The sequence below is a fragment of the Macrotis lagotis genome, chromosome 7 (genome assembly GCF_037893015.1).
Source record: "Macrotis lagotis isolate mMagLag1 chromosome 7, bilby.v1.9.chrom.fasta, whole genome shotgun sequence".
Taxonomy (NCBI): Eukaryota; Metazoa; Chordata; class Mammalia; order Peramelemorphia; family Peramelidae; genus Macrotis; species Macrotis lagotis.
The window spans coordinates 200,941,601-201,077,800 of record NC_133664.1 but is presented as its reverse complement, the minus strand read 5'-3'; the positions used below and the strand labels follow the sequence as shown (position 1 = coordinate 201,077,800).

General features: G+C 42.0%; 7 protein-coding genes, 2 non-coding genes and 2 pseudogenes across 24 annotated transcripts; 7 read left to right on the top strand and 4 right to left on the bottom strand.

Annotated features, from left to right (window-relative positions):
• The first annotated feature begins 4,826 nt into the window (after positions 1 to 4,826).
• Positions 4,827 to 10,118, top strand: LPAR5 (lysophosphatidic acid receptor 5). The gene has a single exon (XM_074194472.1). The coding sequence runs from the start codon at positions 4,947 to 4,949 to the stop codon at positions 6,045 to 6,047; it is 1,101 nt and encodes a 366-aa protein (XP_074050573.1). The 5' UTR covers positions 4,827 to 4,946; the 3' UTR covers positions 6,048 to 10,118.
• Positions 10,119 to 22,166: 12,048 nt separating this feature from the next.
• Positions 22,167 to 54,120, top strand: CHD4 (chromodomain helicase DNA binding protein 4). Of its 9 annotated transcripts, none has more exons than XM_074194466.1 (40): positions 22,168 to 22,303; positions 23,101 to 23,275; positions 27,001 to 27,122; positions 27,349 to 27,543; positions 27,775 to 27,893; positions 28,013 to 28,254; positions 28,648 to 28,775; positions 29,013 to 29,148; positions 29,323 to 29,462; positions 29,636 to 29,875; positions 30,501 to 30,704; positions 30,834 to 31,039; positions 31,415 to 31,546; positions 31,623 to 31,719; positions 32,649 to 32,840; positions 33,261 to 33,461; positions 33,776 to 33,913; positions 34,155 to 34,276; positions 34,400 to 34,573; positions 34,962 to 35,103; positions 35,197 to 35,328; positions 35,421 to 35,538; positions 36,039 to 36,163; positions 36,516 to 36,753; positions 36,911 to 37,086; positions 44,859 to 45,039; positions 45,124 to 45,210; positions 45,323 to 45,411; positions 45,532 to 45,665; positions 45,975 to 46,119; positions 46,964 to 47,129; positions 47,925 to 48,022; positions 48,137 to 48,266; positions 49,018 to 49,089; positions 49,568 to 49,705; positions 49,959 to 50,067; positions 50,182 to 50,314; positions 52,200 to 52,395; positions 53,209 to 53,372; positions 53,502 to 54,120. In XM_074194466.1, the coding sequence occupies exons 2-40, from the start codon at positions 23,179 to 23,181 to the stop codon at positions 53,517 to 53,519; spliced, it is 5,676 nt and encodes a 1,891-aa protein (XP_074050567.1). In that variant the 5' UTR covers positions 22,168 to 22,303; positions 23,101 to 23,178; the 3' UTR covers positions 53,520 to 54,120. The 9 variants fall into 9 exon arrangements, with proteins under 9 accessions (XP_074050558.1, XP_074050567.1, XP_074050565.1 ...); XM_074194464.1 differs by having other exon boundaries at positions 52,200 to 52,398; XM_074194461.1 differs by having other exon boundaries at positions 29,284 to 29,462.
• LOC141494604 (small Cajal body-specific RNA 11) lies at positions 47,167 to 47,303 on the top strand. Its single transcript, XR_012470503.1, has one exon.
• Positions 54,121 to 55,776: 1,656 nt separating the features above from the next.
• NOP2 (NOP2 nucleolar protein) lies at positions 55,777 to 66,726 on the top strand. The gene is made up of 16 exons (XM_074194467.1): positions 55,777 to 55,847; positions 56,047 to 56,156; positions 56,830 to 56,875; positions 57,046 to 57,125; positions 57,355 to 57,587; positions 61,220 to 61,275; positions 61,394 to 61,556; positions 61,700 to 61,897; positions 62,044 to 62,133; positions 63,264 to 63,351; positions 63,639 to 63,779; positions 64,098 to 64,237; positions 64,431 to 64,520; positions 64,676 to 64,798; positions 64,946 to 65,174; positions 66,232 to 66,726. The coding sequence occupies exons 2-16, from the start codon at positions 56,051 to 56,053 to the stop codon at positions 66,558 to 66,560; spliced, it is 2,112 nt and encodes a 703-aa protein (XP_074050568.1). The 5' UTR covers positions 55,777 to 55,847; positions 56,047 to 56,050; the 3' UTR covers positions 66,561 to 66,726.
• Positions 66,727 to 67,204: 478 nt separating this feature from the next.
• IFFO1 (intermediate filament family orphan 1) lies at positions 67,205 to 82,378 on the top strand. Of its 4 annotated transcripts, none has more exons than XM_074194453.1 (9): positions 67,205 to 68,022; positions 73,254 to 73,314; positions 73,449 to 73,544; positions 73,888 to 74,028; positions 75,029 to 75,186; positions 75,336 to 75,456; positions 75,734 to 75,829; positions 79,822 to 79,952; positions 80,741 to 82,378. In XM_074194453.1, exons 1-9 carry the CDS (start codon positions 67,241 to 67,243, stop codon positions 80,838 to 80,840), a joined length of 1,686 nt encoding a protein of 561 aa, XP_074050554.1. In that variant the 5' UTR covers positions 67,205 to 67,240; the 3' UTR covers positions 80,841 to 82,378. The 4 variants fall into 4 exon arrangements, with proteins under 4 accessions (XP_074050554.1, XP_074050555.1, XP_074050553.1 ...); XM_074194454.1 differs by having other exon boundaries at positions 67,206 to 68,022; positions 75,737 to 75,829; XM_074194452.1 differs by having other exon boundaries at positions 67,206 to 68,022; positions 75,005 to 75,186; positions 75,737 to 75,829.
• GAPDH (glyceraldehyde-3-phosphate dehydrogenase) lies at positions 82,198 to 86,703 on the bottom strand. The gene is made up of 11 exons (XM_074194456.1): positions 86,659 to 86,703; positions 86,202 to 86,261; positions 84,297 to 84,396; positions 84,073 to 84,179; positions 83,895 to 83,985; positions 83,633 to 83,748; positions 83,378 to 83,459; positions 83,075 to 83,226; positions 82,901 to 82,979; positions 82,608 to 82,789; positions 82,198 to 82,466 (listed from the first exon to the last, which is right to left on the bottom strand). Exons 2-11 carry the CDS (start codon positions 86,222 to 86,224, stop codon positions 82,397 to 82,399), a joined length of 1,002 nt encoding a protein of 333 aa, XP_074050557.1. The 5' UTR covers positions 86,225 to 86,261; positions 86,659 to 86,703; the 3' UTR covers positions 82,198 to 82,396.
• A 4,648-nt stretch (positions 86,704 to 91,351) lies between these two features.
• On the bottom strand, positions 91,352 to 134,708 carry NCAPD2 (non-SMC condensin I complex subunit D2). Of its 4 annotated transcripts, none has more exons than XM_074194444.1 (32): positions 134,018 to 134,708; positions 132,449 to 132,595; positions 130,068 to 130,143; positions 129,212 to 129,270; positions 128,569 to 128,750; positions 128,089 to 128,228; positions 127,235 to 127,362; positions 126,801 to 126,924; positions 124,481 to 124,628; positions 113,714 to 113,911; positions 113,212 to 113,346; positions 113,028 to 113,115; positions 112,765 to 112,945; positions 105,072 to 105,196; positions 104,596 to 104,829; positions 104,123 to 104,297; positions 103,508 to 103,592; positions 100,130 to 100,263; positions 99,737 to 99,869; positions 99,567 to 99,651; positions 99,327 to 99,488; positions 98,799 to 98,971; positions 98,090 to 98,201; positions 96,746 to 96,869; positions 96,502 to 96,657; positions 95,947 to 96,124; positions 95,759 to 95,853; positions 95,180 to 95,260; positions 94,154 to 94,337; positions 93,854 to 93,983; positions 91,870 to 92,022; positions 91,352 to 91,566 (listed from the first exon to the last, which is right to left on the bottom strand). In XM_074194444.1, exons 2-32 carry the CDS (start codon positions 132,573 to 132,575, stop codon positions 91,448 to 91,450), a joined length of 4,224 nt encoding a protein of 1,407 aa, XP_074050545.1. In that variant the 5' UTR covers positions 132,576 to 132,595; positions 134,018 to 134,708; the 3' UTR covers positions 91,352 to 91,447. The 4 variants fall into 4 exon arrangements, with proteins under 4 accessions (XP_074050545.1, XP_074050546.1, XP_074050547.1 ...); XM_074194445.1 differs by lacking the exon at positions 134,018 to 134,708 and adding an exon at positions 133,666 to 133,802; XM_074194446.1 differs by lacking the exons at positions 129,212 to 129,270; positions 130,068 to 130,143.
• On the top strand, positions 107,282 to 107,955 carry LOC141493294 (adenylate kinase isoenzyme 6 pseudogene; annotated as a pseudogene).
• On the bottom strand, positions 124,890 to 125,616 carry LOC141493293 (RWD domain-containing protein 1 pseudogene; annotated as a pseudogene).
• Positions 128,818 to 129,144, bottom strand: LOC141494611 (small nucleolar RNA U85). Its single transcript, XR_012470507.1, has one exon. It is a non-coding gene; the product is annotated as a small nucleolar RNA U85 (small nucleolar RNA).
• Positions 134,243 to 135,518, top strand: MRPL51 (mitochondrial ribosomal protein L51). 2 transcript variants are annotated; one of them, XM_074194449.1, is made up of 3 exons: positions 134,243 to 134,355; positions 134,795 to 134,905; positions 135,187 to 135,518. In XM_074194449.1, exons 1-3 carry the CDS (start codon positions 134,271 to 134,273, stop codon positions 135,381 to 135,383), a joined length of 393 nt encoding a protein of 130 aa, XP_074050550.1. In that variant the 5' UTR covers positions 134,243 to 134,270; the 3' UTR covers positions 135,384 to 135,518. The 2 variants fall into 2 exon arrangements, with proteins under 2 accessions (XP_074050550.1, XP_074050551.1); XM_074194450.1 differs by lacking the exon at positions 134,243 to 134,355 and adding an exon at positions 134,511 to 134,706.
• Positions 135,519 to 136,200: the final 682 nt, after the last annotated feature.

Genomic DNA, 136,200 nt, shown 5'->3' with positions numbered 1-136,200 from the left:
TTTTCTGGGTCAGAGACCCATATTTGGGCACTTTTCAAACATTTCTTGTCCCTAGTCAAAGGCTTATTTTTCTGTTCTATTCCCCTAAGACCCCTGTTGTCACCTGGCCTGATTGTACTCTGCTCCCTTCTAGGGTCACTACAATGCAACAGGAGGCCTCTCAAAAGTCTGGCTTAAGTCACAGGTAGCTAATATAGAAGTCACAGGTAGCTAATTAATATAAGGACAAGATTTGGTGGGTAGATGTCATTTTTATGACACTTGTCCAAATAGGCAATTTTCTATTTTCTATGTGTAGAGCTAGTTTCTCTCTCTTTTTTTTTTGTTTTTCACTGTAACCTTAGCTACTTTGTTCCTGAACTCTGACCTTGGGAAAATGGAGATAAGGACAGGTAAGAAGCTCTCAAGAAAGACTAATTCACAATGGTTCATATTTATATTTCACTTTACAATATTTACAAATTATTTTCTGCATGACTACCATATGAGCTAGGCAGGATAAATATTTTCTATCAATATACAGATAAGGAAACTAAGGCTCATAGATATGAAGGGACTTGTCTATAGTCACAAGTAAATCACTGAATCCAGACCCAGATTTTCTAAATTCAAATCCTTTGCTCTTTCCATTATAGTAGGTAACCCTTGTTCCCACAGACTAATTCACCGATCTTGGGAACACTATCCTCATACTATTTGGAAACACTGGGACTCAGATCCATCCCTAGACACAGACTCTCTCCTTTCTTCCAAATTTCCAAGATCAGAGTCCAGCCTCATAGACTTTTCATATTCACTCATATCAGGAAGAAAGACACCATATGAGAGCTGAGAGCTAAACTGAACCCAAGGCAGAAGGAGCAGGAGAGAGGAAACCCCTAAAAGCTTTCCTGAAGAGCTGAGACTTGAGCAGGGCCTTTTATGTGGGCTGACCTGACATTTATTAAGGGTGTCATTTCAAAAACAGCCTCACAAAGGTCAGGCTTCATGAATCAAGAGAGAAGTTCTTCTTGGTTGATTATTTGTTGTCTGAGCTGTTAAAAATAGGGAATTGGGAAGTATGTATATGACATCAAAAGCAGGTGAGGTCAATTTTCAGGAAGCTGAGCCAAGGACCAAGTCCAAGGTGACCAACAGAGAGATCAGAATAGCTAGGGAACTTAAAAGCTTTCTCTGGGAGAGACCTATGAAATTATCTTGTCCAAAATCCTCATTTTACAGATGAGGAAACTGAGGCCCTAAGACTTTAAGTGACTTGCCCAAAGTCATACAGTAAGTGGCAGAGCTAAGATTTAAACTCAGGCCCTCTGAGTTGCTCTTTCTGTTGCCTCTTGAGAATAAAAAGACCTGGGCCCCCAATGAATGAAGAGAAAAGTCATAAAGAGGCTATTTGGGTGATGTAAGGGACAGAGAAGGGGAAAAACAATTTTAGTTTGAAGAGAGAAGAGGGTTTAGGCTGGGATAGGCAGTGATGTGGTAGAAACTAACCTTAGATTTACTAGGAATCAGCTAGTTGTTGCAATACTAAACTTTTTGGAGTAAAAAATCCTGATTCATACACTTACTAGTTGTATGACCCTGTTATCTGTAAAATGAAGTGATTGAATTAACTCTTCACAATCTCTGAAAAATCAGTAATCTAGGGGCAGCTAGGTGTCGGAGTGGATAAAGCACTGGGTTCAAATCCGGTCTCAGACACTTAATAATTACCTAGCTGTGTGGCCTTAGGCAAGCCACTGAACCCCATTTGCCTTGAAAAAAAAAAACCTAAAAAAAAATCAGTAATCTACTGAATTTTCAAACAGGAGGAAATTTCAGAGATAGGGATCCATTTAACAGGATCATATATCTATACATTTGGTAGGGACCTTAGAAACCCTTGAGTGCAACTGCCTCATTTTACAGATGAAGAAACAGATTGAGAAGCTAAAATGACTTGCCTAAGATCACAAGGTCTCTAACTCCATAACTGGTACTTTTTTGCATGCTTCATCCTGCCTCTCATTTCCTCTGTCATCTTCCCCCAGCCTGTCTACCTGTACCCCTCTATCCCAAGGAAAGGGTTACCTCCATCATTCTGGAAGACCCTGGGAAAAAGGAAAATGGATTATTGTTCATACTCATTGCAAAAATATTGAATGTGATTTATGGGTGCTTTCTAGAAGTGTTGGAACAAAGATTTACCAAAAATCTGTGCCTGTACTGTAAACCAAACCTGCTATTACAGAACCTCAGGGTGTCTTGAGGACTGGATGATCAGCCCAAGTGGATGATCAGTCCTCTTAAGTTCTATACTTTCTTTGTATCTAAACCAGAAAGGAATAGTTTCAATTTACTAGAGCAGAGTTTGAGTCCTGACAGAATAAAGAATTTCCTTACTATGGGGGGTGGGGGATGGGGGTGGGTGAGATAGCACTAAGCTATCTTTAAGAATCTTTGGATTCTTAGCCTCCCTTCTCCTTGAAATCAATCCAGAATGAAGCTAGAGAAGAGGGGTAGCTGTCACAGAACTCAATTCCCAGGAAGGTAATTCGTATAATATGCTAAGTACAACAGTAATTCACATTTAAGTTTTACAAAACATTTTCTCAAACCTCTGAAATCCAGAAGATTGTGGGGAGAGGAGCTAAAGGAAGGAGAGAGTCATTCTAGGACTCATGGATGGGTAGTTGTGATTACGAACTTGGGGAGAAGAAATCAAGGCGCTAAAGGGATAACTCTGAGATTTTTGTGCCAGTAGGAGATAAGATGATGGCACTAATATTAGAAATGAGGAAGCTGGGCAAAGTGATTTTCTATTTCTCTCTGACACATAGACACATCATTTTGCTCCTCTTCTCAACCCAGAAACTCTTCTTCCTTTTCCTTCCCTCCCCACCAACACCACCAGCCAATAACCATCGACCTATGGGGTACCAAATGTAGGTGGGGGGTGGAATGGAGGAATTCTTGAACCAGTGCTATCTCCCTCATACTTCCTGTCTGCTGCTTAGGACAACCCTGCCCTCCTTGCTTATCTTAGCAATGCGCAGAGCCCAGCCCAGCTCAGAGGGCACTGAGATGGATCACAGAGATCGACTGGACAGGTGAGAAGACTGGTGCCTAGGGCTGGGGTAAAAGTGGGAGATGGAAGGGGCACAGAGCACTGGGAGGGCTGCAGGAGGGTTGCTCTTGCTGGCATCTGTGTGGGTGACGCTGGAGAAAGTCATTAAGGAGGATTGAATATGTCCAAGAGGAATAAATCTGCCTTCCTGTGTAGGATATGTATCAGCTGTATCTCCTGTGTAAATTTGTATGTATGTGTATATATATATATGTCTGTAAGCTCTTCGAAGACAGGTTCTAGCACAATGCTGGGTACAGGGTAAACAATAAATACTAGCTAATTGATCATTTGTGTCCCCCGTTTAATATAAAGTATCTGCCCATTTCCCCAGGTTTATGAGTTTATCATTTCTTTGATACTGGACCTGTGTCTATCTCCCTTTGTATGTTCATGCTTTGTATCTGTGAATCTTCTTTTTAACCTGGTCTCAGATATGTTAGTGAAATGAGGCCCCAGGGCTCTGATCTAGGGCAGCTGTTCCATCTCCACTCTCTGGCCCATTCACTCCTGCCCACCCCTCCCCCACATCCTCCCATACATACATACATACATACATACATATATACATATAGGGCCTTCTCCTGTCACCAGATATGTTAGGTAGAGGAGGTAGATTTCAGCTGCTCTCAACCTATTCCCTGCTCCTCCCCTACCCATTCTAGTTTTCAGTGCCCACTTGCTCCTATAAGACCCTAGGGACTAAAAAGTCAGAGAAAGGGATGGGGAGGCTAGAGCAGGGATTAGAGGAGGTTGGGAAAAGGACAGAGCTTAGAAAATCCAGAAAATTCCAGTCTCCAAAAAATATCAGTGAAGGGCTAACGGTTTTGCTTAAGCTGAACTGATTCTTATGGGGGTGGGAGGGGTAAAATTAAGTTTTGCTTTTTATGTTCATTTTGTGTCTAAATCAACCAACATTTGTTAAGTGCCAAACACTGTGTTTAAAAGTCATTAATAACTTGATTGGGGAGGGTTGGTGCAAACCTTTTAATAATACGATAATAATAGACATTAATCTGTGGACCAGACACTGTATTAAGCACTTTAAAATTATTATCTAGCTTTTAAAGGGTTAGGAGCTGCACCATATTGTAGAGCTGCCCTATAGAAAAGGCAGCTAAAACCTTTTCCATTAGAATGGTAGTCGGAAGGTAAATGAGATTTATGCAAAGCTTTTTCAGGACTCAAGCTTCTGCATTCTGCATACTTGATATAACTTTTGTGAAGATGATGGGATGTGGTTAGGGTATTGTCTCTGACAGGATGTGACAGTTGTGTTCTGGTGTTTTGATGAATCTAGCAGATTCATTGAGTACGCAACTATGGGCAGAGTCCTGGATTAGGGAAAAGGAATAGGAAAGTAGAAGAACCCCTTAAGAGCTTAACATCCAATTGGATGTCTTTATAGTACTATAATGGAAAGGAGACTGTAAACTGAGTATTTAAAGTGTCAGAGGATGTGATAAATAAGGGACAAGATGCTGTATGTGTGAGAAAGAGATCCTGACTTGAAGTAAGAGTAAAAAAGGGAAGTAGGATGGTTTATGTATAATTTCAATTAGAGAAAGAGGGAAGTCAACTCATATCTGGGTAAGATTTAGGTTAATCTGAAAAAGAAAAAACATACTTGCTTCAGGTATTGTGTATGTTATGATATGCTTATGTCTATGTCCTTTCCTTGCTATTGAACTTGGGCTTCCTTTCACATTTCAGGTCCCCATTGTAACAAAAGAGGAGCACTGGAATATCTGGCTTCTCCCTGTTCCTTATATTCCATCTTGGTCATTCCCTTCCTGCCCATTGTGAGGGACAATGTCTTTAGCTTAACCCACCGATAGGGGAAATGGCCAACAACTCCTCCAATGCCACGATCTTCTTGTGTCCTGACTACCGATTTAATCATCACCTACATCTGGTGGGCTATAGTTTGGTGCTTGCTGCTGGTCTACCCCTCAATGCCTTGGCATTATGGGTTTTCTTACGAGCTCTGAAAGTCCACTCAGTGGTCAGTGTCTACATGTGTAACTTGGCAGCCAGTGACCTGCTTTTTACCCTTTCTTTGCCCCTACGACTCTCCTACTATGCCCTTCATCACTGGCCCTTCCCAGCTCTCTTGTGCCAGACAGCAGGGGCTGTCTTCCAGATGAACATGTATGGCAGCTGCATTTTCTTGACCTTCATCAATATAGACCGCTATGTTGCAATCGTCCACCCACTCCGGCTCCGCCATCTGCGCAGGCCTATGGTGGCAAGACTCCTCTGCCTAGTTGTCTGGGCACTGATCCTAGTGTTTGCTGTCCCTACTGCTTGGGTCCATGCCCCTTCACTCTGCTCTTATAAGAACAGCACTTTGAACCTGTGCTTTGAGAGCTTCAGCGAGAACCTGTGGAAAAGCAAGCTGCTACCCTTGGTATTTCTTGCGGAAGGGCTGGGTTTCATCCTGCCCTTGATAACCATGGTCTACTCTTCCAGTCGAGTCTTCTGGACCTTGGCCCAACCCAGTACCACCAGAAGTGAACGCCGAAGGAAGACAGTGCGCCTTCTGCTGGCTAACCTGGTCATTTTCCTCTTGTGTTTTGTACCATATAATACCACCCTGGCTGTATATGGACTACTTCGGGGGGACCTGGTGGATGCCAGCTCTGATGCCCGGGACCGAGTGCGCCAGGTTTTGGTGGTGATGGTAATGTTAGCTAGTGCCAATTGTGTCTTAGATCCCCTTGTATACTATTTCAGTGCAGAGGGCTTCCGAAACACCCTTCAAGACCTGGGAACTACACGATGGGTAAAAGTCAGAACTGCCAGTGGGCCTCGGGAACCTCCTGGGCACCGGGAAAGTCATCTGACCTCCACTAATGCTCAGGATACCTCTCACTGTGAGTTGCTCTCATCTACACCTCTGGAAAAGTCCTTTAGTCAATCCATCAAGGATTCTACCATCTAATCAGAAATCCTGGTTCAAACTCACCCACCCTTTAATTCTCTTCTCATCTTCATCCTCATTATGAGCTGGCAAATGAGCAAGGCAGTGAGAAGACATCAGACTCAGGTTTCAGTCTTAGCCTTTATTTCCAGGGACAAAGTTTAAGTATAAAGAAGAAGGAGTCCTATGGAACCATCTTTCTTAAAGAAGAGGAAAAATCCTTCCCTCCTTCCAACTGTCCAAAGACAGGGAAACCTGTTTCAAGTTAGACTCACTTGAAGTTACCCAGTGAACAACCTTCTAAAAAGTGTCATTATTAGAATTTTTTTCTACAAGTGGTGCTTCCTCATGTCACTGGGGAGGGATGGGGTGGTAGGGAGGAATGGGATAGTCAAGAGGACTAATAAAATTGGAGGTAGGAAATGGTTTCCTATTCTACAGAGTCAATTTCCCTTTTGGTGTGTGACCTGGAGTGAATGTCCCATCTCTAAGCTGTGTTATGGGGCAATGGGATAAGGTTTGTGGCAAAATTATGAAGTGGAGAAATTGTCATCAGAATGCCTAATCTCTGTTCACCTATACCTAACACAAATACCCTGTACCTTCATCTACCCTGTTTCTTCTGCCTTTAAGAACAAAAGCCACCTGATCTACTTACTCATTTGCCCTAAGTGTGAGCTATTCGATGACCGTGCTCCCCTATCTCAAACTTGAGGTACTGTATTATTTAAAGATTAAAAATAGGATTACAGGGAGAGGGCAATGCTTAACACAAAGGAATGTGGCAATAATAGTAGAATCTCCTACATCTTTGGGGAGATATTTGGAAGTGGGAAGAAGCCAGGAGCAGTAGGGTGGAGCTTGTTGGGACTGCTCCAACTCATAGAGAAGGGAGAACCACAGGAGAAATGAAAGGGAGAAATAGATGCCTGCTGTTATCCTGAAAGTTGAGGTGGGGGGAAGGGGGAACAGGGAGGGGGACCCAGGAGAATGAGGTCTCCCATGGGCAGGACTAGCTGGGCTTCTTGGATTGTTGGCGCACTTCCTGCCCCCTCCCCCTATGCCACACCACCCACACACTACCACCCACTCACTTGAAGATTCCAACCAGAAGAGCAAAGGGAAATGTTGCCTGTATCTTCTGCCTCTGGGTCACCATCTCTGTGTCTTTATATGTATATTCTATATACATATGTTACCCAGGACACATATTTCTGTCTCTCCGTATGTCATTGTTGTTTAACAAGGGCCTCCTGTGTGTCCTTTCGAGGTCATTCCAAACTCTGTGATTTTTAAGGGTAAAATGACCCCTTGTGGTCAAACTGGAGAATTGGCTCAGATTCCTCTCCTGTTAAACTAGGAGATGGCTCTCATTTTGCCATAGGGAACCAAGCTGCTTACCTTTCTTGGGACAGTGCAAGCTCCTGCATTAAAAATGGGGACTCCTTTTGCTAAACGGGCTCCTTTCCATAGTTTCTAGGAAACTTACTCCTTCCCTTGAATCCTCTCCCTTCAGGTGAGTTTCTTCTAAAGGGTCTCATTTCCTTGACTTATTTGAATTCAGAAATCAGTTAAATTGTTTCCTTTCTTCTCCCTGTCCTTTCCTCTTCCAGAGGCATCATGATAAAACTGGAAAGAGCACTGTATTTGTCATCAGATGACTTAGGGTAAAGACTTATTTCTATCACTACCTATATGATTCTTGGGGTCTCAGATTCTTCATCTATGAAATAAGGAGTGAAGAGGAAGATTGTTTACAAATCTTACTAGCTCTAAATCTTTTGATCCTGTGATTCTCACACTTTAATCTTAGAATCTCATCAGGAAGAAAAAATTAAAAATCTCAACTATGACACTTGTATGAAGGGACTCCTGTTGTCTGACCCACAGGATGCCATTACATTTTTTCTCCAACTTGTGTGCCTGAAATAACCTTCCTGTGCATCCATTTCCTTCCCTGCCCCCAATTCTATCTTCAGTTTCATATTAACACACCGATTTATGTACATGAGCTATCTGGAGCACCATCACCCACACAAATACACACAAACACCCTGTTTCCTCTTTCTTGTTCCATAAAGTTAGTCTGATCATGAATTATGTGAATTCCATTTAGGTGAGGACTACTTTGTACTCTTGAGTTTAGAGATTGGGAAAACAGTGGGCTCAAACAGGATCACCCTAAAGTAGCATGCTAGACTTTTATTTCTTTTCAGAATTTGTTGGATGATCTCCCTACTCCCTAAAAAGATTCAATAACAATATATAATCCACAGCACATAGGAAAAAATGCTCTGGGATGGTCCCACATTGGATGCAGGGAGAAAGCAATCTCTACTGAATGCTGGTCAAAAAAATAATAATTCTATACTTCTCTTCATTAGCCAATAATGTTCTCTAAAATATGGAAAGAATAAGAGCATCCTTTCTCTGGAATAAAAATTTGAAGAAAATCATTCATTCCACAAATGTTTAAATACATTTTGTATGCAGATGTATATAAGATGTTAGAAAATATGCAAAGTTCAGGAAAAACAGTCTGTATATGGGGCACTTAGAATGTAATAGCAAGGATAAGAGATTTATATGCAGATAACTAACACCAGAAGTGAATTTGAAAGGTACAAAAACCAAATCAAGAATTCTGAGAGGCAGGGCAGCTAGGTGGCGTAGTGGATAAAGCACCGGCCCTGGAGTCAGGAGTACCTGGGTTCAAATCTGGTCTCAGACACTTAATAATTATCTAGTCGTGTGGGCTTGAGCAAGCCACTTAACCCCATCTGCCTTGCAAAAACCTAAAAAAAAAAAAAACTCTGAGGGGCTAAGGTTTCAAAGAGGAGTCATTTGAGTTGAATTTTCAAATCAGGATAGAAGTATTCAATGAACAGGATAGTATTCAATAAGAGGAGAGAAAATGTTGCAAGTGTGAGGAAAAGGCTGATTAAAGGCTTGTGGAAATATTAATGGTTTAATGTGCACGCGCACATGCGTTTGTGTGTGTGATGATTCACTGAAGGAACTGATGTTCACCCTAAAAAAGAGATGTGGAGACAGAGAGATAATAGCTATCTTTGGGTTATTTTTTGGACTGACTTGTGGAAGGGGTAACTGACTTGATCCTCTTTTTCATAGGGCAGGATGAGGAGTAATGGGTACAAGTTGCAGACAGGGGGATTGAGACTTGAAAGGACAAATTTTCTAGCTATCAGAACTGTTTGGAAGTGGATAGGTTTCCACTGCAGGAGGTAGGTTCCTCCCAAATTAGAGATCTCTAAACAAAGGCTGGATAACTCCTTGTTGGGAAGGTGATAGAAGGAATTCTTTTCAAGTAGATACATAGGACCCTCTGAGGGTCCTTCCAAAATTGAGATTCTGTGAGCTATGACTAGAAAGATATAGTGACATCAAATTGCAAAAGACCTTGAATGTCTGACAAATATGAACTTTACTGAAATAGTAGCTTGTGTTTACTGATCAGTTTTCCATAGGTTATTTCACTTGATTTTCACAAAGATCTTATGGATTATATATGCCCATTTTACAGGTAAGGAAACTAGGCTCATAAAGGTTAAGCAACTTGTCTAAGTGCCACACAGGTAGTGACAAAGTTGAGTTTCAAGCCCAGGTCTTCTGATCCTAAATTCTGGACTCATTCCTCTACCCCACCAGGTAAAAAAACTGATAACCTGCAGAAGTGTTGAAGACAAGGCTTGTCTTACAGCTCCATTAGAGGTGGGAGGTTGAGGCCATCAAAGAAAAAGTGAATTGCAAAGAGCTGGAAATCCTAAAGGTACCCATGGTATCTAAAGGTATCTCACAAAACTTGGGAATGGTCAAACAAATATTTTGAGAAACTATGACTTTCTCTACTTTAGAAGGGGAGTGTCTGTTATTGGGAATTCAGGCTTGGGGAACAGAGAGTTCAAAGCAGGCCAAGCAAATTGTTATGTCAGGTCAATAGGGAAAGTTTTTAGGGATGGCAATCTCTCTCCCTGAAATGCAGGTTATTCCATGAGCCTCAAGGTGAATGCCCTATTGCCCTCTGGTGTAATTTTACCTTCCTGGGTTGTTAGTCTATCCCCTGAGGCTTCCAGAGGCAAAAAAAGATATACATTTATATATACACAAATATATATATATATATATATATATATATATATATATATATATATATATGTATGAAAAGGAGAGGAAAAAACCTGGGAAAGATCAGACTAGGGAGAAAGGACAATGAAGGACACTAATGTTGTAGATAGGACCAAGGCAGTGAGATAAGGTTGAGTTGGAGAGAGTTGGGGGGGGGGGGTAGGGGAGGAAGAAGCAGTCTGGGACAAAAGAATTGGAAAGAGTCTGGAAAAGAGTGAGCTGGATTGAGGGAAGATGGAAGGGAGGGAGGGAGAGAGACCAATGCTGACACAGCTGAGATGTGTGGAGCAGACTTGGGATTTGGCCCACAGGTCAGGCTTCTGGCAATGTTATGGGATGGAGAGGCCTTAGGAGACATGGAGAGTATTATGGGCTGGAGCAGCCTTAGGAGACTGGCCAATATTATGGGCTGGTGAGGCTCAGATCCAACTGGAGGCAGGAGGAAGGGGTGCGGGGTGGGAAGGGGGGAAGGAAGGGGGAGGAGGGAGTATTATGGGCTGGCAAGGCCTTTGGTGGCCAGAGGGGGGAGCAGGGGGGAGTTGGCATTGACTGCATGTGACCGAGGGGGGGGTAGCCTGGTGAGTGGAATGGGTGGGGTAGGGAAGCTTATTATGGGATGCTTCTTTGTACCTACTGCAGGACTGCCTCTCTGGGAAATATTATGGGATGGTGTGTGGGAGGGGGAGGGGAGGGGGTTGCAGGATTATTATGGGATGATGGTGCTCTTCTCTGCCCCTCCCCCTTCGCTCTCTAAGGTCAACCCTTTCACTCAAGCCATTGTCTTCCTGGGGGAACACCTGATAACCGCTCCCCCTCCCCCAAACCCCTCTTCCTTTCTGAAGCTGCCCCAGCAGTTTCTCTGACAGGTCGTCACCTCTAGGGTGGAGGGGCCTGGGTGGGGGAGAGGACCCCATTCCAAGGTAATGGGGGGGGTGGCCAGTCGCTCCCCACACCTGTACCTCTTTCCCCTCTACCTGTCAGTCCCCCCCAGCCTGTGTCTTTTAGTGCCCTCCCCAGGGGAGACCCCTGCCCCCTCCTCCCCTCCCCTTTCCAGTTCCCTTCACAGCAGTAACCAGTCAAACAGGCAGACGACTATTATGGGATGGCGGCTCCGGCAGCTCGCAGGGAGGGGGCGGTCACCGCGGAATGTCTCCTGTGGGTGGCTATTATGGGGTGACCGCCTCTTTTGGGGGGGGAGGCTGACTATTATGGGATGTGCCCGGCACAGCTGGGTGGGGCTGCTCAGGGTAGGTGAAGCTTGGGAGAGAAAGGGGAAATTGAGAGAGGAGGAAGGACAAGAGAGCCGACAAGTTCAAAACAGGAGTGGGTGGGGAGACACCTAGAGTCAGACCTTGGATCCTGGTAGGAGAATTGGGTGGAGAGGTTCCTTTTGAAGTTCTGAAAAAGGTCTTTTCCCCCCCTGTCTCCCTCACCCACCCACCCACCATGCCTATCCCCCTCCCCTCAGGCTAGTGCGGGCCCAAGTGTGGACTCCTTCTGTTCTTAGCTTGGCAAAGGGCCTGGGTAGGATTAGTTCTGGGAAGCCCCCGGAAGGATCAGGTCCCTCTTCCCTCCTCTCCCATTCACTAACTTTCAATTCAGCCTAGATTCCAAGTGATACACTTGGGCATGTCTGTGGGACAGGTTACTTGAGGGGGATGTTTTTCCACTGAACTGTCATTGCTAGGACTAGGTCAGCCACCCATCCATTTGACCTATTGCAGGGTATAATTGGTTACCTGCAGACTACCCGTTTTCATGACCTCATTTGGGACTGTGAGATAGAGATTCTTTCATTGGTCATCCTTCCAAGTCAACTTAGTGATGGGGACCTGGGAGAATGACTGAATTCCTAGCCTCTTAGGAACAGACTATCATTCTCCATCTGAAGGAAGGATTTAGAAAATGAGTATTCTAGAATCTATGAGTTCTACATCCCATGATCAACCTTTCCTGAGTAGTCTTCTGAGACCTCCTCTCCTCATTCTGTTCTCCTCTGTCCTGTGGGAAGAAGACAGAACTCTAAGGTAACCAGCTAGAGGAAATACTTGACTGAGCATATTAGACAGAAGACTATCCTAGTCTCTGTCTCTAGGGACCAATCACGTTGGTGATGTAGTTATAGTTTAGCCTAAAGGGTAACCAGGTTGAGGATAATAAAGGGAAAGGAAGAGGACATTTAGGAAAAATAGACACTCAAGCAACAGTCATCCCTTGACCCTATACTGAAACTTTTTAATTGGTCCACCTTCAAATAGTTTCCAATTCACACAGAACCAAATTATTATTCTTAAAACATATACCTGACCATCCTCCTCAAAAATAGCTTTCTATTGCCTCTAGTATAAATTCTTGAGTCTTATTTTTTCAAAGCCCATCTTAACCTCAGTCCCACCATTTTCAAACATTTTATATCATGCTTTTTCACACATTACACTTAAGGCAAATGAGAATACTCCACACTTGACATTCCATCTCCCCTTCCCTCTTTTCCTTAGCAAAGGCTTTCCTCCATTTCTGAAATGCACTCCTTTCTCACTTGCCACTTTAAGTCTCCTTCCCTTCCTTCAAGCATCAGTTCAGATGCCATCTCAGAATCCTTTTCTCTTCCCTTTAGTTGTGAGTACTTACTTCCTCCTTAAATTATATGCTATTTAGTTATCCATGAATATGTATCTCCCGAAGAAAATAGAATCTTCTTGCGGACAGTTAGCCAGTTCTAACATTTATTAAACATCTTGTTTATGGCAGACAATGTGCTAAGCATTGGAGATACAAAAAGAAGTAAAAGATATTCCCTGACCTCAAGGAGCTCACAATCTAATGAAAGACAACAAGCAAATTTGTACAAACAAACTATATACAAAGAGAGGGTATAATAAGAGAGAATGGGAAAGGCTTCCTATAGAAGATGGGATTTTATTTGGGACTTGTGGAGATGAGGAAGGAGGGCAATTTAGGCATGGGGACAGTTAAAAAAAAAGCCCAGAACTAAGAGTACAAATGGGAGAGCAAGACTGGAAAAGTAGGTGGGAACTAGGTTATGAAGAGCTTTGAATGTCAAAGGATTTTGCATTTGATCCTTGAGGCAATGGAGAATTCTTAGAATTTATTGAGTGTGGTGGGATGGGGTGATATAGTCTGACCTTTGGCTTGGGAAAATAACTTTGACTAAATGCAGGGTGGATCTGGAGTATGGAGAGATTTGAGAAAGGTGGATCCCTCAACTAGCTAGTGCAATAGACCAGATGTGAAGTGATAAGTATCTGCACCAGAGGGCCTGCTGGTTGGTCAGAGAGAGGGGCTTATCCAAGAGATGGATGTAGCAGAGGCAAAATTGACAGGCCTTGGCAACAGAGTATATTTGAGGGGTGAGACATAGTGAAAAATTGAGAGTGACACTCAGGCTGTGAACCTGAGGGATGGGGAGGATAGTGTTACACTCCACAATAGCAGGAAAGGTAGAAAAGAGGTGTGGAACATTTAGAGGGAAAGAGAATGACTACAGTTTTAGACATGTGAGTTTAAAATGTCTGATAACCAGTTCAAGATGTCTGAAAGGCAGCTGGAGATGTGAGATTGGAGGTCAGCAGAGAGCCTAGATCAGGATCAGGTAGATCTGAGAATCATCAGCATAGATGGAAAGAGAGAAGAGGGGCACATATGGTTAGGGGGATGTGACTGAAGAAAGATCCAGCAAAGGAATTAAGCTATGGTCAAATAAGTAGGAATAAAAATGGTATCCCGAAAACCTCCAGAGAAGAGAATATCAAGAAGGAGTGACCAACAGTGTCAAAGGTCGAGGAGAATGGTAATAACTTCAATTTTGTCTTTGTTTCACCAGCACTTACTTCAGTTCAATGTTTGTTGTTGAATTGAATGAAAGATGATGTTCAGCGACAAAAAGCCTGTAAAATAAAGTTGGGATGTTCCCTTATGTGTTTTATTTGCTCCAAACTTACTTAAGGGACCAGCAGCCCAGGAAAGAACAATTTTCCAATTAGGAAGCTATTTTGCAATTGGTCAAGTTAAAATTAATAAGGGCCTAGAGTAGAGTAGTGCCAGTATGCATGTAGAGAAGGAAGTGATAGAAGTGTAGCTATAAAATCAAGGAAACTTGGCAATTAGTGGAATATGTAGTAGAGAAGCAGAAAGAATGATAAAAGTAACTCCAAGAGAAATAGAGGAGTTTAAAGGGGGAATAGTTTAGAGGGAAGATAATGAGTTTAATTCAGGTGAGAATATTTAGCAGACAATTGGCTCAGGAGATAGTTTGGATTGGATATATAGATTCAGAAATCATTTATGTAGAAATAATAATGCAATATTTGGAAACTGATAGGATTACTAAGAAAGCGTATAAAGAAAAGAGGATCCATTCAGCATAGTCACATAACATTCTCCAGCAACATTCAATAGTGCTCAGGAAGAGACTATGGAATAGTAGAAGTAACCTGAGTTGAAGATTTTGCAATCTAGGGACAATAAATGACGAAGGGACAAAGCATTCAAAGGCAAAGGACATCATAGAGCTGGATTAGCTAACTATTGTAGGGTCAAAATCAGAGACATAACTAGCTATTTTGATTCCTGGAGCTAACAATACAAAGTACACATATTTTGCAAGCAATAAAACACAACCACAGACCTCAGGAAACAAAATCTGGTGAATGGAGTCCAGAAATACTTTGACGCTACTGCTAAGAGATGAGAGGAGTTTCTGCTACCCAGAGAGGGAAGGAGAGGGATCTAACCCAAAACAGAGCACTCCTAGAGAGTTGGGTATACTTGGGTAAGGAGAAGGAAACTCATTATTCTTGCTAACTAGGTGCTAATTCATTTATTCATTTTAGTTTTTGCAAGGCAAATGGGGTTAAGTGGCTTGCCCAAGGCCACACAGCTAGATAATTATTAAGTGTCTGAGGTTAGATTTGAACTCAGGTACTCCTGACTCCAGGGCGGGTGCTCTATCCACTGCACCACCTAGCCGCCCCTTCAGTCATTTCTCAATATATAGAATTCTCTTTGAGAAATTCTTCTCAACTCTGGGTTTTGCAGAGCAGCTGATCAATGTAAGTTGCTTGTGTTCTATTAGTTGCCTTCATCCAATGGCCAATGCCTACTCAGAAAGACTGAGGGACTTCTTAATTCTTTGTGGTCAAATTATTTAGGTAATCTTTTTTACATGTTATAATTTAATTGAGAGAATTCCTAAATGCCTCCTTTCAAAAGAAGCATATTTGGAAAACCCTAACCCTAGCTCCCCACCCTACCCATAGCTCTGGACAAGATTGTCAAGGAAAGAAAGTGAAACGAAATAAGGGGCAATAGACTGATAGAATAGGTCAAATAGGGAGAAGACTTGATGTCTTTGTGAGAATGAATAAGTTTAGGAGGGGTGAGAAGGAGGAATAGAAGGAAAGTAGATTGTGATCAGAAAGAAGAAATTTCATAGTCTAAAATCATAGTAATAGAACTGTTATGGGTAGTTCTGAGATCTCAGATGATAACTCCAGTGGGTACCTGAAGTGGCTGAAGACAAATGTTAGGGAATTTAAGAGGTAGGTCAAAGGGTTAGGGTGTTCCAGCTAACATAAATGTAAATCTGGAGGTGCTCGAGTATGAAGGAGGTGTCTAAGTAGAAAAGAAGATTGTCAACCATGTATGGAGGAAGGATAATGTCCTGGGGCCTGATTGACGACAGTGAAAAAGCATTTGCATTTGACTATATATATATATATATATGTATATATATGTATATATACATATATATATATATATATAAATGGATGGAAGGTACCTTGAAGAGGAGTTTGCTGAATGATGCTGGAAACAATATATGTAAATGCAGTAAAGGAGAAAGTTTCTATAATTATTTTTGCCATAGTAGATGGGGCTCAGGATCACGGGGACCTCCTGAGCACAAAGAGGGAGTTTTACAACTATAGGATACAGGAATGAATAGGGGGCTACTAAATTGCTCAGTGGATAGAGCATTGGGCCTCCAGTCAGAAAGACTTGAGTTTAAATCTGACCTCAGATACTCATTGGCAGTGTGACCGAAGGCAAATCACTTAATCTCTATTTGCCTTAATCCACTGGAGAAGGAAATGGCATACTACTAAATTGTCTTTGCTAAGAAAACCCCAAGGACAGCACTGGCATATTATGGTCCATGGAGTCACAAAGAGTCAGACACAACTGAACAGTAACAACAAGGGAACTCTACCTCCAGGATCTTGTGATAACTGAGCACTGGTAATGGCACTGCAAGTATCAGTTTTCATGTCTTGACAACCAAATATTGAGGAGCTGATGGTAGAGTTGGTAAATTGAGGTGGTTTTGTCCCTATATCTGCATCAATACCAATCTAGGACTTCTTTTAACTCAAGGTTAGGATGGTAGTAGGGATGAGGCATATTCAGAAAATAGTTGTAGGTAGAAGTACCAGGGCTCTTGTTATTACCTCACAAGTCCTTTTGTGACTCTGGTTCCTTAAGGTTCATAATCTTTTATAGTTCTGAGACCCCAGATGGCAATGAGTAAAAACTGGAATTTGTGAAAAGATGGGTGAAGACAATGAGAATAAAAGGAATGGGAGGAAAAAGACAACAACAATGATCTGTTGAAAGAGATCCTAAATATTTAGTAAAACTAGAAAAGTAAAACAAATACTGTATTATTTACATTGTTTTATGTGTGGATAGGTATATCTATGATGAATTAGTGGGGAAGGAGAAAATATATAGTAATATTTAACAATTTTTTTATCTCTGCCCTCCATCAAGTATTTAATCCACCTTTCCACAGTTTCTTGACATTGGTGATGACCACCATGTTTTGATACTCTTCACCCTTTCTTCCATGACACTTTTCTTTCCTGATTTTCCTCCTATTTAACTTAATCCTTCTCAATCTCATTTGCAACTTCTGCCTTATTTCCTTTACTGTAGGAGTCCCCAGGACACTATTTCAGATTTCATTTTCTCTCAGTGGGATAATTTACTATCTCTGATGACCCTTATATCTATAAATCCAGTCCTAATTTCTTTCCCTGAGTTCCAGTCCTGAATCATCAACTGCCTATTGGGCATTGCCACCTGAATGTCTTTATCAGCATCTCAAACTCAACATGTCAAAAATGGAGCTTTTTATTTCCCCGGTATCCCCTTCTTTCCAAACTTTCCAATTTTTGTGGCATGTCCCCCATCACCCAGGAATCATCTATTTGCCGTCTCTCTTACCCTCCATATATAATCATTTCTCAAGGGTTTTTTTTTTCAGTTCTACTTCCATATCTCATTAATTCTACTGCTCAACATTCATACTACCACCTCCCTAGTTCAGTTCTCATTACTTCTGACCTGGACAGTTGCAAATTGGTATCTCTTCTTCCAGGCCACCCTCTTCGTATCATCCTTCACAGTTGCCAAATTAATATTCCTAAACCACATGTCTGGCCATGTCATTATCCTGCCAAAAGTTTTTGATGGGTGGGTCTCTTCTACAATGAAATCACAAACGCCTCAGCATGACCTTCCCCATTCTGACTCCTAATTAACTTTCAAACTTTTTTTTTAATTACTCTTCTTCATGTTTCAGACAAACAAGAGTAGGGGAAATTGGAACAGTAACTTAGGGATCCAGAATAAGGGAAAGAATCATACAGCTGGTATCTGACTTGTTTTTGATGAAGGTATTTGACAGTCTTTCATGTTACCTTAGTGGACAAGTTTGAAAAGATATGGATTAAATGAGAATGGAGGGTTGGATTCAGTAGTGGTTGAATGATTAGTCAGTCAAAAGTTCCATTGAACCCAATGATTCAATGACTTGAAAATAGATCTCTCTAATGGAGCATCCTAAACATCTGTCCTTGACTTTGTGCTATTTAATAATTTTATCAATTACTTGAAAAGGGCATATATGGCATACTTAAACTTATAAATGATACAAAGCTGAAAGCAGTTAACACATTATATGATAATTGGGATCCCCAAATTTCTCAATAGACAAGAATATTATTCTGAACCTACTAAAACATAATAGGATATATTTTAAACATAATCAATACAACTATTTAAAAATGCCTTTTAACTAATAATATTTAAGTAATTTAATTTCACATGTATAAAATAGTATAACTTTTTAGTTACTCCAATAGTCTATTCATTACCCTTTACTTTTCCTCTCATATCATCTGGTCATTATGTATGCATTCCATTCTTCTTGTTCTGCTTTTTTGTCACTGCATTAATTTATAAAGATTTTTCCAGATTTCTTTGTCTTCCTCACACTTGTCAGTTTTAATTGTACTATAATATTCCATCAAGTTAATGTTCCACAATTTATTCAACCTTCAACTAATAAGAATAAATCTAAAATCTTACAATTGAATTTTTAAAAAAATCAACAGAACAAAATGAAAGATACCTGTCTAGTCAGCAGTTCATTAGAAAAAGATCCAGGGGTTTTAATGGACTACAAGCTCAATATAAGTTCTAAGTGTGATAATCATAAAAGTTAATGCTATTCTTATTGTATCAAGGAGGTATAGTGTTCAGAAAAAAATGTAGTTGGCACTATTTTCTGTCCAAGGTAGATTACATAATGGACTATTGTGCATCACCTCTTTGGATGAATCTAGAGAAGCAGGAGAGCATCCAACAGTAGGGTGACTTGGATGTAGAGAAGCCTGGAGACTGTGAAATAAGAAAATTGGTTTAAGGAACTACCAGTGTTTAACCAGAAGAAGAGAAAACTTGGTAGGCAGGATAGAATATATTAACTGTTTTGGGGTGTCATGTGAAAGAAGGATTAAAATTTTTCTACCCTCTGAGGGCAGCACTAGGAACAATAGATGTATGTTGAAAAGAGACAGATTTAGGCTCTCTGTAAAAAGAAAAAAAGCTTCCTAAAATATTAGAGTTATCTAAAGATGGAATGGTTTATCTTGACAACTTTTGCATTCCCCTTTATGTGTAAAGGCGGAACACTGATCACCTAGGTCTAGTGCAGAGGGGATTCTTATGCAAATAGTGATTGGATTAAAGAGTTGTGGAGGTTCATTTTAACTATGAGATCCGACACACACACACACACACACACACACACACACACACACACACACGCACAAACACACACACAGACAGAGAGACAGACCTTGTGGTTTGAGAGGTTTAGAAGATATATATATATATATATACATATATATATATATATGTATATGAAAGTTATGGGAATGGAAAATACATCTTTGCCAGTTTTCCTGATCCATCAATTCTCAGATTGACTAAAGATACCTATGTACAAGGAAATGAACTTGAAATTAAAGAAAAGGCTGTGAATTAAAACAGCCCCTTATGAGAATGCATTTTGGGGGAGTAAATCTTGTTTCTGTTTAACCATTAATATCTTCCACAGAGTGGATTCCAGGGAGCAGACTTTCTGAAGTCTGAGAGAAAAGTCTCTGCAAAGCTACTGAAAGCTCACCGAAGACAAGAAGCTCAGAACCTGGTTATTTAGGGCCTGTATCTCTGGGAGTTGAAGTTTTCAGATAGAAAGAAAAAGATTTGATGAGGTATGGAGGAAAGGGCCAGGGGTTGCTGACTTATGAAAAGCAAAGGGAACTGGATGAGGTGGAAAAGAGGCCTCAAGTTTTTTCTAGGCATGATTTCCAGGGTGGGATAGAGGGTGGGGACAATCTATTGACTAGGATGGCCACTTTGTATAGTAGGTGGAAGTGCCACTTGTTACAATAGCTCCAGGGTGAGAAAGTTTGATGGGGCTTGGTGGTGGTTGATCTATGTGAGAAGATGGAGAGTAACAGAATATCCTGGGGAGGCAGGAAAAGATAGGGTTGGAGGATGAACTAACTGAATGAATGGCAACAACAAGGAGCATTAGGGGATATCAAATAAAGGATATCATTGGAAAAGATGTAACACAGCATCAAAGATGCCATGTGTAATAGGACAACATGGCATATTATGAGGAAAATGTAAGTATTTTAAGATTCTGAGATTCAGGAGAGGTGAGCATTATTATGGTAAGAATTTTTTTTTTTTTTAATATGGCTAATAGTCTACCCTAACCTGAATCTCTCTGTAAGGTACTCTGGAACCTCCCTTGGATAAGAACCATGGGAACTTGTTATTGGAGATCAAGATATTGTTGAGAATAGTTGAGATTGGTTTAGGTGATATTAGAATTTCCAGGTGAATAGGGAAGTTATCCTTTTCTGGACTCCCACAGTGCTTTATACCTCTCTTGTAGTTTCTGATATCAATTTATCACATATATTATGGTTCTCTGTGTACCTCTCTTATTCTCTATTAGACCATCAGCTTTCTGAGGGCAAGCAAGGCATTTTGGTGATCCTCCCTAGCATGTCTCAGTAAGCCCTCGATGCAGATGAGATGAAGGAAGATGAATGGATGAGTGAGTGAGTGCACTGTGGCTTGTGGATGAGCAGCAAGTACCTGCTCCTGGGCAGCTGTGGAGGGCCTCAGTCCACATAACATCCAGGATCTGCTTGGGCACGTTGAGGATGAACAATTCCCCGGGGGCTTGAGGTAGGGAAGAGAGCTGGCTGAAGTTTGGTATGATTGTCTTTGCCTTGGGCCCCCATGAATATCATGGGAAAGCTCCATGGAGGTGGCTCATCTGCCTGGGATGGTGTCACGGCTTGGGAAGCCTCACCAGGAGGTCTGGAGGGGGAAGCTAAGTATCTGGAGTCTCCAGTTTTCCATGTCCCTGGGTGGGGCTCCAGGTGGTCTCTCTCTCTCTCTGTGTCTCTTTCTCTGAGCAAGCTCCATGGGGTCTGGAGGCTGGGGTCGAGGACATCCGACTGTCACTCGGAGATGCATTTCTGACACAGGGTGGGGTGGAGGGGTGTGTGTGTGTGTGTGTGTGTGTGTGTGGGCAGACTGGACAGTGCGGGTAGCCTGCTCCCGATGATTAGTATGGACTGTGTGTCTGGAGATGGGGGAGGTATGAATGTGAGTATTATGGGCTGCCTAGCTGGAAGGGGATGGGGGGACGAGGTATTATGGGATGTGACACTAGGTTGTTGCTGGGAGTATTATGGGATGTCTGGCTGCCCAGCTGCCCCTGGTGTTTATTATGGGATATCTGGGTTAGAGTGGGAGAGTTGCACTATTATGGGATGTCTTGAGGGAAGAGGTGATTAGATGCCCATCTGTGGGGGCACATTGTGGGGCATGTGTATACAGGGGAGGGATGCCTAGGATGGGCTGCTAGACTACAGAGTGAGTGTGCCAAGGATGGGCATGATGGTGGTGAGACTATCAGAGGATACTAGCCTGGAGGGGCTGGGGAGAGCTACCAGGGGGCTGGTTATTATGGGATGTCTACATAGAAAGGGGAGACTGGTTATTATGGGATGTGTGTGGGAAGGGGCCCTGAATGGCCGTTGTTGCAGAGGGCGAGGGTGGATATTATGGGATGTCAAACTGGGGGTGGATGGAGGGTGGTTATTATGGGATGTCTGTGGGGGATGGGGGTGAGTATTATGGGATGTAAGGCTGAAGGGCTGGGAGGGGTGGTTATTATGGGATGGCCATGGAGAGGGAGGGGTGAGAGGGATCATTATGGGATGTCAATCCTGGGGGGGGGAGTTAGAGTAGGGAAGTTGGCAGGAGAAGGGCTATTATGGGATGTTTGGGGAGAAAGGGTTGAGTTGCAAAGGAACTGAGTATTATGGGATGCCCCTAACTCTGGCATACATGTGTGCATGGAAGTGGGGGAGTCCACGAGTATTATGGGATGTCCGGGAGGTGGGCGGTTGCTCCGGTGACACGCGCGCGCGAGCGATGAAGGGGCGGGGCCGACGGTTGCCGGGGTGACGAGGGGGCGGGCGTTGCCGGGGAGATCCAGGGAGGAAGGTGGGGGGTGGGGGGAAGGGGACTGGGGAGGGTTGGAGTTGGTTGGGGTTATTATGGGCTGTCCGCGGGGGGGCGGGGCTTGGGCTGTGGGATTTCCCGGCCGGTGTTTCGGGCCCTTTAAGAGGCGAAGCCGGAGCCGGAGCCATTTTCCCCCCTTCGGCCGCGGCGAGGAGGAGCTGGAGTGGGACCGAGAGCTGCACAGAGCCGGACCCCGCGGCCCCGGGGTGAGGAGGGGGCGGGGTCCCCACGGAAAGACCCCCCTGCACGCACCCTGCCTTCCCGAGGAACGCCCCCCCAGGGTCTCCTCCTCTGTCCCGCAGAAAGCCCCTTCCAGCCCGCCTGGCTGCGCCCCCGGGGCCCGGGCTGGGGAGCGGGGCCCTCCCCGCTGGGGCTTGGGGGCGCCTCCTCGGACCCTCCCGGACTGCAGGGAGGGGGCGCCTTCCTGCTGCAGCTGGCGCCCACCCCCCGGCGGCCCCGAGCGGGCTGGGTCCCTGGGACACGTGGCCCGGCCCCCTCCCCTGGGGCGGCCCGCAGATCCTTGCCCCCGCGCCCGGCGGGGCCCGGGCCCGGAGCTGCCCCTGCCCCCTCCCCTGGGCTCCCCGGGCCCCCCGGGGGCGCAGCGCCCCTTCCCGCCCCCCCCCCTTGACCTTCTGCCTCGGAGGAGCGCCCCGTCCGCTCCTCGGGCCCGGGCCCCCCCCCCGGCTGCCCGCCCACCACGATGCCCGCTTGGCCCGGGAGGGGGCAGGGCGCCTTCCTTCCTGCCCCTGCCCCTGCCCCCGCCCCACCTCTGGCCCTAGCCTCCCCTGCGGGAGCGGGCCCGGGCCCGGACCCTGCCCCCGCCCCGGCGCCGAGGAGCGAAGTTGAGCTGAAGTGGGTTTTGCCGTCTGGCCCGAGTAGCAGGAGGGGAGGGGGCTGCCGGGGGGTGGGTGGGAAGAATAGGTGGGGGCGGGTGGGGGAGGGGGACGGGGACAGTGCGCGTCACTGACTGCTCTCTCTCTCCCCCTCCCCCTCCGCTGCGCAGTGACTCGGGCCAGCGCAGAGGGCCCCAGGCCGGAGGCAGGAGCAGCTGGGCCAGTTCCCTGGCCAGGAGTGCAAGGGGATGGCTTCGGGCCTGGGCTCCCCATCCCCCTGCTCGGCAGGCAGCGAAGAAGAGGACATGGAGGTGCTTCTGAACAGCCTCCCCCCACCGCACCCAGGTGAGTACTCTGAAGGGGCCACAGACTGGGAAAGAGGCGTTTGGGGCCTTCCCCGAGTGGCTCTGCTGGGCCAGGGCTGGGGAATGCCTCTCTCTTTGCAGGATCTGTGGTGGGAGGGGAGCTAGAGGGAGTGGTTCTCTTCTGCAGAGCTCTCCCGTAAAGAGGGTGATGGCAGCCATGTGTTTCTGCCTTGGGCATCTGTAAATTGAGGTGTCTTGGAGATGACATCTAGTGCCCATTTGTGCCCCCTGTAGGGTTCTAGCTAATGGTGAGATCAAGATATTGCTGTATGTGAAACTTAGGATGAATAGGTGAGCACGAGCTTAGATTATGGTCAGACCGGGGCTTTGCGGCTTGACTTTAGGATTTTGGCCAAGCCGGTCCAGAATCTGGTGGGGTCTTTGGGGTAAGGGTCATTGCTTTGGCGAGTATAAACGGGGATGGCTGGATTCTCTTTTTCAGTTTATTTTTAGCCAGTGCACAGTTACCGGTTTTCTGTTCTCTGTGCTGACTGAACTGTACAAAGTTTGAATCTCGCTCACAGCCGGGATATGGAGCACTTGCAGCCAGGCAAATTGCTGGAGTGTTTTGGTTGGGGAATGAAAGCTGAGGGAATATGTTAATGATCTAAAAGACAAGGTTTGAGGGTTTGGGGAGCAAAGGAGCCCCCCCCCCAGCATATTTTATTATGGAAGGATTTTTTTAAAAGACTTTGCATCATTCAGTTTAGGGAAGGAATGTTTAACAGAAGAACTCATGTCTGAGAAAGTGCATTTATCTTGATGGAGGGAGGGGGAAGAAAATAAAGAGTTGTGTTATATGTGTTTGAGGTGGGTTTTTGGGCCAGTCAAATTGAAATGGATGGATTTTTGCTGTGCTTTCCAGAGATGGCACTTAACAGTGCTGAGGATCAGAGCTTTGGTTCAGATGAAGATGCCCTATGCTTCCCATGTCACCTCCTCTGCCCCTAAAGTGACTTTTGTTCTACCCCCCCCCATCTCAGGTTTTCTTCTCCTCTGTATTGTTTATTTCGTGTTAACTTTCTCCTGTGTCTGTGTGCGATCTTGAAGCTTTAGCAAGATAGTGTAATAAGTCCTGGATTCAGATTCTGTCTTGTTATCTTTATGACCATTGGCTAGCCAAGAAACCTCCCAAGATCCTCAGTTTTGTCTTTGGTTAAATGGGAATAACAGATGTAGAACCTATTTCACAGGGTTAATTTGTGGAGTGCAAATGAGACAATATATGGAAAGTATTTTATAAACCTTAAAGTGCAATATAAATGTTAACTGCTACTTCTGTTGTTGATTTTCTATTATCTCAGCCAGTCATTTTCTCATTTCAAAAAAATTTTTATTTTTCTTTACCCTTGGAAAAAACTGAGTTACCTTAGAGAAAGAATTTGGGTTTTCTAAGTTAGGACCAGGGGACATGTGTAGTGGAGCTTCTGCTCTTGCCTTCACAGTTGTTTGGGTGGATATTAATCCCTTTCTTCCCCTGTGCCCTTTGCTTTAATGTGGTATAGGTTTTGAACTTGGTTTGTATAGGCTAGAGTGGCATGTAATTGTACTGTTGTTGAAGGAGGTAGGGTGGCCCTAGCCTTTTCTTGACCAAAGGTAGAGTTGTCTTATGCTCTTGGCTGAGAAGCTAGATGAACCATAGTCAATTACTCCCTTTTCCCCCCTCTGTTGGCCCCCAGGGCTGGGGTTGTTCCTGTCCTAGCTGGAAGCTGTATAGGCTCCCAAGATGAACTCTGCCCCAAGCTGTTCTATGACCCAGTTTTTCCACTTTGCCACACCCCGTTCCTGTCCCTTTCCCAAATCTTCCTCCAGATCTCAACTAGTATGATGTTGGCCATGTCAGCACATTCTTTGCCTGAGACGTTTGGGGGCTATTTGTGGGTGGACTAGGGTATATCTCTTGCCTACTCATGCCCCTTTCCTTCCTCTCAGGATTCTTTATAGGGGTTCTTAAAAGGAGGAACTGGGGTGTTGTTGATTATAGGATAACATAGAAGTGTTCAGAAGAGGCTGATCAGAAAATTATTCTTCCTGGTGAGATCTAGGCCGGTGTCCTATTCCCTTGGGAGTGGGAGGGGTTGCCTTGAGCCTAGCCTGATCCTGGCTAAGTAGGCTAGGGGGCCTGTTGGGGCTTTGTCTAACCTGATGTCTGTTTTCTAGTATCTAGTCCTGGGAGGGAAGAGCCAGAGAGGCTGCTTAGGGGGTAGATCTCCAGGGATTAGAATGTAGGAAGGAGCTTGTGTAGAATTGGAGGATGAATGTGTTGTTTATGTTGCTTGGGACAGGTGTGTGAATCTCTGAAACTTGAGGGAAATGAGGCACTTCTTTGGGTAACTATTCAAGTGAAGGTGGCATTAGAGAATATATTTTAGAATGTCTTGCCTGATGAAATATTAGGTATCAGAAGTATGACAAGAGGATTGTGTGTTTGGACTGCTCTCAATATCCTAGCTATGTTATTGTCTTTAAAACAATTTTTTTTTGGTGATGTAACTCAATCTTTTGTTATCAATTGTCTCCTGTGCATTTATATTGGGTTTCATTCTCTTGAGGCCTCTTAAGAAGAATGTCAACCTAAAACTGGGTGAGGGACTTGAATCTGGGGCTCTTTTAAAGGGGGGAACAATAGGAAAGTTCTCAATGAGGACAATTTCTTTCCCCTTTCAAACCTCCCAGCCACTTCCTGTCTACCCTATATTGGCAAGCTGGATGCCCTGGGTGGCTTTTGTGGTCAGGAGCCATTTTCCCCTCTCCTTAGTTGGTGAGGTACCTCCCTTATACCTCTGTGATGGGTGGGGGTGGCCAGAGAAGAGGGAGTAAGTGATCTGATATGGATTTCTGTTACAAAGGAAACAACATCTGTCCTTCCTCTCTCTCTTTTGATGCCCCCCCCCCCCACCTAGCCCTACCCATTATCCATGTATATAACCCTTGGCTTTGTGCTAGTGTGCCCAGAGCCAAGGGGGAGGGGGAAGCCAGATGGGAGAAGGCTAGGTTGGAGGAAGTAGTAACAGCTGATTTGACTTGGACCCAGGGGAGGGTAAGCTACTGGCCTCAGGAGAGATCAGAGAGAACAAGGTTGGGGTCAGAAAGAAGGGCGGTAGTAAACTATTGGGAAAGGAATAAGGGGGAAGCTGTCTTTGGAGATACTGTTCGCAGCTGAGCCTAGGATCCAGAGGCTCTGGTTGCCCTGAGTAGCAGTGGCCCAAAGGGGCTGGTTAAGGGTGTGGCTATGGGGAACTCTGAATTGAACTGAATTGTTACCCATATTTTCAGAATATTAGAAAGAAGTATGCTTCCATATTTCCTACTTCTCAGCTGGTCTAATTCTGCAGGTTAGGGATTATCTTGTCAATGACAGTGCCTCATGATAGACTATTGGAACTTATTTCCTCTACCCTGTTAGTTAATTTAATTCAGAAGCTGTGTTAGAAGATAAAGAAGATTGTCTTAAGGAGTGACCCTGGGGCTCTGTGATAGGCCAAAGAAGGCTGACCTGTTATAGTGGCTCTGTTTAATAAATAAACAATTTTTCCTTGAACTTCTCTTCTGAGCTCTAATTTCTTTTAGTTTCCTGAAAGATAGTGAAGAAGCTGTGTTTTCCCCTCAGAATTTGAGCAAATTGTAAGTTGAAGACTCAACATTGGGTCCTAACATTTTTCTCTCTCTTCTCCTCCTCCTCTAAATCCCATCCTACCACTTAAGAGAATGAAGAAGATCCAGAGGAAGACTTATCAGAGGCAGAAACCCCTAAGCTTAAAAAGAAGAAGAAGCCTAAGAAACCCCGGGATCCTAAAATCCCAAAGAGTAAGCGACAAAAAAAAGAGGTGAGTGAGGGATGGCCAAGTTATGAATGGAGAGAGGGAGAGAGGGAGGAAAAATATAGGAATTAGGGATAAGGAAGACTTTGCATAGGGGGTAGACTTTGTATAGGAAAGGTCCTGGGATAAGCCAGGTGGCTGTCCCAAGGCCAGCATGTGTGTAGCATGTGTGTGTCTGTCTCCCTTTCCCTCTCCCCCCTCCCTGTTCTAGCGTGTGCTCTTATGCCGGCAGCTGGGAGACAGTTCTGGGGAGGGGCCTGAATTTGTGGAGGAAGAAGATGAGATGGTTTTGCGATCAGACAGCGAGGGCAGTGACTATACCCCTGGCAAGAAAAAGAAGAAGAAGCTTGGACCTAAGAAGGAGAAAAAAAGCAAGTCTAAGAGGAAGGAAGAAGAAGAAGAGGATGATGATGATGATGATTCAAAGGTGCCCAGATCTCCTGATTGTTTTTCTTATTTCTTTTGTCCTTTTCTGAAATGTTTCCCTTTCCCCTTAGATGGCTTTCTCTTGTAAAATACTCAACTTCCAGTTCCTTCCTCTTGTAGTAGTATCCTGATACAAAAATTCTTAACTTCTCAAAGGTTCCTTGTTATTTCCTAATATGTACAATTGAAAGGACTGCAAGGATTTTGACTTTCTTCTTTTGGTCCCCTGCAGGAGCCCAAGTCATCAGGTCAGTTACTAGAAGACTGGGGCATGGAAGACATTGACCATGTGTTCTCAGAAGAAGATTACCGAACCCTTACCAACTATAAGGCCTTCAGCCAGTTTGTCCGGTATTTAAGCTAAAACTCGGGGATCCTTAGAAAGGGAAGGAGCTTGTTACCTCTTTTTTTTCAGTCTCTAGTTCTTCTATTTTCCAATCACTGTCTTATTTTCATTCTTCCTTTCCCAGACCTCTCATTGCTGCTAAGAACCCCAAGATTGCAGTTTCCAAGATGATGATGGTTCTAGGGGCCAAGTGGCGAGAGTTTAGTACCAACAACCCCTTCAAGGGCAGTTCTGGAGCCTCAGTGGCAGCTGCAGCTGCTGCAGCAGTGGCTGTGGTGGAGAGTATGGTAACTGCAACTGAAGTTGCTCCACCTCCACCCCCTGTGGAAGTACCCATCCGCAAGGCCAAAACCAAGGAGGGCAAAGGTTAGTGAGATAAGATTGAAGTGTATAGACAAGCCTGATCCTAGGATGCCTTTTCTTTCCTCTAAAATTGGAAAAGTTTGAGAATTGTGGATAGTGAGAAAGTAGAGGCAATGAGAGAGCATAGATAATTTTTCCTAAAAGTTGGTCAATAAAAGGGAAGAAAAGGATCAGTAGTACCTTGGGGGGGGTATAGTAGGATAGGGTTAAGTGAAGTGTGTATGGTTTTTTTTTTAAAGGATATGGTAAATCTGACATGTTTATAGATGACAGGGATTGAGTCAGAAATAGGAATAGATTAAAGGTGAAAAAAAGGGAATAAGGTCAGTAAGACAAACTTTTGAAGATCTTAAAGAATTGGTGTTTGCATTTGACTTAACCTTTCTTTTCTTTTAGGTCCTAATGCCCGAAGGAAGCCTAAAGCTAGCCCCCGTGTGCCTGATGCTAAGAAACCTAAACCGAAGAAAGTGGCACCCTTGAAAATCAAGCTGGGAGGCTTTGGCTCTAAGCGCAAGAGGTCTTCGGTGAGAATCTGCATGTGGTAGGGTCACCAAATCCTAAGGATGAAATACCCTGGAATAGTCTACAGCAGTGGACATACAGCAGTGGGAAGGTGTGGGCACAGCTGTTAGAGGAGACATCTAGTGTTCCCTTCTAATGTGCTAACATTTTCCCTGCAAGGGGAGAATGAGACTTCCTCAATATATACAGCTTCCCCTTGGCTAGGATGTCTATGAATCTGATCCCTTTCATCTTGCCAGAGTGAAGATGATGACCTGGATGTGGAATCTGACTTTGATGATGCTAGTATCAACAGTTACTCGGTGTCAGATGGTTCAACTAGTCGGAGTAGCCGCAGCCGCAAGAAACTCAGAGCTAACAAAAAGAAAAAGAAAGGTGTGTTTCTCTTATGTCTTTGGATGGTTATCAATGAGGGCTCAAATCCCCTAAAAATAGGACAAAGACTTGGGATGGTATCATAATGGGTGGCGGGTTGTGCTACTTACTGGGCTTCCCCTCTTCCTTGCCTAGGCGAGGAGGAGGTGACTGCTGTGGATGGTTATGAGACAGACCACCAGGACTACTGTGAAGTGTGCCAGCAAGGAGGCGAGATCATCCTGTGTGATACCTGCCCTCGTGCTTACCACATGGTCTGCTTGGATCCTGATATGGAGAAGGCTCCGGAGGGCAAGTGGAGTTGTCCACACTGTGTGAGTATTAGTCAAATATGGGTCCCTTTGAACCTGGGAGGTTTTATTCTGTGGGGATTATGGAGATCAAGCTCATGAAATTTGGAGGGGGGAAGGAATTGATTTAGGGGGAAAAGGTAGAATCAAGAATTGGGGTGGGGGGGTTGGGACCTAACTGTGATGTTTTACCACAGGAAAAAGAGGGTATCCAGTGGGAGGCGAAGGAGGACAACTCTGAGGGTGAAGAAATTCTAGAAGAAGTTGGTGGTGACCCCGAGGAAGAGGATGATCATCACATGGAGTTCTGCCGTGTCTGCAAGGATGGTGGGGAATTGCTCTGCTGTGACACCTGTCCCTCCTCTTACCATATCCATTGCCTGAACCCTCCACTTCCAGAGATCCCCAATGGCGAATGGCTTTGTCCTCGTTGCACAGTGAGTATACCTGACTTGAAGTGTAGGGGTGGGGATGTATAATTTGCAACTTTAAATTATTGTTATTATATGATACAAAAGCATTGTGAGAATAAAAGAAGCCAAGGGACTTTTTGGGAATGAGTCAAATGACTTCTTTGGACCTGAAGCAATTTCTCTTTACCTTTTAATAAAACTCTAGGCTTCTGGTGATTCTGGAAGGATTCATTTGCTATGGGATCATGCTGGAATGGTGTAGGGCAAGATAGTTAATGTTTTGCCAGCTGTCCAGAGGGTACTGAAGTAGTGTTATGCCAACTCAGAGCACTCTGTTCCTGTCTCTGCCTCAGGGACACTATCAATTTAAACTGGTTTTATTGTAGTCACTAAATGCTGTATAATTTTCCATAAGGAAAGTTCAGGAACCCAAATCTATTATCTTAAGCTTATTGTCCAAGCTTAATTAGTCTTATCATTTTTTTGAGAACTAAGCATTTGAGATTAGATGTGAAATAAGTGCTAAGTGGGGATAAGAAATGGAAAAGATTTCTCCTCCTGTCCCTGTAAATTTCTGACTGCTAGTATATAGGGTGTATTAGGACTTCACCTTAGAGAGGTATACTTTTGTGTTTCTTATCTTTCTTAGTGCCCTTCACTGAAAGGTAAAGTTCAGAAGATCCTGATCTGGAAATGGGGGCAGCCACCATCCCCTACACCAGTGCCCCGACCTCCAGATGCTGACCCCAATACTCCTTCCCCTAAGCCTTTGGAGGGGAGACCTGAACGACAATTCTTTGTGAAATGGCAAGGCATGTCCTACTGGCACTGCTCTTGGGTATCAGAACTACAGGTAAGCCCTCATGAGAGGGGTTGGATGTGTGAGATGAAGTACAGGGAGAATAAAGCAAAAGATATAATAGTCCTAGATAAAAGATAATAGCTCCATTGATAGCTCTGGGTTTTTTCCCCCTGATCCTAGCTGGAACTTCACTGTCAAGTGATGTTCCGCAACTACCAGCGCAAGAATGATATGGATGAGCCACCATCTGGGGACTTTGGTGGGGAGGAAGAAAAAAGCCGTAAGCGAAAGAACAAAGACCCTAAGTTTGCAGAAATGGAGGAACGTTTCTATCGCTATGGGATTAAACCTGAGTGGATGATGATTCACCGCATCCTAAACCATAGGTACCAGTAAAGCTTGTGATTTTCATAGAGACCCCTAAAGAAGGTCACTTGGCATTGGTAAGGCTAAGGGATAAGATCTCTGTGAAAGAGAATGAGGACTCATCTTTTCTGTTAATGAGATTAAGCAAATAGAAAGTCTTGTCAGTGTCTTGTACAAAATAGGTATGCAATAAATATAAAAGGAATTCTAGTGTTGGAGCTATTAGGAGAGGGGAAAGAGGGGTGGTGGTGCCCTTGGTCTGAAGGTAAGAGTTTGTGATCTCAGGCAGAGTTTGATTTCTTGGTTTGCAAAAATGTACTATCCAGTTCTTCTTCCTCAAGAACCTGAAGAGAATGTGCTTGCTCTCATAATTCTTTCTCTCTTTGGTGCCTCAGTGTGGATAAGAAAGGTCATGTTCACTATTTGATCAAATGGAGGGACCTGCCCTATGATCAGGCATCCTGGGAGAGTGAGGATGTAGAGGTACAAGACTATGACCTTTTCAAGCAGAGCTACTGGAATCATAGGTGAGCATTTGAGTGGCTTCAGATTGGAAAGAAGTGACATTGGAAGGGTAGACATTTAATGCCCTCTCTTTTTTAGGGAGCTAATGCGGGGTGAGGAAGGACGACCTGGTAAAAAGCTCAAGAAAGTTAAACTGAGGAAGTTGGAGAGGCCCCCTGAAACTCCTACAGTTGATGTGAGTTGGGACAGAGAAGAGGAAATAACTTATTTAGGTGGGAGGATGGATGTTGTCTCCATCCAGATCATGCTTCATATGATGGTAGTGCTATAAATAATGACCTGTTTTAGTAAGTCTCCTTTTCCTCCCCTTTCCATATATCTAAATCAGAGAGGACTTTTCTTCTCATTTTAGCCAGCAGGGAAATATAGAAGTGGAGAAGAGGGAGGGGAGGATGGAAAGCTTGCTAAACTTCATGAAAAAAATCTTGGAGAAAAGTAACATGGTGTAATGGAAGAGTGCTACACTTGGACTCAGGAGAGACTTGGATTTGAATCTACTCTGACGTTTAGCTACGAGACTTTTGTGACTTAATCTCTTAATTCCTTTTTCTCTTTTAGCCCTTGTTTCCTCTTCTGTAAAATGGAAGTATTAATACCTGTAGTTATCTGTTTATGTGGATCAAAACAAAAAGTTTATAAAGTACTTTTACATACATTAATAACATCATTAGCCTGGATTTGTATTACTTTGTTGAGTTGGGGCTAGATTTCAGCACTCCTGATCTTCAACCCAAGGCTCTCTTTCTCTCTGGTTATTCTATTTTGAGAAATAGACAGGAAGTTTTCAAAATGAAGCTTAGGAAGGAATGTGATAGAAATAGGTTTACTTACTTTGGAGAATTCTATGACTTAGTCTGTTTTCCTCCATTTGTTAGGTGGGTTGGTTATCCTTTTACCAAGAAGAAGAGGTTAGGATAAGGGCAGAGGGGAAATAATGTCCTGTCTGGATCCTTTCCATAGACTTTTCTGTTGATGTGTAAGGCTGGAAGAAGATGTTTGGTTAGTTAGCTGAGTCTTTGTGTTTAAGTTAAATAAATCAATTAAAACCAGTTTAAATTAATATAAGCTTCATCTTTTTTGAATTTCTGCTACTTTTCCTTTCAGCCAACAGTGAAGTATGAGCGGCAACCAGAGTACCTAGATGCCACTGGTGGGACTCTACATCCCTATCAGATGGAGGGATTAAACTGGTTGCGCTTCTCCTGGGCCCAGGGCACTGACACCATCTTGGCAGACGAAATGGGCTTGGGCAAGACTGTTCAGACAGCTGTCTTTCTATATTCTTTGTATAAGGAGGTAAGAGAGCATGTGTTAATTAACTTCTATCTTCTCAAGATGATGTTCATTTAGTTAGTGCTGAGGTAGGAAAGGAGACTAAATTCCTCTAGGTGAATTTGATATAATGGGGAGAGTTAAGACAGAATATTACACAACAAAATGTAACTAATAGTAGAAGATAGATAGAGCATGTATCAGCATGATGAGACCTGTGAGGGATTAGTCCGAGAAGGTCCCATGGAAGAGGGAACAAAGAAGTTTTGGAGGAGGTTTGAATCAGTTCAGGAGAAAAGGTGGAAAACTGATTCTGAATACTTTTGTTCTTTTTCATATTCTTGACAAAGGGGGTTGGGGTTATAGTGCATAGAAATTGGTTTATAGATATGGTTAGTAAAGTAAAAGGACTTAAATTCTTTTCTCCTGCCTTTTCCACCCTAGGGTCATTCAAAAGGCCCTTTCCTAGTGAGTGCCCCACTTTCTACAATCATCAACTGGGAGCGAGAGTTTGAAATGTGGGCTCCGGACATGTATGTGGTAACCTATGTTGGGGACAAGGATAGTCGTGCCATTATCCGTGAAAATGAGTTCTCTTTTGAAGATAATGCTATTCGTGGTGGCAAGAAGGCTTCCAGAATGAAGGTATCTCAGAGGGAGACTATTAAGAGGGAGGAATGGGGTGGCTAGGTGGTATAGTGGATAAAGCATCGGCCCTGGAGTCAGGAGTACCTGGGTTCAAATCCGGTCTCAGAAACTTAATAATTACCTAGCTGTGTGGCCTTGGGCAAGCCCCCGTTTGCCTTGCCAAAAAAAAAAACCTAAAAATGGAAGAATAGCCATTTCAGGCCAAACCTATTCCCTTGGGATGAAGAAAAAGGGATGCCCTGGGATCTAGAAGATGTTATTTCACCAGTAGTGGGGCTGAACATCATTGATTGGGCCCCCTTTCTTCGCAGAAAGAAGCATCTGTGAAGTTTCATGTGTTGCTGACATCCTATGAACTAATCACCATTGACATGGCCATTCTGGGCTCAATTGATTGGGCCTGCCTGATCGTAGATGAAGCTCATAGGCTTAAGAACAATCAGTCTAAGGTAAATAGAGTCTTTGGGTTCTCTTGTTAGATGCTTTTGATTTATTGAAGGTGGGGAATCCCTCGGTAGTGGGAAGTTAAGACTATCCTGTAGCCCATCCCTTCATTATAAGGCTCTGAAGGGCTAAATTAGTAAGCTTTTTGAAGCCAGTTTAGGTTTCTCTGGAGTCATGCTGGGGCCCATGGGTGACTGAAACAATCGGTTTTCCTTTTCCTCTTATTTTGGCCCTCTTCCCTATTAGTTTTTCAGGGTCCTCAATGGCTACTCCCTCCAGCACAAGTTACTACTAACAGGGACACCTCTACAGAATAATTTAGAAGAGCTCTTCCACCTGCTTAATTTCCTCACTCCAGAAAGGTTCCAGTAAGTATTCTTTCATTTCAGCACATCATTTCTTACACCCACTTTACCCTCTCCCCTATTTATCCCTATCTTTTTCTTTCCATACTTTCCCAATAAATCTTTCTTTGTTTTTCCTTGATAAAGTAACCTGGAGGGCTTCCTAGAGGAGTTTGCTGACATTGCCAAGGAGGATCAGATCAAGAAATTGCATGACATGTTGGGGCCTCATATGCTGCGGCGGCTTAAAGCTGATGTCTTCAAGAACATGCCCTCCAAGACAGAGCTGATTGTGCGTGTGGAACTGAGCCCTATGCAGAAGTGAGTTAAAGGAATGTTCCCCAAGGGAATAGGACAAAAGCTAAATTCACTAAAATATTTAGAAAAATCTGCTTGTCCCTTGTAATATTTCCAGTATCCACCTTTTTACTCCATTCTAGGAGCATTCCAATTCTGGGCCATCTGATGGTGATGGTAGAGAACAAGTAGGACCTTGTGTCATGAAATTCTTTTTCCAATTTTAGTCAAGTTCTGTTTGCAAATCACCTTATGGTCTTTTAGATTCAAACAGATTACTTTTTTAGGTTCTTTTAGTATTTTTTTTTTTAACTTCTGGGTTCCCTGGACCCATAAAAGAAAGGAAGATCTCTGGATTTTAAGGGGTGGTTGTCTTGAAGTTTGGTAGTATGACTTTCTGTTCCGTCTGCAGGAAATACTACAAATACATTCTAACCCGAAACTTTGAGGCACTCAATGCTCGGGGTGGCGGTAATCAGGTTTCCCTACTTAATGTGGTGATGGATCTTAAAAAGTGCTGTAACCACCCTTACCTCTTCCCTGTGGCTGCCATGGTATGTTGTGAAACCTTTGTTTCTTTAATGTCATCTGAATTGTTCCTTTGTCTTCCATTTCATTTTTCTTTCCTTTTCTACTTTTTATTCTAGGAAGCACCAAAGATGCCCAATGGGATGTATGATGGTAGTGCCCTAATTCGAGCATCAGGGAAGCTACTTTTATTGCAAAAAATGCTCAAGAACCTCAAAGAGGGTGGCCACCGTGTGCTCATTTTCTCACAGGTATCGGGTGTATTGGGAGATTTAGATGGAGGAGATAGTTTTTAGTGGGAGGAGAACTGAACTCTAAGAGTATATTTATATTCTGTTCTTAGATGACCAAGATGTTGGACCTGTTAGAGGATTTTTTGGAACATGAAGGTTATAAATATGAGCGAATTGATGGAGGAATTACTGGGAACATGCGTCAGGAGGCCATTGATCGCTTTAACGGTAAGAGGTTGGAATATATGTATATATAATATATTTATTTATTTACTTATTTGTATAGGGAGAAAGGGGGCAAATTAAAATACTATTAGATTTGCCTTTTGGCTAGTCACATTTTTTCCCGTACCTCAATTTTCCCATTTATACTTGCCACAAAGGGGAATTTATTGCATAGAGAAGGAAATAACCTCCAGTCTAGAGGTATGTTTGGTTATTTCAGAAGAATATCTAAAATGCAGGCGGCTAGGTGGCGCAGTGGATAAAGCACCGGCCCTGGAGTCAGGAGTACCTGGGTTTAAATCCGGTCTCAGACACTTAATAATTACCTAGCTGTGTGGCCTTGGGCAAGCCACTTAACCCCATTTGCCTTGCAAAAAAAATTTTTAAAGGTGGCTTGAACCCAGGTACTCCTGACTCCAGGGCCAGTGCTTTATCCACTATGCCACCTAGCTGCCCCCAAAAAAGAATATTTAAAATGACATGTTTTATTCTCTTTCTTCTAGCACCTGGTGCTCAGCAGTTTTGCTTTCTTCTTTCTACTCGAGCTGGGGGTCTGGGAATCAATTTAGCTACTGCAGATACTGTTATCATCTATGACTCTGACTGGAACCCCCATAATGATATACAGGTAAACAGGATCAGTTTCAAAGTGATAAGTCACTGAGCATTGATATTATTTGTGTAAGGAGTCTCCCTGCTTTTTGTAAGTAGATGCCAAAATGAAGAGAAAAACAGTAGTTTTACTTTATAGCTCTTAATTTTTTTGTATATAGAGATTGGACATAATGGTCATATTTTCAGGAAACAATGCTTCAATTCCATTTTATTCTAGCTTCTAGATTTAGGAGGATTAATAGCAGGAGGCACTACAGTCATTGGTACTTGGATGTGGATAGAAATCCATAGGGCAAGAATCAGTGGAATAGGGAGATAAGATGATAGATAATTCAACTTTTGCTTCTGTTTCTGCCCTCCTGTAGGCTTTTAGCAGAGCCCATCGTATTGGTCAGAATAAGAAAGTGATGATCTACCGTTTTGTGACCCGTGCTTCAGTAGAGGAGCGCATCACACAGGTGGCAAAGAAGAAGATGATGCTCACGCATCTTGTAGTAAGGCCTGGTCTAGGCTCTAAGACTGGCTCCATGTCCAAGCAGGAGCTTGATGATATCCTCAAATTTGGTACTGAGGAACTATTCAAGGATGAAGCTACTGATGGAGGTAAGGTTGGATCTTTAAACTTGGTATACAGGGTTAGAGAGTATATGTGGTATTGGAGTGATTAATCTTTTAGGGGAAAGTAACATAAATGCTTTGACTCATTCTTTTCCACCAAATTACCTTCTTGTGCTCTATATGGGATGTTCATTTCTCTCAGGAGGAGATAACAAGGAAGGAGAAGACAGTAGTGTTATCCACTATGATGACAAGGCCATAGAGCGACTCCTGGATCGAAATCAGGATGAGACAGAAGACACAGAACTTCAAGGCATGAATGAATACCTGAGCTCCTTCAAGGTTGCCCAGTATGTGGTACGGGAAGAAGAAATGGGGGTAAGTGACAATGGGGGTAAATCCTGGGGCTAGCATTCAGGACTTGAGTGGAAAAAATCCATTCTGCAGGTGTACATCCATGCTTAAATTCAGGTTGTCTAAACTGACCTTTTTTGTCCCAGTAGACTTTTGTTGTCTCTTGCCAGTTTTCTTAATTCTGTATCTTTTCTATTTTCTTTTTAATTTGATGTGGAGGTTTTCAAATATTAAGCCAGAGAAAATAAATATTTTGAGATTAAGACTCAAAAAAATAAAAGAAGACTAAAGGTTTGTAGTTTTTATAAAAATTTCATGCTTTCATATCAAGAGTATTGTCTGTACTCAGCTAGAAAGTCCGTATGTGACCTGGACCAAATAACATTACCAGAAAATAAAATTTATTATGTATTGATCGAAACTGATTACTGATGTATCAAACTGCCTATGTACAGTCAACAGTAATGATTTGTTGCAAGTATAAATTCAATTCTAAAGGAGAACATGTGGCTTGCATTTTGAGGTACTTCCAAATCTGTCTTATTAAAACTGCTATTGATGCTGAATATTAGGGTAAAGATAAAAGAATAGACATTGATTCAGACTTTTCAGTATTTCCTAAGGACACCAGAAGAAGCTTTTAGAAACTACCTTTGGCAGCAAATACTTGATCAGACAGAAGATGATGGCTGACAACTAAGTGTACCACTGGTTTGGTATAAAAATGTTTATGAAGTAGTATTGCAGGTAAGTGGCACAGCAAATAGAAAACTGACCCTGGAGTCAGGAGTACCTGAGTTCGAATACAGCCTCAGACACTTAATAATTGCCTGTGTGACCTTGGGCAAGTCACTTAACTCCATTGCCTTGCCAAAAAAAAACTCCCAAAAAAGTATTACTGAAGAGGTTGGTGGAAGATTATGGACATTACTGTTTTATAAAACAATGAAGAGTAGAAGAAAAACTACAAAATTTTGTAAGAGACATAAATCACGTCATTGTGAATGCATTTAAGGACAAAACACGGAGGAAAAGAAAAGAAAATGGAAATGATTTGTCAAGATTTCTTCAACAAACTATTTTTCTACAACCAGTGGAGCAGCACAGTTGAATTTTATCTAACCCCACAGTTCTTGATGTGCAACAGGAGGAAATAAAAATGGGAGAAATAACAAAAAAAACAGGAAACATTTCTGGAAGAAACTTAAGGCACAATTTTTGAAGTTGTTAATTTTGAAGTTGTTAATTCTCAAGATTTTTGAGGGAATCATACGGCACCTGAATTTTGAGCAATCCCTCTTGAACAAGAATCCCCTCTATAATATACCCAACAAGTGACCAGTCTTGATTGAAGATCTCTGGTATACAGGGAACAAACATACTGCCTTTGGACAGAGTGCATATGTATTTTTGGATAGTTCAAATTGTCTGGAGGTTTTTCCCTTACATCTTCCATCCAAGTCTTTGTTCTAAAGCCAAGCAGAAAAGTCTGTACTTGAATTGTTCTCTCAGGTCTTCTTTTCAGGTTAAATATTGTCATTCACTTAGAGAAATACCGTGGTAGGAGTCGGGAAGACCTGAGCTCAAATCCTGCCTTATACTTTTATATAATTCAGGTCCTTTTCTAGGAAATTATTATGTATGGCACCAGTGTCTCACATTTAGAACACTAATGTTTGTAAATCATCTGGGAAAGTAAGTCACTTAACCTTCTGAACTTTTTTTATCAGTAAGATGAGTAGGAGGAACTTGTCTGAGGTCCCTTCTAGGGCTACATCTGTGATTCTATGTGGCATTTTTCTTGAAGTCCTTAAGTAACTATCCTGGTTGCCTTCTTAAAGATATACTTTTCAGTTTACTAGTGTTCTTTATAAAATGTGGCTCTAGGAGCAGCTAGGTGGTGTAGTGGATAGAGCACCAGTTCTGGAATCAGGAGGACCTGAGTTTAAATTCAGCATCAAACACTTAATACCTAGTTGTGTGACCTTGAGCAAGTCACTTAACCCCATTGCCTTGTAAATAAAAAATAAAAAAACAACAAAAAATGTGACTGAGAAATGAATGAAATAAATCTATGGATGTGGTTTGAGTAGAGTAGAAATTGGTGAGACTATCCCTGGTCTTTGACATTATACTTAATACAGCATATTAGTATTAATTTTCTTGGCTGCCATATCACATATTTTTGTAACATCCCAATTGCTTTCCCTCTCCTAGAGAGCCGTCCCTTAAAATGAATGTTATTTTTTAAAGAGAAAAAAAAACCTGGTAGAAACATTGAGAAAGGCTAAAAAATATGGGCAATATGTAATACCTATAGACCTTCTATCTCCATGAAGGGCCCCTGGTCTTTTGCAAATGAACTGCTTCCTGAGCATGCATTTTCCATGTTGGACTTACAAAGTTGATATTTTGAACCTTTACATTTATCTTAATAGAATTAGTCCATTGTATTAGTTGGCCCACTCTTGACTTGCCCTCACTATGTTAGCTTTTCTCAAGTTTGTGTGATCTATAAATTTGATAAAGACTACTTAGGGGTTTGGCCATTTAGCCAGTTATGAATCTGTTTTATTGTTTATGCCAAATCTCCCCAGTTTTTGAAATATGTTTTGCTAAAAACCTAGGTTTAACTATTTACATTATTGTTTCAATCTACCAGCTTGGTAACCATGTCACAGAGGGAAATATGACTAGTCTGGCAGGATTTATTTCTGATGAAGTTAGTATAGTCTTTGTGCTTGCTGCTTTCTTTTCTAGATGTTCCCACTATCTTTTTCACAGTGTGTTCTAGAATTTTGCCAGGAAATGAAGTTAAGTCCATTGACCTGTACTTTGTAGGCTTCATTTTCTTTTTGAAAATCAATGTGATACCTTTTGCCTGTTCTCTGTGATCTTTCAAAGAACATTGACTATGGTTCAGCAATGGCATTTCCCAATTCTTTTCAGTGCTCTGGAATACAGTGTGTCCTGGGACTTGAACTCATCAAAGTAGCTAGATGCTGTTTTACTATCTTCTTATTTATCTTGGGTATCACTTTGCCATTAGTCACTTTTGTTCTGTCCTTTGCATTTCAATGATTATTCTCCTTGGCAGAGGGTAAAAATAGAAGTGGAATAGGGACAGAGCAGTTCTGCCTTCTTTCTGTTGTCTGTTCTTGAGTAGCAGCTCTGGTAATTTTTTCCTTTCCATTAATTAAAAGAAACCCTGTTTTTTTGCTCTTTGCTTTTCTTGAGAGCTTTGCCTCAATGTGTACCTTGGTACTTCTGATAATATATATATATTTGGTTTTTGCAAGGCAGTGGGGTTAAGTGACTTGCCCCAAGGTCACACAGCTAGGTAATTGTTAAGTGTCTGAGACAAGATTTGAACTCAGGCTCTCCTGACAGTGCTCTATCCACTGTGTCAACTAGGCCCCTCAACAATATTTTTTAACAAAACTATTCCACAGTTTTGTATTATTCCTCTTCTATTTGCTTGTTTCCATCTTCTGTATATGTCTCCAGAAATCTAAGGTGGTTGGTGAGTTCCCTTTTCATTCACTTTGGTCTCTTTATTTTCTCCCCATCTTTTTCTTCTTAGGACTTGTTTCTCTGTCTCCAGAAAATTTGTTCCTTTCAGAGCTTTCCTTCCCTCCTGGGCTGATGACTGGAAAGTGGATGAGTATCCACTTTGTTTCTAGTTATTTACTGACACAAAGAATTGCTACATTGAATATTTTGGTATACACAAGAGCTTTCTTCTTACAGAATTTTAGTCCATGGGATGCTAAATTATCCTTTCTGTGAAGCTTTTGGAATCTTTTCTTTCAAAATCTAGGATGTATTTCTGGCTTTCCTCTTCTATCACGTTCTAAGGTGGAATAATCTTTTTTTCCCAAAAGTTTTAAATCATTACTTTAAAAATGCTGCATCTAAATCTTTTTACTAACTACACAATTATTTCTGTTCTTTTAAACAAAGAATAATAGTTAAAACAAAACTGACCAAAAACTACCTTGTCTAAACAGTGTTTGTGGCATTCTACTCATTCTACAGTGGTCAGTATTTTTTAATCATGTATTCTCTGGGTTCCTATCATTTCTATCTCAACTAGTTCTTCCTTGTTGGTGATAATAGCATTTTTCCTTGTTGGTTTCCTCAGCTTTTGAAGAATAAAATTATCAAGGCAAGTCAAGGTACTATTAACTACTTGACCTCTGGCAGAAAAAGTTAAAGCTGTTGTTTGGATAAATATAGTCCTTGCCTCTTAGACATGGGCATCTCTCAGGTTATATTCGAACTAATACTATAGTCTATACAGGTAGCCTCTACTGTACTCTGATGGTAGTTTCACCTATGTTAATATTCATTTGATAACTTTTAAAAATGTGTGCTTGGTTTCGCACAGCAATGGGGTTAAGTGACTTGCCCACTGTCACACAGATAATTATGTGTCTCAGGTCACATTTGAACTCAGAGCACCATCCCTGGAGTCAGGAGGACCTATCTACTGAGCCACCTAGCTGCCTCTAAATTTAATTTTTTCAATTAACAAATTTATTCTCTCTCTCCCACTTCCACTTTGCATTAGAAAAAGAAAAATTAAAACAATTGTAATAAATATGCATGATCAACCAAAATAAATCCACATAAGCCATGTCTCATTCTATACACTTGATTCCATCAGACCTCCCCTCAGAAGGTCTTCATTGATCTTTTGAAATAATGGTTAGTCATTGAGATATTCTGAGTTCTTAAAAGTTTTGAAATTATTCTCCTGATCCTGCTCACTTCACTTTGCATCAGTTCATACAGATAACAAGTTTCACTAACACTGTCCTTATTGTGTTTTCTTACGGCACGATAGAATTGTATTACATTTGTATACACTATAAGGACATCCTCTTAATTTCTAGTTCTTTGCTAGTACAAAAAGATCTGCTATAAGTATTTTTGAACACATGGATCCTTTCCCCCTCTGAGTTTTAGAGTTAGTATATAGTGCAGAAGTAGGGAGGAAAGAAAAATATTGGAAAAATCCAGCTCTAGTAATAAAAAGCAACAAGATCAAAGATTCATAGACTACAGTCTTCTAGTTCTGTTATCATGAATAATTTGTCTAGAGCTGCAGTTTTCCTTAGTGAAGGGAACTTTTGCTGAAGAAATTTTTTTTTGTTTTTTTATAAGACAATAAGAATAATTTTCAGCTATCTATTGAAATAAAGAAAAACATAAGCACGACCATCTGTCAGTATATTCCATAGTCATAGTATATTCTTCAGTCTGCAGGTGTTTTTTTTAACTGATCTCTAGAACTTGCGATGGTCATTGCATTTAATCTAAGCTTATCTTTTAATGTTTTCATTTATATTATTGTCATTGTGTATGTTCTGTTTCTGCACTTTTTGCTTTCCATCACTTCACAGAAGCCCGCCTATTTTTTCACTTATCATTTCTTAAAGGAGGATAACAGGATGTTATAGCCTGGTAGTGTCATTACTGAGTCAAAAGTAATAAAATATTTTTGTGACTTTTGGCATAATTATAAATTGTTTTCCATAATGGTTATACCAATTCATGTTTCTCCCAACAGTTTATTAGTCCTGACTTCCCCATGGACTTTGTTCATCTTCTATCATTTTTTTTCCAATTTGCTCAATATGAGGTGACTGGTAGTGGTTTGCATTTTTCTTTTGAAAATTATGTTTGTATTCTTTACCTTCTTTCTTGTTCTTCACCTAAATATCAACAATATGTTTTTTCATGTCTAGGCCATGGTTTTCTTTATAGGATTTTATCTTAATATATAAAGTACTGTTCCATTCTACCATTTGGCCTATCCTGTAAGATGGATAGGACTGCTGTTGGGAAGTAGTGGATTCCTGCTCAGTGGAGTGTATTATAGTGAAAATTTTTTCCCGTGTATAAATGGAACTAGATGGTTATTGAATTCTGAAATTAGAAGGTTTTGTGTTGAATTAGTCATCCTTACAGAATCATATTGCATTCAAGAATCTTGTCTCATCAAGTCTTATGAAATTAGCCTTTTTGAGTTAGGATATCTGATTTACCTTGCTTGTTAACCCCATACTTCATATATTTGTAAAGACCTTTGAAGCATGGGTTTTAATTACAACCTCTTTTCTTGGATTTTTATATCTTGTCAACTTCTGGGGTCGTTTCTGCTGCTATTCTTTTTCTTCCTACCTTGTACTACTCTATGTTATCTAGCTTAGTGGCAATTTTCCCTTTCCTTTATCCAGTCATTTGAAATATAGACAAGTTCCACTTTATTATATGAAAGATTTGAAAGTGTAAAATATCAAAAGTGAAGATTTTTTTCTCCCAAGGGATATCTATGATGAATGTTAAGATAACATAAGAATCCTTAAAAGCTTGTAATGACAATTTTATTTGACTTTCTGCTTATTACCATCAAGTAGTACAGAATATAGGAAGATGGGTATTTGCTAAGTGTTTTCCATAATCATAAAGCATGAAGTACAAATGAGAGATTATTCCTTAGATATGCTGGAGATTCTGCCAATGTTCCTAGAGTTCTGCCCAGCAACATTGCATAAGCTCCTAAATGAGAACTATAATAACTTATATTTGGATTAACTACCCATATAAGGAACCAAGTGGATAAAAGACATGTATTTTCTAGATGGATACAACTGAATGGAAAGTCTATAGAACTGACCCATCTTACATAGATATTGTGGTTGAAAAATGAACTTTGTCCATAACTGAATACTGAAGGAAATATTAGGCTGGATTGCACTGAAGAAATTGTGCATTGTTTATATTGACTCTCAGCTTCTTGAAATAAAGGTCTATATTTAAAATAATATTATGGTGATGTATGGCTATCAGTTATGGAAAAGCAAAGTCCCCAAGAATTAGAATTTTAGTTCACCAGTAGGACAGTGGAAGTGTATTACCAAAGAATTGCAAAGGAGTAGTGACATAAGGAATAGCATGCCAAGGATATAGCATAAAGGATGACCAGGAGGTAGACAGGCCATGAAGTGATGATGAAGTATAATTGATAACCTTTAAGCTCTCATAGTGTTCATGTATATCAGGGAATTTGGTGGAAGAATCTCAGCACATTGGTTGATTTCTGTTGTGGAGGATTTATAGGAAGACATAAGTTTTTCAGTATGAAAGAACATCAATAGGTTGCAATCTGGTCTGCTGAAGGTAATCAACATTAATGGATCTTTGTTTTTATTAAAGCATACATTATGGAAGTACTTGAAGGTCTTGTTACTGTGTGAATTGAGGCATAAAAGCTCCTATTATACACTATATATTAAAATTACATGGGGAACAAACATTTGAACATTGTAAAAAAGATTTTGTAAGGATTTGGGGGTTTTACATAGCATATATAAATAGATGACAAAATTTTATTTAAATATGCTTGGGGACCTTTTATTTCATTTATTTGAGCATTTCAATCATTTGTTAAACAACCTATTACGCACAAGGTAAAAATGAAACAGTTCTTGTTCTCAGGGAGCTTATGTAATAGAAATTTTAGAAGAAATTCCTGCTACCTATTCTTGCTACCCATTCTACTTAATTAAATGTCTGGCTTCCCTTTTCCACTCTTTTATTCTGTTTTGTCTTCTCTGTTGATAACCATATTTATATGCTTGTCTACTAATCTATACAGTAAACATTCGTAGAATTAGAAGTTTTGTGTCTTGTCAAATAGATACAATACTATAGAAGATAGAGAATCTTGTAGAATGGTGATATGACCACCTTTCCCCCACCCTGAGTTTTTATTCCATCTGTCTCAGGAGGAAGAAGAGGTAGAACGAGAGATCATCAAACAGGAAGAAAGTGTGGATCCTGACTACTGGGAGAAGCTGCTACGACACCATTATGAGCAGCAGCAAGAGGATCTGGCCCGAAATCTAGGCAAAGGGAAGCGAATCCGTAAGCAGGTCAACTACAACGATGGCTCCCAGGAAGATCGAGGTGTGTCTGGCCGGCCCCATCCCCTGCCCTTGGGCCGCTCCCCTAGGGCCGTGGGCCCCGCTCATCTGCCCTCTCTCCCTCCAGATTGGCAGGATGACCAGTCAGACAATCAGTCCGACTACTCTGTGGCCTCAGAGGAAGGCGATGAGGACTTTGATGAGCGTTCAGAAGGTGAGGGTTATTGTTTCCCAGCTGGAGATCTAGGGTGTCAAGAATGACTAATGTCCCCTACTGTTACTATTCACCCATGCACTTTCCCCTACTCCCTCCTCTTTCCTTGTAGCTCCCAGACGGCCTAGCCGCAAGGGCCTGCGAAATGATAAGGACAAACCATTGCCTCCATTGTTGGCTCGTGTTGGTGGAAATATTGAGGTAAGCAATGAGAAGCACCACCCACCTATGAGAAAAGATAATTTCAGAGAAGGTTGATGTCTGATGTCCATCAAAGGAAGGAACCTGCTTTCTTCTTCACCTAAGCACCTTCTTCCTCAGGTACTTGGCTTCAATGCCCGACAGCGGAAGGCTTTCCTCAATGCCATTATGCGTTATGGGATGCCTCCTCAGGATGCCTTTACCACTCAGTGGCTTGTGCGGGACCTGAGGGGCAAGTCAGAGAAAGAATTCAAGTGAGTGAAGATTGGGAGAGAAGTGTGGGTTAGGGCAGGGTTATATCTTGCTGAGTATTTACACAGTGGAGTTCTCATGGAGGAGGGGATTGTCTTTGAGTGTCCATAACGTTTTTGAACCATAGCTGTTGTTGAAAGAAAATCATTAACAGAGATCTTATCTTACTCTGTTAAAGTTAAGGGTTCTATATGCCATATTAGGGAGTAGTGACTATCTTAGAAGTTAGTGACTAAGTGGGGATGTTGAGTGATGTGTTCTGTAAAACAGCAGTTTGTCTGTTTAACCATCTCTTCTACTTTTTTACCTAGGGCTTATGTGTCTCTTTTTATGCGTCACCTTTGTGAGCCAGGAGCAGATGGGGCTGAGACCTTTGCTGATGGTGTCCCCCGGGAGGGCTTGTCCCGCCAGCATGTCCTTACTCGTATTGGTGTTATGTCACTCATCCGAAAAAAGGTGTGGCCCAAACCATTTAACCATGGTGAATGAATAAATGAGCATATATTAAGCATTTGCTCTGAATTAAGTATGAGGGACATGAATAAGAAAGAGATAGCTTCTGCTCTCAAGGAGATCATAAGTCTTAACAGGCAAAACAAATGTATATAGTGTTATGAATAGGAAAGTGATTTCGAGGTTTGCAGATTCTAAGTATGGTGGGGTAAAGCCAAAAGACAATCTGATTGCCATTCTCTTTTCCCAGAACAATGGTTATATTATCAAATAGAATAAGAGGTGGAATGGGGATGAGGAGAATTATATTGCTATAGCATTTTAGGAAGATTCTGTGAGACATAGTTGGAATTCTGGAAATGAGCGCTCAATGAGTGGAATGGGAACTTTGAGAATGATGATTGGTGATCAGGAGTTCTCAATAGGATATCGTGGACTGAGGGCAGGAACTGATATAGTCCATTGAAAAGCTATAGCAGGGGTGGCTAGGTGGCACAGTGGATAAAGCACCGGCCTTGGAGTCAGGAGTACCTGGATTCAAATCTGGTCTCAGACACTTAATAATTACCTAGCTGTGTGGCCTTGGGCAAGCCACTTAACCCCATTTGCCTTGCAAAAAAAAAAACTAAAAAGAAAAGAAAAAAGAAAAGAAAAGCTATAGCAGTGGGGCTAACTGTGGCAAAAAGATGGTATCTCCTTGGATGGAGAGAGACAAATGTTCCCCAAATTGTCAAGACTTTGGAAAGAGTGTGAAGGAAACCCAGAGAGAAGACTGGATGTCATATTGGAGAAGGGCTTTCATTGTTCAAGGCAAGATTTTATCAAACTCTTTTCCTAACTGCTACAGGTTCAGGAATTTGAGCATGTCAATGGGCGCTGGAGCATGCCTGAGTTGGCTGAGGTAGAAGAGAACAAGAAGATGTCACAGCCAGGATCACCTTCCCCTAAAACTCCCACACCTTCCACTCCAGGAGACACACAACCTAACACTCCTGCACCTGTGCCACCCCCTGGTAAGTCTGGCTTTTCTCTTTTTCCCTTCTCTCATTCAAGTCCATGCTTCTTATTGCTTTCCTGCTTGCTGCTGTGGCAGGAGGGCCAGAGGCAGGACTAAGAGCAAACCATCCTCTCAGATTAGGAGGGCTGCCCTGAGATGGGGCTGACTCTTAAAGGCACAAGAGGACACTTTTAAATCATGTATGAAACCAGGTCAATATGTCCAATACATGTTGTTAATAAATATCAACTTTAGACATTTCACATATTATGTGATGGGTTTTTAAATCTATTCACATATTTAAAATTTTACCCTTTTTTGAACATTTTTAAAAAATCAGTTTCTCAGATAGGTGCAGTGGTGTAGTTCTGCTAATGGGAAGGCTGAGATCTCTGTCTGTACTAAATGTAACACCAATGGGATGAGAGAACCCTGGAAGTGAGGGCTGGCTACTAGGTTGTCTAAGGGTTGAATGGTTGAAGTCAAAGCTGATCAATAATGGGATTGGGGGGCCTGTGAGGGAAAACTGCATTTCCAGTCTGGGTGAGATAGATTCAATTTTCCCTCTTCTCCCCATCCTTTCCCCTCAAAAAAACATTTTCTAAGATGAAATGTCTTTAGTATCACAGAAACTATACCCAGTGTGATCCTGTGGTCTGTGGACTATGGTCTGCCATAAGTGTGACTTCACTTAAATGATTTTTAAGCTTTCACCAAAAAAAGGTTAATAAGGATCATTGATTTACAGCTACTTCAGAATAGACCTTTCTGCCAGTTCTAGGGCCCTAGCCCCACTTGTGTTTCTTTATAGATGATGGGGTGAAAGTAGAAGAGAGTAACAACAAAGAAGAAGAGAACACAGAAGGAGAGAGAGAAGTAAAACCTGCAGCTCTTGAGGCTTCTGTGGAGGTAAGAATTTTAGTGAAATAGTTAGGAGATTGCTAATGATGTTGACCCTAGGGAAAATGAACTTAAATCCTCACTCCCTTTGGTGCTATCTATCCTACCTTTTTTCCCCCCAAGGGCACACAGCCTTCTGCATCTAATTCAGAAGAGGAAAAAGTTATGGCTGAGCCTGTGGAGGGAGAAGAGAAGGTGGATAAGCAAGAAGTCAAAGAGAAAACAGAGGAAACCATGGAGACAGAAACCAAAGGTATTAGGATTTTTTTTTGTTTTGTTTTTTTCCAAGGCAAACTGGGTTAAGTGGCTTGCCCAAGGCCACACGGCTAGGTAATTATTAAGTGTCTGAGACCAGATTTGAACCCAGGTACTCCTGACTCCAGGTCCAGTGCTTTATCCACTATACCACCTAGCTGCCCCAGTATTAAGATTTCTGAAGACCACGGATCCTCTGATATAGATCTTGGCTTTCAGCCAGATTATAGCAGTAGAGAGATGTTAAGTAAAGGAAATATTATCTTAAGATTATAGATGGGGGGTGGCTAGGTGGCACAGTGCATAGAGCACCAGCCTTGGAGTCAGGAGTACCTGGGTTCAAATCTGACCTCAGACACTTAATAATTACCTAGCCGTGTGGCCTTGGGCAAGCCACTTAACCCCATTGCCTTGAAAAATCTAAAAAAAAAAAGTATAGGTGGTACAATGGATAAGAGGGCCTGAGTTCAAATCTGGCCTCAGAAACTTAATAACTTAGCTGTGACCTTGGACAAGTCACTTAATCCCCAATGCCTTGCAAAAAAAAAAAAGGATATTAAGCTTCCTCCCCCCAAAAGGGCAGGTGGGTAAGACAAATCCAGAGAATTTTCTATAGCGCTTTACCTCTAACTCTTGATTGTAGATGCCTAGGTTTAGGACTGTTTATTAATTTGGGTCATAATAGAGGTGTGTAGTATGGAAGATAATTGTTTCTTTAGTTTATACTTTCAGTTTCATCTGTTTGCCAGGTGCTGTTGAAACAGAAAAGGTGGAGGAAAAATCAGCAGTGGATCTGACCCCAATTGTGGTAGAAGATAAAGGTAGGTATTTTAAGAAGGTAATTTAGGCTAAGACTAGGAGGACAGAAATTTAAATTTGACATCAATAATTTTGAGAGATGGAGACAATCTTGTAATTGCTTCAAGATCTTTGCTAATAGATGTCTTAATATTATCTTGGATGTAACTTGGAACAATGACAGGATCAGTGCCTCTTTTGTAATACCTAGGATTGTATTGTCTAGTTTCAGTTTTTTGGGTCTGTTTTCTTTAGTACACTCTCTGAATTCCAAAGAGGTCAAGAAGTCAGAAAAAGGTTTTATAGCTGCCTTCCCCATTATCAGGGTAGGTCAGAAGACATTACTCTAGAAACTCGAACTTTGAGTCTTGGACCAGTGCTGGCTTTAAATTATTAATAGATTGCTAATATAATTCTATGAAAAGTGGGTTTGGGGGACCAGTATGCTTTGTATTGGAACTTGACTGGGGGGCTGACCTTTCTCCCACATGTATCCTTCAGAGGAGAAGAAAGAAGAAGAGGAGAAAAAAGAAGTGATGCTTCAGAATGGGGAAACTCCCAAGGACCTAGGTGACGAGAAGCAGAAGAAGAACATCAAGCAGCGTTTTATGTTCAACATTGCAGATGGTGGCTTTACTGGTACACATGATCATGGGAGTTTAAAGAGGGTTCTTTGGCAAAGACAGTTTGCTTTTTAGGAATTAGGGAAGGTAGAAAAGGTGCATTTTCTAGGTTGATAGCATACAAGATTTTTTATCCTTATATATAAAATTTTTCTTTCTATAGTTTCATTATAGGAAATTAGGCATATGACTTGCAGAGGATGTTGGGTAGCTAAGACTTCCTAAAGTTCCAAATTACCAGGGTCCTTTTGTATCCCTCTTATTTCCAGAGCTGCATTCCCTTTGGCAGAATGAAGAACGGGCAGCCACAGTCACAAAGAAGACCTATGAGATCTGGCATCGGCGGCATGACTACTGGCTGCTGGCTGGCATTATTAAGTATCCTTTGTGTCCTTTGGGACTTTAGCTGATGGGAAAGGATAGGGAAGGTCTTCAAAGTGGCATGTCATTTTTTGTTACCCGTTTTTTGTTTCCTGAACATCCTTCTCTTAGCCATGGCTACGCCCGGTGGCAGGACATACAGAATGATCCTCGCTATGCCATTCTTAATGAACCCTTCAAAGGTGAAATGAATCGTGGTAACTTCTTGGAGATAAAAAACAAATTCCTAGCCAGAAGGTTTAAGGTGAGCCAGGAGGAGAGGAAATGTAACCTTTGTTTACTGTAGCAGAAATCAAAAGTATGAAGGTACTGGCTAAAAAACTTGTTGGCTTGCTCAAATGTAAGATATGACTTAGGATCTGGAACTTTGGGGGTAGGGAGAGATGGGGTAAGAGAAAATAGCAAATACAAATATAGCTCTTGCCCTTAGACTTTACAATTTATTAGAGAAGATAGAAAAATGTTAAATAAGAATTTAATGATCAAATTCCAAGTAGATGGTTCAGTAGATGAATTTGTTGGGAGTTAGTATAACACCTGCTATGTGTAAGGTACTATATGACAAGACCCAGAGATACATAGATTTAACAATTAGGGAATGAGCCTAATGTGAGATAAGACAGGAAAGGTAACCTCAGAGTCAGTATAGAGAGCTAAATGAGGTAGCAGGGAACCACTGTAAGTTTTTAATGGAAATAAATTGATGAAACTTATGCTTTATGAAGATTTTGGTGGTTGTATGGAGGATGGGGGAGAGTTCAATGTGTGTGGAGAGACGTGGATGAATTGAATGTCCTGAAGGTAGACTCAACAAAGCAAATTTGTCAACTGATTGAATTATTGTGGGGGAAGGGAAGAATCCTGAAAGACTCTTTTGAGATTATGAATTTGGGCTGCTCAGAAGGATGGTATTACCTCCCACAGAAAGGAAATTTCTGAAGGAAAAAATGATGAGTTCTGCAAATCTAGGTCTAGCAGGCAAATGGTGAAATTGGATTGGAGGAGTAACAAAGATTTAGGGAATCAATTTTTGTTAGAAGGTAACTCAACCAGAAAATGAACGTTACTTGTGGACAGTGAATAGACTGGTCTGATGGGAGCAAAGTAATTTTGTTAGGGACTAGAGATGAGGTCTTCACTGTTCAGTTAAAGAGTTTGTACTTCGGGGTGGCTTAGGTGGCGTAGTGGATAAAGCACTGGCCCTGGAGTCAGGAGTACCTGGGTTCAAATCCAGTCTCAGACACTTACTACCTAGCTGTGTGGCCTTGGGCAAGCCACTTAACCCTATTTGCCTTGGGGGGAAAAAAAAGTTTGTACTTCACACAATAATCAGTGGAGAGACCTTCAGTGATTTTGAGAAGTGAAAAATACCATCATTATAGAGTGTTAGGGAGACTAATAAAATAATAGTGTGTAGAGTTGGTGATGATAGGGATGGAGAAGTTGGAAGAGGACTGTATTTCAGTAGTTTGGTTATAAGGAAATAAGGACCTGAACTAGATTGTTAGTATTGGTTCACATCTGGGTTATTAGGAAAATTAGAAAAGGGTACTCATTTTGTAGAAAAGATTGGAAGTGCAGTTATGGTTACGTTGAATTTGAGAACATCATGGCCAATTTTACCTAAAATGTCCTTGAGACAGTTGGAAATAAAATTGGACACTGACATTCAGGACTAGAAGTATGGATTTGGGTGTACTATGTAGCTCAGGGATTGAGCCTTTGGAGAAGCCCTGTAGTGAGGACATGGCAAGGAAAAGAGAAACTATTTCAGAAGATAGAAAGATGTGAATTAGAAAAAGATGTTTCTTGTTCCCTCACAGGGAAAGCATTTAACTCCTATTCTGTTGTAACTAGCTTCCATCAGAAAATGGACAAGAGGATCTTTAGTGTTAATTCTTTATTAGACTAAGCTTCTTGAGGGCAAGGGCTATGTTTTTATTTAAGTCTCCCCCAGTGCCTTTCAGTTCACTAAATGGTTTTTCCCCCACACCCCTTCCACTCCCTGTAAACACACTGCCTTTAAGAATTAATGAAGCATATGTATAGTAGCTCTTTTAAAGAATATTTCATTCCCTGAATAACAGAATATTTCATCTGGTTTTTTCCTTCTCTCCAATCTTGCCAAGCTCTTGGAACAAGCCCTGGTGATTGAAGAGCAACTTCGTCGAGCAGCTTACCTGAACATGTCGGAGGACCCCTCCCATCCCTCTATGGCTCTCAATACCCGATTTGCTGAGGTGGAATGCCTGGCTGAGAGCCACCAGCACCTGTCTAAGGAGTCAATGGCAGGAAATAAGCCAGCTAATGCTGTCCTGCACAAAGGTAGCCAGTGGCTCGCCTGCCTATTCTGCTTATTCTCTCTTCCCATCTCTAGTTTCTAAAACTCCTTTAAGATATCCTTTCTGGATGTCTTTGCTATTCTGTTGAGGTTTTATCATTTGCATTTAAGTAGCTACAGATAACCATAGCCAATCTACTTTTCATCAGAAAATGGTATTTTAAGTTAGTGCTACTTAAGTGTCAGAGTATGCTATTTCTGCCTGAATGTCTGGGGATTAGATAAACATCTCATGTGGTTTTCTCTTTTCATTGAGATGATTTTTTTAAGGTTTTTGGGGGTTATCTCTTAAGAAAATTTTTCTGAAGTAGGAAAGTTTTGCAGAGAGGGTTGAATGAAGGGAAGAAAACCATTTCTGAAAGGTAGAGTAATGGGAGAAGAAAACATTAGAGAGGTTTTGTAAACTCAAATGGGGTTTGGAACAGTAAGAAAATCCTAAAAGAAAATGAGGAGGGTTAGTTAGGACAGACTAATGGAATTTTAGAATTTGGGTTTGAATTCCAGCTCGGCCTCTTATTACTAAGTAAACCATTATAGAAGATCTGTAGAGTGAAAGGGTCTGACCAGATAATTTCTAAAGTTCCTTCCATTTCTGAATTTTTGAACTACATTCAAGAAGAGAACAATACAGAAAGTAGAAACAAGAGTTTTCAGCTTATTCCCCAGTATCACATTATGATTATTTTTCACTGAGGTCAGAGGAGCAGGGTTAGGGAAGTTAATTCACTGATAGAAAGGTGGCTTGTATCTCAACCACCTCCACTCACAGTCCCGCTCTTATGCCTTTCTTTTTGTAGTTCTGAAACAACTGGAGGAATTGTTGAGTGATATGAAGGCTGATGTTACAAGGCTGCCAGCCACCATCGCCCGTATTCCCCCTGTGGCTGTGCGGCTACAGATGTCAGAACGTAACATCCTCAGCCGGCTGGCAAACCGGGGCCCAGAACCTACCCCACAGCAGGTAGGCTGGGTGTGAAATGGAACTTTTAGCTTCTTAGATTTTATCTGGTAACTGACTAGGTCCAATCATCTGTCTGCTCACCTTGGGTAGTGATCTAAGTATTGATTTCTCTGTCTTTATCCTATACAGGTAGCCCAGCAGCAGTGAAGATCTAGATACCACCTTACCACTGAGCAGTGACCTTTCCCACCCCTTTGCCCCCAAGCTTCTCCTTTGGGGGTTTGAGTCCCTCTTCCTTCTACCCCCCTCCTCATTTTATAAAGGAACAACTCCCCGTCACTTGGGGAGGGGAGGAAGTGAGGGGCTGCATCGCCCTTCCTGCCAGAGAGACATGCAGCAGTAGCGCCGGCGCCATCTGCAGGGAGAGGGCAGGCCAGCCCCAATCCGGGTTCATGGCCTCTTCCCCACTGTAACGTCTGTTACACACAAACTCTTTGTGGGTTCTCACCAAGCTCGGAGAAAATGATCTGAAATTTCTTTGTTTTTATTTTATTTTTTGTTTTCTTCCTTTTTGTTGGGGTTTCGGATGGGCCGGGCCCCTGGGCGAGACACAGCTACCTCCGTTGGCATCTTTTTAATACCAGGAACCGAGCGGCTCCAGCCACTGAGCGGCCAGAATGAAATAAAATGCAAAAAAAAAAAGAAAAAAAAAAGAAAAAAGGAAAAAGGGAAAAAAAAGGAAAAAGAACCAAAAGCATTTAAAAAAAAACTTCATAAAAATTGAAAATAAAAGTTTCCTTGTATTTTAGCCCTCTAGTTGTTTGTTCCTATGCATGCACATCTGAGAATATTCCTTTGTGGTAATTTGTGGCTTGTGATGCTTGAATATGTACATGTTTTTATAGTACTTTAAATTTCTCCTGCCAATTCTGTGAAATTATCTTACTTTACAGATTAGGAAACAATAGTGAACTGCCTAGGGTCATAGCTAGCTTCTGCCTTTTTCCTCCCCTACTAAATTTATTCTAATTCTTTTGGGCCTGAAGTAGGGGGAGAGGAAGGGAATAAATGGAATAACTGTTAAAGTATTCCTGATCCAAAGTTGCCCTTCCTTACTTTCTGAACAAAACTGGTTCTGGGGGCCAGACAAAAAGCATCGAATACTTCATCCACATATTGTAGAGTTCAGTCTGGAGAAACTGGCTTCCTTGCTGTTCCCTGGACATGATAGCTGCATTTTCACTGCTATTCTCCATGGCTGGAATTTTTCCTTCATCTATGTCTCATGTTTCAGCTAAAGTCTTTCCCAGTCCTTCATCTTAGTGCCATCCCTTTCGGAATATCTAAGGTATCCTGTACACCGCTATACGTTGTTTTCCTCATTAGAAAATGAGCTCTTTGATCTGCTAAGTTCAATAAGTATTCATTGTCGGCTACCATGTTTCAAGCAATGGGGAAGATAATTTGCAAATAATCACATAAGATAAAATTGACTGTAAATGAGGGTAATCTCAGAGAAATAAGGGAAACTTGCATTACATGGGATTTGGGAAAATCTATAGTCAGATTGGGCAAGGTGAGGAGGGAGAGGAAGCATGAGGAGCAATGTGTGCCAGAAAACTAGTTTGGTGAGTTTTGGGAGGGGTAGCAAAGGCAGTCTTATGGGCTACACTGCACTGGACCTTATCAGCTCCTATAGATTTAATTAGCATTTGTATGCTGATTATTTTTTTTTTAGTTTTCGCAAGGCAATGGGGTTAAGTGGCTTGCCCAAGACCACACAGCTAGGTGTCTGAGGTGGAATTTGAACTCGGGTCCTCCTGACTCCAGGGCCGCTGATTATTCTTAATCCTTATCCAGCCATTAGACCTTCTGAGCCCACGTCTTGTAGCTGCATCCAAACGTGCCCAACCTCTCCCCTATCTACTAAGCCTATCACGCAGGCGCGCCTCCGAGGGCCAGCCCAGCCCCTCAGTCTCTCTCCCCCGGGGCTCCCCGCTCTCCAGCGGCTCCCCATCCCCTCCAGAGGCCGCGCCTCTCCTCGCCCCCCGCCCCAGTCCTCCGGGGGACACCGGCCTTCTCGCCGGCGCGCGTCCAGGCTCCGGGTGTCCCTCTCTCCTGGAGCGCTCCCGGGTCTGGATGGCCGAGGAGCCTTCCCTGCCCCCCCAGCCCGTCCACGAAGTCTCCCCGGGGCACCGCCGCTCCTCGGGGCGGGGGCTATCTTCTGGGTTCCTGTGTGTCCCCGGCTCCGGGCGTCGAGTGGGCGCTCGCTCAATGCTTACTGACTAGTCGCTGACCGGTCTGGGGAGGGGAGGCTCGGGGTCTCATTTCCCGCGGCGAAGGCGAGAAGCATCGTCTACCAAGGCTAACGGCAGAGGGGAGCTCAAGCGGGCCGCGACAGGAAGTGCCGGCGGAAGAGGCGGGGCCGCGGCCCAGGGCGTCGTGCGTCACCGCGTCGGCGCCGAGCCGCTTCCGGATTGCGGGGCGGGCGACCTGCGGGCTGTGTGGCGGCGCACGTGGAGCCTCGCTTGGCAGGTAAGGCTCGCGGAGTGGGTCTCCTCAGGGCCCAGGCTCTAGGCAAGCCGGGACAAGGAGATCGCCGAGTGCCTTCGGCTTGCCCCGTGCTGACGGGGGAAGGGAGGGAGGCTCCGACATGGCGCCCTCGCGGAGCTCCGGTTTCGCTCCCTGCACCTTCCGTCGGCCCCGATGCGTGACCCCTTTCTCTTTGCCTTAGCGTCATGGGGCGCAAGTTGGACCCCACCAAGAAGGAGAAGCGTGGGCCTGGCCGAAAGGCCCGTAAGCAGAAGGGTGCTGAGAGCGAGCTCGCCAACTTCCTGCCCCCCGGTGAGAACCCCTCGGCTGGGACCCCCCGACCCTCCCGCTTCCTTGGGGTAGCTGCCCGCACCGGCCTTTAAAAAGGCCCTGGGGCAGTGGACAGAGCCCCGGCCCTGGAGCCAGGAGGACCTGGGTTCAAATTCGGCCTCAGACACTTCATAATCGCCTAGCAGTGTGGCCTTGGGCAAGCCACTTAACCACCTTGTCTTGCAAAAACCTTAAAAAAAGGGCCCTTTATTCCCCCCTTCCCACTTTTAGGAAAGTATATTACGTCGTATTAACTCATCTCTAACACCCCCCCGCTTTTCTGAAGCCTCTCATGGGCCTCTCAATTGCCAAGACATTCCAAATTAAAACTATTTTGTGTTTACTTTGCACTGACCTATGTTTCTCAGCAGCACTAGACAGATGACTTCAGTGTCTATAGGTGGAAAGTCTAAAAAAGGAGTTGTGATTAACTCTACTTTGTCATCTGCACTTTTCCTGTTATCGATTTGGTCTGGGGTGTGTTGTGTATTGTGCCAGATCATCGCTTCCACAAGGGTTTGGGGGAGGTTGAGGCATGATTAACGATAACTTTTGTTGTGTTGTGTACTCCTAGTCTCCTTCCTATCTTGTTCTGCTGTTTTTTCTTCAGCACATTTCTCCCCAGAGACTTATTATCGTCCTTATCTTTTTGTAGTTGATGATGAAAATGGGAAGAGACTTTCTAGCCGGGCCAGGAAGAGGTGAGTTTGGGGTGAGGAGGGGGGTGGTGCTAATAGCCACAATCCTTTGAATAGATAAAGTTCATCCTAGACCTGGGAAGAGATGAATGGAGGAAGCTGATGTAAAGCTCCATCAGTTTTTGAGCTGTGAGGGAAGCATGTTTTTCTTTTTTTATTTTTAACCTTTTCAGGGCAGCCAAGAGGAGGTCAGAGACTGCTAGTGTTTCTGAAGCCAAGAAACTATCTCCTAGTCCAAAACTTTTAACAAAAGGTTAGTGTGAAAAATAGGCTGGAACTTTCTTTTGAGTATAAGTGGGTGTGAGCTAATAGAATAAATCAAGAGAATTAAGAGAAACAGCTGCAAGATGATGGAACATTTTGAAGGTAGAAAGTTTCTGGGCTGATGGAGGGAGTGGGTTGTTGACTGATTCACTTGGGGGTAGGAGCCTTTGGAATCTTTAGCTGACTGATGCTGTTTTAACACCTGTGGTTCTCTACAGGTGCTGTCCAACCCTCTGGGAAGAAAGGACTCCAGGCTTCTGGGACCAGAATTGGAAATGGAGCATTGCTTGTACCCGCTAAGGGCAAAAAGCGTTCAGCCCCCTCTCCTAATAGTGATGAAGAGGAGGACTCTGAGGACAATGATACAGGGAGTGAAAATGATAGCTGGACTTCTATGGATAGTGAAGATGATATGGTAGATGATTATGGTGTGGCCTCAGAAGATGATGAGGTAAACATTCAAGATGGGATTTTTGTACACTTAAAAGTTTTTTAATTCAATTTAAAATAAACTTATCTGTATAAATTTGGTAGGAAGAACTACTGGAAGAAACCTAGGTTTGACTCTAGTTTTAACTAAACTAGTTATGCAGCCATAAGCAAAATGTAAAATCATTCAGAAGTGTTTTCTTAATTGTAAAATGAGAATGATAATATCCATGGGATCTATTTCATAATAACCACTAATATGGTAGCATGGTTTAGTGAATGAACTCTTTAAGGACCATTGTCCGTAGAGTCAGAAAGACATGAATTCATAAGTCCTACATCTGGCATAGACTAATTGTGTTACCATGAACAAGTCTTCCAAATTCTCTGTGCTTAGTGGAGGGAGTTTCATTGAGAAAATGAATATTACATTTAGACTTACCTATCCTCCAGACTGTTCACTTTGCAGGGATATGAAGAAAGCTTCTTTGCAAATACTAAATTCTTAAAATGTCAGATTTTATTTCATGAGAAACAGCAGAGTAGTAGATTGTGGTTAGTATACTTGGAGCCTGATTCATTATCAGTGTCATGTCTATTAGTTGAGTAGAGCACCAGACTTTGTTATGGACCCTCTAGAGGGGCTATATATGCCTTTTTTGAGTGACCTTATCAGGTTTATTGAGTCCAGTTATTTCTAAGATGACTCCTGAAGGCATTCCAAATTCAATAGGTCCAAAACAACTCATCTTTCTCCACAAGTCCACTATTCTTTCAAACGTTTCCTATTATTGTCACCTGGATTTGACACCTTAGTGCCATTTTCAAGTCCTCCCTCTCATAGACTAAATAATATGCAGTCAGTTGCCAAATCTTGTTACTTCTATTTCCTTTGTATCTTTGGAGTCTTCTCTCCATTCACTCAGCCATCATTCTAATTCACCTCATCAACTCTTACCAAGACTATTTGCAATAACTTCCTTTTTGGTCTCCTTCCCTCAAACTTCTTTCTGGTCTTCTATATACCTACCAAAGTGATTTTTCTGAAGTGTAAGTTTGGGTCATGCCCCTCTCCTTAACAAACTCCCATCAGGTCTCTATTGCCTCTAGGATCAAATATAAACATTCCTTCTCCCACCCTCCCCAACTTTGCATTAAAACCATAGTGGATACTTAGCATCCATGTGATCCATCTATAAATCTTTATGTCTTGTACTAGTTGTATTGTGAACAAGTCACCAAACTGCTTGGTAGAGGGTATTTTTGTTGGAAAATATATACCTGCTCTCCCTCCAATATTTGGAGTCCCTGGTTTCCTTCATGACTCAAATACTACAGTCTCTGAAGCCTTTCCTGGTTCTTCTAGTTACTAAGATACTCCTTTCTAAATTCCTTTATATACATTTTGTATGTGAATAGATTCACAAACAGAATGTAAATTCTTTGACTTTTTATCATTGTTTAGCATGGCACCTCAACCAGTAAATTCTCAATAATGTTGATTTGGATTTTTGCCTTGCTTCAGACACTTAGTAGCTTTGTGATACAGGCAATTTACTTAGTGTCCCAACTCATTTCATCTGTGAGGTGGGGAAATAAACATTATAAACATTGTATTCTATCTGAGTGCTATTTTGAGAAATGTGCTTTGTGAACTTGAAAGTGATATAAATGTGTTAATATTTTTAATAATTATCGATAACGTAAATAGACAAAGAATAAATTGACATTTACAACATAAAATTTAGCCCTAGAATGGTAAAAAATAGTTGATTAACTCCATGCTTTGTGATACTTTTTCCTACTTCTGTGGATTTTTTTTTATAATATGTTGTTAGCTGGAGTGTATAATGTGTTCTAATTTTACTTTAGCTTTATGTTTCTTGGTTACAAAAACATTTCATTAGATTGCTGTGCTATAATTCATTTAATCTTTACCCAGTTCTTAGATATGGAAATTGTTTTTAGCCTTTTGCTTTTTTTTTTTTTTTTTTTTTAGGTTTTTAAGTGTCTGAGGCTGGATTTGAACTCTGGTACTCCTGACTACAGGGCCAGTGCTCTATCCACTGTGCCACCTAGCTGCCCTAGCCTTTTGCTTTTGGAAATAAAAAGCAATTATGAATATATTTGTGAAAGCATGTCTTTCTCCTTTCGGGAAAAAAATATGCTAAAGTTTTGTAGTTATTATTTTTGGCAGGTTGCTCTTCCAAAAGAATTTGCTTATTTACAATAAGAACAATGCATAACTGATTCTCTATAGCTCTGACAACAATTGAATTTTTTATTATTACTAATTTGCCAATTTAGTGGTTTAATTTGCATTGTTCTGATCATTAGAGATTTTGAACAATTTTTCAAGGCATCATTAACAATGTATTTAGTTCTTTCGTTGGAAAATTGTTCAGATTGTTCTATGGTTCCTTTGGGAAAACACAGATTTAAGATTTGAATTGTCAGCCATTTGTAAGGCATATTTACTTTGAAGATTTCCCCTTCTTCCTTGTATTTCTTTTGTATTACCTTTTGTTATTTTTTGTTTTTGCATGAAAAAATTCTATCAATTTTGTCTTCACTAATTTCCATTTCTAAGTTTCATAATTCCTTTTCTAATATCTTAATTTTTGAAGCTTTAAAAATCAATGTTATTGGGGGTGGCTAGGTGGCGCAGTGGATAGAGCACTGGCCCTGGAGTCAGGAGTACTTAGGTTCAAATCTGGCCTCAGACACTTAATAATTGCCTAGCCGTGGGGCCTTGGGCAAGCCACTTAAGCCCATTTGCCTTACAAAAACCTAAAAAAAAATGTTATTGGTCTGGTTGGAATTTATTACAGTAAATGGTCTGAAATGTGGAACAAAAAATTTCTTCTCATTTTATTGTTAATTGATTTTTCTCCTTTAGACATTTTGGTTCTGTTTCTTGATTCTGTTTTTTTATTTATCTTTTTAATCAGTACCATATACCTTTTTTTTTTTTAAGTTTTTGCAAGGCAATGGGGTGTTAAGTGGCTTGCCCAAGGCCACACGGCTAGGTAATTATTAAGTGTCTCAGGCCGAATTTGAACCCAGGTCCTCCTGACTCCAGGGCTGGTGCTCTATCTACTGTGCCATCTAGCTGCCCCCTAGTACCATATACTTTAAATAATTATAGCTTAACTGCACTTCAAAATACGTGGGATGAGTCCCTTTTCATAGAATTTTTTCCTTGACTCCTTTTAAAGAATCTCTTTGCTTCCCTGAGGACGAGAGCTCTATGTCCAACCAAACCAAACCAAAGTTTCCTCTTTGTATTGTCCTGTCTCGTCCTTGTAATTTGTGCAGGTTTATAATAATAGTACTGGTGGCATTTATATCTTACTTTAAAGTTTGCAAAGTACTTTACATCTCATTTGAACCTTACAGCAACCCTTGAAAAGTTGATAGCAGGGGTGGCTAGGTGGCATAGTGGATAAAGCACCAGCCTTGGAGTCAGGAGTACTTGGGTTCAAATCCGGTCTCAGACACTTAATAATTACCTAGCCGTGTGGCCTTGGGCAAGCCACTTAACCCCATTTTCCTTGCAAAAAAAAAAACAACACCTAAAAACGTTCATAGCAAAGTAATGTACTGAAGAAGATAAAGTTGGCATTATTTAGATCTTTGTCTTTCTGCCCACAGCTCTTGCCCATTGAGAAGGCTGCTCAGAAACAGAGGACCCAGGAAGCAGAAACTTTGTATGTCTGAAGATTTCTACTCATGGTTATGGGCACAGGCCAGGGTGGAAGTGGTTATGATACAGCTGGGATCTCTTGGTCTCCTAGGACCCACTTCTGACTTGTTGACAATTTACAGGAATCAGTGGAGTTCAGAAGACACTGATGATGAGGAAATGGAACATTCTCCCCAGCCAAAATCAGAAAATGATGATGAAGAAAATGGGGGTCTTCAGATCAACTTGGAGGACAAGGATGAGAAATTTATATTGCCCTCTGGCAAGGAGATAGAGCAAGAGAATATCCTACTAGGACAGAGGTTGGGAGGAGGGTATCTGGTGCAGTTGGATGGGACAAGGCAGGCAGGAGATGTGGTGAAGGGTGTTTAGAATAGATAAGGAAGGGTCAGATTACATTGGATGAATGTTCCTTAGCATGGTCACATGCCCAGGTTCCAGATCTGCAGTCTGTACACCAGCGAATCCAGGACATTGTGGGGGTGCTGCGAGATTTTGGGTCTCAGCGAGAGGAAGGTCGGTCTCGGACTGAGTACCTAAGCCGGCTTCAGAAAGACTTGGCTACATATTACTCCTATGGAGACTTTCTGATTGGCAAAATAATGGACATTTTCCCTCTTTCTGAGGTACTGGTGACACCAGGCATCCTGTTATGGTTCTTTTCTTATCTGTATTCTTATTATGCTATATCAAGCTACTTAGTCTCCTATTGCTGCTCATGTTCTGTTATACCCAGTTCCTAGCCATCCTAACCTTTTTTCTTTCCCCAAAGCTAGTGGAGTTCCTTGAAGCTAATGAGGTTCCCCGACCCATCACTCTCCGGACCAACACCCTGAAAACCCGTCGACGGGATTTGGCTCAGGTGAAGGCTAGAGTTGATTGAAGAATGTCTCAAGAAGTGTCTTTTTCATATAAACCGGAGGATTAATCTCCTATTTTGATTTTGGTGGGATAGGGTAAAATGCTTATTTTTAGTTTTGGCCCTGAAAGAAGACCCATGGAAAGACAATAACTGTCTTCAAATATTTGAAGACTTGAGTATAGAAGGGGGTAAATGTATTTTGCTTGACTCCTTAAGTCAAAATGTTAAGCAGTAGATGGAAGTTGTGGAGAGTCCAATTTAGATTTGATATCAGGAAACACTTCCTAACTGTTCAAATTATTCAGAAATCAAGTGATTTGCCTTGAGAAGAGCAGGGTTCCTTCCTTCCTTGGATGTCTACAAAGAGAGGTTGTATTATCATTTGTTGACTATAGTGAGCATTCCTTTAGCGAGTGTGTAGGTGGTTTAGATGGTCCATGAAGTCTCCATACATCTCATCCTGTAATTCAAATCTGGGGGAAAAAAGAACTATTTTGCAGAATGCCCAGCCTAGGGTTTGACTGCCTTTACCAATGTAGAGCAGAGAGGCTATTTTATTTAACCTTATTTATAAGACTTCTACAAAAACAGATGGTAGGTCCTCACTGTGGCCTGTGTAGGATAAGGTGTGGAATCTTTTGAGACCACAGGGTTGGAGAAAAGGAGCCACATGAGTGGTGGGTTTCCTCGACAGCACTGAGACCTGCAGCACATTACTAGTTGTGTTTTTGATGAAGAGACTGGTACAACCTGAATATCTTTAGGAAGGAAAGGAAGAGGAATCAAGGTTGCTCTTGGTAATTCAATTCAATAAAATGCTTCTTGTATGCAAACCATTGTGCTATCATGACAGAAGAAACTTTAGAGATAGAAACATAGCAGCCTTTGGGAGATTTTGAACATTTTGAAATGTTGAGCATACAAGTGACTGTACATATAAAGGATGTAGGTTAAGAACAGAGAGACAAAATGAAGATAAGAGGAGTGGGTTTTCTGTTGTGAATATGAAGTATAATGCTGGTGGTCTAGAATTAGAATCACATCTCCACATCCCACGTTATTTTATTGATCTGTCCTCTGTCCTAGAAGTTGCAGTACCCAGGATCTTGACATGAACTTTCCTCTTCTAGGCCTTGATCAACCGTGGGGTGAATCTGGATCCCTTGGGTAAATGGTCAAAGACTGGACTGGTGGTGTATGACTCTTCTGTGCCCATTGGTGAGTGGCTTCTCCTGTTTCCTTGACTTCTTTTTCCCCTTTCCTGCTTCTCAGTGTTTGTACATTTTTCCATATCTGGGAAGGTAGAAGGGACTTCACTTGACCCCACAATGCTCTTGTCTTCCTGATAACTTGCATCATAAAATTTTGCATAATTTCTTACCTTCTCATAAAGTTGTCCCTCCTGTCTTTGCCTATGTGTGACCCTGGGGTCATTTACATACACATGTGCTTTATATATGGAATCCCAGTGATCTCACATTTCTCTCTCTTTTTTATCTTCCTAGGGGCTACCCCTGAGTACCTGGCAGGACATTACATCCTTCAGGGTGCTTCCAGTATGCTGCCTGTAATTGCCTTGGCACCACAGGAACATGAGCGTATTTTGGATATGTGTTGTGCCCCTGGTGGCAAGACTAGCTACATAGGTAGGGGAATGGCTGAACAGAGACATTTCATTTTAGCCCAATCTGCTTTTGGGGGTAAGGTGCTTAGGACCAGTTTGCAGGCCAGAAGGTGCTTCAGTAAAAGTGAAAAATCAAACCCACAGGCTTAATATTTATTTTCCCCATGGGTGGGAAGTGAGAACACAGTCATCTAGGATATTGGGTTGAGATACTGGGAGATTCTATTTGGAGTCCAACAGTGTGATGCTGGGATTTAACTATGGGTTTATTAGGTGGGCAAATAGTTGGTGTAGAGACATGGGCATAAATTGAAGGATGATGACCTTTCACCTTCTGCAGCTCAACTGATGAAGAACACGGGAGTGATCCTTGCCAATGATGCTAATGCTGAGCGCCTCAAAAGTGTGATAGGCAATCTGCACCGTTTGGGGGTCACCAACACCATCATCAGCCACGATGATGGACGTCATTTTCCTAAGGTTAGACCTAGAGCCATTGTTTTTCTCTTATCTCCCAAATTCACAACCCCTGCCCACTAGCAAGCACTATTCCAAAGTGTCCATATGTTTAACTTTGGTTGTAGATTTATCCTTTGTCTACAGTAACTCAGGGTGGGGAGCCCTTCTGAATAAGGAGAAGTTCCCTTGATTACCTCTTTGTCTTCCTGTCCAGGTGGTAGGAGGCTTTGATCGGGTACTGCTTGATGCCCCATGTAGTGGCACTGGTATCATCTCTAAGGACCCATCTGTGAAGACTAACAAGGTGATGAGGAAAAAAGGGACAGCATAAAATTGTGGAGGGAAGGAGACTATTGGTGCAGAAGGGGATGAATGAGCCATGGGAAACATGTCATTAACCTATTTAGGGAGGATAGACTATTTAAACCTCAAACGTTTTCTTTTCCATTTTCTGGAAAGGATGATAAAGATATCAAGAGATGTGCCCATATCCAAAAAGAATTGCTCTTGAGTGCCATTGATTCTGTTAATGCAGCTTCCAAAACCGGAGGCTACATTGTCTACTGCACTTGCTCCATTATGGTAAGGCTTCTTTTAATGAGTTATGGGCAGAAGTGGCTGAGGTGGAAGCTTATTCCTTGGGACCTCTTCAGCTCAGACTCACTATTCTTTCCTCTCTCCCCCCCCCCCCCCCACCCCCCATGTGTCATTCAATCCATCCCCCCTCAGGTAGAAGAAAATGAATGGGTAGTAGAGTATGCTTTGAAGAAGAGGAATGTGCGGCTGGTACCCACAGGGCTGGACTTTGGCCAAGAGGGCTTTACCCATTTCAGAGAACGGCGATTCCATCCCACACTTCGCTCTACCCGACGTTTCTACCCCCATACACACAATATGGATGGCTTCTTCATTGCCAAGTTCAAGAAATTTTCCAATGCTATACCTCAGTCCAAAAAAAGTGAGATATCTTTTATCTCTCATTTGTTCAGGTTCTCTCCACAAAATTATGACCCATTTCCCTGTCTTTTGCTGTATGTCTTCTACTCCCTATCCTATTTAAATGACTTTTTCCTGATGTACTTCATTTCTAACACCTTATTTCTGTGTCAGTGCTTTAAACTTTGGAAGTCCTTTTCCTCACTGTACAGTTAGGTTATAAAAGGTAGGGATTATACCATTTAATTAGGAAATGTGAGAGGTTAAATGTTTTGTACACATTTATATTACTGTAAAGGATTCAAAACCACATCTGGACGGAGAGTCAAACTATATAGCAGGCTGCCTCTTGAGGTAGGACTCTGAAACAATGCAAATTTACTTGTTTTGTTTACATGTCTGTTGAGTCACAGGAGTTGGATATGGTTTCTCTTCCTTTTGGATTGCTTAGCTTTGACTTTTTTTACTGAGTGTTAACTTGGAATCTGGTTGAAGGCTGTCAGCAGGATGCAGGTCCATCTAGTTTGGAGAACATCTAAGTTTTTAGGGGATAAGGGTTGGACCTGAGAATTAACATTTACCATGTAAGGGGACTCTCTTCCATCTTTGCCTCTCATAGTCCAATGACTTGCATAGGTGGGACTTGAACCTGGGTCTTCTTGTCTCTTAAGTGAATTTTCTACCCCTTAACATGTCTCTGATTTGTTTGTGATAACTTTAAAACCATTATTTTCTTGAGTATTTTGAAGAGGAGACTCATTTCAGGAGGAAAGATCTGACTTCAAAAGTCAGGCCATTTGTTTAGATGGTGAGAAATGTCCTAGAAAGAAACATTTGGACTTATTTTTTAAAAATTTCAAAACCCTATGCAAAAGTCATTGCAGTACAAAAGGGAAGTATAACAGTACAGGTAGTAGTACTGTTTGCAGTGTCTTATGAAACTGTAGTTATAAAATGTGCTTCAGTGGCATGCAGTGTTAGCTTCCAAAGGTTGCTTCAAACTGACTTATGTTGGTTTTCCCTATTTTATCACACCAGTGTCATCTCAATTCCTCTTAATCCTTTTATTCCAATTCCAGGTGATGAAGCAGCTAACCCTAGAGACTTCACAGACTCCAGACTGACTGATGGGCCCTCTGCAGCTAAAGCTCAAGTGAATCCCCAGCCTAAAGTTAGCCCTAAACTTGTCAAGAAGACCAAGCTAGCTGGAAAGGCAAAGGTGAAGCTAGAAGTTAGAAAAGCAAAGGTGAAGCTAGGAGCTGGAAAGGCAAAGCAACAGCAGCAGCCTCCTAAGAAGACTGTTTTCCAAAATGGGAAGCCTGTCCACAAGGGTCCTCAGGCTCCTGCAGCAAGGACTCCTAGTTCCAGCCAGCCCCCACCCAGGAAGAAGCAAAAATCTCAGTCCTGACCCAGTAGCCACTGTGTGGTCTTGAACTCTCAGACTGCTGTGACTCTCGGCCTTATGTGACAGTGAGCTTCTTTCAGGAGCTCAGCTGCCTCTCTGGGACAGAAGCCTTGTCTTGTCTTTTAACCTCCCCCTTCCCCTTGTATCCACATAAACATGCCCACCCCTACCTGGGCTGCTGTGAGGCTCGTTATTGGCTAGTGCGGGACCGAATAAACTCTGCTGCCTGCTCCCTCTATTTGGGGCGGCGGGTGGTGGTGGTAGCGGCGGGGGCGGATCGGAACCTTCGCTTCCAAGGGTGGGGGACAGGGCTCTGCAGCCGCCTCTCCTCCCGGCCCGGTCCAGCTTTGTCCCGCGCCCGGGCTTTCCCGGAGGCGCCTCCGAGCCGAAGGAGCGGCTGTTGTGGGGGGCGCCGCAGGGCTGCTGTGTGCGGGGGGGGGGGGGGGGGGGGCGCTCCGGCGCTGCGAGCAAGGCTGGGCCCGGGCTAGCGGCCCCGAGGCCCCCGCCCGCGCTCCGCCGGTCTTCCCCTGGTCTGCGGGACGCTCTTCGGGGCCGCCCCTCGCGCTCTCCCATTGGCTCTGCCCGTCGTCCCGCCTCTGCCCCCGCTCCTCGTTGGCTCGCCTCCCGGACCGTGTCCCCGCCCCCCGCCGCTCTCCATCTCCGGGCGGAGAAGCGCCGCGGCCATGAACCCGTTATTCGGCCCCAACCTCTTCCTCCTGCAGCAGGAGCAGCAGGGCCTGGCCGGGCCGCTCGGGGGCCCCTCGCTAGGGGGCGGCGATTACCTGGGCGGGGGCGGGGAGCTGCCCGCGGGCCCCGCGGCCGCGGCGGCGGCGGCTCCGGGCGTCCCCCCGTGGGAGCCGCTGGCCGGCCCGGGCCCCGCGCCCTCGCCGCCGCCCGGCGCCATGGCCCTCCGCAACGACCTGGGCTCCAACATCAACGTGCTCAAGACGCTCAACCTGCGCTTCCGCTGCTTCCTGGCCAAGGTGCACGAGCTGGAGCGGCGCAACCGGCTGCTGGAGAAGCAGCTGCAGCAGGCGCTGCAGGAGGGCCCGCAGGCCCGGCGGGGCCCGGCGCGCCGGGACCAGGCCGTGCAGACCGGCTTCGTCGGCCCCATCCGGCCCCCGGGGCTGGCCCTCGGGGCCTGGCCCGCCGCGCGGGGCCTCGGCGCCTCCCCGGCCGCCGCCGCCGCGCTGGCCCCGGCCGCGACCCCGGCCCCGGCTCACTCCGCGCCCTCGGCCGCCCCCTACTCCTCGGCCGCCCGCTTCATGCCCGGGACCATCTGGTCCTTCTCGCACGCTCGCAGGCTGGGGCCGGGGCTGGAGCCCACGCTGGTGCAGGGGCCCGGCCTGTCGTGGGTGCACCCCGACGGCGTGGGCGTGCAGATCGACACCATCACCCCCGAGATCCGAGCCCTCTACAACGTGCTGGCCAAGGTGAAGCGCGAGCGGGACGAGTACAAGCGCAGGTGAGGCTCGCGGGGCGGAGCCGGCCGACGGAGCCCAGCGCGGGGGGCCGGGGGCCGGGGGCCGGGGGCGACCCGGCCGCGGAGGACCCCGGGGACAGGCAGCCACCCCCACCCCTCGCTGAGAGATTTTTCCAGAATCCAGAAGACTCGGGGTTCAGCCCCAATTGCAAGGAGGCAGCTCAGGGAAGAAAGTAATGGAAAGAAGTAGTCATGTTTGAGAAGTTGGGGTTTTTGTTCCTTGTGACTTTACTTCCCCCTCCTCCGTGTTGCAGTGTTCGGAGAGTTACGCCAGTTGGGATCTTGATAGGGTGTGACTAGGAGATGAGCCCGGAGATGTCTGCGTAGGGCTTCCTTTTTCCCCCTTAGCAGTCCCACTAGTCATAGGGCCCAACCCTGACTATATGAGCGCATTGGGGTCAGTGTGCAGGAAACAGAAGTAAATGGCATAAAAGAGAAATGTTTTATCTCTACAAATTTAACCATCTGGGGAGAGGGGAATGTATTAGGGCAAGCTTACAATTCCATTATTTCCCAAAGTGAGGTCCGAGAATACCGGGACACCAGCCAGCTGGGTTCCCATGAGATAAGTTTACAAAGTCAGAGAAGACTTTTCGGCAAGGATCAACCAAGTGGGACAATAGGAATTATAGGAACAAGGGACTAATAATTTTTATTGGGAGAGTGGAGGCTTTGCGTAGAGAGAGAGAGAGACAAACAATGATTAGAGGGACATTGCAGCTGGAGAAAGGGCCAAGTTAGAAAAAGTTGGTAAGACTCCATGTAGACACACCCTATGAGCACAGAGAAGTGAGGACTGGGGTCCTGGGCGGCCCTGTATCTGAAGGGTCATGCAGGTTCGTGAGATCCCCTACTAGATGTCCCTTCAAGAGCCCCATAGCCTAATTCTCTCAAAAGAACAAAACAAAAACCAAGGCAATGGGGCTCTAGGAATCCAGTAGGGGAGAAGGAATGGGTAGATTCCTAAGAAGTGATGATAGTTTCACCATTATGTCCCACTGAAGAGAAAAGAGGTGTCAGCTGGCAGAGACTGTTATTTCAGGTTTCCAGTGTTTTTACCACTCACTGATCATCTATCTCTCTTAGGCAGTTCTAGAAATGCCACTGTTGTTGTTTTTAACTTTTAACTCTGTCACTTTTCTTATCAAAGGGTTATTGTGCTTTAAGATTTACAAAGCACAGATTCTATTTATAAATTTTAAAATTATATTCATATGTTTATATAATTATAATAAATTGTCATTTTATAAATTCATAAATTGAAGTGTTTGGGGATGGCAGGGATAAGTGATGATTTGTGAAGTAATAGGTTTGGATATGGCTGAATGTGTTCACAATTTTTTTGGGGGGAAGTATATAACCAGAAGATTTTCTGGTGGTTTGGAAGAGATCAGATTTTTCATTGAAGCCTCTTCTGCCCTTCCTTGCCCCCTTTTGGATCTAATTCTAACCTTCTGGCCGCCTGTATGGACTTTAAGGACTTAGTTACTTTGAGATCTTAGTAAAATATTGTTTAAGATGAGTTTGACCTTGTACTTTTAGAGATTCATGTAATTGCAGTATGTTATGGAAGGGGGTAAGTTTTTGGATGGACCCAATCCATTCCAGTGACAATTGGTTTTTTTTTTTTTTTTTTTTTTTTTTTGGTCTAGAATGGTTTGCCCTTGGTCCAGCAGACTAAGGTAGCACTAGGAGTTATTATTATCCCTTGGGAACAGCTTTGCTCATAACACTGCAGTACCCTGATGTGTCGAGGTCTTTGTAGCCAGCATTGTTTGGGATTTGACGCACATTCTTTCATCCTAAACCCTCTCTTTTTCTTGTCCTCTTTATATAAACCCTCATGATGTCATTCTAATCTAGACTTTCTGGCCCCAGTCTGGGAGGCAGAGAATATGAATATATACATGTTGAATTGACAGTTGAGACTTCCTGGCTTCTATTTTCTGCTTTAGACTTTTGTGACCTGAAAAGAGGCTCTTCTTGTGGGTTTTTTTTTTTATTATAAAATGGAGAAAACAACCCCTGCTCTCTTTTCAACATAGGGATCAGTAAAGCTCACTCATAACGGTGCTTTATACATATCTCCTTAGAAGACAGGTGTTTAGAGGAAAATAGAAACTAACCTCAGAACCTAATTCTAAAGCTCTCTGTAGGAACCCACATTGTAAATGAGGCCAGAGTACAATGAAATTCTTTTGTAACCAGGATGGCAGGGCTACTTAAAACTGCCTCTTGAGCAACAGCTGAACTAATCTCTGGTGCTGTGTGAACATGGACAAGTCACTTAGCCCCTCTGTCACTTTTCTTATCTATTAACATGGTATCAATAATACCAATAGTGCCTACTTCACAGAGTTGTGAAGGACTTCACAAGCCTTAAAGTTACTCTACAAATGTGAGCTGCTTTTTTGATTTTTAGCCATAGATTTCTCCACAAGTTTCTTCTACTTATTGCTTAGGGTAGCAGGAATAGCACTTAAGATTTGCAAGTCACTTGAAAGACATTCTCTTCTTAGATATATCAGCTCTGTGGACCAACTTCTATTATTATCTCTGATTTAAAGATAAAGAAATAGAGGCCCAGAAACATTGGATGGCTTGCCCAGTGTTACATTTGGGAGAAACTGAGGTGGGTTTTGGATCCTAGTCTCCTGATGCTAAATCTGGTACTCAGGGTACCTTGGTATTTCTCTAAGAGTAAAGGGATTAGATTTATTCTATGAATTGACTTAATCTCTTAGACTTTGTCTAGCTGCTCCAGAGCTAAAACCAATGGCTAGAAATGATAGGGACACAAATATGGTAGAGAACAAATAACATGTTCCTCATTACAGAAAGTGTTCACCTCTGTCTAGATTGTTATAGAGGGGATTCCTGCAGGGGAGGGAAGCTTGGATTAAATATCCAAGGTCCTTTCTAGCCCCTAAGAATCTGATTCTGCTTCAGTAACTATAATGTTGGGACACACCCAAAAAGTGTACCCACCTTAATGGATTCTTCAGTATGACAAATAGCACTTAGATTTCAGGGTATTTATTTAAAACAAATTGAGGTCTGCTTTGCCATGTTAAAGTCTTCCTCTAACTCTGTAATTAGATTCCTCCATTTAGTTTCTTCCTGGATTGGTGGGGTTCATACCAAAACTGCTTTCTGTTCTCCCTAATGCACCTTGCTCAAAATTATGTGTTAATTTTTGCCTTCCCCCATTCCAAGGAAAATCTGATAAAAGAAACTCAGCAGCAGTACTTTACCAGCTTTGACAAGTAGCCTGAGAGGCATAGTTTCAGGAACCTAGGTGAGCAGGAATTTGGGGCATAGAAGGCTCCTAGAGAAGGGCTGGAGACAGCAGTAGCAGTGGCTGGCCTCCTCCCTGGTCTGCCTTGGGTGAGTGTATTGGGGTGGCCATGGGAGGCAGTCGAACTGATGTCGAGGAGTTATTATTAGGAACACTGCAATGCAGATGGGGAGTGAGGGATCTAGCAGAGTAAGGTGAGAATGGGCCAGATGAGAAAGGACAATGAAAAGAAGAATGACTAAAATGAGAAAAGAGAAGGAATAGAGAGGAGAGCAAGAGAGAGAGAGAGAGAGAGAGAGAGAGAGATGAAATCCTTGAGCAGTGCAGTATTTGTTTTTATGATACACAGTTTTCTTGCTTTCTCTCTTCATAACCTTACATCTTAAAAGTCTGTCTCTCTGTATCTTACTCTTTGTGTTTTGGGAGAAATTTCTTCCTTTCTCCAGAATATACTCTGAAGTGATGGGTTAATATAGATGGAGAGTAGGGAACTTGGGCAGGGGGATCATGTTTAAGAGATAGCTACTATCTTGGCCCGACTGGAGGTAACATTTGAGACAGTTTAATGAAATCATCCCCTAAGCAGTAACATCCATCCTGTGATGTTATGGATAATTCTCCAGTGGTCACCAAGCATCTATTATGTGCTTATATATCCATGGACTTTAGGATTTGAAAAACTAGCTCTACAAGATGTGATTTTCCCTGGCTGTAGGGTTGGGAGCAATTCAAGGTCTGCCTTGTTATAATATGGCTTCTGGTGAAGTAGTATGGCGTGGTGGAAAGATTGATGAATTTTGGAGTCAGAAGACAGCTGGTTCATATTCTTTTTCTGACATTAGCTTCTGTGGCTATAGTCAAGTTAGCCTGCTAACTCTGAATTTAAGTTTTATTATCTGTTAGAAAAGGCTTATTAAGTCAGAAGTGCTTGCTTGCTTCATTAGATTTTAGGGGAGTATTAGATGAGATAATGCAAATAAAGCATTTTGCAACCCTACAGATGTAAGCTGCAATTCTTTTATCAACCCCAACCCCATCTCTAAAAGATACTTCTACTATTAGCTTCCAATCTCAATCAGTAACCTTTCCGAAAGGGCTGCATTTCTAATTCTGATGTCTTTCCCTTTGGCCTGAATTTAACCAAGATGCCCCAAACTCCTTTTGTCCATTGCTTTGTGGCCCAAGGGTCAGCCCTTCTAATGGTTCCCTGGGGTTTACTCAAAGGTAGATGAGGGTGGGAAGAACCTGGAACTTAAGGGTTTGACTTCCGAGCATCATCTGGATTTGCTGCTGACAAACTCTGTTGATGCGGTATGTGTCCTGCAGATGCTTTTACAGGGTTAAATGGCCCCACAGGAGGCAGGGGAGCAGGCTAGAGGAGCTCTGTTCTGGTGCAGGCAGGAGGCGGGAGACCGGATCTTTGGAACTGAAGGTGGGAGACTGGGCTGGGTGGACCTGGTGTCTGGTGTGGGCAGGAGGTGGGAGGTAGGTCAGCAAGGCAGCTCCTTGGAGCTGGGGTAAGAGAAAGCTGGGTCTGGTGTCTGGTAGCTGGCCAGAAGATGACAGGAAAGCAGTTGGTGAGTTTGTCAATTCGTCAGCATCTACTGGAGCCTCCCAGTAAGGGCCACACCCAGGCTGTGGTGCAGCTACTCAGAGCAGCTGAAGTCCACCTAGCATTCATTAAGTATCTGCTGTGTGGAGATACAAAAAAAACCCCCAAAAAACTAAACTAAATAGCTCTTTACAAGGAGTTCACTGTTAGACTTCCAGCCCACAGCCCTCCTTTTGCAAGGAGTCAGACCTTAGATGCTTTTATTGGCTCCTTTTGTTTCCCCTGGAAGTCTAGGAGAGGAAGAAAAGAGGGGCATACTGGAATTGAGAGGATTTTGTACCAATGTCCTCTCCACTCTTTCAGGTGGGAAGAAGAATATACAGTTCGGGTCCAGTTGCAAGAGCGTGTGAATGAGCTTCAGGAGGTGAGGGTGACCTCTGCCCATCTCCCCAATTTGACCCTGGGTGCAAGTTTCCCCAATATCTTTCTTTGACTGTGATCCTCTCTTACCATCCCTTGGCTATGCCACTAATGCCAGGGCATTTTTTCTGAACACAGGAAGCCCAAGAAGCTGATGCTTGCCAGGAAGAGCTTGCAATGAAGGTGGAGCAACTCAAAGCTGAGTTGGTGGTTTTCAAGGGACTCATGAGTAATGTAAATACAGTCATTAATATCTCTTGCTTGCTTGGAAAATTAGACCTTTTCCTTTTTTTTTTTTAATTACTGTTAATTCTTATATCCATTCTCTTTTTCCTGCCCTTTGGGCCTATAAAAGAAAAGAAGAAAGTAAAACCATTTCAAAATATGGGAATTTATTAGCAAGATACTTTCTTACCTTGTGTGTCTAAAGTCTGTCTTATCTTTCTTGACAGAAAAGCTCTGTGGTTCATGTGTAGAGGGCCCTGCATATTGTGGTTATTGTGTGTTTTTGCTGTCATGTCATGAGTATAGACTGCACTCGCACTCGTCACTCTTCTTTCTTCTCTGTCTGGCATAGAACCTGACTGAACTGGACACAAAGATTCAGGAGAAAGCCATGAAAGTGGACATGGACATCTGCCGTCGAATAGACATTACTGCCAAACTGTGTGATGTGGCCCAGCAGCGCAACTGTGAGGACATGATCAAGATGTTCCAGGTAAGAGTCCTTTTTTGTCCTTCTAGATTTCTTCAAGGACAAGGAGGCCATGGGCCCCAGGCTTCTCCCAAGTTTCACATCTCTGGCATGTCCTGAGTTGGTAAGAGGAGGGTTGGGACAGATGGAGACATTGTCATTTTTAGCCTGGAGTTTAAGCCCTTCCCTCTTTCCAGAGGGTCCTTACCTAAGGAACTGGGGACATATGGTGGTTCTGAGCCTGGGGGTGGGGTGGGGCAAGGAGCAGCCTCTGAAAGGAGGTTTGTGAAGCTCTCACTAACACCATCTCTCCCCTTCCCTCTCTCTCTCTTTACCCTCTGTCTGCTTCTCTTTTCTTTCCTTTCATATGCCTCTTTTCTTGCTTTTCCCACAGAAGAAGCTGGTTAGTTTCAATCTCCTGCAAGTTCATTAATGCTTCTACCCCTGTTTCTAAACTAGCCAGGAGGTTTGGCTATCAATTTTGACCCACTTGGCTTTTCAATGCAATTTTTTTTCTCTTTCTCTACCCCTTCCCTTCCCTTCCCCCATCTTCTCTCCTCTACTTTCTCTTTTCCACTTTTCTTTCTTTGTGTCTCTTTTATCCCCTTCTCTCCCTGCTTCTGGATCTGGGTGTAATTAAAGGTCTCCTGTGTAGAAAATTCATCTTCATCGTTGTAGTTATTAGTTCTATCATTGTGTTCAGGATTTTTTTAAATCACTTTTTAGCTTCTTCACATATTTACATGGTCATAATCAGTTCATATCCTTTGTCTCTCTTTTCCCTACCTCTTCTTGCCTTGCCAATTTTAATTCTTGATTCCATCCTTTCCTATGTATCTGTCTTTTTGTAACTTTCTGTGTTTCTGTGCCTGTCTTTATAATTCTCTGTCTTTGTCTCTGCCCCAATTTTTCCTGCTGGTTTGTCTTTCCTTCTTTCCCCTATCCTTTCCTGCCCCTCCCCCTGCCCTTTCTCCTCACGCACCTGGCCTCGTCTCTGTAGTCTCTGCACTTGTCTCCCATTAAGGTCCCATCCATGGGGGGGCGGAAGCGGGATCGAAAACCTGTCATCGAGGAGGACACCTCCCTGTCTGAAAGTGATGGGCCCCACCAACCTGATGGGGATGAGGATGAGAGCACAGCCCTCAGCATCAATGAGGAGATGCAGCGTATGCTCAACCAGCTGTGAGTCTCATAGGCCCCACCCCTCAGCACCCTCTGCAGCAAGGTCCCTACTCTTCCCTAGAGAGGCTGGAGTTTCCCCAACAGTGTTCTCCTGGAAAAGCTTGCCCACCCATCCATTTTTACTGACGCATGGGTTCCCCTATCTCCAGGCGGGAGTATGATTTTGAGGACGACTGTGACAGCCTGACTTGGGAGGAGACCGAGGAGACACTGCTACTCTGGGAGGATTTCTCAGGCTATGCCATGGCAGCTGCAGAGGCCCAGGGAGAGGTAACGCTCCTCTCAGCCTCAGGCCCCATGCCCCACTTCAGGCCTCCTCCTGCCCTGCCCTTTCTTCTTTCCTTTGTTCACTCTTTCTGTCTTGTGTGACATCCTTTTTGTACATCCTTTTATTTTCCTTTCTCCTGCTCTTTTTTTCTGCTCGCTTTTTAAAAAAACCGTTTCTCTCTTTTTCCCCTTTGCCTTGTCCTTATTGAACGGTCACCCTCCCATTGGTCTCTACCTCTCTGTTGCTGCTACTACTCCCTTGCTTCCCTGTGATTCCCAGCAGCAGGAGGACAGTCTGGAGAAAGTCATTAAGGACACAGAATCTCTGTTCAAAACCCGGGAGAAGGAATACCAGGAGACCATCGACCAGATAGAGGTGAGAAAGTGACATATGGATAGGTGAGTTGATAGACCCACATGAATATTCTAAGGAGTAACAGTTACCTAGGAATGCTAGTGGCCAAGTCCAGACATCATTGAACTGAGGTGCTAGTAGTGGTGTGGGTGACCCATTACCTTCATAGAGAGCACGCACCCTTTTCATAACTTGCGTTGGACTAGAAATTGGTCATCTCTTCATCTGTCTAGGTCTTCATATAATGTGGTAACAGGAAAGTGGTATTAGTCTTCAGCTAGACTGTTCTTAAGACTATTGGGCCTTGATTGGAAGCCATTCCAGTTTCATAGAATCTGCCAAATTTTGTTCTGTGGGGATTTTGAGGGAGTAGATGTCTTTCTTTCTCCCACAGGAGAGTAATCTTATTCTCCTCAGTTATAAGCTAAGTTCAGTGCCCTGGCTTCTTATTCTGTGATGAAGCTCAAAAGGCTTTCCCAGCAGTGGAAAAATGGAAATTTTATTCTTTGCAACTTTGTTTCAATACCTTAAATGCCTTTGTAGGGATAAAGGCTCTTTCATCTCTTCCCACAGGCCTTGGGGAGTCTCCTGGTAATAATTATGAGAACTGTGCTTAGGTCAAATCTGTAAGGGCTCAGACAATGGTTCTTGTTTTTCCCAATATAAGGAAGTGTTGAGATGACAGAGGGTGTTGGACAATATCTCTTCTTTGTTTCTCTTCTGTGGATAATAGGTCTTTTTTTTTTTTTTTTTTTGCAAGGCAAATGGGATTAAGTGGCTTGCCCAAGGCCACACAGCCAGGTAATTACTAAGTGTCTGAGACCGGATTTGAACCCAGGTACTCCTGACTCCAGGGCCAGTGCTTTATCCACTGTGCCATCTAGCTGCCCCGGATAATAGGTCTTAAGGATCTGGCTAATATCCTATAACTCATATTTATTCCTATATCTTCCCATTTCTGCATTTTAGCAATAAAATCAAAATAAATATTCCCCTTTTCTTTTCACATGTACGTTTTTTTTCTTGCTAGGAAACTAGTAGGCTGTTTTCCCAGCAGGGACTATTAGTAGCAGAAATTTCTCTGAAGAAGTTCATTTTATCCATGTCCAAGAAGAAAAATGATAGGCACAGCCAAATCAGTCACAATGGCTGAAGTTTGGGAACTGCTGATCTGCATTATCTTCTATAACTACTGAAATATTTCTTGCCTCTTGTTTCTGATGATCTTTGACTGTAGGTTCAGGACAGTGTTTAGTCAACTGGAGACTCAGTGCCAGGGCTTTGGTCTCTGTCTAGACCTGAATCAAAGGCTCTAAAGGTCCAAACTTTTACTTCAAAATGGAAGAAAATAAAAGGAAATCCTTAATGCAGATACCTCTTTTTAAGTACCTCAAAATGGCCCTGCCCTCCCTCTTTTTTCACAGGATGCCTCTTGGGAAGGATACAGAGAAATGGCAATGATATGGATGAGGTCACAGGGATTGGGAGGAGATGGAAGGGCATGTGGTATTGGAGTTAGTTGAAGGGACTGAGTATTTAGCTTATAATAGAGAAGACTTTAGGGACATGATTGCTATCTTCATTATTTGGGTCTTTTTGATTGGATGACTTCTAGACACCTCAAAAACCACATGATCACAATAGAACTCATTATCTCTCTCCCCCATACCTGCCTTTTTTTTTTAAGAAAGGGATAGAAAAATTAGAGTTTTAAGAGAAGAAAGGGACACACACACACACACACACACACACACACACACACAGAGAAAAGAACAGCCAAGCAGTGTTGGCTGGGCCATTGTCAGAGAAGACTGAGGCAGCCCATACCTGCCTTTCTTAAGAATTTCTCTGCTTCTGTTAGTACAACAGTATTTTTTTTTTTTGGTCACTCAGCTTAACTTCAGTGTCATACTCAAACTCTTCTCTCCTGCCCATATGTTTAATCAGGTGCCAAATCATAAACCTTGTACCAAGCAATCTACCTTTACAATGTTTCTTGAGTTTGTCTTTCTCTTTTCTCACACAGTGAACATCTGGGTGTAGGCCCTCTTCCCTTCTTGCCTAGACTTGTATTAAGTCTTTTAATTGTTTTCCTTGCCTCAAGTCTTTCCCTTTTCTAAGCTGTTCAACTCTAGCAACTCCCTGCTTTCTTTGTGTTAAAATGCAAACTCTGTGCTTGATATTTAAAGCTCTTCATAACCTGGCTTCAACCTATTCAAACTATTATATCTGATCTAGCCAAATTATCTGCCTTGCTGTTCCTCAAGTACAATTTCTTCTTTTCCTCAATATTTCCTCTAGTTTCTTTTGAGATTTCGATCAGATACCTCCTGTATATGTATGTAGGGATCTCTCTCTATATATATATATATTATATATCACATTTATTTTCTATATTTTCATTTGTGAGCCTGTTGTCTCTCCTGATAGAATGTTAACTTCTTGAGGGCAGGGGCTATTTCCATGTTTACAGTACTGAGCACAGTTCTTATTAAGCATCCATAGATGTTTAATAAAAATTTGTTAATTGATCAATTAGTTTGAAAAGTTGTGCTTTAGAAGGATTAGATTTACTTTGGCATTAAAGGTCAGAATTGGAAACTCTAGACTGCAAGTGGCAAGGAGGTGGCTGAGCCTCATGGTAAGGAAAAAACTGTAGAATGTGAGAGCGATCTGCTGCAGAAGATATTGGGGCTACTCACTGAAAGATCTTTAAGTCAAGATTATGGAAGATGTTCAGGGAAGAGCTGGACATCCTCAGTGCCTTCCAATTCTTCACATTCTATGATACAGAAGGGTGAGGAAGTCCAAATTCCAGTCATCTTTTCCAATATTTTTTTACTCAAGACAGTGTTACTTAATAAAGGAGGACAAGAATCTCAGAGATTGAGGTTAGCTGTTGAGTGTTGGCAAATCAAGGTTTGGATTGGTTGCATATTCTCCTTAATTTCTGAATAAAATGGAACCTCCTTAATGACAAGGTGTATTTCATTTTTGTCTATGATCTCCTAAAAGTGTCTGGAACATAGTAGGCAATGAATGTTCAACATTTGATTCCCATTCCTAGTTAAGAATGTTGACAAAGGCACTTGTTCTGCAAACTGTACTCTTAGAACTTGCTTGGAGCACACGTTGCTTAAGTCTGCTGCCTGTGTCAAACTTCATTCCCTCCCACCCCGACAGGTGTTTTCCCAGAATTTATGATTTTCCAAGCTGTCTTTCTTGCCTGCTCTCTTTTCTTCTCTGTTCCAGTTTTTTTGTTTTCTTCATTCCCAGTTTGAGGATCTGGAAACCAACCAGGAATAGTTTTATTAGTTTGCTCCTATCTCAGCCCTCATCCTTTGAATGCAGTTATGAGAATTCCATCCTGGTCTCTTTGTTGCCCTTTCCACTTTGACCTTAGTTCTTTGTTTTAGGCTTGGAAGATAGACCATCAACTCAGATCTTCCTTTCTAACCAACTTCTGAAGCCATCTCAAAAAGCTTTTCTTCTGGGAAAGCTAACCTCAGTGTACGTAAAAGTCACAGTAACATTGTTCCTTCTAAGCCATGCTGTCAAGACGTCCTCTCTGTCTTTCTCCATCTTTAGTCTTGTAAATAATATACAGAAGTCATCAAAGTAATTTTATTTATACTTTTCTTACCAAGTCAATCCTGCCCTCATTTCTTCTTTTTCCAACTATCTTCATCTTTTTTCGACTCTCCTTATGATCACATTAATAGAATATAAGCCTAGAGCAGATACTTAGCATTCCTCCACGAACCTGTTTTCCATGAAAACCAAAGAAAAAGGGAATAGTATATTCAGCATTTTTTAGGCTCACCCAAGTTTATTTAAATCCTTGAGTACATGACTGCTTGGTTCACCCATCCCCCACTTCCAGCTGCCCCTAAAAGTCAAATATGGACCAGCCTGGCTCCTTCAAATATAAATTTCTTAAGCGGTAGTAACAGGTGCCACAGGATCCCTTTGGCATGTAAAAACTAACTCTTGCTACCCTATTCCCTTTCTAGTTGGAACTGGCTACAGCCAAGAATGACATGAACCGACACCTACACGAGTACATGGAAATGTGTAGTATGAAACGGGGTCTCGACGTGCAGATGGAGACCTGCCGCCGTCTCATCACCCAGTCTGGAGACCGGTAAGGGTCCTTGGCATACCGGCTCCTCCTTGCCTCTGGACCTGGAGAAGGAGGGATCCCAGACAAGGCTGAGTGACTGTGAAGCCCAGTTGACTATTTCTATAGAGGTCTGCTCAGGTTCATTGTTCTAACAGCCTCTATGCATGTCAGCCTAGATAGTTAAATGAAATCTACAGTGGGTTGTTCAGCTCTATTCCTCATACTCCACTGTTTTGGTCTCCCTTGTCTTTCTTCCCATTTTCCAGGGTAGTTTTGAAAGTTGGCAGAGTCTGGAAGGGTCAGTATAGGGGCTGGGAAGAGAGACTTAGCTTATTCATTCCCTCAGTATCACCAATTATGTGAATAAGGACTATTCAGTTTTGGAGAGGAAAATGGCCTTGGGTGGGGTGTGTAGGTAAATTCCATGTAAATTCCAGTAAATCCCACCCCTTTTTTTGGGTCCTAACCAGGCTACACACAAAATGTTCTGGTCCTGCCTCATACTGGCTAGATTTTGAGAGTTAATGATCCACCCTGCAGTGTCTCAGACAACTCTTTAAGACTTTAAATTCACAACCATTGGTGGATCTGCCCTGATCTTGGCCAAATCTTAGGGCTAAATGCTTTTAGACAGTTTCTCCCTCCTGACCAAAACCTGCACTAATTCTGTGTGGCTTCAGTCTGAGTGAGTTTAGTGCTTGTTGTCCAAATGAGCCTGCTTCTTCCTAGAAAGGTTGGGCAAAGGGAGACGGAGACAGACCCCTTCATGAAATTTTCCTTGTTCTAATGTAGTAATTATTTTCTTTCAGAAAGTCTCCTGCTTTCTCTGCAGTCCAACCTAATGAACCGCCACCAAGTGAGACAGATGACTCTGATCGTGATCTTTCTTCTGATAGCTCCATGAGATAGGGGTTTCATCTCCATCTTAGGTCTTACTTGACATCTCCCTCAACCAGGGAAATGACAGCACTGGAGTTGGGGGAAAGCAGATGTCACTTGTATCTTCAGTTTGGAATAAAGATCATTCCTTAGCCCTTCCTCCCTGGGGGGGAGGGGGTGGGATGTTACTGAATATGAATACACCATTGCACCAAACCCAGTCCTAGGGTGCTGGGGAGCACTGCTCCCTTTCTTCTTCCTCATTACCCCCAGTTTTCTGTGGTGGGTTCTGGTCTCAAATCAGATTCTCAGCAAAAAAAAGGGGGAATTCCTGAATGTTCAGTAATCGGTGCCCACTGCTGCCTCATATTGAGAAGTATTAAGATTTATATAGTGTGGTTCCTTACATCCTCCATCATTCTGTGAAACAGATCTCCCACTACTGCTGCCTAGAGTCATTTGACTGTTTCTTGACCCCCATACTGGTGCTAATTGGCCCATGTACTGGTGTAAACTGGACTAAGCCAGAAGTCTCAGGGCCAGTGAAATATGCTTTAGTATGGAGGAAAGCAGGGTGAAAGATTGGGGAGTCTGCTATTCCCCATGTCTAATTCAGGTTCTGTTGCTGGTTGCAGTGTATCATATGTGTAGGTATGTTTTCTTTTCCCATAGTTATCATGTATTAAAAGGGCCTTGATACCCCACCTCTGAGGGTCATTTCTTTTGGACTGGCGGAGGTCTTACCCAATATTTTAGAGAATAAGACCACAAATTTTTAGAGAACCTGGGTATCCCTGCCCAAGCCTTTTTCAACCTTCCTTGGCCTATTTTCTCAACTTTCGATGAAGGGGATTGGATTAACTCAGAGGTTCCTTGCAATCTTGAATCTTTGAGCCTATGAAATTTTCAATGAGGTTGGAGGTTGTGTTTGTGCACCTTGCTATTCTACTCTATTCGGCCAGTTTGAATGTGGTATTGTGGTAATAGATTCAACAGCCTCCCAAACTATCCTTCACCCCAATTTCCAAAAATGCTACTCTGTACTCCAGGAGATGGCTTCTTTGACTTAAGACTGAAAGGCCCATTACTAGGAAAATAGCCACAGAGGATCTGTCTAGATAATCATCATTCTCAGACTGAGAAGGAACATTGCTTAGTTCCATATGATGAATATTTTTAACAGCTCTAGTAATTGCTTTTCCTTGTTACTGGCAACATTGGGTCTATCTCGGGTATAACCAACTCCTAACTCAAATTCAAAGAATAGAGCCTAATCCTCCCACGTAAAAATATAAAAACACTGACACACAGCCACAAACCCAACTCCTAACTGTTGATCACTGAGATCATTAAGTTGTTTGTTTCAGAAAAGACAGGTAGACAAACACGCTGAATATGGTGACTTTATTGATGGTACACAATAAAGGACTCTAGACTTCTCCCCCCTACAGGGGTGCTTTGGGACAAGGATGTGAATGGGGCACAGGATCCCTGGTAGAGGAACGCATGTTAGGGATGTGGGCTCCCCAGTGATGTAACTTTTTTTTTTTTGGCTGGGGATGAAGATTCATCCATGGCTTCCCATTTTATTCTTTGGAGGCCATGAAGACCATGAGGTCGACTACGCGGTTGCTATAACCATACTCGTTGTCATACCTAGGAAGATGAAAGACGGGTCAGAATGTAGGTAGCTTTAGGAGGGCAACTATGACATACACCCAATTCTGTTAAATTCCTTCATCTCCCCCCGACTCCCCAGAAAAACCACACAAAATTCACCTTCATTGTGCTACATACCATGAAATAAGCTTGACAAAGTGGTCGTTGAGGGCAATGCCAGCGCCTGCATCAAAGGTAGAAGAGTGGGTGTCGCTATTAAAGTCACAGGATACAACCTGGTCCTCTGTGTAGCCCAGGATGCCCTTCAAGGGTCCCTCTGATGCTTGCTTCATCACTTTCTTGATGTCATCATATTTGGCCTAGAAGATAAAAAAAACGGAAGGATTCAAATTAGTATGTTGCTGCCATTCCAGCCTATAATCCATTAAGCAGAGAATCTGAAAGTTCACTTTGTCTAATGCTACACTTACAGGTTTCTCCAGGCGGCAGGTCAGATCCACAACAGATACATTGGGAGTGGGAACACGGAAAGCCATGCCTGTGAGCTTTCTGCAGAGAGAATATTGTATTATAATAAAAATATCTCAAATTGTTTACTCCATAACCTCTTCAGGACAGAGAACCATAAATCAGGATGCTCTTACCCATTCAACTCAGGGATGACCTTGCCTACAGCCTTAGCAGCTCCAGTGGAAGCAGGGATGATGTTTTGGGCAGCACCACGCCCATCACGCCACAGCTTGCCAGAGGGACCATCCACAGTCTTCTGGGTAGCAGTAATAGCATGCACTGTGGTCTGTAATGAGAGGTAACCATAACTAAAACCCTTAGGGTGATGTTATGACACCCCCCATCCCTCAACACCCCTATAGATTATTTTGTTGTACAATGAGAAACAAAGGGGCCCAACTTTCACCACCCTGTGGAGCCCACATCCCTATCCATACCATGAGTCCTTCCACAATGCCAAAGTTGTCATGAATGACCTTGGCCAAGGGGGCCAAGCAGTTGGTGGTGCAGGAGGCATTACTGAGGAAGGAAAGAAGACAAATCAGGGCAAGATGTTCCAATCTAGACTTCTTTGTATTTGTCTGCAATTTCCTTTTATTCTAGTGCAACACATGTCCCTTCCTCCTCCCTTCTCTGGGCAAGGTCAACTCATATTTACTATCTTAAACCATTTTATCATCAAACATACTCACCTGACAATCTTAAGGGAATTATCATATTTCTCATGGTTCACTCCCATCACGAACATTGGGGCATCAGCAGAGGGGGCAGAGATAATGACCCGTTTGGCTCCACCCTTCAAGTGAGCCTGAGGCAGGGGAAAAGAGAAGGAAGTTACAAGAGTCTGGCCCCACCCTTCCTAATAGACAGGCTCCAATGCCCATTTTTCTAGGGAGATGACTTATCTCCCAAAGAAAAGGTCTTTACCCTAGAAAGGTTGACCCCATAACTCACCCCAGCCTTCTCCATGGTGGTAAAGACACCAGTGGACTCTACAACATACTCAGCTCCAGCATCTCCCCATTTAATATTGGTGGGATCCCGCCTACAAGGATAAAGAAGCCATGATCACCCACTGCACACTTTCTATCTTCCCAAACCCCAATGTTCCTACCCTGTCTTCCATACTCACTCCTGGAAGATGCTAATAGCTTTTCCATTGATCACCAGCTTTCCATTCTCAGCTTTGACAGTGCCCTTGAACTTGCCATGGGTGGAATCATATTGAAACATATAAACCTAAAGGTGACAAGGGTGTAGGAAACTTCATTAATGGCAGAAGAAACAGCTGCTTTCATCCTTTCCCCTCTTCCTGCTCAGACCTTAACTGCCCCAAGTTAATAAGCCATCATTTACCATGTAGTTGAGGTCAATGAAGGGATCATTGATGGCCACAATATCTACTCTGCCAGACATGAGTGCAGCCCTGGTCACCAGACGCCCAATGCGGCCAAATCTGTCAGGAAAGGAGAAAACAAAAGCAGTGAAAAAATTGGGGGGGAAGCTAAGAAAAGTAAGGGTTTCAGGCCAATCATTTTCCTAATAGGCAATAATATATGGTTAGTTTGAGAGTCAAGAGGCCCTTGGTTCAAATTCCATTGATAAAATTTTTTAGAAACCCAGGGCAGGTATCAACCTCTCGGTATTCTAGAGACTGCAGAAGAAGTGCTAACCTGTAGGGGGAGAGATTGTTCCCTCTTTATGATTCTCAAGGAAAAAGTGCCACAGGCAAGCAGTTCATGTCATCCATTAATTTGACACCATGAATATGGCTTCTCCATAGTATCTACCTTGGTATCTGCCAGGATCCCACCCCCAGTCAGCTTCTTGGCTTTCAGCCCTGAGGTAGAAGACTTTAGTCAGAATTCTAGCACTCAAAGGGCAGGATTAAAGGTTAGAAATTAACCCATGAAAAAGTGTCAAAACAATTCCTCCCTCCCTCTAAAAGAGCCATGGAATATCTTTAGTCCTAACTTGCACTACCCAACCACCTAATTTCAGAATTCTAATTTGATTAGATTTTTGCCACTTAATGATCATTGGAGAAGTTCTTTCTTCCCCAATATTAAGGGTTTTATAATGTTCTATGAAGGAGAAAGCAATGCTAGGTTCCCTGACTACATACAGAAAGGTCAGGTGGTTATATTTAGCTCTAGGGTGGGGTGAGGGAGATCTGGTTTCTGGGAGCCAAAATGGAGAGGACAGGGTTCCTGGGGATCAGATACCTAATCCTCAAGATGACCTTTTCAGGGCTGGCCTTTTGGGCAGGATTAGTTCTAAGGATGGGGAAACCCAATAGATACACATGTTGTAAAGGCAAGAAAATGAAAGGGACATGCTGCCATGTTAATAATAGGTTCAGAGAGGGAATTTTCATTTCTATACATCCATGACTCAGCATTAGCTTACAGCCACCACACCCCCCACAAATCACTTCTGGATGAAGGGGTTCTACAGAAATCCTAAATCACAGGGAAATTAGGAGGGAAGAAGGGACAAGATTTTTTCAGGATAAGGAACTAGGCTGGGGAAAGCTATCTGTTTAAAAAAAAAACCCCAAAAGAAACTGAACTAGAGCATTCTATTATCTAAGATTTTTGGCAGATTGAAAGTCCTGTAATTTGAGGGAGATCAGGGTGGAGTAAAATGATTAAGTGTTTTCTGGAAACCCCAATTGAGAAACAGAGGCAGCCAGGGTTTGGAGGTGTCCTGGTGCCTTTTTCCTAGCAGGAAGTGTTTGCCTTCACCTTGGGGTAGGTGCTAAGGAGGGTGAGTCAGGGAAGGGGAGTGGAAGAAGAGGATGAGGCTCCCTAACGGTGGCACACTCATTTCCTTCCCTATTGCAACATGGCTGCCCGGGTGACCCAGAGGAAAAGGCGCCCTCTCCCTGAAGTGAGGAGAATTAGCTCATGTGGGGGAGGGCAGGGGCCCTTGCCCGGGCCCTCATCCCCTCCCCCACGTGGCCCAGGAGGCGGGAAAGGGCAGAAGAGGGATACAGGGACAATCCTCTTCGGATCTTTGCACCCCGTTGCAACAGCTGGGACAGCTGCGGGGGGGCTGCTAGCCCAGGGACACAATAGCGTTTAGGCAGAAACGCGGGCTGGGCTCATGCCTCTGACCTTGGAGTCTCCTCGGAGGCTTGCACCTGCCCTCCCCAAGGGTCTCACACGGCTGCCTAGCGCGCGGCGAACCCCTGGGGTTCGGGCGCCTGGTTTGTGCCCACCCCCTCCTCCCTCGGGAGCCTGCCGGGATCCTACTCACCCGTTGACTCCGACCTTCACCATCTTGGCTCAGGAATGCGACTGACCAGGGCAGCGGATCCTGGGGGCAGAAGATGCGGCAGTCAGGGAGCCCTCCCCCCACGCGCCCCCCAGGTCTCACCACACACCCCTAGCTGTGCGTGGGGTGCAATCCTCCCGGAAACCGCGCAGCGGGGCTCCCCCACCCCGCCTTCCATTCACCCATCCCAGGGATGCGCAGGGCGCCAGCCTCCATCCTCGCCCCGCGCCGCCTCACGTCCGGGGGGCCGGGTCTCACCGCCCGCCCCCTGGAGCCCCGAATTCCACCCTCGCTCTAAACAGATCCCGGCCGGCCCCTCTGAGGCACCTTCCCGTCCCCTTAGGGAGGGAAGGGGCGAGGGTGCCGGTGCCCGCTCCCGCCTCGCCCCGCCCCACCCCCACCGCCCCGGCCCCGGCCCTTCTCCCCCGGGACGACTTACCTTGCAGGGAGCTTGGAGAAGAGCTGAGAGCGCAAAGGGAGGAGCGAGCCCGCTTTTATCCAAGTCCGGGCGGCAGCCCCGCCCCCTATACTGCGCAACCAGTCCCGGGGCTGGGGCGCCCGGGCTACGTGCGGCCCTAAAACTCCGAGCAGCTGCGGACGCGCTCCCCTCCCTCCCCACCTCCCCTCCCCATCCCCGCCTGCATTCTGGGCCCCCCCGGCCGGGCGCTGGGGGGGGGGGGGGCACGGGCCGCTGCAGAATTGGGGGGGGTGTTGGACATGGCTGCAGGAATCCGGGAGGAAGGGAGGCGATTGGGTGAGGCACGGTGGGGGGCAGAGGCACGGGCTGCTGTGAGAGGATGGGGGTGGGGTAGAGGTTGTGGAATTCTGCACGTACAGAGGAGCTAGCTTATATGGAAAGGACTTCAACTGGAGGCTGCGCATCCAAGGCTTGGTCTTTGTGATGAGGGCTCCGCGGCCACCCCTGGTCACAGACAGACACACGGACATGCACACACACTCTTCCCTTCTCCAGTTGCACGGGCAGCCTTCCCAGCCTGGAGAGCCTTTCCCCTTTCATCCCCGCCTCTCGGAATGCCAGGTTTCCGTCTCGACTCCCCTAAAGCTGCGCATTTTTCTGCCTTTCCCAGCCTGGTTACTTTGTATCTTCATTTAGAAAGGAAGCCCGAGAGCAAGCACAGTGAAGCCTTTTGCCCTTGCCTTCCTAGCGGCCCAGAAGATAGTAGGTGCTTCTTACACCTGCTTTCAAACCCGATTTCCACACTGTGACCTTGGAATGTCAATTAAGTTCTTCAGGTCTCCGGTTCCTTATCTCAGTAAGGCTCACCTTCCGGAGTTCAAATCTGCCCTCAGACCCTGCCTAGCCGCGTGACCTTGGCTAAGTCACTTCACCCTGTTGGCCGCAGGTTCTTCATTTGTAAAATGAACTGGAGAAGGAAATAGCAACGCATTCCAGTATCTCTGCCAAGAAAACCCCAAATTGGGTCATGAAGAGTTGGACCCAGATGAAAAAACGTCTGAACACCAGCAAAAAAGGGGCTAACCCCATTTCACTACCTGTCCCACTTAGTGTGGCTACTGTGAGGGAATTTCTTTTCAAGATTTTAGGAGCTATCTAGGAAAGAAATCCGTGGGAAGCCCGAAAACTAAGGATTCTGACTAAATGAGAGATCAGGACTCAGACAACAGGGCAGAGGAGGAGAGGAAAGGACATTGGATTTGGAATGAAAGGCGTGGGTTCTAATCTTTGCTGTTATTTACTTCCCTGTGACCTTGGAAAATGATTCTTCTCATCTGGGAAACGAAACATTTGTACTAAACAAATTTTTCATCCAGTTCTAAGACTTATGAACAGCATAGGAAGCACCGTGAGAATGTGGCCACACTGTGTAGTTTAAGTCAGCCCTGCTGCCCTTCAGCTCCATTTTCCACTTTCTTTTCTGGTTAGAGAGAGGGACTGCTTTTCTCCCTCTGGAGACCTGAAAAGGTACCTCTCCTCCAGTCTTTACGGTAGTGACGAAGGAACAGCTGAGGACCAGGCAGGGGTGGGGCTCCCCAGTCCCCATTTCCCCCCTCCCCCCCTGCTTTGGCGGCCAGGCTGTGTTGGTATCACAAAGGCCTTCGGCCTCTGGCAGATTCTCCCCCGGACTAAAGGGAGAGAGTCGAGGGAGGCTTCTCTAGCTGAAGGCTTTCTTCTGGAACAGGAAAAAGCCGCCTGGAGGGAGACTAGATAATTGAGACTGATTACATCTGTGCCAGCCTGAAGGTTCCAAATCGCTTTGTTACTTTGCTACTGGAAGCCTTGGGTACTGTGGGCTGGCTGGGTGGGAGGGGAGCGGATCTCCCTGCTCCCCTCCTCCCACACTGCTCTAAAGAGGGAGCAAATCACCCTGGTTACAGCTAGGATGAGGAGGAATGGCACAGAAAGATGTAAGCTTCTGGAAACCTGGGAGCTGCCTAGTACTGATGGAGAATACAGTGCTTCTTTCATGATGGCATAGGGGGTGTGAGGCCCTCGGGTTCCTTCTGTCCTGGGATGCCTGGAACAGTCTAGAAGTTCCTTGGTCTAGGAGTATCAATTGTGGTCAGTGTTACTGAGTTAAAAGGAGGGTATCAGAGGGACAGAAAGCTCCATTCCAATAAGTTAGCTGTTTCAGGAAGGAGTGTAGAAGGAGTTGGTTATTTCCTTTACTTCCCTTAAGGCCCCAATTTCCATCTAAAGAGGGGATAATCTATAATTGCTCTAAATTCTGAATCTAAACATGAAGTCATCTTGGGAATGGAGCTAAGGGCGTGAGAATGGAATCTTGTTGCATTTAAAGAAATTTAAGAAATGGAGATAGGACAGCAGGTTCCAGGGTGGGGGGTATCCTGGGGGCTCTTTGCTGGCTTAGGGAAATTTGAGCTCCGCCCCCCGCCCCTCTCCCGAAAAAGCTGGAGGCTAAATTTAGCTGAGTGATAACCTTTACTTTAAAGGTTAAGAAAGGGTAGTGGTGCTCCTCAGTCTGCCTGTCACTTAGCATGTCCTGTCCTTTTCCAAAGACTGTTCCCATCTTCAGTGGCTTCTAGGCCAATTTGTAGACATGCTTGGCAATCGGTTCATGGACTTAATGAGGCATCAGAGAGGGAAGGGGGTGGGGTGCCTCTGAGCAAAGAGGAGACTGTTGCTTTTGGTCTTGTGGAAAGCAGCAGAAACAAGTTCCAGGGAAGGGGATACGTGAGCCTATTCATGCAACCATGCAGCATATCATCTGCTCAGAGAGGAGTGCTTTCTCCACTGTGGCCCCTTTGGGGTACAAGACTGACTACTCTGAGGACCTTCTGCTTTAGGATCCCTTCTTAAGTAACAGTTCAGTTCCTCTTCTACTCCCACCCCAGAAAGGGCAGCTCAAACTTGGGAGAGAACTATCTACTGTGTCATGACACAGGCACGATCATTTAAGGAATGTCTCAATTCTATGAAACTCAGCTATCATAGAAGAACAAGTTTGGTGTAGGGGCTGGCTACCTTCTTGTTTCCTGGGCCCTTTTTTACTCCCTTCCCCATCCTTAGAAAAATCTTTACCCAACACACTCTAATTTCACCCATGGGGTGGTTAGGTGGTACAGTGCATAGAGCACCAGCTCTGGAGTCAGGAGTACCTGGGTTCAAATCCAGCCTCAGACACTTAATGATTACCTAGCTGTGTGGCCTTGGGCAAATCACTTAACCCCATTGCTTTGCAAAAACCTAAAAAAAAAAAAGATACTGACCCATCGAGGCTCATCAACTGGGGGGATGGTTGAACAAATTGTGGTATATGAATGTGATGGAACATTATTGTTCTCTAAGAACTCAAGTGGATCAGGACTTCAGAAAAGCCTTGAAAGATTTGCATGAACTGATGTTGAATAAAGTGAGCCAGAACCGGATTATACACATCAATAGGGATATTGGGTGATGATCAAGTATGATGAACTTGTCATTTCAGCAGTCTAATAAAAGACAATTCTAGAAGATTTGTGATGGAAAATGCCATCCATATCCAGAGGGAGAACTCTGGAGTTTAAATACTTCAAAGTTTACTACTTTCAATTTTTAAAAGTGTTTTATGTATTTAAGTAATTATTTTCTAATGTTTTTTCCTTTCATTTGGATTTTATCCTTTCACAACAGGATTAATATGGATCTAATTATATAATTTTACATGTAGAGCCTATATCAGATTGCTGTCAGGAGGAGGAGGGAGGGCGAAAAATGTAACTCACAACCTTGTAAAAAAATAGTGAGAGCTTCTGTTACATATTGTTGGGAAAAACAAAAATATATTAAATATATTAAATATGAAAATATATTAAATATTGACTAATCTTTCCTTCCTTTCCCAGCCCGAATCCTAGAAAATTTCTATCCAACTACTCTAGCACCTCTGCCAAGAAAACCCTAAGGGGTTATGAAGAGTTGGACATAACCATAACAACAAAAGTTTATGCAATTTCCTTCTCTAGAAAGCCCTTCCTAAGTTGGGCTGTGGGAAATCTGGGACACTACACTGTTGGTGGAGCTGTGAACTCATCCAACCTTTCTGGAGAGAAATTTGGAACTATGCCCAAAGGACAACAAAAATGAGCATACCCTTTGACCCAGCAATACCACTACTGGGTCTATACCCTGAAGAGATGATAAATAAGGGTAGAAAGCCCTTCCTATTTAGTCTCAATTGCTAGTGCCCTTCCATCCTACTTTGTCTGTATTCTGTTTGAACTACAATAGGTACATCTTAAAGAAATGCCCATTATCTTCTGGAGAGGACATAAGCTCCTAGAGAGTAAAGGACTTTGTGTGATCAGCACCTAGAAAGACTATTATCAAGGATATATATCACAGACACTCCTTACTGCCTGTTGACTTTAATCCCCAAAGGTAATTAGTCTGTGCATTTAGGAATTACCATTCAAACTCTCTCAAAGAATAAAAGATGGTACTGGACACTGTTCTCTTTCTCCTTTAGATAGAGATTGATTCCAGGGTCCCATAACTGAGGTCCTCGAGTCCTTTCTCTAGTTCTTGATTATCCTCCCCACCTGTGGCTCCCAGAATCAAGTTAAAATTTCTAAAAGAAGGATCCCAACAGACCAAGGAATGTGATTACAGGAAAATTCCTGGGAAGTCCACAAATCTTTTTTATTTGTAAAAAAAAAAAAAAAAAAAAAAAAAGAGCACAGGCAAACATATTACATAGCAAGAAGAGTCAAACTTGGCTCAATTATTTCCATAGGGTCCCCTCTCCTTACACGACAGGGATGGGAAGAAGGCGTTTTAAGGCCTTTTGACTTCGGGTAGATGCTCGTCGGATAGGGGTTGTCTTCTTAGGTGTTTGGTCATCTTCTGTCATCTCTGCTAAGCACTCTGAGGAAGAGAAGATTGGAAAGTCAAAGCATGAATGTAATGAATGGTCACCAAAACCAGATTAGCTATGGATGGAGAGAGCACTGACTGGAATTCCAGAGGTTTGAGTTCTTAATTTAACTTCACTCGATATTTAGGGGTCTGGGCCTTGATGGCCTTTCAGGACTCTTTCCTTTCTGTGGCTCTTGGTGTTCCCTGTCATCCATTTCAAATCATGGGGCAATGACATCTTCTAGTTTGGGATGATTCATTATAGGCCTTGGCTACTTGTGCACTTTTATATTGGGGGTTTAACACATTTACCTTCCTCACTGGATTCATCACTGGAAAAGACGATTGCAGTCTTCTTAGAAACTGGCTTTCTGGTGTTTGGCCGATGTTTGGTAGTGCCCCGAGGTTGAGGTGTAACAAAATCATTGTCTGAGGCAACTGAGGGGCAGCTTTGGCGAGAGGTGTCTAGAGTCACAGCAATGAGACGAGACATGGATGAGGGTCAGGATTTAGTCACAAGGTTCTTAGTGGAGAGACTTCCCTTTCTCTTCTACATTTCATTTCTTTTTCAAAATTACAATTTAAAAAAATTAATGAAAATCTTTTCTCTTTCTCCTATCCCCTATGCTACATACAAGAAAAATAAAACTCTTTTGCAAGATATGCAGTCAAGCAAAAAAAATTCTCCCACTTAATATGTCTCAGTCTATACTCCTGAGTCCATCACTTCTCTGATAGGGACAACATTAGTCCTCTGAATTGGTCAAAGTTCTTAAATCTTTCAAAGATTTTTACAAGAGAAAAGAGTCTTTTCATGAGTACTGTTATTATACAAATCATTCTTGGGGGAACTAGGTGGCTCAGTGGACAGAACACTGGCCCTGTAGTTAGGAGGACCTAAGTTCAAATCTAGCCTCAGATACTTAATAATTACCTAGTCACTCCCCTGCCTGGTTGGGGGGGGAATCTTTTTCCCCCTAGCCCTATAGATTTTTTAATTGCTTCTGATCTCTTTTATCTAGAGATTTCAATGGAATATTGAAGATGATCTTGATCAACCTGTATCTGAGCAGGATACAGAAAACTTAATAATTGCCTACCTAGGAACAGCTAATATTTACCAAGCTGTGTGACCTTGGGCAAGTCATTTAACCCCACTGCCTTGCAAAAAAGAAAAATAAAATCATTCTCTTGGTTCTGCTCACTTTATTCTGTCAGTACATGCATCTCTTTCATCATTTCTTATAGCACAGCAGTGCATTATATTCATGCATCATAATTTGTTCAGTCAGTATTCACTTAATAAGCACCCTGACTTCAGTTCTTTGCCACCAAAGAATTGCCATTATTTTTGTACATATGGATCCTTTTCCTCTTTCTCTGACCTCTATGGAGTATAGGTTTAATAATGGGTCAATGGGTTTATGTATATATAGTTTGATAACTTTATGGTCACAGTTCCAAATTGCTTTGGGAGAACTGCTGGATCAATTTATATAAAACGCCACACTGTATTAAATGTACCTGATTTTCTCACAACTACTCAAGAATTTTTTATATTTTCTCTTTCCCCCCCCCAGCTCTGATAATTCAATCCCAATTGGGGGTGGGGTATGGTGGTGGTGGTGACATAGGACCTCAAAATTGCTTTTAATTATGGGACATTTTTTATATGGTTAAAAGTTTGAATTTTTTCCTCTGAAAACTGCCTATTCATATCATTTATTAATTGGGAAATGGCTTATTGTTAAAAAAAATTTGACTCAGATCCCTATGACATTTATCAGATAAATCTGATACTCCTCCCAGTTATCTAGCTGCATTGGTTTTGTGTGTGCCAAAAACTTTTTAATTTTACATAGTCAAATGACCCATTTTTACCTTGTGTGAATTCTTCCCTATTCATAGATCTGAAAGGTCGTTCCTTCCCTGCTCCTCTTCTGTGTACATCATATAACCATTTGGAACTTAATCCTTGTATATGCTTTGAGCTGCTAGTTTCTGCCTGTTTTCCCCAGATTGCTTTTACATTTTTTTAAGCTTTTGTTGAACTCTGTGCTTGTCCTACATTTCTTTTTTTCTTTTTCTTTTTTTTAGATTTTTGCAAGACAATAGGGTTAAGTGGCTTGCCCAAGGCTGCACAGCTTTATTATTAAGTGTCTGAGGCCAGATTTGAAGTCAGGTACTCCTGACTACAGGGCCAGTGCTCTATCCACTGCACCACCTAGTCCTACATTTCTAACCCGTGTCCAAACCATTAATTCTTTCATGTTTTAACTTGAGCTATCTCATATACCGCTAGTATGTCTTCTAGTTGATGGTTGGGATGGTTGATCAGCATCTTGATCAGTCTCAGGTTCCTGGGTTCCATCTAGTCCTCGTGTGTGGCAGGCTTGAAGTTTTTGTTCAAATTCATCCACCAGAGCCTGAAGTAAGAGGGAAGGAATCAAAAAAAGATCTGGAAATAGTTATTGCCAGATAGGACAAATAAATAAAGTCTGGGAACAATTCAAGCCCTAAAATCTTATTTGCTCAGAGGGCAAGAGAAATGTTTATACTGTAGCATCAGGAAAGAGGAGTTATGGGCTCTACTCACCTTGACCTCGGGCTTTGCCCAGCGACGAAGTTTGCTGACAGCCGCAAGGAAGGCATTGAAGATGGTCTCATCAGACAATTTGTCTCCGAAGCACTCAAAATTGTCTTGCATCTTACGAAGGCCTCGCTCTGTGAGGGGTAGCGTTGACAAACAGTAGGCCAGGTCTCTGTGTTGCCTCTCAGTCCTGAGGACAGATAAGAATTTATGAGAATAGAGAGACACAAGCATCCAAGCAAGCAATCAAAAAAGTATTTGCTAAAGGCTCACAGTATGCCAGATACAGTAGATCCTAATACAAGAGTCAGTGGTTGCTCTCACAGAGTTTATGCTTCACTGGGACCACATGATGTGTACATGGGTAAGTGATTACAGGAGAGGTGTTCAAAGAGAAGTATACATAGCATATACAAAAATAATACTGTGGGGTAGAGGGCACTAAGAGCTGGAGAACCAAGGAAGGGCCTCTTGGAGGAAATGGCACTTGAGCCAAACCCTGAAGGGAACTAGGGTTTCCAAGAGGCCCAGGTAAAGGGAAAAAGACGACCTAATCATCTTGCCTTTAAATGCCAAAATGGGAATTAGTATTTAAATCTAAAGTATTTAAATCTAAAGGCAACTGTAATACAATGAGGCTTCTTGAGTAGAAGAGTGACAAGCTATCAGGAAATTAGATATTGACTGGATGTGTGGAGCTTAATTTATGAGTTATTGTAATATTCTGAGAAGTGATAAGAATCTGGATGTCTCCCATGTGCTTCTGTCATTCTAGGATCCTAAATCCAGAGCAGGAATGGAACATAAGAGGTCACTGAGTCCAAACCCAAAGACATTAAAGAACTTGCCAGAAATTACATAGGTACTAAGTCACAGAATCATGATTAAGTTCATATTAAGCCCAGCCTTCTTTCCACTGTAGTACCAGATACCCTGTGGTCTTATCATGCACAGCTCTATGGGCTGGGATGGGAGGGGGAGGACGAAGGTCTCTTTCCCTAATAGGCTCCTTCTACACTTTGTTCACCATACCGAGCTGTTCTGAACCTCTGGCACAGCTTCTCCACCAGACTCTCTGTTTGCTTGTCCTTGGTGATGTAGGACAGAAGTTGCCTGTGAAGAAGAGAAGAATTGTGACTCCTTCATAAATAAATCTGACCACCAAGTTGCTCCCTTGCCTGGTTAGGGGGATCCCCCCCCCCAGTTCTATAGATTTCTAATTGTTTCTAATCTCTCTTATCTAGAGATTTCAATGGAATCTTGAAGGTGATCTTTACCAACCTGTATCTGAGCAGGATACAGAAACCAAGAGAACAATTTTAAAAGAACTAGACTTTTGGAGGTCAGAGAGAAAAGATATTCTCTACAACAACCCAAGCAAGTCCTACTCTGGCATACTACCTTCCATGAAGGTCTTTAAAAACCCTTAGGAGTTGACAGAATCAAGCCAATGATCTGCCTCCTGGACCAAAGAGAAGTTATCTTCCACATGATCTTTCAAGTACTTGAAGACAGATCCTACTGCCTTTCACTCTTCTCCAAGTTCCTAGAGGGGTCCCTATCATGTCATAGGGAAAGCCCAAGGGGAGGCTTGTGGCCCAGGGCAAGCACCTCATGATGGTATGGAAAGGTTCCTCCTCCACTCCACTTTCAGGATCAGACAGACGACTTATAATATCAGGAAGGAGATTGTAGACTACATTGCCCTGCAGGAAAGGCAAACAGGCAGCTGGAAGAACCTGATGGCATGTGTACCCCCAGTCCAACACACTTTCCTCTGGATGGGTTCACCCCCTCACCTTGCCAGCAAGCTCATTGAAAAAGTTCTTCGCTAGAGCAGCAACTTCAGGTTCTGGGTCAATAAGTAATACAGCCATCTCGCTCACCTGCCCCTTCACCCTCACCATGTCCTTCAGGATCAGGTGGGTCATCACTAGCCCTGCTGTTTTCCGAACTTGAGAAGCTGGATCCCGAAGTCTAGGGCAGACAGAATCAGTGGGAAACCTCAGGACCAGTTGCATTTAGGGAAAGGGAAGTTTTCCCAGTAGAGAGCAAGGTCTGGGATGTGTACCAAAACAACTAATTCTTCTTATTTTAAAGTCAAGAAATCCCCAAAGCATGAATCTTCATCACCCTTCATGATTATTTAAAAAGTGACTTCAGAGGTCCATAGCCTAGAGGCAATCATCAATGTTTTGTCTTAGAAAGGCAGGTCAGCAATGAGATTAGTCTCAAATCAACATATGAAATAAAAGCTTCCAAAATATACTCAGAGTAATGAGGAAGACAGTTTCTTGCCTGAATTTCAGGTTCCTAGCCTGGGGTGATAACTGTCTAGCATGGTGTGGTCTTACCTAGCATACAGGTTAGGAGTCCAGGGCTCTACCAGGTTGGGGAATCTGATAGCCAAATCCCCAATGGCCACCATGAGGTTGGATCGAACGACAGGAAGTGAAGACTTTTCCAGCATAGTGAAGAGGAGGCGGAGCTGGGAATCACAAAAAGTGGCACTGGGGGGGCAGAGAAAGGAAGGATACTCAAGGAAGTGATACCCCCTCAATTCTCTTTTAAAAGGTTTTGCCTTAAACCATGGCCTACCTGATCATGCAGAACTTGCCAAGAGCTAGTGAAGCGGCTGTAGAGAGGGTTGGGTCACTATAGAGACCTGGATTATTACAGATCTTGAGCAAAAGGGGCACAAAAGCAGAGAGTAACTGTCTGCCTGTTGGGAGAGAAAGGGATCAAATTTCAGGTTAGAGAAAGGCATTTGGTAATAACAACCTTTGATTCTGCAAATTCACTATGAGGATCATAGTCAAAAGATGCTATTAAAAGGAAAAAAATGTGCACAAAAAAACATACATAGCTACTTTATCTGTAATAGCAAAAAAAAAATCAGAAATACTCTCTACTTATTGACATCCATATATAAGGCAGTAGACAGAAAGCTGAGCTTTAGGAAGACCCAGGTTCAAATCCAACCAGAGACAAATATAAGTGTAAATGGTAATGACTCTTGGCAGGTCACTTAACCTTTCTCTGCTTCATTTTTATCAATTGTAAAATGAGGATCATAACATATTAACTAATTGTTTAGAAAAAGTAATTATAATAAATCATTTTATTATTATTATCGCAAATATGTATAATACCACCTCCCAGGGCTGTTGTGAGGATCAAATGAGATTATATTTGTAAAGACCTTAATAAAGGTTTTTTTCCCTTTATCTTTTATATATACTGTTGTATCAAAGTAGTTAGATACTATTGCACTATAAAAATAGGAAAAAATACAAAGAAATATGGGCAGATAGGAAGTGATACAAAGTAAAGATGACAGAATTAGAGGAGTGGCAACAAAATCTTTGTAAGCAGAGCAAATAAATCATTATTGTTATGATTTTAAGTTTGTATCCTATTTTTTCTAATAAATTCTTTTTCTGATGCCTTATTCTGGAGCACAGCAGGTGTTCTCTCTCTCTCTCTCCACACACACACACACACACACACACACACACACACACACACACACACACGATATATGTGAAGGCTAGAACTAGCCAAGTCTTATCCAAATTAGAAAGATTTTGCTTAAGAGATGCAGACATTGGTCTGTCCAATGACTAATCTAGCTAAATTTGAAGAGGCTGATCAAATGATGATGAATGAGCAATAGCAATTTATGCAGATTTTCTACTGCAACATGGAAGGTTTGTGAACTGCTGGTGAAGGAAATATTAACACCAACCACCTAATGAATCCTTGAATTTATATCTAAGTACTTATAATTTGAATTCTATAGTTTTATTCTGTCTTCCACCCCTTATTTATATTTATTTGTACTTATTGAAGACATTATTTAATTTACAATAAAAATAATTTTCTTTTTAAAAAAGCAAATTTGCCTGGGATGGAGGGATATCATTCTTCACCCTCATTTACCATCCAACAGCTCCATCTCGCAGATACTTCGGATCAGTTCTGCCTCTGTGTCATCAGCAGAGGCACCTACTAGGCCTAACTCCTCCTCCATGGTACTCTCATTGCTGGTATTCTAGTAAAGAGATTAGGAAATCACAAATTATTGGAACTGGTTAAGAAATCCTCAAACACTTTTATACTAGCCTTTATTCACTTTACTTTGTAGTTTGCTTCAGGAGAATTAACATTGCACACTGGATTAAAGGCAAAATTGGGAACAAAATACTGGTTTTATCTTCTACCCAAGGATTATTTCTAAAAGACAAATAATATAAGCCTTCAATTGAGAAAACATAAAGTTAAAAATTAGGTAACTTGGCCCAGGAAGCAAAGAATGTTACTCATGTTTCAAATAATTTGAGTATAAATTGTTACATCTCAGCTTAAATAAGGTCAACATACATTTATGTCTGTGTATGGGTGTATATGTACATACGTACACACATACACATACACAAAGCAACAACACACCTTCCTTAAGGCAGTAATACAATTTGTGGTATTTATATATACCACCCTATTCTTTGTGATGGGAAAAAGGCAAAGATGCACTCCCCCCCCCCATTTTATAGTTAAGACTACTGAGGTATCAAATGAAAAGACATATGTTCTGAAGCCACACAATGAATCTGGGAGTTGGGGGGGTAAGGGCTCAGATGGCTCATCTGACCTTTTCCTTCTGCCCTTTGGTCTTGGTTTCCTCCTGCTCTTCCCGCAGGACACGGCGTCGGCGAAGCTCACTGCTCACTGCCTGTTCTAAGTGTACCAGCTGTTGGAGGGCCACATCACCAGCCAAAGACAGCAGGTTCATTAGCAGAAAGGTGGGAAGTGTAGGTGCTGCTTCTGCAAGAGAATTGCACTTTAGGTTCCTTCATCCCAGATTTCTAATGTTTTCTTTATTTCTCATTTCTGGTCCTACTCTGATTTAGAAAAGGTGGGGTTCTCTACTTGGTTATGAATGTACATGAACGTAAAAGTCTATAAAAACAAATACTCAAAGCATATACATACACACACACACACACACACACACACACACACACACACACACACACATATCTCCCATCCTAAGTTTCAGTTCTCTGCTCCTTGGCAGCTAGTGCTCTAGGGAGGGTAGAAGCAGAGTCCAAAGAGTTAAACATCCCATGTCATCTTCCTGTTAAAGCATCCCCTCTTTCTAGGCACTCTCCCCACTTACTAGTGCCCTCCTCAGTTGGCTCCTGTATCCTCTCCAGTGTCTGCTTCCCACAACCTTGTAATATTTGAGCACAGATCACCTCAGGTCCTTCTGCTAGCTGGTAGATAAGGGTCACTGCCACCTCCTTGAAGGGGATCCAGAGTGGGTCAGGGTGGACAAAACCTAAAAGAAATTTAAGGAGTTATCTATTTCTTAAAGACATTTCCCCTGTCTTGGCATAGCTCTGTCTTGTCAACTTACCTTTAATCACCATTTCCCGGAGTCGTTCAAACAATCGGTGGTCTTGGGGCAGCCGAAATGGGGGGTGGCTTTTGCCCAGGCCAGGCTATGTAAACAAGAGGGTGATTTCTGAAGACACAAGATCATCTTTCCTACCCAACCCAGGCAATGTACAACCACCCTACACTCACCTTTTGGCTGTCAGAGATGTTGGCGATGGCCTGGCATACTTGCTGAGCCAGTCGATAATCCTGTTCTACCTTTTCTTCTAGTGCCACACTTACTAGTGTGTCCAGATTGCTGCCCACAATTTCTGGCTTTCCTCTGGGGGGAAAAAACATGGAGGTTCAGGATAATTAAATCAAAACATATATCCTAAATGTCTACTAAATGGTAAATGGGAAGTATAATGGAGTGTCCAATGAGCACAAAGAACCAGGAAGCATGATCTAGGCACAAGCCTTACAGTTATGGCAGCATCACACACATTACTCAGTTTGCTATTACTAGAAGGCAAAGGAAGAAAGCAAAGAATGCTTTCTTCAGACTTGGCTTCTTCTTTGTCTAAGTCCCCTGAGTCTCACTTTGCCATCATTCCAAGTAGCATGACAGAAGAGCAGCGTTCCAGGGGAGAGCAGGAAACCTTCTCAGTAACACGTTCCCATAGCAGTTGAGTTACTGCTGGCTTCAGTTCTCCTTTCTGCACAAATTCACACAACTGAAGAAAATAAAATATAAAGAGATTAAAAAAAAAAAAAGGAAGAAGGTTCCTTCCTCTCCCATTATTTCTCTGAATACTTGAGGAAAAGAACAAAGTTTCAAAAGCAAGGCAGTTGGGGCAGCTAGATGGCACAGAGAATAGAGCGCCAGTCCTGGAGTCAGGAGGACCTGAATTCAAATCTGGTTTCAGACATTTGATACTAGCTGTGTGACCCTGGGCAAGTCACTTAACCCTATAGCCCCACAAAAACAAAACAAAAAAGGCAAAATGGCACTAAGGGCAGGTGCTCTGTTTTTCCTAGGAAATACATAGGAACATATCAACTGTTCACACTTTGAATTAATAACTCCATCAGATAACTCCCAGGGCCTCAAGTCCTGTTCAACATGGACATTTCTACTAGGATAACTTTTTGGAAAATTTTTTTTATAAAGAATTTTAAAATGTTTTATAGTACCTTTCATTCTTACATGTCATTTTCAACATATTGACCCATTTAATTCTCCTTTGTAAGAAATAAAAAGTTCCTCCCCTAGTCTTCTTGACTAACATTAATTTTAATTAGAACTTAATTTTAAGTACTATATTATAGTATATATAGTATTTTTTCTGCTTCCTTCACTCTGTATCAATTCATGTCTTAACATATTTCTGAATTCACTGTATTCATAAGACACACATACATATATACATGCATATATGTATGCATATATACATACATATACACACACATATATAGATATGTGTGTGTGTGTGTGTGTGTGTGTGTGTGTGTGTGTGTACCTTTGCCCAACATTAGATCATTGGGCATTAATACTTTAGTGCTTTTTCTCAAACAACTTCAGTGTCCTCATAGTTTCTACAACATGATTATTTTTGACTTTTATCATTAGGTACCTTGTTAAATATGAAGGGACAGCGTGTCTAAAACTGAACTTCTCTTCACCTTCGTTTTTTATTTTCTTAATTCAAAGAATCACAAAATCTAAAAGCTAGAAGGAACCTCAAGAACAGTTTTAGTCCAGACCAAATCCAAATAAGACTTATACAATATTTCACATAACCAGTTAACCTAGAATTTGTCTCAAGATATTACAAGAGGGTGAATCTGCTACTTTTCAAAATAATCCATTCCACATCTGAATAGTTTTAAATAGTAGGTTGTTCCTTATATATAAGCCTAAATCCATCTCTTTGCAACTTCCACGTATTCTTAGCTCTGCTCTTGGGGACCAAGCCAAACAATTCTTTTTTTTTTTTTTACATTTTATTTGTTTTCCAATTATATACAATGAATATGTATCTATCATTTTTTATAAAGTTTTGAATTTTATAATTTTTTTCTCCCCTCCCTTCCCCCCCATAGAAGGCTGTCTGATAGTCTTTTACATTGTTTCCATGCTATACATTGAAGGAAATTGAATGTTATAAGAGTTAACATAAGAGTAAACCTAATCCCCCTCCCCACCAAGAAGATGAGAAACCTCAAGAATAGAGAGGAAAAAAATGTATTTCAGTCTGTGTTCAGACTCCAGTGCAAGCCAAGCAATTTCTGATCCCTCTTCTCCTGATGTTTCATACAGATGCAAAACCTTGGAGTCATTTTTGACTCTTTCTTTTTTAGTTATTTACCTTATCTTCCTTCTGATTGAAATATCTACCATTCTTTCCATCCCCATAGTCAGAATATTGGCCCAAATACCAATCATCTCATCCAGGTATTATTGCACCAGTCTACCTGCCTCCAATTTCTGATCTCTCTACAATCTACCCTACATACCTGTCAGCTTAATTTTCCTTAAGTAAAGATGACTACTTTTATACACTTTTAAGAATTTGTTCTCTAGTCATAGTGGTACAACATCTCTCTCCTTTACTTCTCCTGTAATTATTTTATGATGGGATCTTTTCTATTTAAAACACAGATCCATTTGGAATTTACTGTATTATGTGATGTAAAATGTAAATCTATATCTAATTTCTACCAGAACATGAAGTACACTAATGTATCATTTCAACCATGTTGGCGTTTTACTCCAAACTGCACACAGAAAAACAGCATACCCTTTGGGCAATATTACAATTAGGCATTTGATATTTCAAAAAAGTAGAAGATAATCTACAGGTATTTTTTTTTATATAAATGTTAACAATTTTCATGATTATTGATATTTTTGTTGGTGTAAAATGGGATTTAATAAAGCACTTACCTGATTCATCAATTGCCAAGTGGGAGAATTAGATAGCAAATGTCTCTTTCATGAATGCTAGCCTTCTATGATTCTAGTTATCTCCTTCAAAAATGTTCACAGATTTCTCACTGCCTGCAGTAATAATTAACTATGACAGTTCCTGTTTTTATAAGGTTTACAATGGAGTATAGCTATGCCAGCTGACCTTAGAACCTTTCTTGGTAGATTTCTAAGCCATCTATTGCTACTTCCCCTCCCAATTTACAGGGATTCCCAGTGGGGCAAGGATAGTGAAGCATTTCCTCAGTTTCAGTCATCTTGGTAATCTCAAAATTTTAGGGTAACAATGCTTTACATCAGTTTTGGAAGCCCTGATTTACAGGGGAAAAATAGGAATAAACTGGGTGTCACATTCAAAGTCCTCAATTATATCTTTCACTCATTCCACTGTAGTCAGACTGGGTCAATTCCCTTACTATCTTCCAAATATACCATTCTCTACCTCTGGATCTCTGTTCTGAGCTGAAATAAAACTCATTCTTCAAATCACAGATCAAATCCTGTGTCTTCTATTAAATTTTTCATAACTATTTCAAACCATATTAATATCTCTTCTTTAAATTCCTTCTCATAGATGTTACTGCCTATATTACTCCTTCTGTCACAAAACATAGCATCTTTTAATTCTATTTAAATGTTTCATGTATATTTTGTCTTTACAGGTGGATTGTAAACTCTTTTACTCTTTTTTTGAAGGGGATTTATTTATTTATTTTTTAGTTTTTGCAAGGCATTGGAGTTACGTGATTTGCCCAAGGTCACATGGCTAGGTAATTATTGTCTGAGGCCATATTTAAACTCAGGCCCTCCTGACTCTAGGGCTGGTGCTCTATCTGCTGAGCCACCTAGCTGCGCCCAAGGGGATTTAAAAGAAAAATGTATTTCTTTTGCATTCCTTATCCTACCTAAGTAGTACCCTGCACAAAGTAGAATTTCACTAAATAATTGAATAAATGTTTGAATATAGGACAAAATATGAAGATACTTACAATTTCTTCCAGACACTGAATTGTCCCAACTGAGGCATCCACCAGGAGCAGAGAGAGGTTTTGAATCAAAGCCTGAGCCTTGGCTCTGTGAGATCAGCAGTAAGCAAATTAATTTAATTAAAAAATTAATAGTTCATTTACAATTCCTTCATTTTTAGCTATTTTCCAGAAAAGTAGGGATTCCTAAAGAGACTGAACAACCTGGGTTATGGCCTGATTAGTGGGGTTTCTGGCTATGAAGAGTGGTAAACTAACATCATTGTCAGATGGCATTTCTGGGAAGTCTATTTTTCTTATAATCTATAGCCCTGAATTGCTTCTTCTAGAAGGGTTTCCTCATCACAACTGATTGACTAGAAAATCCCCACCAAAATAACCTGACCTTATAAAAATCAGTTAAGGGGGGATAGATGGGGAAGCTAGGTGGTGCAGTGGATAGAACACTGGCCCTGGAGTTAGGAGTTCAAATTCGACCTCAGAGTGTATGACTTTGGGCAACTCACATAACCCCATCACCTTGCCAAAAACAAAAACAAAAACAAAAACAACAACAACAAAAAGTAAAATACCTACTTTAAAAAAAAAGGGGACAGCTATGGAGAGGGATTTAAATACCTGGCAGAATCTCCTTTGGGGTGGAGGTAGAGCTGGCGGTAGGCATTGAGCACAGCTTCCCTAACACCAGGTTCCTTGGACCACACAAGGGGTAGCATTCGACGTACCCCCAACAGTGCCTGTGGTACTCCAAACTGGTAGACCGTTACGAAGAACTCAATCACCTCTTGTACCACTGAGGAGATAGATAAAGTAGTCATTCCTGCTCAACAAATTTCGAAGGAGCTGTTCTTTCTGACCTGTTGCATAGTTCTATGGATAGAAATTTTCCCACAATACAATTCCCACTCTATAAGATATTGCAAATAAAATTTGTCTGTAGTCAGTTCATGTAGGGATGTTACAAGTTAGTCAACCTAATGAGACAAAATCTTTATCCTTAAATAAACTATCTATGAAATACTGAAAGGATGGCTGCTTCAAACTTTAAACCCAGGAATTTTAGCCCTTTTCCCAGAGGGGCCCCAGCATACCAGAAGTGGTGTTTTCATACATCATTTTGCTGATGATACCAATGGCTTCAGTGACTTGCAAAGAAAAGTTGTAGGCATCCTGCAGATACTGTACTAGCATCTCTTGCTTCACTAATTCTTCCTTGTCACTGTTGTTCTCTACCATCCCATGTCTACCCTCAGATACAGCTTCCACAGAGGCTGTTTCATCTGGAGAAACCTGTAGATTCTTGTCCTGAGTGGAACTTGTGGGGCCTGGAATTGTGCATATTTTTTATTGGTAGTGAAATGAATGGTTATGAAAGCCAGGCAAACATCTTTAGGTCTTTCCCCTTTTTATTCATTTGTACTGTAATTGGACAACCTTCCCCCACAAAATAAAACCATGTGGCAGAGTGAATCTTTAAATCCTTAAAGGATTAAGGACTGAAGACTTCACATAGGTTCTTAAGACTACTGTTACTAATGCTAAGTGGGAAGGCGAAAAAGAGTATTACCTTTGAAGATGCTTCTAAGTAGATTCAGGATTCTAGTCTCTTCTGATTCTTCTTGATTCATATGATGAAAAGGTGCTTCTTCCTGGAAGCGGTGTACAGCTTCTTGGGTAAGAGTGATGGCATGCCTGTAAGAACCCATTTAGTCAGCAAAATTGAAGAGTAAAGTACCAAACTGTTCCCTTTAGACTGATTCAATCTCATTATAGCTTTCCTCAAGAGACAGTCCCAGTTTCAACAAATATGTAATGTTGTTGCCCCCCAAAACAGGGATACTACTATTTGCTTCGACATAACCTCTTGTTATATTTTCTTTTTTTTGTTATTCAAGAAATATTTTATTTATTTTGAGCTTTACAATTTTTCCCTAATCTTGCTTCCCTCCCCCCACTCCCACAGAAGGCAGTCTGTTCGTCTTTTTTTTTTAAGTTTTTGCAAGGCAATAGGGTTAAGTGGCTTGCCCAAGGCCACACAGCTAGGTAATTATTAAGTGTCTGAGGCCGGATTGGAACTCAGGTACTCCTGACTCCAGGGCCGGTGCTCTAACCACAGCGCCACCTAGCTGTCCCAGACTCTGTTAGTCTTTACATTGTTCCCATGGTATAAATTCATCTAAGTTGAATGTGATGAGAGAGAAATCATATCCTTAAGGAAGAAAAATAAAGTATAAGAGATAGCAAAATTACATAAAAGGATAAGTTTTTTCTAAGTTAAAGGTAATAGTCTTTGGTCTTTGTTTAAACTCCACAATTTTTTCTCTTGGTACAGATGGTATTCTCCATCGCAGATACCTTAAAATTGTCCCTAATTGTTGTGCTGATGGAATGATTAAGTCTATCAAGGTTGATTATTACCCCCTTGTTGCTATTAGGGTGTACAATGTTTTTCTGGTTCTGCTCATCTCACTCAGCATCATTTCATGAAAATCTCTCCAGGCTTCCCTGAATTCCCATCCCTCCTGGTTTCTAATAGAACAATAGTGTTCCATGACATACATATATACCACAGTTTGTTAAGCCATTCCCCAGCTGAAGGACATTCACTTAATTTCCAATTCTTTGCCACCACAAACAGAGGTGCTATGAATATTTTTGTACAAGTGATGTTTTTAACCTTTTTCATAATCTCTTCAGGTTATAGATCAGTAGTGGTATTGCTGGATCAAAGAATATGCACATTTTTGTTGCCCTTTGGACATAATTCCAAATTTCTCTCCAGAAAGGCTGGATGACTTCGCAGCAATGTATTTTCCACATCCCTTCCAACATTGATCACTGTCCTTTCTGGTCATATTGGCCAGTCTGAGAGGTATGTGGTTGTATGTCAGAGATGTTTTAATTTGGATTTCTCTAATAAGTAATGATTTAGAGCAATTTTTCACATGACTATGGATTGCTTTGATTTCTTCATCTGTAAATTGCCTTTGCATATCCTTTGATCATTTGTCAACTGGGGAATGGCTTTTTTTTTTTGAAAATTTGACTCAATTCTCTTTATATTTTAGAAATGAGTCCTTTTTCAGAAATACTAGTTGTAAAAATTGTTTCCCAATTGACATTTCTTTTACTCTTGGTTACAGTGGTTCTATCTGTGCAAAAGCTTTTTAATTTAATGTAATCAAAATTATCTAGTTTGCTTTTAATGATGTTCTCCATCTTTTCCTTGGTCATAAACTGCTTCCCTTTCCATAGATCTGACAGGTAAACTACTCCTTGATCTTTTAGTTTGCTCATAATAATGTTTTTTATGTCTAAATCCTGTATCCATTTGGATTTTATCTTGGTATAGGGTGTTGATCTTTTCTAAGTTTCTTCCATACTAACTTCTAATTTTCTCAACCATATTTTCAATAGATAAAAATTTCCGTCAAATTTTCCAGGAATTCAAATCAAACACAAAGCAATCTAGGGCTAGTTCCAAAAATCTAATCCTTTTGCAAAAAACTACCTTAAATCTGTTTTTTTAGGATTTTGCAAGGTAAATGGGGTTAAGTGGCTTGCCCAAGGCCACACAGCTAGATAATTATTAAGTGTCTGAGGTCGGATTTGAACCTGGGTACTCCTGACTCCAGGGGCCAGTGCTTTATCCACTGCGCCACCTAGCCGCCCCTCTTAAATCTGTTTTAAAAGTGTTTATGAAAATTGTAGGCTGGGCCCTGCCTGCGGCTCCCTCGTGGAGGGCTGGCACTGGGGCGGAGTCAGGCCGTGGCCGCCATGAGGCTGCCCAACATCCTGCTCACGGGTACACCAGGGGTTGGAAAGACCACACTAGAAAAAGAACTTGCATCAAGAACAGCACTGACATACATTAATGTGGGCGACTTAGCACAAGAAGGACAGTTATATGATGGCTTTGATGAAGAATACGAACATCCTATTTTGGATGAAGACAGAGTAGTTGATGAGTTAGAAAATAAAATGACGGAAGGTGGAATTATTGTTGATTACCATGGCTGTGACTTCTTTCCTGAATGATGGTTTCATATAGTTTTTGTGCTTCAAACAGATAATTCTGTGTTATATTCAAGACTTGAAAAGAGGGGATACAGTGTAAAGAAACTACAGGACAATATACAGTGTGAAATTTTCCAAATTCTTTATGAAGAAGCCATGGCCTCCTACAAGCAAGAAATAGTGCACGAGCTTCCAAGCAATGTATCAGAAGAACTAGAGAGTAATTTAGATCAGATAATGAAATGGATTGAACAGTGGATGAAAGATAATAATTGAACTTTGAAGGCAAAGCATGGATTTTCAAGGTGTTCTACAAATTATTTTCTTGATGACTTCTTCCTCCTTATGCAATAGGAATTAAGACAACATACACCAAATTTTACTATCCAGAACTGTGTTGTACAAGTGGCAGGTGGATAATATATAAGGTTGAGTTATGAGTAATTTTTTTTTTCTCCATGAGAAAACTGAGAGACCCCCAAATAAACGAAGAAGATATTAAGGATTTTTAAAGTTTATATATATTCAACATTCTCATTTATTTTGGTTACCTGCTAAAGAGTAAGCAAATTTGAGAAATTAGATGGAAATCTAATAATTGACATGAAAAAGAAAAATGAAGACTAGGAAGAACTGCTGACTTTGTAAATAAAAGAGCTTAAGGATAAAGCTATCAACATTACTTTAAGTGTTCTATTAGTGGTGAATGTTGTTTTTTAAATCTTGGAGTTGGTTATAAATTAGGATAGTCACAAAGTAAATGATGAGGCTTTAAAAAGAAAAAAAAGAAAATTGTAGGTTGTCAGCTGTCAAGAGAAGTGCTATCATGTTTAAATTTCAATAAATACCCAGTACAGGAAAGATTTCTGTGGTAAAGTGTCTATTTTTATTTTTCTATTCTTCTTTAAAAAGAGATCCAGTTTAAGAGAAGCCTGGAAAGACTTACATGGACTGATGTGGGGCAAGAGGAGCAGAGTCAGAAGAACACTGTACACCCTAACAGGAACATGGGGGGTGATGATCAAGCTTAATGGACTTGCTCATTTCATCAATGTAATAATCAGGAACAATCTGAGTACCTGTGATGTAGAATACCATTTGTATTCAGAGAAAAATCTGCTGAATTTATACAAAGACCAAAGTCTATTACCTTCAATTTTTTAAAAAAATGTTTCTTATGTACCACATAATTTTTCTAGTCTAATATTTTATTTTCTCCTTAAAGATATGGTTTCTCTCTCAACACATTCAATTTCAATCTATGTATAGCATGGAAACAATGCAAAGATTATCAAAATGACTTCTGGGGGGGGAGGGAAGAAGGGACAGTGGGAGGGGGGGATGTGTAAAATTCAAAACCTTACCAAAACATGATAGGTAGAAACTACTATTGTATATAATTGAAAAACAAAATATTTAAAATAAAATTTTTCATAAAAATAATAATCCAAACCACTAATAATGAAAGAAATGTAAATTAAAAGAACGCTTGAGTTTTGACTTTATACAAAGAAAATCAGTAGAGATGAAAAAAGAAATGAATAATCAACGTTTGTAGAAGGAATTGTGGAATAATAGGCGCATTTAATATATTGTTTGTAGTACTGTGAATTGATTCAAGTAAACTAGAAAACAATCTGGAACTATGCTAAGAAAGTAATGACCTACAGGCTCCAATACTAAGCATATATCCCAAAAAAGGTCAAAGACAGAAAGAAAGGTACCACATTTTCCAGAATATTTAGAGTAACTTTGGTAGTAAAAAAAGAAATGGAAATTAAGTAAATGTTCATCACAGGGGAAATAGCTAAACATATTTTGGTACATGAATGAAATAGTTTTATGAACTAATAATATAAAAATCAAAAAGCAGAACCAGGAAAACAATATATACAATAACTAGAATAATGTAAAGAATAATTGAACAGGAGTTTTGAAACAGTTCAACCATTCTGGAGAATAATTTGTTATGCCCCAAAAGCTATAAAACTGCATACCCTTTGATGCTTCCTGGAAGAGATCTATAATCATTCATAGGAGTTTGGCCTATTCATCCACACAGAAAAGACCAAATGGATAAAGAAGGTTTATTACTTAGATTTCAATATACATTTAAATAGTCCTAGAGTCTAGATAAAATATGAAGGATAATTATCTAGGCCCAGGGTTGAGGAAAAGAATGAGAATAGCTTGTATTACATTTAGGTGACTTTTTAATAAAACACTTTTACTGACTTAAAGCTTCCCATGAAAGCAAAAACCCATTTTTAATGATAAAAATACTGGGTTTTTTTTGGACAAGGCAATGAGGTTAAGTGACTTGCCCAAGGTCACACAGCTAGGTCATTATTAAGTATCTTTGGCCACATTTGAACTCAGGTCCTCCTGCCTCCAGTGCCATTGATCTATCTACCACACCACCTTGCTGTCCCTAAAAGTACTGATATATAGCAATGAGATATAGAACACCACTGCCTCTGAAGAACTAACGATGAGTGTCATAAAGAAGGCAATGGAGAGCAACAAGTTGAGTGTAAAGATAACGGAATAGGACAGGACAGGAATTAAGGGCATCATCATTGTATGACAATAAGAGAGGATGTGCTATTTTTTTTTTTGAGACCAAGTGAGGGATAACAGGGATAGGGTCAAAGTACTCCTCAGGTAGACACCCTTTGGATGCTGAAAGCAACAAATCTCTCCAGCACATTCAGTGGATATTGTGACAGACATTTGGAAAAATATAGACTAGAGTCAGAGGATTGGTAGGCATACATGAATTACAGTCTGCATTGTTCCAGGGAACTTTTGCATTGATGAGTGACAGATCATATAACATCCCTTTACACATTCCATCCTCAAGCTCAACTGAACTTTTATACCCATCCCTAAATTGGTCATGTCCTCTCCATGTGCACAATACAGAACTATCCCTTATGTCTATGATGCTTCTCTCCTTCCCAAGATTGTTCTTTTTCTTTCAGGCTTGGTTCAGATTTCACTTTGTGTGAGGTAGGATACTCCCTCAGCCACGGTCAGTGTTCCCTCTCTTTTCAGAGTGCCTTCCATTTCTTTACCTGCATTTGTGGGTGTCACTTCAATAGAATTTAAGTCACTTGAGGGCAGAAACTGTTTCATTTTTGTCTGTTTCCCCAATGCCTAGTCTGCAGTACTAAATGTAGAAGGAAATTAAGAAATACTGATTAAATTGCCCTTGATTTGCTCCATTTTAATTAAGAAGAAAAAAAAAAGAACAGTGGTGATGGCTTTGGCACAGTCCTGGAGGAAGTAGGAAGGAATATGCTCATAAGGCAGATGGATTAGCTTAAATGAGATGTGTGGGACAAGTTCAAAGGAGTGGTCCAGGAAAAAGTACTATGAGATTTAAAGAGATAGAGTTCACTTTCACCTGGAGAGAATTGGGACAGGGCATTTAAAAAACCTTCAAGGAGCAGAAAATGGCATGGAGAAACTTCAAAGTATAAAAACTGGGGTGGGACAGGAAAAGAAGAGATGTGGCAACCGATGGGGGAAAAAATGGTATGGGGACAAGACAGATACTATAGATGAAGAGCAACTTGGCTAGAAGATTAGGTGGGGGACATTAGCACATAAATATGTTAAGGGTAGCTAGTTTAGCAGAGTGGATAGTTTGAAAGCCAGTATGAAGATGTTATCTTGGGGGCAGTTAGGTGGTGCAATGGATAGAGTACCAGCCCTGGAGTCAGGAGAACCTGGGTTCAAATCTAGCCTTAGACACTTAATATTTACCTAGCTGTGTGACCTTGGGCGAGTCACTTAACCCCATTGCCTTAAAAAAAAGATGTTATCTCATTTGCTAGGTAGCAACTAAAGGCATTTTATTGGGTTTTTTTTTTAGGTTTTTGCAAGGCAAATGGGATTAAGTGGCTCACCCAAAGCCAACAGGGCTAGGTAATTATTAAGTGTCTGAGCCTGGATTTGAACCCAGGTACTCCTGACTCCAGGGCCGGTGCTTTATCTACTTCACCACCTAGACGCCCCTACTAAAGGCATTTTAATAGTGATATTATTAAACTGATACATTAATATTTCCAGGGTCACAGGGCAGGAAATTGGAGCACGGATAAACTGGAAAACCACTGAGGAAGATATTACATGAGCCGAGGGAAAAGGATAATAAGGGTCAAACATAAGGTGACTCTAGTGGGAGAGGAAAAGAGGAGGAAGATGTAATACTGCCAAAGTAAAAAGCAAGAGAACCTGGCAATAAATTGAACATGGGGTTAAGGGAGAGGAAAAAGACAAAGATACTCTGAGATTCTGAGCCAGTGAATGGGATGATGGGACTGCCACATGAGTTGAGGAAAAGGTAGGTTTTTCTGTGGGAATAAGTAGATCAGTTTGAGATATGATACATTTGAGATGCTGGCAGGATATAGTTAACATATTTAGCAGTTGAAAGACATGAGCCTGGAGTTCAAGAGGAACGTTAATAAGATGTAGAGACAGATTTGTGATCCCTCTGCATTGAGTCCATAACTAAAGGCAAGGGAGTGTATCAAATCACCAAATGAAAGCTCAAGGCCCCAAACCTAAGGGAAAACAGATAAATACAATAAAGAGATCGAAAAGGAGGTAGGAGAGAGGTAGGAGAACCACAAGAATGCAAATGTCATAGAAACCAAGAGAAGAGGGGATGTCAAAAAAGGGGAGGAAATAGTCAAAAGGCTTTTCATAAAATTCAAGCAGGATGAGGAAAACTCCAGTGGATTTAGTAATAAGATGTCTCCTGGTAGAGAATGTTTTGGTCAAATAATGAAGACAAATATCAGACAGCAAGGAGTTTAATGTGGATAATAAGGACTATTATACACCATTTCCCTTCAAATTTGGCTTCAAAAGGGAAGAAAGAAAGAAAAAGAGGTGACAAAAGTTTGAAGGGATAGAAAAGTCAAGTGAAGATATCAGTAAAATTATAGTTAGAAGGTACCTAACTACAACTGATTCCCTAAAGACTTTTTAAAATTTGATTATCTTTAAATTTAATATGTTTGAATTTATTTTAACTATTAAAGAGAAAAGTACAAAAAAAATTTATCTCAATCCCAGACAAAAATATGTTTACTAAAGGCAATAAGTACCTACCTTTCAGATTCAGGTCACTGGATCATAATGAAAGCACCTAGAATCAATTATAAGTTCCGTTTCTGCTCAAACCTCATCAAACAAATCAATAGCAGATGTTATCCTCTCCTACTTACTTATAACTGGCCTTGACCAGGAGTTGCTGGATACGCTTTGCTGTTTCCTCCGCTGTCTCTGTATCACCCAGGTTTTCTCCTTCCTTTCCATCTCCTTCGGGCAGTTTCAGGATTTGCTGCAAGGTGGACTGAAGCTCTGGCAACATGGCTTCCCACTCCTCTTCAAGATCTGGTGCCACACCTAAGGAAGAAGACTTATTTAATTTGGTTGCTAGCCTGCTTCATACTGGTGTAATGAAAGGGTTATCTGGGTTAGAGCTCACTGGGAGCTGTAGCTTGCCGCTTGGCTCTCATTTCCTGCAACTTCTGAGCCTCCCTTTGAAGAGGTTGGGATAGGTCAGCATCACTTAGCTATGGAAACAGAATGGATGTCAGGAGTTAGTAAGGGCATCTGATTCCAATTCTCATCTTTCTAATCTTTTTCTCCTAGGCAGGAAGGCTGCTTACCTTACACGAATAAGGGTTGTTGGCTAAGAATGTGGCCAGCAGTTGGATAGCATTTTTACTCACTAACACTGATTTGTCAACTAGACGGCCCACAGCAAGGGTCACCACTGCCTGGAAGCGTGTTAAGGGAAGAGCCTACATGAAGAACAAGGCAAGTGTCAATCATAAAGCCCAATACCTATCTAAAACATAGAATACCTGATCTTTTTTACTTGATTGGTCACTCTTTTATTTCTAGGAGTACCAAGAAATTAATATAAGATTGCTAAGGGAGGTGCTGTTCTTGGTTGGTGAAGAAGATCAATAATGTCCTTAAGTGTTGCTTTGAAATAAAGATTAAGGATGACCTTTATGACTATCATCCTAACTTAATAAGAAGACATGTGAGGACCTCTTAGCTCTCCAATGGAGTGGATATATAAGTTTTACAATCTGAACACCTCCTTCAGACTTGATAATCAGATATAGTCTAGAGGAGCCCATTGCAATACAGGGGCCTCACCTTCTGCTGGACTATTCGAGTAAAAAGTTGCAATACACGGCTCCGCACAAAAGAGTTAACATCGTGACCATGGGCTTGCAAGGTGTCCAAGAATTGATCCCGAGTGCCCCGGGCTGCCTCTTCCAGCTGATCCCCATTCAGCACTTGTAGTACCATTTCTGTCATAGCTGCAAGAACTGCATTGCGCATCATATAGTTCTATTAAGAGAGAAATGTACATTAAGGGCCTCAAAGCAAAGCTGAGGCAGAGAGGAGCAATAACTGACTTAAAACAATTTTTATTGATAAATTATTTTAACTTCCATTAAATATATAACCATTCTAATACAGGGTTTCCCTAAAGTCTTTTTTTTGGCAAGGCAATGGGGTTAAGTGACTTGCCCAAAGTCACACAGCTAGGCAATTTTTAAGTGTCTGAGGCCAAATTTGAACTCAGGTCCTCCTGACTCCAGGGCCAGTGCTCTATCCACTGTGCCACTGAGCTGCCCCTTCCAAAAGTCTTAATAAAGTTTTAAGAAGTATAAAAGGTAGAACATGATATATAGAGAGTGCTTTCAGTGGAAGTGAGGGTAGGACAACCTTAATCTATTACAGTTTACTTCTACACTAAGACTTTTGGAAATCAAGTCAAGTATAGGAACAAGAGCCTAAAAAAAATAGCACAAACCAAACCAAAGAACCCTGAAAATAATTAATCAAAACAAAACGTGGCTGAAAATTATTATACTTTGTATACAACACATATATTAAAAAAAGCAATAATCTTTGTTATTTTTTTCTGAGATCCAAATTAACAATACATGAAATAGAGATTTTAAACAATCCAATTTTAGAAAATGAAAATGAAGAGGTGGAGCCAAAATGGCAGTCACACCTGACTTTTTGCAAATTCCCCTCCAAAGAACTTAAAAGTGCTTCAAAATGAATTCTAGAGCAGCAAAACCAACAAAAGAATGAATGAGAAGCAATATTCAGCTCAAGATAACTTAGAAGATTAGGAAAAGAAAGGAATGCAGTCTAGCAGACTATATCCAGGAGGGACCCCATTGCTTTGCAAAAAAACCCAAAAAACCAAAAAGAATGAATGGGCCAAAGAACAAATAGAAACAATCAAGAATTTCATAAAAAAGAATTACAGCAATGAGGCATACCAAAGTTTGTAGGATGCAGCCAAAGTGGTACTTAGGGGAAAATTTATATCTCTAAATGATTTAACAATACTAAACAGCAAAAAGAACAGATCAATGAATTGGGTATGCAATTAACAAAATTAAGAGAACAAATTAGAAGTCTTCAATTAAATACCAAATTAGAAATCTTGAAAATCAAAGGAGAGATTAATAAATCCAAAAGTACAAAAACCATTGAACTAATAAAATTAGGAGCTGTTTTTATGGGGGGGGGAGCCAAAAAGATAAACCACTGATTAATTTGATTCTTTTTTAAACAAGAAAATCAAACAACCAGTATCAAAAATGAAGAGTGAACTCATTACCAATAAAGAGGAAATTAAGGCAATTATTAGGAGTTATTTTGCAAAATTATGAAACCAACAAATCAGACAACCTAAGTAAAATAGATATTTACCTAAGAGTAGATGGATACACAAGTGAATTCAACTAAACATTTAAAGAACGATTAATTCCAATTTTATATAAATTAATTGAGAAAAAGAGCAGAAAGAATCCATCAGATTCCTTTTGTGACATGAATATGGTACTGATACTGAAACTAGGAAGAGTGAAAACAGAAAGAACATTCGAGATCAATTTCTCTAATGTGGGGGCGGCTAGGTGGCATTGGGGTGGCTAGGTGGCGTAGTGGATAAAGCACCAGCCTTGGAGTCAGGAGTACCTGGGTTCAAATCCGGTCTCAGACACTTAATAATTACCTAGCTGTGTGGCCTTGGGCAAGTCACTTAACCCTGTTTGCCTTGCAAAAACCTAAAAAAAAATTCTCTAATATGTATTAATGTAAAAATTTTAAAGTATTTTAAATAAAATACTATTTAAACAAATCACAGGAATATATCACACACAATACATTGCGAAATTAGATTTATACCTGGAATGTAGTACTGATTAAATGGAAAACTATGAGTATGACTGAGCATATTAATAATAAAACCACAAAAATCATGATTACTTGAACAGATGCAGGAAGCTTTTAGCAAAATACAACACTAATTCCTATTAAAAACTCTAGGAAGGGGCAGCTAGGTGGCGCAGTGGATAAAGCACCGGCCCTGGAGTCGGGAGTACCTGGGTTCAAATCAGGTCTCAGACACTTAATAATTACCTAGCTGTGTGGCCTTGGGCAAGCCACCTAACCCTATTTGCCTTGCAAAAATCTAAACAAATAAAAAAAACTCTAGAAAAAAAAGAAAAAACTCTAGAAAATACAGGCATAAAGGGAGTTTTCTTTAAAATGACAAGTAGTATTTATCTAAAATCAAAAGCAAGTATTCTCTGAAATGGGCATAAACTAGAAGTTTTTCTAAAAGATAGGCATAAAGCAAGGATGCCCATTATCACCATTATTTTTCAATGTTATACTAAAAATGTTAGCTATAGCAATAAAAAAAAAAAGAAATTTAAAGAATAAGCATTCTTTGTAGATGATGAGAAAAGTCCAGAGAATCAACTTAAAAACTAGTTGAAATAATTAACAGCTTTGGCAAAGTTAGAGATATAAAATAAATCCACATAAATTATCAACATTTCCATATATCATCAATAAAATTCATCAGAAGAGGTAAAAAAGAGAAATTCCATTTAAAATAAAATACTTAGGGGGTGGCTAGGTGGCATAGTGGATTGAGCACCAGCCCTGGGGTCAGGGGTACCTGAGTTCAAATCTGACCTCAGACACTTAATAATTACCTAGCTGTGTGGCCTTGGACAAGCCACTTAACCCCATAGCCTTGTAAAAAACAAAACAAAACAAAATACTTAGGAGTTTACCTACCAAGACGAAAACAGGAGCGATATGAACACAATTACAAAACACTTTTCTCACACATAAAGTCAGATCAAAACTATTAAAATATTAAGTGCTCATGGGTAGATCAAACCAGTGTAATAAAAATGACAATTCTACCTAAATTAATTTGCTTATTCAGAGTCATACCAAAAAAAATTATTTTAATGGAGCAGGAAAAATAATAAAATCCATTTGGAAAGAAAAAAGGTCAAGAATATCAAGAGAATTAATGAAAAAAATGTGAAGGAGGTTGGGAAACTACACTAGATCTGAAATTGTATTACAAAGTGATAATCATCAAAACAATCTGGTACTGGCTAAGATATAAGAGTAGTGGATCAATAGAATAAATTACATACACGAGTTTGATAAATACAAAGATCCAGACTTTTGGGACAAGAAGCCACTTTTTGACAAAAATTGCTGAGAAAATTGGAAAGCAGTATGTAGAAATTAGATTTTGATCAACACTTCACACCATCTATCAAGATAAAGTCAAAATATGTACATGATTTAGATATATAAGCAAATTAGCAGAGACTGGAATAGTTTGCCTGTCAGATTTCTGGAGAAGGGAAAACTTTTATTATTAAACAAAAGATAGATGTAAAATAGATAATTTTTGTTATATTAAATTAAAAACTTGTTGCACAAACAAAACCAATGAGCCAAGGTTAGAAGAAAAGCAGAATACTGGGAAAAACTTTTACAATATCTCTGATAAAGACCTCATCTCTGAAATATATAGAGAACAAGACTCTGATAAAGTCCTCATCTCTGAAATATATAGTAAACAAGCCAAATTTATAATTTATGAGTTCCCCAACTGATAAATGGCAAAAGAATATGAACAGGCAGTTTCCAGATAAAGAAATCAAAGCTACCTATAGTCATATGAAAAGAATGCTCTAAATCATTACTGATTAGAGAAACACAAATTAAAGCAACTCTGAGGTACCACCCCACACCTATAATTTGAGAGAAAAGAGAAATGACAAAAGAGGGGATGTGGGAAAATCGGGGCACTTAACATACTATTGGTGGTGGTGTGAAATGATTCGACTATTCTAAAGAGCAATTTAAAACTATGCCCCTGGACTATAAACTGTGCATCCTCTTTGACTCAACAATACCATTACTAGGTCTGTATCTTAAAAGAGATCAAAGAAAAAGGAAAAGGACCCATGTACTTAAATATATATAGTAGTTCTTTTTATGGTAGCAAAGTATTGGAGATTTTTTTTAAAGGAATAGAATGCATTTGGGAAGGAAGGTGGTACCTCTTTAATGGAAATGAATATTTTCCTTATCAGAGGATATGCATTTATGAGAATGAACTTGCTTTCTCTTCTGGAATTGGACTTTTTTTCTGAGAAAGTAAAAGTTTTCCTCAGAAGGCAAGAGGGAACCAGGGTCATTTTCCTGCAGAATGGATATATCTAAATAGCTACTGGAACACTGGCACAATTCCAACTTCTAAGTGTTGATTGTCCTTGTGGCAATCAGGATGGTGAACCTGACACTTTGGAGGGCTCTCAGTGCTGGCCAGAAGATTCTTTTTTGTGAAGGGGGTTAGTAGTGCTCCTTGAATTCCATGTTTTCTTGACTTTCTGTGTTTCTTGTTTGTGGAGCCTTTAGCTAAAGGACAGGATCATCTTGTTTGGTGTCACTCCAGCCCAAGAGAAAGTATGAGATGAGTTCTGCCTATTTTGTTTTTTTCTGGAGGCTGAGCCAGTGAAGGAAGTATTTTATCCTTTCCCTAAAGCTGTTTTCTGAAGGGGGTTTACTCTGGAAGAATAAATTATTCTGTTGGAGACCTGCACAGTTGCTGCTCTTTGGGTCACTGTGATGGGATTTTTAGGACCTCTGGATTGAAAGAGTTTAGGGTCCCCTTGTTGAAGAAAATGAGTCCTTCAACTTTCTTTGGCTGCCTTCATAGTCATCCCTCTCAGTCTTTTTCATCCTTGGCACTCCAGAAATTTCCCCTGAATGCTCAGCTTTGGGAAAAGATTGGGAAAGCTTCTGGAGGGGACAAGTCTGATAATGGTCCCAGTTCCCTGGTATGTGGGATTCTGTGGGTCCTGCTCATTGGAAACTTTGTTGGTCTTCTGGACTTGAGGACATGGCTCCTTTTAAGAGAAGAGTTCCTCCACCTTGCATCCCCTCCACCCTGATCTTCTCTTTTGGAGCCTTCTACTTTGTGTGAGACTGAATCGATGGTCTTGGTGTGGCAATCCCAAGGTGTCTGTGGCTCAAAATTCTAGTACTCCCCTTGGCCTGGGCTGCTCTGTTCTGCTTCCATGAACACAGAGCTCTTGGGCATCAGCCACATCCCCAATGGGCTTTCTTTGGGGGTTGTGTCTGGCTAACTTTGGAAGCCTGAAGACCTGGGGCAGCTTTGAAAGTGATTTTCTGATATCCTCACCAAACTGAGTTCTAGTTCATTGGAAAGCTATAAAGAATTGGAAATTAAAGGAATGTTCACCAACTGGGAAATGGCCAAACAAGATGCAGTATATGATAGTAATAGCATATTAATGTGCTATAAAAAATGATGAGCAGGTAGATTTCAGTAAAACCTGGAAAGACTTATATGGATTGATGCAAAGTGAAGTGTGAAGAACCAGGAGACCATTGTACATGTTAACAACGGTTACAGTAATATTGTACAATGATGCATATTTCCAGAGAAAGAACTGATGGAATCTACATATAGAATGAAGCATACTGTTATTTAACTTTTTTATTTTTTTGGTTTTGTCTTTTTTTAATAACATGACTAATATGGAAATGTTTTATATGTCTTGTACAAATATAACTTTTATCAAATTGCTAAACCACTTGCCTTCTAAGGAATCACTGGTATCAGGTGCCTGTCTTTTCAAAACCTGGGTAGGGGGGATTGGGATGGATAGAGGCTAAGAAGGGGAAGAGAGAAATGCTATGTCTTCCAGTAATTACAACCTTAACAGACAGGAAGTCAGTGCTCTTCATCATTTTCATTCCTTTTACCAAGATTTTAAATGGGCAGCTAGGTGGCACAGTGGATGGAGCTCTGGCCTTGGAGTCAGGAGGGGAGTTTGAATCCACCTTACAGACTTACTAGCTGTGTGACCTAGGACAAGTCACTTCATCCTGATTGCCTCGCATCTAGGGCCATCTCCAGTTGTCCTGATTCATATCTAGACCCAAATGGTTCTGGAGGAGAAAGTGAGTCTGGTGACTTAGCACAGCCCTCCTAACTCAAATACAAAATCAGGTGGTTTATCATGGCATCAGCTCCTTAAAAGTTTTGAAACAGAATTAGTGATATTAGTTTATAATTATTTCTTTGTTTTATCTTTCCCTGGCTTAGAGATTTACTTGGTAGAGGTTGGGGACGGCAGAAGAGTATTTTGAAGTCAAAACTATAAAAAAATAAAGACTGAAAATTTTTACATGTGATTGGGAAAAATTAAATATTAAAATTTTAAAAATGCACTAAGGTAAAGAAACAAAAGAAGTAATTACAAAAGAACTACCAAAAGGAAAAACTCCTGAATCAGAAGTATTTACAAGTGAATAATATCTACATATAACACAAATTAATCTTAAAAATTGAGGGGGGGAACTCTACCAAACTTCTTTTATAAGTAAATACTGTCCTACCCCTGCCTAGGTTCAGAAAAATGGGTCCTTGATACCACTGATTTATGGAAGTTGGGAATGTTATGATGTAGTATGGAGCAATTCCTGAAAAAATTAAAGTAGAAAGGAGTACAGGAAGAAAAAATAGGGAGGGTCTAGATCTGGTTAGTGGATACTGGGTAGAATTCTAACAATGAATAAAGGGAAAAGGTACTTATATGTGCATTACCTGGGTTAGTGGTATTGGGTATGTGGGATTAGTTATAGGGCAAGGAAGAGGCAAATGATCCTAACATATATAACTAGCCAGAGATGCTACAGGTCCTGGGTCCTATATAAACATTTGACTGCATAATTCTGATCCACACTACCTTAGGGAAAGGTAGACTTAGATGTGAGCATAATTAAGAGCAAGTGGAAAATACTTGTGAGCAAATATTTGTTGTTACCCCATTTTGTAAGGAATTTCTGTAAAGACTGTAAGGAATATAGGAAGCTATTGATAGGGGCAACTAGGTGGCGCAATGGATAGAGAACTGGCCCTGGAGTCAGGAGTACCTGAGTTCAAATCTGACCTCAGATACTTAATAATTACCTAGCTGTGTGGCCTTGGGCAAACCACTTAACCCCATTTGCCTTGCAAAAAAAACTAAAAAACAAAAAACCCCAAAAAATAAAAATAAAAAGACCAAACTAGAATGAGGAAGCTATTGAATGCTGGAATATTACAGCTAAGAAATGACAAATAGGAGGAATTCAGAGAAAAATTCAGAAACTTGAATATATTGATGCAGTTTTAAGTGAAACCAATATATATGGTGACTGTAATAACATAAATGAAAACAACAACACTGAAAAGCCAGCTAAACTCCAGTTGTAATGACTAACTTTGAGCTCTGAGATCAAATTATGGAATACATTTTCTGCCTTTAGGTAAAGATGGAGGACTATAAGGGCAAACAGTCATCACTATGTCATCAGAATTCACTGGTTGGTTTTGCTTTCCTATTTTCATCACAAGGCAAAACTTACAGATATCTGGATGTCAAGAATAGACACTGAATACATTAAAAACAATATTAATACCTGTGTATGATAGTGGGATAAGTGCTATGTCAAAGTAATGTTTTCAATCAGCTTAGTCTTGACTTCACATAATAATGCAATGCTCACCCTTCCTAACTGATCATGAAACAAAACAGAATCTTAGAGTGGCACTATCCTTTCAGAAAGGATATGGGGAAAAATTGAACTGACAGTGCAACAATCAACAATCATTTTTTATCAAGAACATACATTCAATTGTACAAACATTCAAAACATACATCGTATGTTAATTAAAAAGGTCATTAAATCATAGGATGCCATAGGGTAGGGCCCCAAACCACTGCTTCTTTTTCCTTCTTGTGAATGACAAACCTCCTATTTTCTTCATCTGAATGATTCAGCTTCCTTTCTCTTGCTAATGATCCCCATGCTCCTATCTTTATCCAACTCAATTTTTATCAACTCTTATTTCCTTTCCTTCCTAAATCTTACCTTTCCACTAGGACCTCAAGAACCCTGACTGAATTATCAATAATTTGTTCTCAATCTCTTCGTGTGCTCATGGAAACATATTTCTAACCTAAATACACTGTATTAATGACCATTTTCTTTAGTACTTATATGCTCCTTCTGTTTAGGTCATTGTGTATAATTTTGGTTAAGATGAAAGATCCAGAATAAACCATTCCACTCTATACCCCAGAAAGAACCTCAAAATCCCTGGATCTGATTGTTTATGTTAGAGATCATCGTTCCTCAGCTATATTAGCCTATTCCAAAGTGAGAGAAAAGCAAAACTGTTAGTAAAACAAGCCCTTAATCAATAAGTATTATCATATCAACAGAGAGGAAATACAGTACAGTACAGTGGAAAGAATACTGGCTCCAGTGTTAATGGCCCTATGTCCAAATCTCAACTCCAATGTTTACCTCGGTGACTATGGTCAAGTCACTTAACCTCAGTTCCACATTTGTATACAATGAGGAGATTGTACTATGACCTTTGGAGTACCTTATAATGCCAGATGAATAATCTTGATAATTTCTCATATATTCTTCTAAGTATATATGCTTTATTACATGCATGATTTTATTCAGAAACTCAGTTGAATTTAAATAGGAACACATATACACAATTTGTGTTTTTTACTTTTTAAAAAAATGTTCCAGTTGTTTCGTGTTTTTCACTGACTGTGAATTCTTAAGGTCCCTCCTGTCCCTCTTGTTGGTAAAAAAAAAAAAAAAAACAACTATAGTTACTTATAAATTAAACATTGAAAATTCTCTCTTCCCATCCTGGGCAATTAAGAATACCTCTTCAAAGATCTGGCCCCAGGTTCATTATCAAGTTAAATTTTAAGTTTGGCTTCTGATTCTAAGGTGAATATATGTATATACATCTCTGAAGTGGATGTGTGTAATATGGAGACAGCAGTTCTGATCAGAATGGCATAGACTACTTAGAGAGTAAGATTCCTTTCTGTATATAAAGACCGAAGTTTCCTCCAAATTACTGTTTGTTTTTTATAATTATATATTCTGGTTGTTGGTAGGGAACAATAATAGATATCAGCATCCAGCGCAGGCAGAGTCAGACACCGAGGCCTCAAGGAACAGACTGAGGAGTGAGTGGGCCCTAATAAGCAGTTATGCTCCTCATCGTGCCAAAAAACCCAAAAAATTCGGTTTCATATATGTACATGCTGAATAAGGGTTGTCTTTTAGTGTTTGTGAGATCACTAACTTCCCATGAAAGAGAGCTTTTGTGACTAAGGGATAAAGCCCAACAGGTCCCACAAAGTCCAATTCAGACACCCCACCTCTAGTCTTTATATATTTGTATTAAACCATCTCCATGCCTGGAAAGCACCTCATAAAGGCTACCACACACAGTATTTGTCCTGGCCCCATCACCTAGTATAGATTGCTCTTGCCTCAATAAACTTGGGACTACCCTGTTATGTATGTTGTGGACTTCCCAGTAGAATGTAAGTTCCTGGAGGACAGAGACTATTTTGGTTTTCATACCTGAGGCTTGCTCAAAGCAGGACTTAATAAATATTTGTTAAAATGAACATACATCTGAAAAGGCACAGTTACAAATTACCAATAAGAATGAAACCAGTAGTAGTAGTTATTATTCAGCCTACCTCATGAGAGATCCAAAATTCTTCAGATAACAAGTAATTACTCCTATTTTACTTTTAAGGAAACAGAGAAAGGTACAATTTGCCTTTAGCTGGTGAAGAAAATTTGAGATAAGTATTTGGTGGTAAGCAAGATTTGATTTTAGGGCAGTGGTTTTTGACCTAAGGTCTGTGAACTTCTAAAAAGAATCATAACTGTATTTTGACATAACTGGTTTTCTTTGTAATCTTATTTATTTTATGTATTTCAAAACAATTCCGAAAAGAGGTCCATAGAAAATACCTTTGGTTTAGGGCTTATAGCCCTGAAAGCCATAGAATGAAAATTTGTATGACTTCATATTTGTAATGGGTTTTGCATTTTTTGTCTTCTCAGTGAGAAAGTCTAGGAGGAGGAAGAGAATCTGGAACTGAAAATAAATAATAAAACTTAATTAAAAAGGAAAAGACCTTGAACATGGTATAAAGGTGAATTAAATGGATGAATACAGATTGACTTTGTCAGTTCTCCTGAAAATTCACAGAATTAGCCTGGGAGAGAAATCCTGCCTCAAGCCAGAATGGGAGAAATGACTGGGGGGGTGGAGGAATCTGAAAAAGCTCATTGTTTGGCGGAAACTAGGCAGTCCAGATGGCAGCAAAAACCCTCAGCCTAAGGAAGGGATGGGATCCAGAGCCAAAGCTGAGTCATTCTTGCTGGACAAGAACTATTATCTCCCCCTACCAGACCTGGACACCTAATGTAGCAATGGGAAAAGTAGTGAGTCTGATCTAGTGTTCTTTAACTAGTTAATTTGCTGCTTCTCTAAATAAGGAAATTCAGAGGACCTGTCTCTCCTTTACCACAAACCAAACAATCTCACTTCTTGCAAATGAAAGCATCTCAAATGAAACAAAGCACTCTTTCCACAGTGGTTAAATATCTTCCCCAAAAAGCATTGGAGATCCTCAAAGGCTGACCTACCTCTCCATCCAAGTGATCCAATAAGACACTCATACTGGACATCATAATAGTTGGGACTTGTTCTGCCAATTCTGTCAGGAAACTTGCATAGCCCTTAGCTCCTGAAGTGTCACGACTTAATTCCTGAGGGCACTTTTGTCCAATTTCTCTATATGAGAAAGAAAACAGGCTTTTACTTTTTTATTTTTTATTTTTATTTTTTTAATTTTCAAGTCAATTTATTAAGCACAATGATGAAAGTTATCAGAAGAATATTCTCCTGAAAATTAAAATTATTTTTTTCTTAGGAAAAAAGAAAAGGAAACCAACACACTCAGTAAAGCCACAGATGCTGTGGCATTCCAGCTTTTCTGCAAATGGAGATAAAAAGACAGAGACTTGCATTGACACCACCAGTTCATTGGTCAGTCTAGTCACTCTCTAAATCAACTGGATTAAAATCAGGATCATCCTCTTCATCGTCCAGCTCCAAATCATCCATTTCTTGGAACAAAGATTCATCTACTTCCACACTGTTACCAGCTTCTTCCAGGAACTGTATATCAGATGTGTCAAGCTTGTGATCTGTTTCAAATAGCTGTTTTCCACTTAATTTATTTTTTCCCGCTTGTTCTTCTTCCTTCATTCTTTTTCTTTTAATTTCTAAGAGCTCGGCATCAAACTTGGCCTTCCAGCTTAAAAAATTCTCAATTGTTACAGGAGTGCCATGAAAACTGCCTTTCTGCTTCTTCTGCTTCTTTTTCTTTTTCTTTCTGTTTCTTTTCTTCTTCTCTTCTAGTTTTGATTTGATCTACAATTTCATTTAGTTTTTCTTAAACAGCCAATACTAGAGTGAAGATCATTACCATGCCAAGGTTTTCTTCTGCTTGTAATTCTAATAATTTTAATATATCTGAGACATCATTATCTTCTAGATTTTCCTGGAAGAATATTTCATAACGAGGCATTTCATCTGGATACTTTTCTCCATAAGTAAATTTAAGGGTTGTTTGGACAGTTTCATCATTTTCTCCTGCTTCAGATGTCACTGTCATCGTGAAACTGGTTGGATTTTCTGATAACACTGTGAAGGAGTCCAGGTAGATGGACTCCAGCGCCTCCAGCTTGTTGTGCTGCTCCTCGCTGTAGTCTGTCATCGTGGCCCAGGCCGCTGGCCCATGGAACACTCAGACATGGAGAGCTGGAAGCTCCAACCTGGAAAACCAGGGCCCGCTGGTGTGGCGGGCGTGGGCGCAGGCACAGAACACCGCGGCTTGGGTCTCGAGGGGGCCTGAAGGGAGGGGGGGAAGGGGCTGAGCGAGGGGGGAGGAGAGAGGGGATCCCCACCCCCTCACTTCCTCCTGACTCTAGGATTGGCTAGCTTTTACTTTTTTTAAAAAAATTTTTAAAAATTTAATTTTCCCTAGTTATAAGCAAAAACAAGCTTCAATAATCAATATCTACTTTTAATACCCTTAAATTTCAAATTCTCTCCCTTCCTCCCACTTCAAACCCCCTCATTGAAAATGTAAGTTATTTGATATAGCTTAGAAATGTGTAGTCATAAAAACACTATCACAACAGTTATGATGTTAGAGTAAACATAACCCCCCCAAGAAAAGAGAAATCTCAAGAAAAATACAGTATAAAAAAAAAAGTATGTATCCATCTGCATTCAGACACCATCTCTGTTTTTGGGATGGATAGCATTCATTACTATAAATCCTTCAGAGCTGTCTTGGCTCACAGCATTGCTGAGAATAGGTAAATTTTTTCAAAGCTGATCATCCTTCAATATTGCTGTTACTTTGCACACTTCCCATTGTGTCTGCTTATGTAAGTTTTTTACTGAGAGCATCCTGTTATAATCACATAGCCCAATCTATTCAATCATTCCCCAATAGATGAATTATCTCTAATTCCTTTCCACCAGAAAAGAGCTGCTGTAATATCCTTATACATATAGGTCCTTTTCCTTCCAGATTTTCACCTCTTCTAGAATCTAGACCTAGACACTGTCAGGACAAGGGGGTAGCATGGTTTTATGTGCCTTGGGGCACAGTTCCAAATTGCTTTACAGAATTAATTCCTCCAAAAGTACATTACTGTCTCATTTTTCCTTATCCCCTCCAATATTTGTCACCTTCTCTTTCTCTTCTATTATTGAATCCAATAGGTATAGTAGTTGGACTTTTATTAAGACAAAACCTAGCTACTGGAAAAAGGTCTGAGAAATTTGATATCTAAAGGAAATTCAGACTACAAATTTCTCTATTCCTGCTTCAAATATCTCTCTTGTAAGGCTATGAGAATTAAGGATCACAATAGTAAAAGGTCTCACCTGACAATTTCTCCCACTATGCTTTTCATTCCATATTCAGTTGACCAAAGACGCACAGCTGCCACCAACACAGATACAAGATGTTCAAAGTGCTGCAACATCTGGATGATTTTCAAGGTAGCACCTGTCAAAATACTTGAGGTCAGAAATTAAGGAGAGGATAGCTAATAATAACATGCAGATAGTGCTTTATGGTTTGCAAAGAACTTTACAAATATCTCATTTTCTCCTCACAACAACCCTGAGGGGGACAACTGTTCAGTTTCCTCATATTGCAGATGAGGAAACTGAAGCAGGCTGAAGTCAAATGGCTTGCTCGAGGTCACACTTGTTCAAGGCCAGATCTGAATTTGGTTTTCCTCACTTGAAGCTCACCAAGTTCCCTAGTTGGCTAACAATTGAAGCAGTTAGAAGGAGAAAAAGGGATTACTCACTGAGCATGTGGTTGTAGCGTGTCAAAGCTACCCCAAGGAGGTGGGCGATGGCTTCCCTAGTTGGACGGTTCTTCTGGTGGCTAATGCTGGGGTTCTCCAGAAGTCGGTAGCAGCAGCCTGTTAACAGACTAAGAGAATGGAAGGTACAACTTCAGAGAGATAGCGCAGTGAAATAGGAGGAAATAATAGTTCCTTGTCAGCACAATGCTCAGACCTTGCCTCATTCACTCCACTATCTCCTCTAAAAGCAGTAGCCTGGCCTCCCCCCTTTTGCAGCTTTCTCTCCAACTTTCCACCCTCTGTATTTTGCTTCTCTTATGGGCTGTTAAAATTAGCAGTTGCTTTATAATGAGAATAGCCTCTTTCAATGAACAGTGTTACCTTGTTATGTAGTGCTTATGATAGTTCTGGTTAATAAAGTCTTTTAACTTAACCTGTGAGAAATGTTTGAAATGTTATCTAATCTTTTCTCTAACAACTGAATATGATAACTATTAAGCATTCTTATTTTCCTTTCTTTTTAAAACAATTTTTATTTTTTAAACTTTTTTTTTTTTGCAAGGCAATGGGGTTAAGTGGCTTGCCTGAGGCCACACAGCTAGGTAATTATTAAGTGTCTGAGACCAGATTTGAACCCAGGTAGTCCTGACTCCAGGGCCGGTGCTTTATCCACTACGCCACCTAGCTTCCCCTTAAACTTTTTTTTGATGGGGAAAACTAATTCAGAGTAACAAGAAAGCCAGAAACAGAATCTCTAATGTTCCAGAGTTGCCATACTTGGTAGCACCTTTTTCATAAGAGATTTAAAATCTTACCTGTTCCATTAGTTCCTATCCTCCATTCTAATCACTCACCTGATAAATTCTTCTTCAACTACTGAGTGATTCCACAAGCGGTAAATGTCCAGCTGCAGAAGCTGTGTTAGCATTTGGAGAATTGGATGCCTTGCTTCTTCCCAATCAAAGCCTTGAGCCTTGGTCCGACTCTTCTTGCCCTGAATAGAACAATGAATAACTTAGATCAAAGCATACTGAAGTGTTCTTTGCCAGCTTAAGTATCCAACCTAAGGGCCACCAAGAAAACTATAATTGGAAGTCATACTAAAAGAAATATAAAAAATTCCAATATAAAGAACAGTTGCTATTTTAGTCAAAGAAATCTGTACTAGGATGCATTTGGGCACCTCCCAATAACCCCTAACAGAAATGAAGTAAAGAAAGAAAGCTCTGAATTGGAAGTTTTTCTCTTCTTCTACCATCTTCCTTCCTTCCTGATTGCCCCCCTCACCTGCAACCCATCCTCCCCAAACAAAAGGGTCAGGAACTCCAAATTACCTTTCCTCCATGATCCTGACCCATTAAGCTTGTCTTGCTAGTTGTGGCCTCGAAAGATTCCATGAGGCGGATCAGGGCATAACAATTCATTTTAAGGGCATTGAGGTGAGCACTTCGATCTGATACATTCAAAGTTGTGTCATCTAAGATAGCTGGAAGATCCTGGGAGTGACGAGACACCACTGCAAAGGGCAGGACCTGGGAGTTAAACTTCACCATACAATAGACTCACCTCAAGCTCACACCTTCAGCCATCAGATTACCAAAGATCTGTGCTCATCTCTTGGTGGCTATAACATAAGCTAAGCCTTCTGGGACCCTTGACCTTAATACTGTAGACTTGTCCTGTCACCTCTGCCCTACTCAAGCTACCAGAATCTTTCAGTAGTAGCCAGGATCACTCCCCTTAGGGACAGATGGGAGGAAAAGAGGTGGAACTTTCTGTTGGTCTGCCCTTACAGCAAACAAACACAGCTCTGTATTGCCCACCAAGATTACAGACCTGGATGGAAAGTCAGGGTCCTAGGGCTCAACCAGACCAGCCAAGTAACAATAGCCTTGATATCATCATATGGCTGCTATAGTACAGGAAAATGTGATGCCCCCACCTTCCAAAGTCCCTACCCTCCTACTCCATAAACACCTTTCATCAGTAATTCCAAGGCATCTTCCTTGAGGTCAGCATCTATGCTTTGAAAGTGACTAGGAAAAAAAAAGAAAGGAGTAAGACAGGAACCTAAAAAGCACATTCCAACAGAGATAAAAAAACCAACAAATTAACAGATCTGGTTAAAATGTGAGTGATTCAATACTTGAAATGATCTTTTTATTTTTTGTCCTTCATACTTGAAGACATCACATGAATTGGATTTGTATGAGGAGGTGCTGTGCAAAGTCACCAGCCTCACTGTCTCCTCCAGAGCCATCTAAGATCCAGTGGCCAGATATGAATCAGGATGACTGGAGATGACCCTGGATGCAAAGCAAACAGGGTTAAGTGACTTGCCCAAAGTCACACAGCTAGTATCCGAGGGTGGATTCAAACTCTTGTCCTCCTGATTCCAAGGTCATTGTTCTATCCACTGTCCCATCTAGTTGCCCTGCTTGAAATGACAAATGACACTACACAGTGGAACTAAGATGAAAAGGCACATTGCAAGCATAAATGATTATCAATAGAGCTCCAAGTAAAGTACCTAGAACTGTGGAGTAGTAGACCTATAATCTGGAAGTTCAGGACTAACTTACAATGTGGCAGTAAGGTAGAAATACTTTGAGAACAAACAGGAATCACCATTTCTATGTAAGATATTAACAGGGGTGGCTAGGTGGCACAGTGGATAGAGAACCGGCCCTGGAGTCAGGAGTACCTGAGTTCAAATCCAGCCTCAGCTACTTAATAATTACCTAGCTGTGTGGCCTTGGGCAAACCACTTAACCCCATTTGCCTCGCAAAAACCTAAAGAAAAAAGAAAGATATTATTAACAAAGTCACTTACTATAATATGCTATAGAGAGTGTCAAAATGCTCCAATACTGCTAGAGGTCCCTGGGTTCGGAAGGCAACCTGGAACACTGCCAAGAAGACAAAAATCCATCAAATGTCCTAGAGATTAGGTGGGGCAAAGAGTCATTTTCCTGTTTTTTTTGGTAGATACATAAGAGTTATAGCTTGTCTGGTGTAAGCCAGATTTGACTACATTTGAAGCTATGCTCCTCTATGCTAAATTCTAGATGTACAAGAAAACAAGTATAGATTTTATCCATTGCTGGAGAAATCATCCTTAGCTCATTATTCAAAAGCTGAGGATAACAAAGTTATTGACCTGGGGGATTGGGAGAATGGTCATGTCTTCAAGTCCCACTTCCCCTCCTGAGAGTGACATTTTAATAACACCTTCAAAATAATAAGAGTGTCCTATAGGGATAATCATCAAACAGTTTTTAATTTATTCTCTGGATTATGTTCCTATTCCTCTACCCCAAAAATCTGATATATATATTTTAGGAGAGAGAGAGAGAGAGAGAGAGAGAGAGAGAGAGAGAGAGAGAGAAATAGGTAGGTACCTTCTACACATTGTTCTCCCTGATTTGATGAGCCCTAGGTCAGGTATAGGGAAGGTCAGAGCCCTCTTCTGAGTCTATGCACTGCTATCTCACTGACTGCAAGCTTTTCTATTACCTCATTTCTGTCATTATTATCACCAGCTTACTAATATTCTAGGGATCATATTGTAAGGCATGGGTATCCAATTTTTTTAAAACATTTCTGGGCTGCATCACCCACAAAAATTTGTCAAAGGTCATATATAAAATTCAATATTTATGACTACAATGTAATTCATATTACCAAATAGTGTAATTAAAAAGTATGGGCTTTGAGGCCCTGGGGCAGGCACACTTCTTTTTCATTCCTTTATATTTACTATAACTATAGGTTTTTTTCCCTTCTAAATATCATCACTTGGCTTTCCAATTCCAATACCATCCAAGCCCAGGCCCTCTTTACTTTAGCTTCTATTTATGCAGTTATCTCCTAATTGAACTCCCTACCTCTAATCTTTTTCCCCTTTACAATTAGCCTTTGTGGTGCATTTATATTTTTGCTCCTCAGAAACTTGTGGCTTCAAACACCAACTCTTGTTACCTAGTTCTTGAAAGCCCTATCTGGCTTCATTTTAGAAATTTATTCCACATTCCTCTTTAGCATTCCCTCTCTGTTCTAGTCAGGTCAATTTTCTGAGTCTCTTACCCAAAGCATGTTCATTTTAACTTCATTGTCCTTGCTGTATCCCAATCTAAAATAACCTTTTCCCAATGCAAAAGCTAGTCAGTTTCTCCAGGCTCAGCTCAAATTCAAATATTTGAATGAAGCCTGAGCTGAACTTCTATTGCATTTATAATTAATACCAGAAATTCAAATAATCAACAGCACTTATTAAGTCCCTACTATGTCACATGCCCAGTGTTAGCAACTTACAATGCAAAAATTCAACAGCCTCTGTCTTTGAGGTGCTTCCATACAGGAGAGGAAGACAGAGTTCAATATTGCTCCTCAATCCTGTTTACATTTAAGTCATATTAGACTAGCAGCTGTTATGTGATCTAATCCTATCTCCATGCATTTACCCAGATCAGCCCTCAAGCCTGGAAAGAAATCTTCTCCCATTTCTGCCTGTGGAAATCATTGTACTAAAAATGATTCAAACATTCAATTAAAAAGAAGGGGAAAAAAAGAAATGAGCAGAAGGAAGTCTGCAAGGGGTCAGAGCAAAGCAGGACCATGTTGGAAAAACCATGTCAAATTTTAAACTAAAATAAAAGAACAAGCTTTACATAGCACAAATAACCCAAACTATATAATAGAGGTTCAGAGATTCACTTAAAATTCCTTTTTATATTAAATAAATTTCTTCCTCTTCACATTTTTCTAGAGCACTTTGTCTTGATTTTGCCTTTTCAACCCATCACTTTCTAGCTCATCTTTTTTTTTTTGGTGAAAAGTTAGTTCCTTTAGGGCATGTAATTCAGTTCAGCAAACATTTAAGTCACTGGTTTACATACAAATATAGAGATAAAGGATAGAGAGTAGCTGAACAAAAATTCCTAAGAGGTATCAGAGGTCTAGTCCAATCCATACTAGGGGTGGCAGTCATACTGAAAAGAAGGGAATTAAAGACCTGTGGTTTTAAACTTTAAAAGTATCTATAATTAGAGAGAAATAACAGCTCAGTAACCTTGAGGGGAAGGGGACTACTACTCTAAAAAGATATTCTCAATATCATTGAATCACAGAGTCCTAAAGGGCTAAGTAATGTTCCCCTTAGAGTAGCAAAGCTGAGGAATGAAGAGGTGAAAAATAAAGCTGACACCTTCTTACCCCTAAACTGTGAAGAAAGCTGTTTGACCGACAGAACTTCTTGTACCACATACTGGTTGACTCCTCCACTTTTCAGAAGCTCCTCCGGAGACAGTGGGAGATGAAACTCACATAACTGAGGCGGCATTTTCCTAGTGGCTCAAAGGACTAGAAAACAAAGAGAAGTAATTCCTAGGGGCTGCCTATTTCCAGGGCCAAGATGCTACTTATTGTGCAAAGAAAAACGAATTCTGAAAACCTGGGTTTAATTCTGGCAGTAGTAGAAGTAGTGGTGGTAATAGTAGTAGTAGTAGAACTAGTGAGAACAAGCAGCACAAGTCACTTTACTTTGCCCAAATGCAAGATGTTTTGCCCTGCTTTCCTCACAGATTTGGGGAAGATTGGAGAAATAATCTATTACAAGTGATATGCAAATTTTAAGTGAACTATTAAGATTCTTTCTAGTTCCCATTAGAATAATTCTGGACCTTACATCTGGTTAGAGGTTTTTTTTTTTAGGTTTTTACAAAGCAAATGACTTGCCCAAGGCCACACAGCTAGGTTATTGTTAAATGTCTGAGATGGGATTTGAACCCAGGTACTCCTGACTCCAAGGCTGGTGCTTTATCCACTATGCCATGGTTAGGGTTTTGAGACATCACCTAGTATAAATCCATTATTTTACTGCTTCTTGGCCTTTTTTGAAGACTCAGCTAAAATCCCATCTTCTGCAAGACCTCTCTTACTGTAGTGCTTTCCCTCTGATAGGATCTCCAGCTTATCCTGTTTGCACATAGTAGATGATATTGTTTGTCCTTCATTCTCAAAGAAGACCATGACCTCAGGGAGATGATGCCATGACAAGCATATGAATTGGATTTGAGTGAGGAGGGGCTGTGCTAGGTCACCAGCCTCACTCTCTCCTCCAGTCATCTGGGCCCAGTGGTCAGATAGGAATCAGGTCGACTGGAGTTTGAGGAGTATGTGACTTGCCCAAGGTGACACAGCCAAGTGTCTGAGTGTCTGGATTTGAACTCTCATTCTCCTGACTCCAAGGCCAGTGCACTGTACCGTTTGGCTGCCCTTGTCGTTACCAGCATGTTATCCCCCCCCCACTAGCCCGTGTGCTCCTCGAGGCCAGGGGCTATTTCCTCCCCTCCCCCCTTTCCCTGTACCCCGAGCCTTAAGTGTCGTTCCTGGTATCTAGTGGGCACGTAATAGGGCACTTTGGGGCTTACAATCGTGAGAGAACTTAGGTGGAGCGGGTGGTTTGCCATGACAGCCCGCGGTGCGGAGGATAACAGTCCTCTGAGCTTCCGGTCACCCTGCTCTGGCTCTCCAGTCCCTCGGGGTCCACGCGGGATCCCCCCCCCTACAGCCCCCAGAAGCATCTTGCCTCCTCCCTAAATTTACCCGTTCTCCCAGCCCAAATTAAGAGCCGGGAGGAAAAAGCGCGCTCCGAGAGACTGCTCGGGAAGACAGCCAATCGGCGCCGCGCTCCTAGGCCGCCAACCAATCCCCGATCACTGTGGGATGGCGGGGGAGGGACTCAGCGCTTTACTCCCAGAGGCGCCAAGTCTCAAAACAAACCTTTTTAAATCTCAACGGCTGTGACGCAAGCAGATCGCAGAGTCCCGACCCAATGGGAGAGAAGTGCCTCGGCGGCGGGAAGCCGGGCGCTGGTTCCAAGCTGGGCGCCCGGAGCCTGGGCTCTGATCTCGTCCGCGGCTGCCGGGGATGCTCCTGCCGCCGAGCCCCAGCCGCCGGCAGCGGGCCGTACCGGGACTTCCCGCTTGGCTCCGGCTGCGGGTGCGACTTCCGAGAGGCAGCCTCCTCCGGAGCGATGCCCCACCCCCAGGCTGACTGCCCTCCTCGCCGGGCCCTTAGGAAAGGCCCAGGGAAATCTAGAGTAGGCCGAGCTGCGAAAGGCGAGCTCAGTTCCCGAGGAGGAGCGCGGAGCCCGGCCCTTAAAAACGCTAAAGCGGCCGGCTCGGTCCAGGCAGAGGCGGCCGCTTCCGGGGGCGGGGCGGAGGGAGGGGCGAGGTCGGGCGCGGAGGAGCTTGGGAACTCCAGAAACGGCCTTCCCCGGGCCTAGGGGGAGCGGAGGCGGCCGGCGCTGCCCTCTCGCGGAGGCTTCTGGGCCTTGGGCCTCCCTTTCCCAGAGTCCTCCTGGGCCGTGCCCGGGTGCCGGCTTGGGCAGATGGCGCTGTCCCTGAGCCGCCGGGCGGGCGCGGCGCTGTGGCGATGCGCAGCCCGGGCCGGCAGGAGCTTCTCCCTGGGTGAGCGGGCGCGGAAGGGGCAGGTGCAGCCAGGAGCCCGTCCTTGGCTCGGGCGCCCGCTCATCAAACGCTCTTTCCCCCTCCGCAGGTGCCCCTGAACCGGCCCCCGTGAGGACCACCCTCCCGCCCCCTAAAGTGGTGGATCGGTGGAATGAGAAGAGGAGCCTGTTCGGGGTGTATGACAACATCGGGATCCTGGGTAGGAGTCGGGGCCGCCGCGGGGGGGGGCGAGCCGAGCCGGGGATGGAGGCCTCCCGCTCCCGCCCTTGCCTTACACAGGGCCAGATGTGCGTTTAGGAGCCTGCCTTAGGACGCGGGAGGATGGAAAGCTCCAGAAGCTCAAGGAAGAAGGCGGATTGAGACAAAATGAAGGGTTGGGGGTCTTATTTTTTTAAATGCAAAGGGTACTGTTAACAGTTGCCTCCACTTTGGCCTTGGTCTTTCTACCTAGAACTAATAAAAGGTTCTCACCCCCCCCAGGAAATTTTGAACGGCACCCCAAGGACCTGATTAAAGGGCCCGTGTGGCTCAGGGGCTGGAAAGGGAATGAACTGCAGCGATGCATCCGAAAGAAGAAGATGGTGGGCGATCGCATGTTTCTGCAGGACTTGCACAACCTGAACAAGCGCATCAGATACCTCTACAAACAATTCAACAGAAAGGGGAAGCACCGCTAGAGGAGAAGGCTAGGGATGCCAGCTAGGAGCCCTCATTCCCCCACCTGTCACTTGGCAGGACACTTCCCTGTAGGGAAACTTCTCAGTGAGGAGAAAGAGCTTTGGGTATGTTTATAATAAAAGTGGTTGACTAGGCATTTGGTTTTTCTTTGCTGTTTCCTTTGAGTATCACCTGCCATCTTGTAAGTTTTGTCTTTGTCTCAGCATTTTATTCTTTGCTGGCTTAAGGATTACATAAATCAGATTTTTAAAATTAGAAGGAAACTTAGTTACCTCATCCTCTATCACATTGAAACATCCATTTCAGCATCTCTTCCATGCGCAACTTTTACTCAGTCACCTTTGGAAAATGTGAACTTCTGGGACTTTTTTAGTTTTTTTGTACCCGTGGCATAGTTGCCATTTAGTAAATGTTGAGTTGAATACATTTTTTCCACAGTGGAACTCACTACTTTGTTAAGTTCCCTTTTGCTTTTGAACTATTCTTAATTGTTAGAAAGTATATCTGGGGGCAGCTAGGTGGCACAGTGGATAGAGCACGGGCCCTGGAGTCAGGAGGACCTGGGTTCAAATCCCACCCCAGATACTTAATAATTACCTAGCAGTGTGGCCTTGGGCAAGCCACTTAACCCCATTGCCTTGCAAAAAAAACTTGGGGGAAAAAAAGGAAAGAAGAAAAGTATATCTGAAGAGTTGGTAACAGGAACATGCTAGTACATGGTAGTCTTATGTTTTAAGCATATTGTTTTGTACTGATTTAAAATATTATTTTGACATCACAGAATGGCATTGGTCCTTGCTGCATTCTTTATTTTTA

Coding starts and splice junctions, on each gene's coding strand:
- LPAR5 (XM_074194472.1), top strand. CDS start 4,947: ATGGCCAACAACTCCTCCAATGCCACGATCTTCTTGTGTCCTGACTAC.
- CHD4 (XM_074194457.1), top strand. CDS start 23,179: ATGGCTTCGGGCCTGGGCTCCCCATCCCCCTGCTCGGCAGGCAGCGAA. Junction 33,462..33,775: donor AGAAGGCTTCCAGAATGAAG/GTATCTCAGAGG, acceptor CTTTCTTCGCAG/AAAGAAGCATCTGTGAAGTT. Junction 50,315..52,199: donor TCCTAGCCAGAAGGTTTAAG/GTGAGCCAGGAG, acceptor AATCTTGCCAAG/CTCTTGGAACAAGCCCTGGT.
- NOP2 (XM_074194467.1), top strand. CDS start 56,051: ATGGGGCGCAAGTTGGACCCCACCAAGAAGGAGAAGCGTGGGCCTGGC. Junction 56,876..57,045: donor TCTAGCCGGGCCAGGAAGAG/GTGAGTTTGGGG, acceptor TAACCTTTTCAG/GGCAGCCAAGAGGAGGTCAG. Junction 57,126..57,354: donor TCCAAAACTTTTAACAAAAG/GTTAGTGTGAAA, acceptor GGTTCTCTACAG/GTGCTGTCCAACCCTCTGGG.
- IFFO1 (XM_074194451.1), top strand. CDS start 67,241: ATGAACCCGTTATTCGGCCCCAACCTCTTCCTCCTGCAGCAGGAGCAG. Junction 75,457..75,733: donor CTGCAGAGGCCCAGGGAGAG/GTAACGCTCCTC, acceptor TGTGATTCCCAG/CAGCAGGAGGACAGTCTGGA. Junction 75,830..79,821: donor AGACCATCGACCAGATAGAG/GTGAGAAAGTGA, acceptor TTCCCTTTCTAG/TTGGAACTGGCTACAGCCAA.
- GAPDH (XM_074194456.1), bottom strand. CDS start 86,224: ATGGTGAAGGTCGGAGTCAACGG. Junction 83,460..83,632: donor AATTCCCTTAAGATTGTCAG/GTGAGTATGTTT, acceptor TTCCTTCCTCAG/TAATGCCTCCTGCACCACCA. Junction 82,790..82,900: donor CCTGCCGCCTGGAGAAACCT/GTAAGTGTAGCA, acceptor TTTATCTTCTAG/GCCAAATATGATGACATCAA.
- NCAPD2 (XM_074194444.1), bottom strand. CDS start 132,575: ATGCCGCCTCAGTTATGTGAGTTTCATCTCCCACTGTCTCCGGAGGAG. Junction 124,629..126,800: donor ATAGTGGGAGAAATTGTCAG/GTGAGACCTTTT, acceptor TTTCTCATATAG/AGAAATTGGACAAAAGTGCC. Junction 112,946..113,027: donor GCGGCAAGCTACAGCTCCCA/GTGAGCTCTAAC, acceptor CTTCTTCCTTAG/GTGTGGCACCAGATCTTGAA.
- MRPL51 (XM_074194449.1), top strand. CDS start 134,271: ATGCCCCACCCCCAGGCTGACTGCCCTCCTCGCCGGGCCCTTAGGAAA. Junction 134,356..134,794: donor AGTAGGCCGAGCTGCGAAAG/GCGAGCTCAGTT, acceptor CCCCCTCCGCAG/GTGCCCCTGAACCGGCCCCC. Junction 134,906..135,186: donor TGACAACATCGGGATCCTGG/GTAGGAGTCGGG, acceptor CACCCCCCCCAG/GAAATTTTGAACGGCACCCC.